At 45.1% G+C, this 121896-nt stretch overlaps 3 protein-coding genes across 9 annotated transcripts; 1 reads left to right on the top strand and 2 right to left on the bottom strand.

Moving 5' to 3' along the window:
* Nucleotides 1-834: 834 nt before the first annotated feature.
* On the top strand, nucleotides 835-25481 carry MED17 (mediator complex subunit 17). Of its 4 annotated transcripts, none has more exons than XM_050941273.1 (12): nucleotides 838-1158; nucleotides 2061-2227; nucleotides 3020-3239; nucleotides 5344-5480; nucleotides 5579-5663; nucleotides 8002-8154; nucleotides 9088-9218; nucleotides 18036-18220; nucleotides 19012-19149; nucleotides 22275-22392; nucleotides 23879-24038; nucleotides 25013-25481. In XM_050941273.1, the coding sequence occupies exons 1-12, from the start codon at nucleotides 921-923 to the stop codon at nucleotides 25216-25218; spliced, it is 1938 nt and encodes a 645-aa protein (XP_050797230.1). In that variant the 5' UTR covers nucleotides 838-920; the 3' UTR covers nucleotides 25219-25481. The 4 variants fall into 4 exon arrangements, with proteins under 4 accessions (XP_050797250.1, XP_050797240.1, XP_050797230.1 ...); XM_050941302.1 differs by lacking the exon at nucleotides 838-1158 and adding an exon at nucleotides 1435-1498; XM_050941293.1 differs by lacking the exon at nucleotides 23879-24038 and having other exon boundaries at nucleotides 835-1158.
* Nucleotides 25482-31281: 5800 nt separating this feature from the next.
* Nucleotides 31282-63333, bottom strand: VSTM5 (V-set and transmembrane domain containing 5). The gene is made up of 4 exons (XM_050942720.1): nucleotides 62205-63333; nucleotides 34070-34399; nucleotides 33840-33977; nucleotides 31282-32542 (listed from the first exon to the last, which is right to left on the bottom strand). The coding sequence occupies exons 1-4, from the start codon at nucleotides 62287-62289 to the stop codon at nucleotides 32499-32501; spliced, it is 597 nt and encodes a 198-aa protein (XP_050798677.1). The 5' UTR covers nucleotides 62290-63333; the 3' UTR covers nucleotides 31282-32498.
* A 4929-nt stretch (nucleotides 63334-68262) lies between these two features.
* On the bottom strand, nucleotides 68263-111431 carry LOC127045389 (high-affinity choline transporter 1-like). 4 transcript variants are annotated; one of them, XM_050941492.1, is made up of 8 exons: nucleotides 111017-111431; nucleotides 106242-106355; nucleotides 98326-98481; nucleotides 94293-94441; nucleotides 85488-85631; nucleotides 74013-74166; nucleotides 71095-71312; nucleotides 68263-69228 (listed from the first exon to the last, which is right to left on the bottom strand). In XM_050941492.1, the coding sequence occupies exons 1-8, from the start codon at nucleotides 111048-111050 to the stop codon at nucleotides 68752-68754; spliced, it is 1446 nt and encodes a 481-aa protein (XP_050797449.1). In that variant the 5' UTR covers nucleotides 111051-111431; the 3' UTR covers nucleotides 68263-68751. The 4 variants fall into 4 exon arrangements, with proteins under 4 accessions (XP_050797449.1, XP_050797437.1, XP_050797456.1 ...); XM_050941480.1 differs by lacking the exon at nucleotides 111017-111431 and adding an exon at nucleotides 110269-111005; XM_050941499.1 differs by lacking the exon at nucleotides 111017-111431 and adding an exon at nucleotides 100979-101094 and having other exon boundaries at nucleotides 106242-106336.
* Between the last annotated feature and the right edge of the window lie 10465 nt (nucleotides 111432-121896).

The following is a 121896-nucleotide window of genomic DNA, read 5'->3' as shown; positions in this document are numbered from 1 at the left end:
AAGTATCCAGGTAGTGGAGTAAGGGTGTGATTGCTACAGAGAAAAGGGCTAGTGAACATAAATGCCTGGCACTCTGTCTCCTAACAACTGATGGCCTGGGCCCCTCCTCTGAAAAGGTGCCAACTAAGACCTTGGCTACACTCGCACTTTACAGCGCTGCAACTTTCGTGTTTGGGGTGTGAAAAAACACACCCCTGAGCGCTGCAAGGTACAGTGCTGCAAAGCCTCAGTGTAATCAGTGCCGCAGCCCTGGCAGCGCGGCTTCCAGCGCTGCAAGCTACACCCGTAGAGGATGTGGTTTACGTGCAGCGCTGGGCGAGCTCTCTCCCAGCGATCAGGTGACCTCCTGGCCCGGGGAAAGGAACTGAGCAGAGAAGGAGGGGCTGGAAGGGGGGGTTAGTCTGGAGCTGGCTGGGGACAAGGAGTGAAGTGCAGATGTGAGGGTCTGGCTCACTGCCCCCCAGAACGGACCCAACTGAAGGGTCCAGTTCGCTGTATCTACAAGCTCTGTTTTCGACCCTGTTCCTGTCATCCAATAAACCTCTGTTTTACTGGCAAAAAACCTGGCTCTGGGAAGCCAGTGGCCTCGGACAGGGTTACTGGGCTGCAACTCTAGACAGGCACAAAACAAAACCCAGCCCCAGGCAGCTGGGTCTAGCCCTTCCCCCTCGACCTAGGCAGCCCCTCCCTCTGGTCTCCACTTCCCCGCCCGGACCCGCAATTCCGAACTTCCCCGATGTCCCTCCGGAAACAGCCGAAGCCCGCAGCGGCCCCGAAGCTGTGGCCACGCGCCTATGTGGTATGTCCCGGGACGCTGCCCGTAGTGGTGGTGCGCATGCTCGGTGAGGCCTGTCAGTCTCGTCTCGGGCGGGGGCTGCGTAGTCTCCCCTGCGGCCAGCGGCGCCCCAGCCGCCGGGAAGATGTCGGGGGCGCCGGCGGTGCGGATCAGCATCGAGTCGGCGAGCGAGAAGCAGGTGCAGGAGGTGGGGCTGGACGGCAGCGAGACCTACCTGCAGCCGCTCTCCATGTCCCAGAACCTGGCGCGCCTGGCGCAGCGCATCGACTTCAGCCAGGGCTCCGGCTCCGAGGAGGACGAGCCGCCGCCTGGGGCGCAGGCCCGCGACTGGGCCGCGCCCGGGGACGCCGAGGACGAGGAGGGTGAGCGAGAGAACGGGGTGCGGGGGCAGCAGGACTCCCCCGGCTGGGCGCCCCCACCAGGCGTTCCCCGCCGCCCTCCTGGATCCCCAGGGACAGCCATCCACACTGGGCAGCGTACTAGTCCAGCCCACCCGCCCCGGTGCGTTATGTGGTCTGTGGCCAGCCCCTAATGGGCTGCCATGTGGGCCCTGATCCGAGCGCTGCGCTGCACGGGTTGACGGCGCTGGGGTCCTGGCAGACCCACCTATGTGGCATAGCGGGTAGGATCCGTACAACGAAGTGGTTCATGAAATGCTACTCTGGACTAAACTAGCCTGCAGCAGAGTCCAGAGCTGTCATGGTACATGCCCTGCCTGAACCTGGGTATCCTGACCACTAGTGACCAAGCTGTAAGAGGGTGGTGGGTTCTACATTGAATGTAGCATGAGATACCTTCCTCCCTCAGCTGAGCAAACTATCATGGTAACTCTTTCCTGGGAGAGACATACTGGTCAAAACGTGAGTTTGGGTGTCCTGTCATTGCATAGCTTATATTAGCTTATATTAACGTAACCTAGTCTGTGCATTTGAGGCTGAGAGCAGTTCAGATCTTCAACCAGGTCCCACTTACATGACTTGACCAGTGTACCAGAGACTCCAAACTAAAAAGCATGTGCTGCTTCATTTTGAGCTGAAAAGCTATGGCTCTCTAGCTGGGGCTATAAAATTCTTATTCTCTCTGGGTTAGGAAAAGAGGAGGATATTTAACATAACCTACATAAATAAAAAATATATTTTAAAATGCAGATTTTTCAGATTATTTGCAGACTGTTTATGCTCTGCCTTCAGTTTAAGGACCAGTCTGGTAAAGATACTGTATTTGCTACTGGAATATAAACCTTTGTTTTGTTTTTGTGCTTTAGGGCTGGTAAAGTTTCAACCATCCCTTTGGCCTTGGGATTCAGTGAGAAACAATTTAAGAGGTGCCTTGACTGAGATGTGTGTTCTCTATGATGTTCTCAGTATTGTCAAGGATAAAAAATTCATGACTCTGGATCCAGTTGTGCAGGATCCGCTTCCCCCAAAGCAGGTACAAACCACCTTATTGCTTAATACCATCTTGATAACTTAATACTGAAGATCCCATGCAACTGGGACTTCTTACATAACCATAAAACAGATATAGCCTAGTGCAAGCCTCCCCATGCTGTTCTACCACAGTGCCTCATCTTTCAAATGGAGGGACCACTTCTTGGGGAGAGAGGGTAGCTCAGTCTCAATGATGTATCTGCTGAGGCTGCCAACAAGTGTGCCAGTTATAGTAGTGTGATTTCTGCATATGAAACTAAGGGCTTGTCTACACTTACATTTTATAGTGCTCTACCTTCCTGGCTCAGGGTGGTAAAAAAAAATCACACACATCCCCGAGTGCAGCAAGTTAGAGTGCTGTAAAGCACCAGTGTGGACAGGCTCCGAGTGCTGAGAGCAGCCCTCAGAGCTATTCCCCTTGTGAAGGTGGATTACCACATGTGAACATACTCACACTTCAAAGCACTCCCGCAGCAGTGCTTTGAAATTTCTAGTATAGATGTAGCCTAATTTCAAAATAAGTTACTAAATAGCACAGCAGGATAACTTTTAGTCACTACCAGTTTCCAAGTATCAGAGGGGTAGCCATGTTAGTCTGGATCTGTAAAAGCGGCAGAGAGTCCTTTGGCATCTTGTAGACTAACAGACGTTTTGGAGCATGAGCTTTCGTGGGTGAATACCCACTTCGTCGGATGCAGTTACCAGTTTCCAGTAATTAGAACTGTGAGGATTTGTTTAAAAATTAAAAATATTTACCACAGTTCAAAATTGAAATTTATTTTCACGTTTCCAGAATCCTCAGACTTTGCAGTTAATTTCAAAGAAGAAGTCACTAGCTGGAGCAGCCCAAATCCTGCTGAAAGGAGCAGAAAGGTTATCCAAATCAGTTGCAGAAAACCAGGAAAATAAGCGACAACGAGATTTCAACTCTGAGCTCTTGAGATTGAGACAGCACTGGAAGCTGAGGAAAGTTGGAGACAAAATCCTTGGGGACCTGAGCTACAGAAGTGCAGGTATGGCAGGTCACCTGTTATCAATAATGAATCTTAAATCTTTTATTTCACTAAACAATTTTTGATAATTAATTGTAAACACCAAAGTTGGAAAGCAATGATTGAAGTGGTAATATACTATAACTAAGAGTTCTGTGAAGGAACTAATTAAAAGGAGAAGTTACATTGAATACCAGGAGAAACATCCTAATATTGAGATCTCAAAGATGGTGATAAAGCTGCATCACTTTTGGTACATTAGAAGTACAGTAACTCCTCACTTAAAGTCGTTCTGGTTAAGTTGTTTTGTTGTTACATTGCTGATCAGTTAGGGAACGTGCTCGTTTAAAGTTGCGCAGTGCAACATTGTTAGGCAGCTACTGCTTTGTCCACTGCTTGCAGAAGAGCAGCCCTTTGCAGCTAGCTGGTGGGGGCTTGGAACCAGGGTGGACTGGCAGCACTCCTTTCAGCTCCCTGCTCCCCTAAGTTCCCTGTGCAGCAGCCACCCAGCAGGCTATCAATTGCTGGTAGTTCAGCTGTTCCTCCCCCCTCACTGCCATGTGCTGCTCCTCTCCTCTGCTGTGGAGCTGCTCCCGGGGGGAGCTGGGACAACAGGGCTCAGGATGGAAAGAGCTTGCAGGCAGCAGCTGCTGTCTCAACTTCCTGATCTAAAAGGTACTTAGAGTAGGCCAGCGTTCTTAAAGGGGCAAGGCGCATCTATCTCTCTCTCACACACAGGGTGTTTGTGTCTGTCTGCCATGCTGTCTCCCCTCCCTCCATTCGTGGGGCCTTGTAGAATATGAGGCTACATAACAACAATGTGTTAACCCTTGAGGGCTCAGCTGAGTTCTAGTTCATCATTTAGCCGTAAGGCATTCCCTGGGAAATATCCCTCCCTCTTCCACCCTCTGACTCCACCACCTCAACCAAGCTTCACAATCATCATTGCTGTGTACAGTATTAAATTGTTTAAAACTTATTGTGTGTGTGTGTGTGTGTGTGTAATATATATAAAAAAATTTAGTCTTTGGTGAAAAAAATGTCCCTGGAACTAACCCCCTCTTTAAATTAATTCTTATGGGGAAATTGGATTCGCTAAACGTCGTTTTGCTTAAAGTTGCATTTTTCAGGAACATAACTACAACGTTAATGAGAAGTTACTGTAGATTGTTTGGCGCACTAGAAAAGGTACTTTTAAGGAACAATCTTGCATTGGAGTGGGTTAGATGAATAGTAGTTTTTCTTCATCTCTGATTTCTATTATCTAGATTTGTTCTGTAAAAATTATTTAAAAGATATTTGGTCACTTTTATTCTTTTCTGAATTGATATACAATCCTCATATTCAAAAGTACAGACTTTACAATACTAAAATGTAGTTTATGAAATATTAAATGAGATTTTATAAATGTTATTGAATAGAATATACAAGGTACTATAACCTGGGAAAGGGTTATAGTACAAATCACAAAAGGTGGTTGGTTGTATGGTTGTTCATGCAAGGTTAATAATGTCTTGATTCAGCAAGTAATTAAACAAGTGATGAACTCCACACACGCATAGTCCCTTTTGAAATCAATAAGTATACATGTGCTTAAAGGTAAGCCCTTTTGTAAGTGTTCACGGAGAACCATGACAAAAGGAAAGAACCACTTTAATGTACAGATTTTTAGATGGTACAATAATCTATGTTTAAAAAAAGAAATCCAAAGAGTTTTAAGCATTATGTGAACATAATATGATCATTTTGAGCTGGGAGTAAAATATTCAGACAGTATCCCTTACTAGTAAAACCACAGGTACCACGACTTTTAAACCCAACAACTCCCCTCTCATTCTCTCTTACCTCTCCCAATGCCCAGAAAAAAAGAAAGGAAACCATATAGCCCAGATCATATTGTTCTACTGTATTTCTTTGTGTTAACATGTAGAGCCTCTTCGATTGACAATTATAGGGTAAAGATAAGACATCTTACTGAATTGAACTTTTTTCCCCCAAGAAACAATGTTAGTCAAATGTAAGCAATATCTCTCATGATGCAAAGATGAGAAGACTTCTAATCCATAAAAACATTGTCTCATGAAAGTTTTTAGATGTTTTCCTGATATTTTCTTACCCTTTTTAGGATCCCTCTTCCCTCACCATGGGACATTTGAAGTGATAAAGAACACAGATATTGATCTGGATAAGAAGATACCAGAGAATTACTGTCCTTTGGATGTTCAGATTCCAAGTGATTTAGAGGGATCAGCCTATATAAAGGTTTGCCAAAAACATGTGTTGTATAGTTTCTGTACTATTCATGTAGTTGTAATACAGAACACCAGACAATTAACATTCTTTTTCATTTTCTTGTGTAGGTTTCTATTCAAAAGCAAGCTCCAGACATAGGTGACCTTGGCACAGTTAACCTGTTTAAAAGACCTCTGCCGAAATCGAAACCAGGTACATTCTTTAAGCTCTTAAGGATTGAGTTTGCATTTGACACTAAATTGGTGAATCTCTCATTCTGGAGAAACATTTCAGTAGTATCTGAAAATAAGAACGAAAGGGGAAATAATTTTCTCATTCTTGGTTTAACTGAAATCTTCACCTAAATGCAAAATGAGACTTTGCAAACGTGACACCTTCAAAATGTACATGTGGATATGATGCTGTTGAAGGTGATAAAATTCCTTCAATGACTCTAATGCACGTGCTTGGCTTTTGTTTAGGAGGAGAGTCAACCATCTAACTTGAGGTTAATTGAAAATATGGGTTCCATTTAAATCTTTTTCTCAAATTATTTTACTTATATATATTCTAAATATTCCAAGTATACAGTAGGATGAACTAAGATATAATCATGCTTTTGACGGGGACGAGCAGTATGGAGAAAGAAGCACATCAAGTGTCTTCTGTAGTTCATGGAGCTGAATAGCTAAATTTTGCCTGAAAATGTAACTCAGTTTATTTAATATTCTGTTTCAAGCCAAAATTTAGATTGAGATATGTGATGTCAGCCCAGACCATTTAAAAAACTGTTTCAGAAACTGTTAAGAGCAAGTTCTTAAGCTTTATTTATATAAAACAGGACAGCCCATATTTTACAAATTAATTGGGGATTGAGGAGCTCGTAAATTGAACATCTCAAAATTACAGTAGGTGCAGTGCATTGATTTCTTCTTGTCCTTTAACCTATTGCAAAGCAATTTCCAGTGCACTAAAGGTTTGGAATGTGAAGGCATATTGACCTGTTCTTCATCAACATCACTTTTGTTACGTGATTTCACACACACAGAGACACACACACACGGTTATGAAAAATGATCTTTATAATTGGTCATTCGTAAGATTCATGTTCATAAAATTGAGATTCTACTATAAATTTAGTGTTTAGAAGATATTTATAAATTGAGAACACAAAATCTATCCCGTCAATCTCTTGTATTGCTATTAATTAAACGCAAGAAAAAACACAGTAGGATTAAAGAGAACGACATGAAATAGTTGATGAAAGGAGCATATCACGCCAGCTCTTTAAGGTATGCATTAGCTGCCTGTGCAATTAAAAGTATTTGTAGATACTATTAAGTCCTGAATGGTCTGGGACCTGGCTACTTATGCCAGTGCATGGGGAGAGGCAGTCTCTTGACAGCTGAGGTCAGCTTGGATATTCTTGCATATTTCTGAGAACTAAATGTTTCAGGGCAGGGCATTTTCAGTGGGGAGTGCTCAGTGCTGTAACTAACTTTCCCATTTGCCCAACAGACCAGTGGTTTATGTGAATTGATGATATGCCCTCATTTGGAATACCATAGTCAGTTCTAGCCACTTCATTTCAAAGAAGATTTAGAATGATTAGAAGAGATTTAAAGGTGAGCAATAAAAAGTACTAGAGGCAGGGAGAGCGTGAAAACATTGGGAGTTAAGTCTAGTGAGGAGACAGTTATAAGGGCAATAGAAGTATAAAGCAGATGAATTGGATGCTCCTATTTACCTTTTCTCATAATACAAGCCCAAGAGGACATCCAGTCTGAATGAAAGACGATACATTAAAAACTCATAAGAGGAAATGTTTTTTCTAACACTTACGGAATCTGTGGAATTTCTTGCCATAAGATATCAGTGAATCTAAAAGCTTAGCAGAATTTAAAAAAAAAAAATTAGATGTTTTTGTGAACGGCCGTCACAATTTCAAACTGACATGAGATTTCATGCTTCAGAAGCCAGTCACTAAGCTTTGGGCTTAGAAAGAAACTTGATGCTGGCCACTCATGACAGAACACTGTACTGGATAGACCACTGGTCTGATCTTGTATGGTAATCTTTGTGTTCAGGGCATAAGGCCCGTCTATTTATTCAGGCCAATGTTTTTTAAATAGGAGCCTAAATTTTGGTTTCTAAATCCATACTATAGCACCTGCCTGATTTTAAAAAAATGTTGTGTGTGTTAATGTGCATTGGTTAATTTTGCAAGTCTAAACATGCTGTTTTGAAAGTGCTTACTCGGTTTGCAATCTCTTTTAGGCACAGATTGTCATCTTAACTGTTTGTACAGTGCCCATCACAGTGTACTATATGCCCATCGTTAAAATTCACTAGAATTTTGTTTTGTGTTCACTGACGTAATTGAGATGATATTATAACAAGGGTCAGCTCAAGTGGGAACAGCAGGCTAGATTTTTCCAGTCACATTGATCACCTGGTGCTTTAGTCATTCTCTAACAGCTGACATCTGAATTAGTGAAATGGGTTGCTTCTTGTTGTTTGTTTGAAAATTTGGATGGCTCGTGTTTTTCAGGTGCTCCACATTGGCAGACAAAACTGGAGGCTGCGCAAAATGTTCTCTTATGTAAAGAAATATTTGCTCAGCTGTCTCGAGAAGCTGTTCAAATTAAATCACAAATTCCTCACATTGTTGTGAAGAACCAGATCATCTCTCAACCTTTTCCAGGTAGGAAACCTTGCGAGACTCTTGTCATGGAACATGGAATGCACAGAATTGTCTGTTTTAATCCAGACTTAAACTTCATACAATTCAAAGTTTAGGCAAGGTCAGTTGACCTCCTTGTTTCTGTACTTAGACCAAATTAAGAATTGAATTAAAAGTAAGACTTCCCTGGAAACCACATTATGCATAGGATCTTTTCTGACTAAAGAGTTGTTCTTTTTAAAATGACTCTCATGGTGCACTTGTATTATTTCAGTAGTAGTGGTAGCAACAACAAAAGTTGTGGTAGCCCAGTGCACCACCTGGTGGGGATTGGAATTTGAGGCTTTATCAGTCCTCTCCAGAGGCAGGTTTATGGGAGACTACAAGACTTCTGATTGACTTGTGTTAATGGTACCTGAATAGAGCTAAGTCTAATACCCTTTAATCAGGCTGGTCCAACAATATGGGGTCTCTGAAAGCATCCTCTGTGCTCAGAGTTGACTTGGGAATGCCCCACCCCTGCTAAGGGTGGTTGTGACTCCATCTTTTGAAGATTTTTTTGGATTGCTTCAAAAAATATAATGGTTGGTGAACTGAGTGATATGAGAATTATTTTTTCCTCAATATGCTGCAGGGTCTCGCTCTTAGGAGACTTTCCTTTTCTTCACTTGATAAGGAATTATAAATAAAAAAAACCTATTAAGTCACTAGTTAATCCCTGGGCACTTTATTAATTATATATTGAATTACAAATTGGCAAAATGATCATGCTTTCTTTTCTGGTTTGCACAGTGTGTCATGATTATTTGTTTGAATTTCTTGGAAACAGCATTGATTGCAAAGCTAAAGATTCTGAAAGGGGATAAGGGAAAGGGAAGAATAAATTATTCTGTCTTGTTTCTACTTAGCATGAAAAAGTTGACAGTGTTTTTGCTTTTCATTTGCTTTATACAGGTTTGCAGTTGTCTATTTCTTTGTGTCACTCTTCTAATGATAAGAAATCCCAGAAAGCTGCTTCTGAAAAACAAAGTCCGGAGGATCACCTCTATGTTCTGGAACACAATTTGCATCAGCTGATCAGAGAGGTAATGCATTTTTAGTTGGACACTGAAGTTCTCTTTTTTCCCATTCATAGTCTCTGAGCACATCATATTACTATAATACTGCCAGAGGCCAGTCATTTTCTATCCACCTGTATAAGGCAGCCTCTGTTGCATGTCTGAGAAATGCCATCATTGTGTAGATATGCAGAGCTGGTACCAGGAGTTCCACTTGGACCTTCATGGGGTATTGTTTCCTGGATGTAGCCTCTAAGATGGATGCTTATTTCAGGAGAATGGTCCATGCAGGCAGTGCTTAAAGTAGAAAGAACAGTTATTTACTATAACTCTGGTTCTTTTGAGATCGTTCTCCCCATTCCTCTTTTTCACTCTTCTGGAGTCTTACTATAAATTCTTGGTTTATTAGAAGGAGCTGCATTGTTGAGGCTGTGCCCCCTTATATCTCTTCGGGGGCAAGGGACGCACAAGGATATGCACAACCTTAAAAAAGAATAGAAAGTTCTACTCTAGAAAGTTCTGAGATCATATGCCCAGGATGTGTGCATCATCAGCACCATGGTTCCAGTGAATACTGAAGCAAAATAGGTGTTACACACCTCAGCCTTCTTGATGTCCTCAGTTATTTGCTCTTTTTCCCCTTGGGGTAGAAGACCTACACTTTTCTTCATCTTTTTCTCTTGCTCCTACTGCATTTAAAGAACCTCTTTTGCCTTTTATGTTCCATTTTGTACCTTAGTCTGATTTTGTCCTTGCATGTTTGTGCTCGTCTTTTGTGTTCCTCCTTAGCAATTTGTCCATGTTTTCTCTTCGTTGTAAGATTCCATTTTGATTTTTCTAGTAATTTAAGAGCTCTTGATGGAGCCATATTGGCCTCTTACTGTTCTTGATATCTTTCCTTCACATCGGAATAGTTTTCAGTTGTGCCTTTAATGTTGTCTCTTTGAGAAACTGCCAGCTCTCCTGAACTTTTTTTATCCCCTAGTTTCTTCCCATTTTCATTCCTATGGGTTCTCTGAGTTTGTCTATTTTTTTTCAATGTCCATTGTCCTTATTCTGCTGCTCTTACTCTTTGCTTTCCTTAGACTTATGAAATGGATCATCTCATGATCACTTTCACCCAAATTGACTTCCACCTTCAGATTTGCAACCAACTCCTCCGTGTTGGTCTAAATCAAATCTAACATGGCTGTCCTCCAGTTGCTTCCTGTACTTTCTGAAACAAAAAGTTGTACCCAGGACTCTCCAAGAACTTATGGGAAATTTTGTGTGTTATCATACTACTATTGTAACAGACACTTGGGCACTTATTCCCGCCCATTACTACTAGATCTTGTGTGCTGGTTATTTCTGTTGTTTGTTCTAGAAATGCCTCATCCACTTCCTCTTCCTGATTTTGTTAGTCGATAGCAGACTTCTATCATGATTAAGGCTGTTTTAGTCCTGGGTATTTTTAGTAAAAGTCACGGACAGCTCACTGGCAGTAAACCAAAATTCACAGCCCGTGACCTGTCCATGACTTCTAATATATACCCCTAACTAAAACTTGGGCCGCGGGTAGTGCAGGGCAGGGAGAGGTGGCCTGGGACCTCTGCAGGTGCTGAGGAGATGAGGGGTGGCAGTGCCTGGCCCGGGACCCCCGCTGGTGCTGGGAGGGGAAGATTGGCAGGGCTGGCAGGCTCCCTACCCAGGTCTGCGCAGCTCCTCAGAAGCAGCTGACATGTCCCTGCAGCTCCTAGGGAGAGAGACGGCCAGTGGGGCTCTGCACACTGCCCCCACCACTACTGCTGGTACCGCAGCTCCCATTGGCCAGGAAGCATAGCCAATGGGAGCTGTGGGGGTGGTGCCTGCAGGCAGGGGCAGCACGCAGGGCCTCCTGGCCCCTCCACCTAGGAGCTGCAGGGACATGCTGGCCACTTCCAGGGAAAAGACGGTTACTCACCTTTGTAACTGTTGTTCTTCGAGATGTGTTGCTCATATCCATTCCAGTTAGGTGTGCGCGCCGTGCGTGCACGTTCGTCGGAAACTTTTTACCCTAGCAACTCCAGTGGACCGGCAGGTCGCCCCCTAGAGTGGCACCACCATGGCGCCTGATATATACCCCTGCCGGCCCACCCGCTCCTCAGTTCCTTCTTGCCGGCTACTCCAACAGTGGGGAAGGAGGGCGGGTGTGGAATGGATATGAGCAAGCACATCTCGAAGAACAACAGTTACAAAGGTGAGTAACTGTCTTTTCTTCTTCGAGTGATTGCTCATATCCATTCCAGTTAGGTGAATCCCAAGCCATACCTAGGCGGTGGGGTCGGAGTGAGAAGTCGTGGCATGGAGCACTGCAGATCCGAAGGCCGCGTCCTCTCTGGACTGCTGGACCAGGGCGTAGTGGGCAGCAAAGGTGTGGACCGATGACCAGGTCGCTGCCCGACAGATCTCCTGGATGGGAACGCGGGCGAGGAAAGCCAACGACGACGCCTGCGCCCTGGTAGAGTGCGCAGTCACACGGTCCGTAGGAATGTGAGCCAAGTCATAGCAGGTCCTGATACAGGACGTTACCCACGAGGATAACCTCTGCGAGGAAATGGGAAGCCCCTTAACGCGGTCTGCTACTGCCACGAAAAGCTGGGGGGATTTGCAGAAGGGTTTGGTCCTCTCCACATAAAACGTGAGAGCCCGACGGACATCAAGCGAGTGGAGTTGTTGCTCCCTGCTTGAGGAATGAGGCTTCGGGGAAAAAAACCGGGAGGAAGATTTCCTGGTTGACGTGAAAGGCTGAGACCACCTTGGGGAGAAAGGCAGGGTGCGGTCTCAGCTGCACCTTATCTTTATGGAAGACCGTATACGGGGGATCTACCGTGAGCGCCCGGAGTTCCGACACCCGTTTAGCTGAGGTAATGGCTACTAGAAAGGCAGTCTTCCAAGAAAGATAGAGCAGGGAGCAAGTCGCTAACGGCTCAAAGGGGGGCCCCATGAGCCGAGTCAGAACCAGGTTAAGATCCCAGGTAGGGGCAGGGGGTCGGACGTTGGGGTATAGACGTTCCAGCCCCTTAAGGAACCTAGTCACCGTCGGGTGAGAGAAAACGGAGCGGCCATCCCCACCTGGGTGAAAGGTGGAGATAGCCGCCAGGTGAACCCAAAGGGACGATATCGCCAGGCCCTGTTGCTTGAGGGACCAAATATAGTCCAATATATTGGCGACCGAAACTTCCATAGGGAGGAACCCCGTCTCCGTGCACCAACAGGAGAAACGCTTCCACTTGGCCAAGTACGTCGCTCTAGTGGAAGGCTTCCTGCTGCCTAAGAGTACCTCACGTACCGGGGTAGAGCAGCGTAACTCGGATCCGGTCAGCCACGCAGGAGCCACGCTGCTAGGTGCAGCGACTGGAGGTCCGGGTGACAGAGAGTACCATGGTCCTGGGTGATCAGGTCCGGGTGAAGGGGCAGGGGAACTGGGTTGGCTATGGCCAGGTCCAGCAACATGGGGTACCAATGCTGCCTGGGCCACGCTGGGGCTACCATAATGATGCGGACCCTGTCCCTGCGCACCTTCAGAAGGACCTTGTGGACTAGTGGGAACGGAGGAAACGCATAGAACAAGTGGGTCGTCCACGGAATAAGGAAGGCGTCCGCTGTAGACCTGGGTTCCCGGCCCTGAAAGGAGCAGAACGCCTGGCATTTCCTGTTCCCCCCTGGACGCGAAGAGGTCCACACGGGGACAACCCCACCTCTGGAAGATCGAGAGGGCGACGTCCGGGCGGAGGGACCACTCGTGCGACAGGAAGGATCTCCTCAGGTGGTCTGCCAGCGTGTTCCGTACTCCGGGGAGGAAGGAAGCCGTGAGGTGAATGGAGTGGGATATATAAAAGTCCTAGAGTTGCATCGCCTTGTGACGTAGGGGAGAGGATCTGGTGCCGCCCTGCTTGTTGATATAGTACATGGTCGTCGTGTTGTCGGTGAATACCGTGACACAACGACCTCGAAGCTGGTGACAGAACGTTTGACAAGCAAGGCGGACTGCTGTCAACTCCCGCATGTTGATGTGTAGATCCACCTCCTGTGGGGACCACAGGCCCTGTGTCCTCAGAGTTCCCAGGGGGGCCCCCCGGCCGAGATCTGAGGCATCTGTTGTTAGGGACACCGAGGGCTGGGGTGGGTGAAATGGGAGCCCCGCACACACGACGGACTGGTCTAGCCACCAGCCGAGGGAATCCAGCACCCCCTGGGGGATTGTGACAAGCGTGTCTAGCGACTGTCTGGCCGGCCGGTATTGTGCGATGAGCCAAGATTGGAGGGGCCTCATGCGGAGCCGTGCATACCCTGTCACAAATGTGCAGGCCGCCATGTGGCCTAACAGGGTTAGGCATGTCCTTATAGAGGTCAGGGGGGCCGCCAGCAAGCGCTGAACGATGGTCGACAGCGACTGGAACCTGGGCAACGGTAGAAGCGCCCTGGCCAAGGTGGAGTCCAGGACGGCCCCAATGAACTCTACCCTCTGCGAGGGGAGCAGAGTGGACTTGTCCACGTTGATCATGAGGCCCAAGGTAGTAAACAGGCCAGTGATCCTGCGGACGTGGCTGCGGACCTGCAGCTCTGAGGTGCCCCGAATCAGCCAATCGTGGAGGTAAGGGAACACGTGAATGCGACTGTGTCGAAGAGTGTGCGACAATGACAGCCATGCATTTGGTGAATACCCTCGGGGCCGTAGAGAGGCCAAACGGGAGGACCACGAATTGGTAGTGATGGCGGTCGACCACGAACCGAAGGAAACGTCTGTGGTGTGGCCATATGGCGATATGAAAATAAGCGTCCTGCATGTCGAGGGTGGCATACCAGTCTCCAGGATCCAGAGATGGGATAATGGTCCCCAGGGATACCATGCGGAACTTCAACTTCACCAGATATTTGTTGAGTTCCCGCAGGTCGAGGATGGGTCTGAGGCCTCCCTAGGCCTTGGGGATCAGAAAGTAGCGGGAATAAAACCCCTTGACCTTCTCGTTCTCCGGAACCGCCTCTATGGCTCCTTTGTTGAGCAGCGTCTGCACCTCCTGGCGGAGGAATTGCTCGTGAGAGGGGTCCCTGAAGAGGGACGAGGGTGGGGGGCAGGAGGGAGGAAAAGACATAAACTGCAGACGGTATCCCGTCTGCACCGTGCGTAAGACCCAGCGGTCCGATGTTATTTGGGTCCACGCCTGGAGGAAAAACAAAAGGCTGTTGGAAAACGAGGGGGAAGGATCCGTGGGGGAAACTGGTACTACGCCCTCGAGCGCACCTTCAAAACGAAGGTTTGGGTCCAGGGGGGGCTTTAGAGGAGCTTTGGTTGTGCTCCCCTTGATTGCCCGACTGTCTGCGCCTTCCATTTCTGCCGCGGCGCCTATTGAGGTCCTGCCGCTGGCGGAACTGTGGGTACGGCCGGCGCTGCTGCTGTTGTTGCGGCCGGAAGGGTCTGCGTTGTGTCCCGGGTGTGTGCATCCCAAGGGAGCGTATAATGACCTGATTGTCCTTTAGACTTTTTAGTCTGGGGTCTGTCTTCTCCGAGAACAGGCCCTGGCCTTCGAACGGAAGGTCCTGGATGGTGTATTGGAGCTCCGGTGGAAGGCCAGAAACCTGAAGCCAGGAGATGCGGCGCATTGTCACCCCCGAGGCGAGGGTACGAGCAGCCGAGTCCACAGCGTCCAAGGAGGCCTGCAACGAGGTTCTTGCAACCTTCTTGCCCTCGTCAAGAATTGCCGCAAATTCTTGACGCGCCTCCTGTGGCAACAGCTCTTTAAACTTATCCGCTGCCACCCAAGAGTTAAAGGCGTAGCGGCTAAGAAGGGCTTGCTGGTTGGACACCCTGAGCTGAAGGGCCCCCGCCGAATAGACCTTGCGGTCGAGGAGGTCCATACGCCTGGCCTCCTTGGATTTGGGAGCTGGGGCTTCTTGTCCATGACGCTCCCTCTCGTTCACCGACTGCACCACGAGGGAGCACGGTGTCGGGTGAACGTGGAGGTACTCATAGCTCTTGGAGGGGGCCATGTACTTCCGCTCGACGCCCCGTGCAGTAGGGGGGATGGAGGCTGGCGATTGCCAGATCGTATTGGCGTTGGCCTGGATCGTCCGAATAAAGGGCAAGGGCGACCCTGGTGGGAGCATCAGAGGAGAGGATGCTGACGACGGGATCCTCGATCTTGGAGACCTCCTCAGCTTGCAAGCTCAAGTTCTGCGCTACGCGCCTGAGGAGGTCCTGATGTGCCCTGAGATCTAGTGGAGGAGGGCTAGAGGAAGAGGTGCCTGCCACAGCCTCATCGGGAGAAGACGATGAGGAGACCCCTGGCAAGAGAGTGTCCAGCGGGGGGTCTGTCTGAGCCCTTGCCTCTGACTCCGGAGGGAGCTCAGGGTCTTGCTGTTTTGACCCATCCTCTCTGTCTGGGGAGGGGGAAGGGCAAGACAGCGACGCCTCCGGCACCCTGTGCTCCGTCATTGCAGGCCTAGGAGGAAACTGTTGGGGGCCCTGGGCTTGGTGATACGCCCAGGGTGTCCAGAACCCCCACTGCTGCTGTCACTGGTCCTGTTGAGGAGGGTCTTGAAAAAGGGCCGCTTGCCTGTCTGTGCCCAGTGCATAAACACTGTCCGCCTGCGACGACACAGACGGCTGTCTGGAAGGCCATGGAGGGGCCGACCGCGGCTGGTAAGAATCTCCTCATCCTGGCGCCGAAGATGTTCTCGGTGCCGGGGACCGGTACCGGGAGTCATACCGGGGCCGGCCGCGGACTCGGGGCCGGGACCGGGACCGGGGCCGGCCGCGGACTCGGGGCCGGGGCCGGCCGCGGACTCGGGGCCGGGGCCGGCCGCGGACTCGGGGCCGGGGCCGGCCGCGGACTCGGGGCCGGGGCCGGGGCCGGGGCCGGCCGCGGACTCGGGGCCGGGGCCGGGGCCGGGGCCGGCCGCCGACTCGGGGCCGGGGCCGGGACCGGGGCCGGCCGCCGACTCGGGGCCAGGACCGGGGCCGGCCGCCGACTCGGGGCCGGGACCGGGACCGGGACCGGGGAGCTGATCAACAGCGGGAACGGCTCCTAGAGTCCTGGTGCCGGTATCGATGCCTAGAGCCAGACCGGGACTGCCTGGAGGACGACCGGTGCCGCGAGTGCGACTGGTACCGCTGAGGAGAGCAGTGCCGGGACTGCAAGCGGCGCCGGGATCTGGAGCGACCACGGTGACGGGACCTCGACAGCGAGCGTGAGTCCCGAGACGGCGCTCTCATCGTCGGTTTGCCTCTGGACACAACCCGCACTGGAGGTACCGGGGGTGGAGGCTGAGTTGGCTCAGTCAGGGCAATTAGGTCCCGTGCCGAGGCGAAGGTCTCCGGCGTCGATGGGACCAATAGCTCAACCCCAGATCTTATGGGGGAGCTAGACGGGACCGGACTCGACGGACCGTCCGGGCCCGGAGTCAACGGGATCCCTGTCGGTGGTGCCGCGGCAGAGGCAGGTGCCGGGCGCTCCACTCGAGTCTGCCTGGATGGAGTTGCAGACTTCGAGGGCCTTGCTTCGGGACCCGGTGCCGGGGAAGGTCGGTGCCAGGGAGTCTTTCCGGTGCCGGCGCGATCCGGTGCCGGTGTAGAGGTGACGGTCTGTGAAGCTGCCGGGTCGAGTGCCGCTTCCATAAGGAGAGTCCTCAGTCTCTGGTCTCTCTCCTTCTTTGTTCTAGGCTTAAAAGCCTTACAAATGCGGCACTTGTCCGAGATGTGCGATTCCCCTAGGCACTTTAGGCACGCGTCGTGGGGATCGCTGGTCGGCATCGGCTTCTTACAGGCCGCGCATTGCTTGAAGCCCGGCGAACCAGGCATGGGCCGGGTGCCGGGAAGGGCTATGGCCCAAACCGGCTAACAAATATTTACACTATTATTTACAACTATTTACTATATTACTACTTAACTAACTACAGTTAAATACTAACTACAACTATAAACAGTACAACGAAGGAGAGCTAGGGACGTGGAAGACAGCAAAGCCGTGCTCCACAGTTCCAACGACCGACACGGTGGGCCGGCAGGGGTATATATGAGGCGCCATGGCGGCGCCACTCTAGGGGGCGACCTGCCGGCCCACTGGAGTTGCTAGGGTAAAAAGTTTCCGACGAACGTGCACGCGCGGCGCGCACACCTAACTGGAATGGATATGAGCAATCACTCGAAGAAGAACCCCCCTTGAGGTAAGCGCCATCCCGCACCCCAGCCCTGAGCCTCTCCCCTATCCAAACTACTGCTGCTGGGCAGTGAGGGGGGGCCCACAGGCCGTGGTGGCCCGAGACTGCCCCAGCAGCGGCTGGCTACAGCCGCTGCAAAGTTGCAGAGGTCACGGAATGTCATGGAATCTGTGACTTCTGTGACAGATATGCACCCTTAATCATGATGTCACTCTCCTGTATTTCTCCCCTTTTGTCTTTACCCAGAGACTTTCAACTGGTCTCCCTTTCACTTCCTTCTGGACCTCAGAACTAGTGTATATATTCTTGATGCATAATGCAGCACCGCCTCCCTTTTAGTTTTCCCTTCCCGGTTGTGCGAAAGATCCACATAAACAGGGAAGCAGACTATACAGGGAAATATGAAATTGACTGTACATAAAGTGCAGTCAAATGCACAAAGTGAAACTGGAAAAATGAAGCATACTTTTTAGTTTTCATTACTGTGATTATAGGTATTAAAATAGCATGCAGCACTTTTTTCAGGAGTGTGACTTTTTTAAATTGTCCTTATAAAACATGTGGTGGTGTATTATAATTGATTAGCTGTATGTGTTAGAGCACGCACTTGAGTTTTGTTATTTTCTCCTTCAGTCATCCCCCCCTAACAGCTCTTGTTTGTTGCAGTTCCACAAGCAAACTTTGAGTTCTACAATGATGCCACATCCAGCTAGTGCACCGTTTGGCCATAAGAGAATGAGAATGGCAGGACCTCAGGCTTTTGATAAAAATGACATCAGCTCCTTACAACCAAATGAAGGGCTTCTGGAAAAGATCATTAAACAGGCAAAACACATCTTTCTGAGACGCAGGTATGCACACAAGCTATTCTTGGTAAAGCCATAGTAAAACTAACACCGTTTTCCACATGGGCTGTGAATTAATTATTGAAAATGTTCCCAGAACTTATTACTCTTATGCCAGAATGCTTTCCTAAGAGTTTTATTGTCGCCTAATATTTAAGATTAAAAATCCTATCTCCAAGTATGTGAGTATAGTGACACTCATGGAATGCAAACACAGAAAGTTCAATACTACTTGTAAGATATCCCTCTACAGGATACTTATAATATAAAATAGTTGTCTCTGCTTTAACAAAAGCACTACCTCAGTCCTTCTCAGCACTTTCTTCTGTACACTGTGTAAAAACACATAGCTGATCTCTATGCTGAATAACATATGTTTAAGACTATCTTTGGAGGTGCATGTAAAGTATAAAGTTTAAGCAGATACACTTCCTTTGCAATTCAGGCACCAAAACTGTTTTGGTCTCCTTGTGTGTGCCCAAACTGCTCACCTTATAATGCAAATAAATGTAGCTTTAGGTGTCATAAAACTTCAGTTTGTAAAATAAACTTATTTCACAAGTGTACTTTACAGTACCAGCTAGATCAAACTGATGTCTACTCACTACCCTGTCTTTATTTGGAGAAAAGATGGTGGCACACACTATCTAGCTATCTAGACCATGATTTTATTATCCCTATCCACTTTAGACATGGAACTCGTAATAGAACTAGTGCTATCAAGCAATTTAAAAAATTAAAAGATTACCAGGGTATGGTTTTTCTGTTTTTTGGGTTTTTTTGTTTGTTTTTTTTAGAACTGCTCGAACCATTGACAGCCTAGCTAGTCGTATTGAGGATCCACAGATTCAGGCCCATTGGTCAAATATAAATGATGTTTATGAATCCAGTGTCAAAGTTCTAATAACTTCCCAAGGGTATGAGCAAATATGCAAGTAAGTATGAAAACTAGAATATCTCTACTTAGATAGAGTTGTCTCTTTTAGCTGTGGTGATTGAGTACATATAACATTGTGTTGCTTCTATGAGATCCAATCCAACTTCAGGCAGACCAACGTGAGCCCAGTATTTGTGTATTTGCTTTATATGTTCAGGAATGGAATATGAATGTGGTTGCAGAGAATGAGAGAAAATTTAACTTTTCATAGATTGAGATAAGCTTGACTTAAAAGTAACACTCTGCCAAAACAGCTTTCAGAGGAGAAACCCTAAAGTTAAAAAGTTGTCTGCCTTCTGTAGCAAAAATGTTACATTAATGTAGAAATTTAGTACATAGATATTACCTTTTTCTTCAAATGACTGTGACAGTATTCCTTTAGGGCAGTGGTCTCGAACCTTTTTCGTCTGGCAGGCGCCAGTCGACGAGCCACAGAGGACTGTGGCGATGGACAAGCATCCGCCAAAATGCCGCCGACAAGTGGCAACGTCAACAGGTGTTGCCGCTGACAGGCAACAGCATCCAGAGGCATCTCTGCTGAAAATTGGTGGCATTTCAGTGACGACAACTCTGGATGACGCTGCTTATCGGCAGCATTTCGGTGGATGCTCGTCCGCTGGCCAGTACGCGGGCACACTTAGACACCCTGGCAGGCACCATGATGCCCACGGGCACTGTGTTGGGGACCTCTGCTTTAGGGGAAGAGTCAAATGTTGGGCCTAGTTACTAAAAGCGTCTTTAAAATGCTTTCCTCTACTTCCACACTAGTGGGCTGGAGAAACTGCTAGATCTCTGAACCAACAGATGCAACCTTGTTAAAATCTGTGGGCTTGTCTATATGGAAACTGGAACTAAAATAATCACTTGTAATTCATGCCTTTAATTATTTCAGTGCAATTCTGTGTGTGAACATTCAGTTCTGTAATACAGGTGTCTATACATAGACTTGCACCAAAATAGACATTCATATTTCAGAATTAAATGTCCACACACAGACTTGCACTTAAATAATTAAAGGCATGAATTACAACTGATTTAGTTACTTTGTTTCCAGTTGCCGTGCTGGTAAGTCCTCAGTTCTGTGCTGTATTGGGTGACACTGAATTTATTGAGAGCACAGAGGAGTCCCATGTGGCTTGTCTGGGTCTTCACCCTCTGCTGTCTCTGTTCTTTTAAGTTGACAGGAAATTGCAGTTGATGAGTTTCTGTGTTCTTGGAGCACTTTAGTGAATAGGAATCTTACTAGCTAGAGTGGGACTGATATTGACAAGAATAGAGCTCGCTGGGAGAGAGAGAGGATGCATGTTATGTCACCTACATCTCTGATGATAAACCACATCCACTGTTCTCAGTTAACCAAAATATTTTTAGAATTTACCAAGCAACCTTGAAAGGTTTGTTAGGGCTTGTCATAAACAGATAGCTAAGGGTTAATGTCTCTTTCACCTGAAGCACCTGACCAGAGGACCAATCAGGAAACCGGATTTTTTCAACTTTGGGTGGAGGGAATTTTGTGTCTGAGGTCTTTGTCTTCTGTCTGCCTGCTTTCTCTGAGCTTTGGAGAAGTAGGTTCTGCTTTCTAATCTTCTGTTTCTAAGTGTAAGGACAAAGAGATCAGATAGTAAGTTATATGGTTTCTTTTCTTTGGTATTTGCATGAATATAAGTGCTGGAGTGCTTTGATTTGTATTCTTTTTGAATAAGGCTGTTTATTCAATATTCTTTTAAGCAATTGACCCTGTATTTTGTCACCTTAATACAGAGAGACCATTTGTATGTATTTTTTCTTTCTTTTTTATATAAAGCTTTCTTTTAAGACCTGTTGGAGTTTTCTTTTCTGGGAAATTTCAGGGAAATTGAGTCTGTACTCACCAGGGAATTGGTGGGAGGAAGAAATCAGGGGGAGATCTGTGTGTGTTGGATTTGCTAGCCTGATTTTGCATTCCCTCTGGGTGAAGAGGAAAGTGCTTTTGTTTCCAGGACTGGGAACGGAGAGGGGGAGTCACTCTGTTTGGATTCACAGAGCTTGTGTCTGTGTATCTCTCCAGGAGCACCTGGAGGGGGGAAGGGAAAAAGGATTATTTCCCTTTGTTGTGAGACTCAAGGGATTTGGGTCTTGGGGTCCCCAGGGAAGGTTTTTCAGGGGGACCAGAGTGCCCCAAAACACTCTAATTTTTTGGGTGGTGGCAGCAAGTACCAGGTCCAAGCTGGTAACTAAGCTTGGAGGTTTTCATGCTAACCCCCATATTTTGGACGCTAAGGTCCAAATCTGGGACTAAGGTTTGACAGGGCTCCCTTGCCCACCCTTGTTTCTCGTCACACAGACAGAAAGCAGAAGGCCGGAGTCTGAAGTGCAGGCAATGCTATGTTTATTGTGGATACCAAACAAGCATAATCCCTGCTCTTTGCACTAGGAGAGCTTTTCTTTTTTCCCCACCACCACCTTCTTAACAGGCTTAATTATACCTGTCATACTCACCCCTGGTACTACCCCTTACAGTTTATGGTTATGTTCCATTTTGGAGAGTCTTGAGTCTCTGGGCTTCGGTACCACCTCTTTTGTACCCCATAGGAGGGGTGGGGAGTAAGGACGTGTATTGGCCAAGGCTACCTTTTCTTTGTTTTTTAGTGTTTCTTATACTGCCCCTCCCAACTGGGAGTCGAGGCAGTCATATATTAAACACCCACCATACAACACTTTCGCTCTGTTTCTTATCTTTTCTCATTATACAAAAAACCTCATCTGGTTGTAGGCAGAAGCAACACACAGTGTCTTTGTTTCTTATTCACATAGGTTAGTAAGGATATAAGAATATCAAAAGTCAAACAGGCATACAAAACCCCAAATTCTATTTCCGACTAATAAACATGCCTCAATACTATATTATCATCTCTAACAAGGTTCATGCTTTGTTATTCATTCAGATAGAAACTGTTTTCTGTGTCTGTCCTAATCAAGACTATGGGAGTGTCAAGCTGGTAGCTTCCTATTGGTTGTTCTTTACCATGTGTAAGATGCTTTTAAAAGTGACTTTTTAAATAGGGACTTTTATTAATGTACTTCTGAACTGCCAACGTCTAGATTTTTCAATAAATATACTGATTGTATCTCTTTGTTTAAAAGGTCCATTCAGCTACAGCTGAACATTGGAGTTGAACAGATCAGGGTAGTACACAGAGATGGAAGAGTTATTACCTTGTCCCATCAAGAGCAAGAATTACAGGATTTCCTTCTGTCTCAGGTAAACTCCTGTTCAATTCCTGGGATTTTTTTACTTACATATGTTTGTCTTGTGTCTGCAATTGGGATGAACAGTAATAGGTAGCATGAGTGTATTTGAAACAAAAGTATTATTTATTGTCAGAAAGAAACTAGGTAGAAATTCCACATGTGCGCAGACAAGAATGCCAATAATTTTTCAGGTAGTGATGATTGATCACATTCTTCATAAAGAAATGTTTGTGTATCGACTGTGGGAACTGTATCACATTTTAGCCAGGTGGATGTGAATTCAGAAATACTAACAAAGAAGTTCATTTGAAATACATTTAAATACATTGTTTGTGCTATTCACCTTGTGAGCCTTCAGAACACAGTGCTGATCTAACAAGCATGCTGCTTTTCTTAATCATAAGATTCTACTTAGTTGATGGGAGCCATGTCAGACACTAAGGTATTTTTATGTAAAACAAACTTGTTCTAGCCAAACCTCATCAGGAGTAGAGTTCTTAATAGCTAACATGCCCTTAATTAACATCACTTTCAACATTGTGTCAGGGTTTCTAATTATGCATGTGACATTACTAAATCAGCTGACATTTGAATGAACTGCGGTTTCTTAACTGTTTACAATGAGTCTTGTTGTTTTTGTTTAAATGTGACACTGTCCAATACACATTGTGTAGTAAAGATGCAGGTATTGCATTAATTTACAGATCATTTGCCTTTTTACAGTTTATAATGTGGAACTCTCAGTCAAAGAAAATAATTTGGAACAGATTCTGTTGAGGGAGGTATCATTTTCCTCTAATAAAGTGGTTTTCAAACTGGTTCACGGAGACCTGGCTGGTTACATGGCATTGGCTACTCCGTTTCCAACAAATAAATAATATTAAAAGCAAGCTAAAATGCTTTTTCTTATAAACAATTGCTGTATTTTCACTAAAATGTTACACAGGTGTAAAGTGTGTTTGATAACCCCAACTCTTCTCTTCCCAAACTTGCCATGTAGGAATGATTCATTACCACTTTTCTGCATAATATCCTGAAAATGCTTTACAAAAAGGGTTAGGTCTCTCTCAATTGGATGTGTGAGTAGAGGAAGGACACTTCTGAAACCTTACCCATATACAAGATTTTTGAGTAGCTTTAGAGACTTGTGTTAGTTTAAAAACCAGAACTTGTAAGAGAACCTCACAAAAACTATAAGTTTTAAAGAGTTATAGATCTATTGAACTGCATAGCTTGTGTATACTGAATACCTCTATCTTCTCCATCCCCAAATGAGCTAGTAACAGGCATATATAAAGGCAAATTTCTACTTGCTATTATATGTATTGAAGTATTTCTGTAAAATTACCAATTCTTCTGAAATGGATTGGTGCATTTGAGGTGGAAATCACTTTTTTTAAAAGGACTAAGGCCAGGAAAAAAAGAATAGGAACCAAGTACAACAAAAACAGCAAGAGACAAAGATAAAAAGAACCTAATCCTCCATCTTCTTTCAGATGTCCCAACATCAAGTACATGCAGTTCAGCAGCTGGCTAAAGTTATGGGATGGCACGTGTTAAGTTTCAGTAATCATGTGGGTCTGGGACCAGTAGAGAGTATCGGCAATGCATCAGCAATAACTGTGGCATCGCCAAGTGGAGACTATGCTATTTCAGGTAGAATTTTGTATGATTATAATAGAAATGTATGAGAACTATAGACTTTCTAACAGTTTGATTATAGAATCAATCCTGAGAGTTTATGGCATCATTATATAACAAAGTAATTTATAAACAAACTTTTTATTTTATGTGTAGAATTGACATCTATGCAAAGTACTGGTTCAATCAAGTCTGCTACTCATTGCTGTTTAGTATGTGGGGTAATTGGCTTAAAGCTTAAAAATACTGTTTTCAGATTTGTTCTGTACTAAATGCAGGATAGTTGCATGTTTAAGATACGTTTCATTATGTTTCCATTACACGTAGTATAAGTCCGCTAGAATTGATCATTCCTGGTCTTCTGCTCCGATCATTAGTCCTTATGCTTCCATATGCACTGTAATGCTTCACTGAAAAGCTTTGCCCCCTCACTGAATCAGTTTGCCTATACTATGTTAGAGAAGCTAGACTCCCACGGTACTTTAAAAAGGAATTGCAAAGATCTCTCTGATAGTAGATGTAACAAAAATGTTGGGAGACTTCATAATTGTCTCTTTGAAAGATTACATCAGATGAGTACACTGGAAAAGAATTCATCTATAAAATCTTCTTGAGAAGGCACACAAATACATTCCTAAGATTCAGACTTTGGATAAAGCTCAGAGGGAATTGGTGAAAAAATGTTAGTATTCCTGTTCTCATTGAACTCTCCTGAACACAGTTGTTGACTATTGATTTGCTCTGACCAGGAAAATGTAGTGCAAAAGAGCAATGAAAACGTGCAGGGAAAATGGGAAACCTTGAGAGCAAGTCAGAAGAAGACTTCATTAGGCGTAATAGTGTTTTAATTATTTTTTTTGTTTAGTTACAATATGGAAATGTACTTAAAGGGAAAATATACTGCTAGTGTACTACGTATAGAGATATTTAATATGATGAATTAAAAAACTGTAAAGGCTTTATACTTATGTATTTTCTGTTCATTGCAGTACGTAATGGTCCTGAAAGTGGAAGCAAAGTTATGGTTCAGTTTCCACGGTGTCAGTGCAAAGACCTCCCCAAAAGTGATGTGCTACAAGACAGTAAATGGAACCATCTTCGTGGGCCATTCAGGGAAGTTCAGTGGAATAAAATGGAAGGGCGTAACTTTGTATATAAATTGGAGCTCCTCATGGCTGCCCTAACTCCATGCTAATTGCCTGACATCTTACTAAGGAGGACACTGGATTGCCACTCATTTGTAGTGGTATCAACAATCACAACAAGGGGAAACCTCCCCTGGGAGACAATACATGAAAATAGAAAACAATGCAGAAGTGTTCAGTTTTGCAGTTCTTTATAGATATGTATCTATTGTGATTATGTCAGAACTGTTACTTGCTATGTGAAATAAATGTGATTTTTTTAAAATGTTCCTTTCAATTAAAAATACCATTAAAATATTACCTTATTTTTCTAGCTTGGAGTGTTCATGTGATACCAGGGTGCAGTTCTGAAGGTTGCTGTTTATTGCGGATGCCTAAAATTGTCTTTGCATTTTGACTACCGAAAGTTACTGAGAGAACAGCTGACTAATTTGCATGATCAGATTTCTAAAGATACTTGCGCTAATAAACTACAAACATAATACAGCTTTCTGGTAATAATTTAGAGTGGTTCAGATCCAATTGGCTATTCCAGTTTTCCTTTATAAAATGAAGCTCAATAGCCTGTTCGTTCCTGTATGGAAAAACCTCTGTTCGTTGTGACTTTGCAGGTTTCCTCAGAAGACTGCCTATAAGCTCTTCTGAGAGGTGGTGATTTTTGGTCTTGGGAGAGAGTATGTTATGCTGCCACTGCGCATTTGGGGGAGCAGTCCTAATATTCATCACATGTTCAGGGGCTTGCTCGTCTGACTGCTAGTAGATTTTTTTGGATGGAAATAGACAATGAAGGGGACAGCAGAGCCCATAATGAATTTTAAAGCCTCATCCGATTCATAATTCATGTTATTCTTATGGAGTGAGTCTCTGATGTATGCCCTTAAATTGGAGTGTCTCTGTGGGACCCTACTTTGGTGTGGTCTCTGGACATTCTTTCCCCTATTGTTTTAAGAGAAAAGAAATTTGTTCACTTGAAAGGTGTAGGCAAGTATATGTGGGAATGTATCTGGGAACACTCCTTAATGCCTGTTTGTTGACAAATTTTCTACCACTATTAATCATGGATTGAGGTCGCTGACCTGGAATGGACCTACCTGAGTGTGATTCAGATCTTGGCTTTCTCCAGAAGTGTTTTTGTGTAGCACCGAAAAGAGGGCAAAAAGTAGGGTCTTTCTGTGTTTGCATCTGAAGGCAGCTGCAAGTCCTCTCTCCTAACTGAATTTGTATGGATTCTGTGTGTGCAAATCCCAGATTAGGTTGAAGATGGGAACTGTTATGATGAACATCTCTTGTAGTAAGCGTGCTTGAAAGCTAACACTGTTCTTGTCTACTTTGGCATTGCAGATAACTTGGGTGACATCAGTGTTCACACACTAACTTTTTGGGGTGATTCGGGTACCACTAAAACCAAACAGGAAAGAATGGGGGACCATTTCTGGTTGAGATTGACACCTCTCAGTTAATCTTTAGGTTATGGTGCAAAGCTTCTCTTTCCTGCCTGAAGTTGAATTCCTAGTGGTTTGTTCTGGCATCTATAAGTTGTTCTAGAATTATGTGCATACTGTATGTACACTGAGGTGAGTTAGTACATCTTATCAATCAGATAAAATGTGTGGATTGATTGAACCATCTTATTTCTAGGGTAAGAGTGACTATTTCAGCTATCTTCTCCTAGTGATAGAGACTAGCTATAGCAACTATATATTAGACAATACATTCTGCAAATTGGTTTTTCAATGTGTGTGTGTTGCCAATGGGGAAGGGATAGCTCAGTGGTTTGAGCATTGGCTTGCTAACCCAGGGTTGTGAGTTCAATCCTTGAGGGGGCCATTTAGGATCTGGGCCAAAAATCTGTCTGGGGATTGGTCGTGCTTGGAGTAGGGGGTTGGACTAGATGACCTCCTGAGGTCCCTTCCAACCTTGATATTCTAAGGCAGGTATTTTAATTACAATATTAACCACAAATATGGAACATGGGTTTTTTTTCAACATATCGAAGCACTAGTTTGTATCATAACTGATTTATGAAGGGGAAAACTTTTCCTTTTAGCCTCTTATCAAAGGGATATTTAAAGGGAGGAAATGTAAAAATATCAATTGAAAATAGTTTACAGGTGATTGAAACCTTACTGGAGGATACATATGACTTCTCCATAACATAACACTAAAGGTACTTTCCTCCCTCTCTTACAAGGGCTTTATAAACATGACATTGTCAGATTCCAGGTAGAGAAGGAGATAGTGTGTCTGCTGAACAAAGTTACAAACTTCTGAGACCTTTGCCTCAGAGGCATGATTTAGAATGAGGTTGTTCAGAGTACTACCCCATGCTTCTCTCATTCAGTATAAGAAAATGTGAGATTGTGAACTAGGCTGAAAATCACAGGACTTCCTTTGGAATTTAAATTCACCTTAGAGATACCATTGCACCCAGAAATAATGAACAAGTATTCCCTGGTGTCAGATATGAGGTCACAGTGAGGCTACTTTAAAAAAAAAAACTAATTTTGCAGGTTGGTACTTTTGTCACTTTTTGAAAAGGAAAGTAAATGCAAGAGAAACACGTTTTTGTAGGCACTGCACAAAAGAGAAATTGGCCAAGATATTTAGATGTGCATATGTAATGAGGTGTCCACCCCACACGAGGCCTGAAAGGGTTAAGGTGGCTAGGTGGGCCAATTAACTGCCTAGGCTGCATGTGGAGGAGGAGCCGGGGTGCAGGGATTAGATGAGGCTTGGATGGGAACAGGAGCTGAGGCCAGAAAGGGTCTGACAGTAGACTACTTCCCTGCAGCCCTCTGGGTGAAGGCAGGTGGGTTTGGGACTATAGTGTGCAGTCTACAGTTACTCCCTAGGAGGAGGGAGTTTATGCAGGCAGTTTATGCAAAGCGGTGCAAGGTTGTCAGAAAGGCTCAAGGGAAAAGCAGCAAGGTTTAGGATAGTGCGGTCCTTGGCTGCTGATCAGAGAGTTCCTGTGCTGGAACCTGGAGGAGAGGGCAGGCCCAGGTTACCCTACCAGCCACTGGAGAAGTGGCCCAGACCAGCAGTGGAAAGCAGAAAGCTCTTGGGATAGTTTGCCCCAAGAGAATCTGATACCCCAGAAGGAGAGGACCATAGAGACCTGGCTGGAGGTCCAAGTTACCAAGAGGAAGCTGCAGCTTCTGGAGCAACAGGGGCTGCAGGGTGAGAGAGAATAATGGGTGGAGAGACCACCAGAGGAGTGCACAGCACCCGGGGAAGGAGGTAATTTCCAGAGTAGCCAGAAGGAGACACCCTAGCATTGAGTGAGCCCCGTGACAGAGTGTCAAAAGTTAGGTTCCTAAACCCATGGTTAGACACCTTAATAGGAGCCTGTCTCAAAAGTGCTGAGTTTCCACAGAGGTCAATGGGAGTTCCTAGGAGCCTTATTTTCACTGGTGCTAAGTACCTAATTTCAGACACCTAAATTTGAAAATTTTGGCAGTGTCTCTGTCATTTCTAAATGCTAAACACACAGTAATAGGCAATTCAGCCATTAAGGTTAAGATTTTCAAAGCAGTCTAATAGAAATGGATGTTTTAATGGAAGGTTTCTTAATTCCCCCAGATAGGTTGAAATATTCCAAGCAGAAATCTTGCAGATAGTGTGCTGTGGTAGCTACATTTAGTTTATATCACACCTTTCAGTTGCTAAACCCCCCAACTATTTAAGCATAAAACTATAAATATCTTAATTATCCCACCATCAGCATGTGAGATGTAATTCCAGGGTTCTTTAGCTTTGCCCAACCTTACTGGCAATGATGGTACGTGTGGAAAAAATCTTTTATTTCATAAATGGGTCTCTCCATAAAGGGAGACCAACAGGTTAAATTTGGATTAAAATGTAATATTCTTGTAAGATGTACAGTAAAAATGCTACTATTTTTATAAACTACTGCAACTACTCTTTAAATATCCCTGTGCTGTTCAGAACCCACCCATTGTAGTATTCAGCTAGTGCATTAGAATCTGGAAGTAGATGACAGCACCTATAAGCGAAATTGAATAGTTGAGGGGAGAGACACTAAATCAATATTCTATTAACCAAACTGAAAGAAATGCAAAATTGTGAAAGTTTTCATGTTGTTATAATGCATTTAAAATCTTCAAATTGTCCCTCTTTTAATACTTCCTCTTAACATTTTTAGTATTGTAACTCAAAGGTATAGATGCAAATAGCCTTTCTCAGTGCATTTCTTTACATATATGCATTTGCTGAATATTCCCTGTAATTGTTAAGGGGGCAAGTATCAGTCCATGAGATGACATTTTGGTATTTCCTGTATGATAGTGCCAGTCTCTTACTTTATGTTTTGTTCGCTGATGTCCAACTATATGCACTTGGATTGCCTTAGTGATCAACTTCACATTTAAGGCTTAAATCTTTAAGGATAAAGCCACAAAAGTAACCAAAATGTTCACCCAACAAAAACTGTAGACTGTTCTGTGTCTTGTAACATTATCAATATTATGCTGTATGTATACATAGTCACTGTAAATCACTTTGTGAGGAAGGGTGCTATACAAACAAACCAAAATCCAATTCCTTTTGTGCCATGTTGTTTTTTTTTTCACATAGAGATTTTCCCAATGTATTGTGTACTTTCTGCAAGAATAAATTTCAGGTACATTTTTCTTTTTTCAGGAGATGAAGCTCTAGGCACTACATCTCTGAAATAATAAATGCTTGTCTACATCCTTGCAGCCTACCGTAGCAGATACGAGGGACAAAAGGAATCAGTATGAAGCCCCTAGGATATGATACGTACTCAGTGGATACCAGTGAGGAAATTAATGCAATATAGCCTGCTAGACACCGGTAGTTAAATCTTTTATAAAGCTTATCTTATGTTTTTCTTTTATGGCTCAGATACTTTCTTGTTGGCCAAAATTTGTAGTCCTTTTTATAGTTAGTCCTGGTTTGGTCTGCTCTACTTAGCTTTAAGAGAAGGGGCAGTAGGAATGTCCACAATACAAAAATGTAGAGCAATTTTATCATTCAAGTACATTTTGTATTTTATTGATTCTGTGATTTTCACCTATAAATTATGCAAATATATTTGTGAAATGGGATCTAAAAGTAACAAATACTGAAGGCTTCAGTAGTGATTGTCTTGCTTTACCGATATTAAGGTGTCACAGTGCTGCTCTCAGGAAAATTTGGAATCACATTATCCATTAATGAAACACAGTGCAGGACAATAGCAGGTGATAGATCCTAAGTCCAGTTGGAACTTCAGGGAGCAGGCAAAATATAATAACCTGAATAGGAATCTGGCTAGAATAGTAAGGCTTCCTCCTGCACCCCCCTCTCACCCACCCGCATTCTTACAGAAAATGCCATGAGATTTTTCATGACTGCACTTGAGTAAACTTAAAGTTCATCCTTCATCTGAAAGTTGGCATCTCAAGTAGCATAATCTTCCTCCCCGCTTCATACTGGCATGTTGATTCAACACTAATGGGGAAAATTCCCGCTTCCTGAATCCTCAACTATACTTCCTATAGCACTTGGATGTTGCTTGAAGGTCTGCCTACATCCAGACCTGTCCTCACGCTGTATGGTGGCAGGACTGCATAATGTTACAACCTGTTTTGTTTTGTTTTTCCAGGTTGCTTAGCAGGTTACATTTTTAATGCATTCTTTCATGTGTTTCAGGTACCATCTCTGCAGACCACAGCAACTCCCCTGGAACTTATGACATTCTTTTGTGGTGTTTTATTAAGATGATAAAATCTGACATGAAAGGAAGTTTTGTCTAGTGGTTAGGACACTAGTCCAGCATTTGAAAGACCTGACTTCAAGTCCCTATTCTATCACAACCCTCCAATGTGATCTTGGGCAAGTTCCTTAAGGCCAGCTTTGTAAAGGTACTTTAAGAAGCAGATATGTGCCTATGGGGATTTTCAAAAGTGCCTAGCTTCCATTGATTTCAATCTGTAAAATGGCAATAATAGCACTTCCCAACCTCACAGGAGTGTTGTGTGAATAAATACATTAAAGAGAATGAGGCACTTAGATAGTATGATAACAAGGACCATATAAGTATTTAAGATTATAGATATCAGTTCAGATACAGACTGATCCAGTGTGTCTCATTTTCAAGGTTTATTTCATAATATAATATTCCTCTCTTCTTACAAAAACAAGATAATTTAGAGCTTAATGCTTTGAAACTTACTTAAGTAAACAAACTTTAGTGCTTTCTGTTTCAAAAAGCCAAATTACTCCACACAGAAGACCTATGTAATAACCTTAAGTGCAGCAACCAGATACAGACCAGTAGTCGTTAGTTCATTTAAAATTTGCTTACAAAAAATAAAAGCAAAAGAGGCTTTGCTGCCATTTAAAACAAATTCTGAAAAAAAACAACACCATCTTGTTAAGCAGCTCTCCCAAACCAGATAGACTCAATCCTTCCCTGGCCTGAGTTTGTTGAATCCATGGCACTCTCTACCTCTCTGGATTAAGCTCCATGTCACTTTTTGACCCCACCAGAACTTTTCTGACTGTTCTAATCATAGTCTATTGACAGTGTCACCTGCTGTATATTTGCATTGTTCATTGTTTAAGAAGTTTCTATACAATTGGTAAGTGTGCATTAATATCATGGAACAATGTAAACAATCATAAAGATACTGAGAGATGGAATTTCAACCATGGGGTCATTGGCTCAAATTCACTTTTGTCTCATGATGAATTATAATAGTCTTTGGAGACTTCAGCAAATTCTTTGGCCTGAAGATAGCAGCATAATATGCGGTATACAGTATACTGTCCTTCATTTATTTTAAAATTAATAATTTAATACATTAATGCACATTTGCAGCACGTTGAAGAAGGCTGAGGTCTAGTCTGCTGCCTATTTGTGAAGGGACACTTGCACTATCTGGGATACTCATTAGCAAAACAAATGTCTGTTAAGACCCTAAGCAAGTCCTCTTTATATTTCCCAATATTATGTAGCCAAAGTAGCTTGGTTGGCTTGTTTTTTTGAGAGAGATCCAGGCTAAAGATCTTATGGTATAGCCCATGAACAGTCCCTATGCTCAACAAAGGAAGCATTCTGTTCACTTTGACCTTGTCCACCGTAAATGGAAGAACTGAAATCTTCACACTTGCAAGAGGCTCCATACATGCAGCTCTGATTCCATCTCCCATTGACGTCTTATTTGCAAGTCAGGAAGTTTCTATATCAGTCATGTTAAAAAAAGATTGTATAAAAACTTTACCTTTTGTGGGTTTCCCCCCCTTTCCTTTACCATTATTTTTTCTTGAGGTAGAAATGTTATTTGTTATGAAATGTTCTTGGCTAACACTCAATGGTTTGCAGTTCTATCTCTTCAGCTGTTCTTGCTGCAAATAGAAAGATACATTTATTGATCTGAAAATCAATTAGAAGACCAACACTCCAAAGTTAACAATTCGCGTAATGTTAATATCTGAACCTTTTGTTGTTAGTACAAACTTGCTCAGATATGATTACTCAGGGATTGTAAATGATTTTTTCAATTTAGTAAAGGTATTTAAAAATATTTTCGTTAACCATATACAGTGCCCCTCACCATGTTTAAAAGCATAAATGATACTGGTTTCTTCAAAGAGCAGAAGACCACTAAGATACCATAACCTCTTGTGACTGACTACACACTGTCATTCCCAAGCTTGACCAGACAGATAGGGGTCACACTTTACTCTGAAGTTTACAAAGCTCTGGCTGAATGTCAGCAGTGGCTGGTTTCCAACCTCCTTAAATCAGGACTCACAGCAAAAATAGCATTAGGTTGCAAATGCCTTGATGGAAGATGAGGGAAATGAAAAAGACCTACTGGACCAAATGTATTCCTCCTATAACTCATTGACTTCAGCAGAGTTAAAAAAAAATGATTTGGGCCACACTGCCTCAGAACTTAAACTATCTTTACTAGTCTGGTAAAAGGTCTATTTTTCCTGCTTGGTCACAATTAAAAAGTTCAAATTGTGCCCAAATAGGCAAAAATATCAAATTTTACCAACAGGAAAAAGCCACTGGAAGGTCTGCACTGAGAAAGTAGATGGCCTAAAATTACTGAAGGGTTAGGTAGGATCTGGATAGAGAAGGAAGCATACTCTCTGTAGCATCCAGTATCATCTTGGCTTGTTACCAGGGCTGGCTCCAGGCACCAGCTTAGCAAGCAGGTGCTTGGGGCGGCCACTCCGGAGCGGGGCGGCAGGTTCAGGTATTCCGCAGCAATTTGGTGGAGGGTCCCTCACTCCTACTTGGAGCAACGGACCTCCTGCTGAATTGCTGCAGATCGCAATTGCCATCGTGTCTTTTTTTTTTTTTTTGGCTGCTTGGGGCAGCAAAACCCCTGGAGCTGGCCCTGCTTGTTACTCAGCCAGTACAAAAGTTGCAATTCAGAGTTGTTCCTTACTGTACATTTCCTGTGTGTTTTTTTTTAAAGTCTAATTATAAGTAGGACTCTTAACAACAGCGAGCATTTTTCATTGGCCTACATTAGGGGCTTGATCTTAATGATCAGTAACTCTCATTGAAGTCAGTTAGAGGTATTGATGCTCAGCAGCTCCCAGGACCAAATCACAAGTGAACAAATGTTCATAATTTAGGCATGGAAACCTCATTGCATCATAATATCCACGCACAGAAAATTACCTTTAAGCTTGTCTCTCTTATTCTGGAATAGATGCACAGATTTATTACAGAACCACATGCAGCAGACTAAAACTGCAGACACAGCAGTGAGAAATGCAAAGAAGACAGCTACAAAATGTAAATCTTCATAGATAATCTCTAAGAAGGGAAAAAACATAACATAATGAAGTTGGTCATGAGCACATATACATTTCAATGGTAGAATAAAAGAACTTCTGATTAGTTCATACCATAGACACTTAATACAATGGTGCCGTAGATGTTGGTTCCCAGCTCTTCTGTTATGGTGACAACATAATAGCCAGCATCTCTCACGCCTACATTCAGAAGCTGTATAGAGCCGTTTTCATAAGTGTTCACTCGGTCCTTGTAACTTTTGGATATGTTAGTATAACTCCCCGGTTTCCATTCCACAATTTTGTTGGTGCCCCAACTTGACACATGCTTCCACTCAATTGAGACTATGCCTTTGCAAGAATATTCAACGGAGAGGAGAATATTTTGTGCCACGGTGGCATTTATGTTGGGTTGTGGGACTAATAAAGATACTCCTCCTTGGGCTGAAAAAGAAAGGAGAGTTGGGTAACGAGTGCTGATGCAGTACTACAGCAAGCATGACTTATAGTGAAGGCAGTTCACACATTATATTAGAGTGATCAGCATGACAGCGGCTAATGGTCAGGAACAGATCTGATTTCAGGCTAATGCCAGGCTTAAACAATACTGTAGCATTCCTCCTTTAAGGGAACAGAGGTACAGATTTTCCTAAGTGACTAGTGATTTTATGTGCCTCAGTCTTTGAGTGCCCGACTGGAGACACCTTGGTGGGGCCTAAGGGTGGAGGCTCAGCATTCTCTGAAAACTGGGCCCCTTTAAGGTGGCTCAAGTTAGGAAGCCAAAATCACTATTTACTTTTAGAAATCTTGACTTTATATATATAGATATATAAATAAAATCATGGATTGTATTTAAATGTACGAACAGAGAAACTGTTATTTTTGCTTCCTGATTTGTTTTCAGTTTATCTATCTTAGGTACATATGTGGCCCCGTCACGGTAGTATCTGACTACCTCACAATCTTTTCGTGTATTTATCCTCACAACAACCCTTTGAGGTAGGGAAGTGTAATTATTCTACTTTATAGATAGGGAACTGAAAGACTGAGGCTACATCTAAACTACAGCATAAAATCGAAATTACTAAAACCGGTTTTATAAAACCGATATTATAAAATCGATTTTATGCATCCACACTAGGGCACATTAATTCGGTGGTGTGCGTCCATGGTCCTAGGCTACCATCAATTTCCGGAGCGGTGCACTCTGGGTAGCTACATTAAAGGAATGAGACCAATAACTTCGATTTCCGTCCACACTAACCCTAAATCGATATAGTAATATCGATTTTAGGGTTACTCCTCTCGTTGGGGAGGAGTACAGAAATCGATTTTAAGAGCCCTTAAAATCGATTTAAAGTGCCTTGTAGTGTGGACGGGTACAGAGTTAAATCGATCTAACGCTGTTTAAATCGATTTAACTGTGTAGTGTGGACCAGGCCTTAGTGATTGTCCCAAGTCTAGCACTCTAACCCTGAACCACCCTTCCTCTCCATAAACACAGAATCAGGAGTTTTCAGACTTTTCAGAGTGTGCACCACACCTTAATACAGAGGTTGTTTCATGTATCACCTCTCATTCCATCTGTGGTTACAATGGCATTTCCCCTATCAGTCATGATCAGATCACATCCCAGTGGCAACTAGAGCAAATGCAGACATGTGAAAGTAATATTAGATTCATGTATTTTAAACTTCTTTTAATACAGTTTAGCAGCTGGAAATAAGGAAGATAAGGCATCACCATGTAACCAGCCAGCTGTTTTTTTGCAACATCAGTAAGTTCCTTGCTGATCACAGTTCGGGAACTATGAATCTATAGACTTTTCCATGTGCAATAGCTAGATGGCTCTGCTTCTCCTGAGGACTAAGAGAAAACAATTACGTAAGCAAAAAGCTTCAACTTTCCCTTGGATTAGCTTGCACTTCCCATGGAGGGATGGATGTTGTTGTGGGGAGATTAGGGTGACTAGATAGCAAATGTGAAAAATTAGAACAGGGATTGGGGAGGTAATATTAAAAAAAGCCCCAAATATCGGAACTGTCCCTATATAATCGGGACATCTGGTCACCCTAAGGAAGATGCAGCTTCCTCTTAAAAATCAGATGCTCATCCAACTGATTCATTTTAAAAGCAGCCATTTCAGGTGAATTTCAATGTGTCCTCCTCTCTATCCCAATTGCCAGAGAAAAACAATCAGCAAACAGGTTCTGTCCCTCCCTTTCCAGCTTGAATTTCCTTCTTCTGGAGTTTGGCAAAGAGATATACACGCTCATGTGCTGTACTGCTATAATTTTAAAATGATTTAGAAGAGATTTAGCAGACTGATTTGATTACAGAAAAAGCAATGGCCACCTGCCATTGGAACTGCAGTTAGAATCCATCCTCAGCAACAGTTAGGGAAAATTCTTCTATCAAAGAAAACCACCTGTGGATTTCCCTACTATTTACAGATTGCACCATGCAACAGTGAGTCCCATTTCAGATCATCATCCACTTATCACTTGAATATGGGTGTTGTGGCTTTGGCTATGGGATCTGGATATTGTGGATTTGGGGATGGAGGGTGTCATGATATAATTCCCCAATCTGAACCTTAGAGTCCAAAAGATGGGGTACCAGCATGAATTCCTTTAAGCTTAATTACCAGCTTAGATCTGATAAGCTGCCACCACCCAAAATATAGTGTTTTGGGGCACTCTGGTCCCCCCAAAAACCTTCCCTGGGGACCCCAAGACCCAAATTCCTTGAGTCTCACAACAAAGGGGAATAAACCATTTCCCCTCCTTTCTTCCTCCCAGAACTTTCCCGCCCTGGGTACACTAGGAGATCACCGTGATTCAAACTCCTTGAATCACAACACAGAGAAATCAGGTTTTTTCTCCCTCTTCTCTCCCACTCCCAGGCTTTCCCTCCCTGGGCTATCCTGGAGAGATAGACAGATTCAAGCTCCGTGAATCTAAAACAAAGGGATTCCACCTTTCCCCCCTCCCTTCTCTCTCCCCGTCTCCCACCAATTCCCTGGTAAGTACAGACTCAATTCCCTTAAGCCTCAACAAGGGGGAAAAAAATCAAACAGATCTTAAAAAACAAAACTTCTAATAAAAAAAAAGAAAAAAGTAAATGTTGTCTCTGTAATTTATATGGTAAAAGTTACAGGGTCTTTCAGCTTATAGACACTAGAGAGAAGCCTCCCCCCAGCAAAAATACAATTTAAAATACTTCCAGCAAAATACGCATTTGCAAATAAAAAAAACAATAAAAAAAGACTAAACCGCCTTCTACTGTTACTTACTATTTGAATAGAAAATGAGAGAGAGCCTGTAGGTATGTCTAGTTACCCTCTCAAAACCCAAAGAGAATAGACAAAGAAAACACACAAACAAAGACTTCCCTGCACCGAGATTTGAAAGTATCTTGTCTTCTGATTGGTCCTCTGGTCAGATGGTCCAGGTTTACTGCTTGTAACCCTTTACAGGTAAAAGAGACATTAACCCTTAACTATCTGTTTATGACAGAGGGGTGGTAGGAGAAAGGAAGCTGAGAGATCTGGGGGGAGGAGAGAAATAATCCAAAAAGCAAACGTTCAGTTGAAGGGAGAAACCTGAAGACAGCACTGGTTAAAAATGACTTTGGGCTGATACTGTGTGATCGTAATGTGATATAGCAAGCAACAAAAGGCCAATGCAGTTTTGGGCAGTAAGGTATCATATTACAGAGAGGGTAGCGGGCACTTTATTACCAGAAAATTATTGATTAACTGGAGAGAATTCAGAGAAAAGCAATAAAAATGGTCAGAAGGTTGGAGGGTATTTAAACCGAGATAGGACAGTGCACAAGTAATTGTACTACTCTAGGGAACAATCCTGCCAGGGGTGGCTTCAGGTCCCAGCACGCCAAGCGTGTACTTGGGGTGGCATGCCACGGGGGCGCTCTGCCGGTTGCTGGGAGGGCGGCAGGCAGGCAGCCTTCGGCAGCATGTCTGCGGAGGGTCCTCTGGTCCCACAGCTCCGGTGGACCTCCTGCAGGCATGCCATGGGACCGGCGACTGGCAGAGCGCCCCACGCGGCATGCCGCCATGCTTGGGGCGGCGAAATGTCTAGAGCCCCCCCTGAATCCTGCACTGGCCAAGGATGTGTCTAGGTCACCTACTGTAAGAGGTCGGTTCCATCTCTGTTTTCTATGTCCAGAAAAAATGACCTTCAATTGCAGTACCCAGCACTTTTAAAGCTTTCCATCCAAAGGCCTCGAACAATAAGAATTTCTCTCTGGTGTTTAAAACATATGTATGGTCTGGAGCTAGCTAAGAGTCTGGTCATGCAGCCCTTACTCGCTAGTGAGTATCACTTGCTTATAGATTCATAGATTCTAGGACTGGAAGGGACCTCGAGAGGTCATCGAGTCTAGTCCCCTGCCCTCATGGGAGGACCAATTACTGTCTAGACCATCCCTGATAGACTTTTATCTAATCTACTCTTAAATATCTCCAGAGATGGAGATTCCACAACCTCCCTAGGCAATTTATTCCAGTGTTTAACCACCCTGACAGTTACGAACTTTTTCCTAATGTCCAACCTAAACCTCCCTTGCTGCAGTTTAAGCCCATTGCTTCTTGTTCTATCCTTAGAGGCTAAGATAAACAAGTTTTCTCCCTCCTCCTTATGACACCCTTTTAGATACCTGAAAAATAGAGGATTCCCATCTTTGGGGATCAGCTCTCTAATTATGATCTGCTTGGTAGTCTTAGGCTGCATTTTCCAGCACTTCAGTCATGATTCCCATTTGTTTGAAAAGGACTGAGGCCACGTCTACACTACAAATTTTGGTTGATGCAAGTTATATCAGCATAAAGCCGCCGCAGGTCGTATATTGCTTGTGAGCATGCATACTTGACACCTTGTGGTGGCGCTGTGTGTATTCTTCAGGAGTGCTTGGTCAGAGCACCATAGTTAGGTATCCCAGTGTGGAACCTGCCACCATCCAGTTCACTGTCTTTTGGGAAACTTGGCAATGCCTGGTGGAGCAGAAATGAGTTGCTCAAGCGTGACTGGGTGCAAAGGGCCAAATTCTCAATGTGCAACTGTCTTCATCCCATAGTGTCCTCTATATCTGTCGTTTTTGTGCTTTTTAAAAAATCTCAGGAACCTGCAGAGCCCTCTTCGCTGTCTGCCATCTCTGACTGAAGCATGGAGCCTGTGCAGCTCTGTACTATTGTCATAAGCAAGGATGCATTATTGCAAGCACAGGATGCATAATTCACCAGTATTTGCAGAGCCCTAAGAAGAACTGAATCAGTGTGGAACATGACTGTCAAGGTTCCTTCCCCACTCTGAACTTTAGGGTACAGATGTGGAAACCCGCATGGACACGTCTAAGCTTAATTACCAGCTTAGATCTGGTATCGCTGCCACCACCCCCAAGCACTACTTTTCTTCCCTGGGTAGCCTTGAGAGACTTCACCAATTTCCTGGTGAACACAGATCCAAACCCCTTGGATCTTAAAACAAGGAGAAATTAACCATCTCCCCTCCTTTCTCCCACCAACTCCTGGTGGATCCAGATCCAACCCCCTTGGATCTAAAAACAAGGAAAAAAATCAATCAGGTATTAAGAAAAAGGCTTTTAATTAAAGAAAAGAAAGGTAAAAGAAAACCCTCTGGGAGAGATTAGCATACCAGCTACTCTCACAGACAACAGATTCCAAACATCGAGGATGTTCCCCTGGGCAAAAACTTAGTTACACAAAAAATACCCAAATACCCAATTTTGATAATTCCCTTAATGGTACCAAGACAAGTTACAAACGAAAGAAACATAAACCTATTTATCCCTTTCTAAAACTTACTACTCTGATAAGAGGCTGGTTCCTTGATCTTTTTCACTACGGCTGAAACTGAAACTCTAAACAAAGGAAAACTTCCCTCCTTCCTTTTGAAACATCTTGTTCCCTCATTGGTTCCTGTGGTCAGGTGTCAGCTAGGCTAGGTGAACTTCTTAACCCTTTACAGGTAAAAGAGGCATTAACCTTTAACTATCTGTTTATGACAATGACGATTTCTTGAAAGACAGATTGCTGTAGGACAGAGCAAGACCAATTTAAGGTTGTTGGTAGCGTTCACACAGCAACTGTAGATGATGTGGTGCCACTTCTGGGCTCAAGAAATGAGAACTGATGGGTGGAATCACATCATAATGCAGGGGTGGGATGACAAACATTGGCTGCAGAATTTACAGATGTGCAAGGCCACATTCAGGGATCTGGGTGCTAAGCTCATTCCAAACCTCCAGCACAGGGACACCAAAATGAGAGCCACACTTGACAGTGGAGAAGCAAGTGGCGATCATGCTGTGGAAACTGGCAATGCCAGATTGCTTCTGGTCAAGGCAAAATCATTTTGAAGCTGGAAAATCCAGTGTGGGTGCTGTTGTCATGCAAGTGTGCAGGACCCATTAATCATCTGCTGCAATGCAGGACTGTGACTCTTAGCATTGTGCAGGATACAGTGGATAGATTTGCAGCAATGGGGTTCCCGAACTGCATGGGAGCAATAGATGCCACATATGTCCCTATTTTAGTACCAGACCACCTTGTCACAGAATACATCAACAGAAAGGGCTACTTTTCTGCAGCTCTGCGAGTGCTGGTGGATCACCAAGGAAGCTTCACCAGCATCAGTGCCGGCTGGTTAGGGAAGGCCAGGAGCAGCTCTAGGCACCAGCAAAGCAAGCAACTGCTTGGGGCAGCCCATTTGCAGGGGCAGCAGGAATCTAGCATGGGAGCTGAGAACCAACAGGGAGCTCTGGGAGCTGTAGTTCCTTGGTTAGCTCCCTGCCTATAGAGCCAGCCCTGGAGCAGGGAAAGAACTACATTTCCCAGCATTCCCTTGGCCACTTCCAACTGGAAAGGAAGGAGGGGGACCTCATGCGGCAGCGTGCTGTGAGTGCTGTGAATGGTAGGGAGACCATATCTTAACATTCAAAAAACAGGACACTCCACGGGGAGGGAAGCCCCACCCTGCCACCAGCCACGCCCTCTGACTGCTCCCCCCCAAACCCCAACCCATCCAACCCTGCCGTACTCCCTGTCCCCTGATTGCTCCCTCCTGGGACCCCTGCCCCTAACTGCCCCTTGGGATCCCACCCCCTATCTAAGCCTCCCTTCTCCTTGTCCCCAACTGCCGCCTCCTGAGACCCCCCCCCAACTTACCCCCTAGGACCCCACTCCCTACCTGTCCCCTGACAAACCCCTGGGACTCCCATGTCTATCCAGCCACTGCCTGTCCCCTGACTGCCCCCCCGAACCCCAACCCATCCAACCCCGCCCTGCTCCCTGTCCCTTGACAGTCCCCCTGGAACTCCCTATCCCTTCTCCAACCCCCCAGCTGCCTTACTGTGCCACTCAGACCAGCATGTCTGGCTCCGCACAGCACCAGACACGCTGCTGCATGCATGTTGCTGTGCTCCCCTGCGGAGCCCACAGCCCCCCCCACACATACACCCAGCACCTGCCTTCCAGATTTGAACACCTCAAAATTCAGGAGTGCTCAAGCTCAGTTTGGGCAGCTGTTACTTCATTTCTCCCAAATCAAATATACTGATCCACTGTAACTTGCTTAGAAAAAGGATAAAATTGAGCAGGAAATGCTTCCCAGTGGTTATTAGGACTTAAATTGCTATTTTCAACAGCCATTGCCTTTTTTGTTTGTTTGTTTAAAAGGAAGACAGTGATACTGCATTGGCAAATTCCCCATAGAAAGAAAGAGTGGAACAAAAGAATAATAAAGGCACCTCAACTTTTCCTCATTTATGGACGACAGTCTTATAATATACATCCAGATATCCTCCAATCACACAAGCTGAAAATTGTTCCACTTTACTGTAGTTCTGTAACCACATGGGAACCAATCCTGTCTGTGTTTTGTGCACATCCAAAATTCCTGCTGAATGACCCACCCTGGGAGCGAGTTACCAGTGACTCAGGGCTACGGCGGTGCAGGTGGGTTGGGGGGAGAACCCAGGGCTGGGGTGGCAGGTGGTGTGGGGGGGCACTAGTGGGGGGGGAAGGGGAGAGCCCAGGGCTGGGGCAGCAGGGGTTGTGGGCGGGAGCCCACAAAATTTTTTTTGCTTGGGGCGGCAAAAAACCTAGAGCCAGCCCTGGGGAAGGCACACAACACTTGCATCTTTAAAAACACAGAACTATTCAGAAAGCTACAAACAAGGACTTTCTTTCCCAACTGGCAGATTACTGTTGACGATGTTGAATAGTCATCCTGGGGAATCCAGCCTACCTCTTGCTTCCCGGGCTCATGAAATCGTACTATGGCCACCTCCACAGCACCAGAGAACATCTCATCTCCTGACTCAGCAGGTGTGGAATGACAGTTGAATGCGCTTTTGGTAGATTGAAGGGATGCTGCTGTTGTTTACTCACAAAATTGGATGTCAGTGAAAAAAATATCCCAATGGCCATAGCTGCCTGCTGTGTCCTGCATAATATCTGTGAAGCAAAGGGGGAAAAGTTGCCACTGGGGTGGAGGGAACAGGTAGCTTGGCTGTCTGCTGAGTTTGAACAGCTAGACACAAGGGCTATTAGAAGAGTTCAGTGTGGAGCTATATGGCTCAGGAAGACTTTGAAAGAGTGCTTTAACAATGAGCCAGAGTAATGTGATACAGCATACTATGCTCTACCTGACCCTGCTGTTTTGGGGCCTGTTAGGAATTGTGTGGTGATTGCTGTACTTTTATGATTATTACCCTGTGTTTGTCACTAATTCTATGAGTTGAAATGACTGTGTGCTTTCAGAACTGCCAGGCACTCTGCAACATGTGCTGTGAACTAATAAAGATGAATTATTTTCCAAACAATAGAATTTTATTCAGTAGCACAGCCAGTGCAAAAAAACCATCTGTGCAATTTAAAAGCAAATACTTAAAAAACTTAATATACTAATAGAACAGAACTTAACAATGTCCATTTTACTCACACATATCACAACCGTGGCTTTCACAGGTCAGTGTATGTGAAGCTGTGGTCGTCTTTAATGTTCCCTGCAGTGGAGTAGTAGGGATAGGTCCCCTGATGCCATGTGGAATGTTGAGAGAATAAGGAGGTGCTGTAATGGAGTTCTCCATGGACTGCAAAGGGAGGCAAGTCCATGATTGTTGAACCTGTGGGGTCCCCAAGAACCTGCAGCATTTGTGTTTGCTGCCAGAGAAGTCCCATTATGTCCTGGTGCATCTCCCTCTCCTTTTCTTACGGGAATCCTGGGCCTTTCTCCTATCTGTGCTTTCCTTCTCCAAGCTATCTGAAATGTTCACCCTCTGGCTTTTGCATATGGTCTGAGGCAGCACTGACTTGCAGGATCTCACTGAACACATCATCCTGATCTGGTTCCGGTGTTCTATGAGTGTGATGGGGGAACCTCTCAAGGCTGCAATGGCAGTAGCGGCGCATAAAACATACAGAGGTACAATTGTCAGTATAGTCACAGTGGAAAGTGAAACTTAAGATTCAGAACTCCCTTCCCTTGCTCCCCTAAAGTATTTAAACAAAACATGCTTATTGACACTTCTGCACCACTCACAGCACCAGACGTGGTGCGTGTGACCCCCACCAGGGGTGAGGGAAATGAGGAGGGAATTGCTTGGTTGCTTGAAACTATAAGTATAGGGCAATGGAACTGTATAATGGCACCGTTAGACACAGATAGTGGTGATTTTAGCTGATATCTCACTCCTAAGGGTAACAAAGGCAGAGAAAACACAGTGGCTGCTGGCGTCACAGTTGCTGAAGCTAAATGGGCCCACATGCTGCTGGCCTTTTTACTGCAATGGTACCTGCTGAAGTTATCGCTGACTGGCATGGTAAAGTGTCCTACCACGGAGGAAGAAATAAGGCAGCCATCTCTAGAAATCTTCGGCAGAGAATTTCAGAGTGCCTCTGTGAAAGTTTCACCGAGATCTTTCAGGAATATTCAAGGGACATTCCACTCTTACTGCAACCTTTTCTAGCAGGAGTAAATTAAAAGAAAAGTCAATGGTTGTGTCCTGTTAAGTTGGGGACATCATCGTTATAATGGGAAATAAATTTATACACTTACCCAAGGTTCCTTTCCCTGCATCGGTCTCGCCTGTGCTCGACTGCCAGGACTGACTGGATTGCAATAGAGTGTCAAACAGGTCCTGGCACGTAGCATGTGCCCCATCCGCCTCCTCTTCCTCCCAGGGTTGTATTAACCTATTGTGGGCCTGGCACCAAACATATTTGTGGGCCCCCATGGGGGCAGTGGAGCTTGGTGTGGGGAGGTTGGTCCCCGGCGAGGGGCCAGCCTGGGGCAATGTGGCATAGCATGGCCAGACACACACTAGTCCGCCTGGCTTTGTGCTGTCAGTATGCCACTTCCTTTTGGGGGCGAGCCCACACTTTGCCACACAGCTCCTCCACCAAACACCTCCCTGACTCCCTATGCCCAGTGCCCCAAGGACCCGCTATGCCCAGAACCCCCCCCACAAATCCCCCTACCATAAATGCACCGTGCCCTGCACACCACCACAGCTGCCCAGCACCCCACACAGAACCCCCCACTCCCAACACACACAGATCCTGAGAATCCCTCCAACCCCCCTTGGGAGCAGTGCGATCAGCCAGGCCTCCTCCACTTCCTCCTCACCCTTGCTGTTCACCCCAGGGGCCTGTGGCTCAGTCTCCTTGGAGGTATCTGTGGTGGTCTGTGGAGTGGTAGTGGGGTCTACCCCATGTATGCCGTGCAGCTCTTAGTAAAAGCAGCAGGTTTGTGGCTTGGCACTAGATTGACTGTTGGCTTCCCTGGCCTTCTGATACGCCTGATTCAGTTCCTTTGCTTTCATGCAGCACTAGTGCTGGTCCCTGTTATACTCCTTCTCCTGCATCCCCCATGCAATCTGCTCATAGATGTCCATGTTTCTACAGCTTGTCCATAGCTGTGCTTGCAGAGCCTCTTCTCCCCACAGGCCCAGGAGATCCAATATCTCCTATCTACTCCAGGCTAGAGCACACCTGGAGAGTGTAGCTGGCATGGTCAACTGGGCAGTTGCACACAATTGATGGACCTGTCCTCCATGAACTTATCTAGTTCTTTTTTGAACCGTTACAGTCTATAGTCTTCGTTGTTTTAAAGGTATGCTTTTTCTGTAATTCTTTTGTTCTGAATAACTGTTCTTTGCTTTAGGAAAGCTGGCTGGTCACTGGTGAACCCTGTTATTGCCTGGGAGAGAACAGGACTGCAGATGCTGAACTAAAGTCAGACCAGCAGAGATAATCATAGTAAATGACAAGATTCTGCAGCCTAAGTCCCAATCTGGAGGAAGCAGACTGCAGGATCCTGCTCTGAGAAAGGTAATGGCTAAAGGCCTAAGATCTAAGTGGGATGTCCTTAAGGAGGCCACAAAGGGGTCATAGGTGCAATTACCTTGGGAACTTGACAGATTTGGTGGCAGCGTGTGTGGGATTTATGAGAGTGGTGAATTTCCAACAAGTTCCAACAGCAGTGAAAGCAAGTATTGTAGAAGAGAGAAAAAAATGCCTCATAACCTCTTGGGGAAAGGGAAGCTTTGGGCAGGAGAGAGGAAGAGTTGGGGATACTTTTGTAACAAGGGGGTCCTGTTTAAATGTGGACAGCCAAGGTGAAAGGAAACAAACTGCTTGGAGCAGAGAGGTGAGGAACTCCATTGTTCTTCAGAGAAGCCATGTGCCAGACAGGGAACCTGAATTCCTCAGAGGACTCTGTCTTAAGCCCAGTGAACTCTCCAGAGTGGTGAGGAAATTGAGACAGGTAAATGCATATGTAATGCTTGTCGGTGGGCAGGGATCTCTGGTGTTCAGTGCATGAGCCTCTACAGCATGAGCTAAAAGCCAGCTGGCTGTCAGCTAAGGCTATAGAGCAGACTCACTCACTCACTCTCTTCCCTCCGCCCCCGGAGGTGTGTGCGTTACATATACAGGTATTTATTATTTTGTCTAGATTTGTATATTTCTTGTGCTGTTTAAGTAAAGAGTAATTGTGTCTGGAATCTAATGCAAAGTCTGTCTGTTGGCTTTCACTGTCACATGTCCTGAAGAGTTAAACTATAAACCCAAGTACCCATAAGGTAGAACTCTGGGAATAGGCATGCTTAAATTACAGGGGACTTTGAGGGGGTCTGCATTAGTCCCAAGGGCTAGGCAGTTAGACTGGGTGGTCTCAGCTCTCAGTAGGGGGTGCTAGACAAGAGATCTGCACCCAGAGCATGTACCTAAAGACCCCAGCAAGGAGCAGTGCCTAGACTCTGTTCAGACAGAGGAGACTTGCAAAGCCAGAGAGTCCAGGGAAGTAGCCTCAAACACAGCAGCATGGGGAGCACCCAGCCAGAGAGGGAATCCTACCAGGGCAGTGCGTGTGTGACACTCTCATTTACATCTGGGTTTCTGGACATAGCCTCTGTCAGGGTCTGTTTCCCACTTTGAACTTTAGCGTTCAGAAAGTGGGGACCTGCCTGTTCCCTTCTAAGCTTAATTCCTAGCTTAGATCTTATTACGTTGCCACCAACACAAAATATAGTGTTTGGGTACACTCCCTGTGCCCCAAAACCTTCCCTGGGGGACCCAAGACCCAAACCCCTTGGGTCTTAAAACAAAGGGAAATAAACCATTCCCCTCTCCTTTCTTCCTCCCAGATTTTCCCTTCCCTGGGTTGCCCTGAGAGATTACTGTGATTCAAACTCCTTGAATCTTAACACAGAGAGGAATTCAACTTCCCCTCTCCCCCTTCCAGACTCTCCCTGAGAGAGAGACACTGATCCCAAATCCTTGGATCCTAACACAGAGAGAAATTAACCTTTCCCTCCCCGATCCCTGGTCTTACACAAGAATAAAAAAATCAATCCGGTTCTTAAAAAGAAAAGCTTTTAATTAAAGGAAGAAAAAAGTAAAAATTATCTCTGTAAAATCAAGATGGAAAATGTTACAGGGTCTTTCAGCTTATAGAGACTGGAGGGACTCCTCTCCCCCTAACATAACATACAAGTTACAGCAACCAGAGTTAAAATCCTTCCAGCAAAATACACATTTGCAATAAAGAAAACAAACAAATGCCTAATCTGCCTTCTATCTAGTACTTACAGTATTGAATAGAAGAGACTTTTTCAGAAAGATTGGAGAGCCTGTATACATGTGTGGTCCCTCTCAGACCCCAGAGAGAACAACGGACAAACAAATAGTACAAAACAAAGACTTCCCTCCACTGAGATTTGAAAGTATCTTGTCTCCTGATTGGTCCTCTGGTCAGGTGTTCGCCAGGTTTACTGAGCTTGTTAACCCTTTACCACCTGTTTATGACAACACAGCCTCTTTTTTGAATCATAGAATATCAGGGTTGGAAGGGACTGCAGGAGATCATCTAATCCAAACCCTGGCTCAAAGCAGGGCCAATCCCCAGACAGATTTTTGCCCCAAATGGCCCCCTCAAGGATTGAGCTCACAATCCTGGCTTGAGCAGGCCAATGCTCAAACCACTGAGCTATCTCTCCCCCTGCTTTCTCTATCTGAGAGGGGTTTTCAAATAAACAATAGAGTTTTCGCAGCTCAGAAAGAGCCCCGATTAGTCCACTTCTCAATTGGTCCCACAGCTGATTGATCCATTCCCCTGAAAGCCGAAGGGTCCAGATCCTGTCCCCCAGCTCCTCCCAGCGCTGGGAAGGGGGACCCGCAGGGAGGCTCCGACCGATGGCCGTTGCTGAGTCCTGGGCTTGTGCCAGCTGCCCTGTCACCGACAGGGAGCAACCACTGCCCCCCACCTCCAGTGAGTACCCCCAGCACAGGTACCCCCTCCTGCACTGCCAGCTGTACCCCCCCATTGTCCCTCCCACTGTCCTCTTTTTGGGAACCTGAAGTATGGTAACCCTAGCTCTCATTACTTTCAGTGCAGTCAAGATCTGTCCCTCTGTTAGAGGTAAACAATCTTTGGGTGACACTGCAGACCCCAAATGGCTAAACAGATAGAGACTGAGATTTTAAAAGCGATCTAGGCCACTTACGCACTTATCTTCCTTTACAGCTGAACTGAATTACCTCAAATCGGGCACCCCAAATTACTAGTCACTTTTAAAAATCTTGGCCTACATTTTTAAAACATGCCAGTAATCAGGCCCGGATTAACCAATGTGCGCTCAGTGCCCATGCACAGGTCCCTCATCAGGGGGGCCACTGACTACAGGAAACTCCCCTCCCCCTCAAAACCTAAGTGGTGCTGCAACCTCACCAGCCAGGTGGAAACACCACTCACTCAGATTTGTCCCGGCTGCCTCTCATGATGGAGAGGTGGCCAGGCCAAACCTGAATGAGTGACATTGTGACCAGGGGCTGGACTCTTTCACTTCTGCCATAACCACCAAACTATCAGAGGGCTTGCCATGCCCCACCAGAAAGTCAGATGCTGCCCCTAAGGGGGAGAATCCCCTCAGCTGAGAACCTCTGTTCTAGGGAGTAGAAGGGGGCAGGCGGGCAGCACACAGAAGTTTTGCCTAGAGAGGCAATTGTCTTGTATATCACATGGTCTGTCTAGTTCAGGGGTAGGCAACCTATGGCACGTGTGCCGAAGGCAGCACATGAGCTGATTTTCAGTGGCACTCACACTGCCCGGGTTCTGGCCACTGGTCTGGGGGGCTCTGCATTTTAATTTAATTTTAAATGAAGCTTCTTAAACATTTTAAAAACCTTATTTACTTTACACACAACAATAGTTTAATTATATGTTATAGACTTATAGAAAGAGAACTTTTAAAAATGTTAAAATGTATTATTGGCACACAAAAAAACTTAAATTAGAGGGAATAAATGAAGACTCAGCACACCACTTCTGAAAGGTTGCCAACCCCTGGTCTAGTTTAAGGAAGAGGAAGGCAATTTCCCTAATGCATAGGTCCCAAAATTCTTTAATCTGGGCCTGCCAGTAATACTTATAAGGAAGAAGAAATGTTTGCAATTATAGTTCTACAGCAATATGTTTTACTTTCACAAGAAAAGTGAAAGAATTCAACATGATGAGTGATATTAACTCTATTTAATGTTGGATTTGTTTGGAATTCTTGCAGAAGCAAAACTTATTTCCACAGGAATATCATGCCAATATATAGCACTTGCTAGGCAGTATTGCAAATTTGTCTCTTGCTTCAAGCTGTAATAAAACTGAATACGTAATAAAACTGGGCTGTTATGTATTCCCTAGCAAAGGTGACCTTTGATCCAGATGTGTGTGTGTTGTGCCTTCAGCTGTTTAATATGTGTAGTGTTGTCATACAGAAAACATATCCTGCAGAGCCAGGACTCTGAAAGTTTTTCACACAGTGAATGCTTCCTAAGCTAGAGCCCCTCTTATGGATCCCGCCCTTTGCAGCCCTCGAGGCAGCTATCTGTGGTACTTACATGGGCCCCATCATGGAGGAATGTGAGCTCTTCATGATATTTAATGCATTTATCCTCACAGCACCTCTGTGAGGGAGGGCAGTGCAAATATCTCCATTGTACAGATGAGGAACTGAGAAAAAGACGGTTACTCACCTTTGTAACTGTTGTTCTTCGAGATGTGTTGCTCACATCCATTCCAGTTAGGTGTGCGCGCTGCGCGTGCACGTTCGTCAGAAACTTTTTACCCTAGCAACTCCAGTGGGCCGGCAGGTCGCCCCCTAGAGTGGCGCCGCCATGGCGCCCGATATATACCCCTGCCGGCCCACCCGCTCCTCAGTTCCTTCTTGCCGGCTACTCCGACAGTGGGGAAGGAGGGCGGGTGTGGAATGGATGTGAGCAACACATTTCGAAGAACAACAGTTACAAAGGTGAGTAACCGTCTTTTCTTCTTCGAGTGATTGCTCACATCCATTCCAGTTAGGTGAATCCCAAGCCATACCTAGGCGGTGGGGTCGGAGTGAGAAGTCGCGGCATGGAGCACTGCAGATCCGAAGGCCGCGTCCTCTCTTGACTGCTGGACCAGGGCGTAGTGGGAAGCAAAGGTGTGGACCGATGACCAGGTCGCTGCCCGACAGATTTCCTGGATGGGCACACGGGCGAGGAAAGCCAGCGACGACGCCTGCGCCCTGGTAGAATGCGCAGTCACACGGCCCGTAGGAACGTGGGCCAGCTCATAGCAGGTCCTGATACAGGACATTACCCATGAGGATAACCTCTGCGAGGAAATGGGAAGCCCCTTCATGCGGTCCGCTACTGCCACGAAAAGCTGGGGGGATTTGCGGAACGGTTTGGTCCTCTCCACATAGAACGCGAGAGCCCTACGGACATCAAGCGAGTGGAGCTGCTGCTCCCTGCCTGAAGAGTGAGGTTTCGGGAAAAAAACCGGGAGGAATATCTCTTGGTTGATGTGGAAGGCTGAGACCACCTTGGGGAGAAAGGCAGGGTGTGGCCTCAGCTGCACCTTATCTTTATGGAAGACTGTATACGGGGGGTCTACCGTGAGGGCCCGGAGTTCCGACACCCGTCTAGCTGAGGTAATAGCTACTAGAAAGGCAGTCTTCCAAGAAAGATAGAGTAGGGAGCAAGTAGCTAACGGCTCGAAGGGGGGCCCCATGAGCCGAGACAACACCAGGTTAAGATCCCAGGTCAGGGCAGGGAGTCGGACGTTAGGGTATAGACGTTCCAGCCCCTTCAGGAATCTAGTCACCGTCGGGTGAGAAAAAACGGAGCGGCCATCCCCACCCGGGTGAAAGGTGGAGATAGCCGCCAGGTGGACCCGCAAGGACGATATCGCCAGGCCCTGTTGTTTGAGGGACCAAATATAGTCCAAAATATTGGCCACCGAAACTTCCATCGGGCGGAGACCTTTCTCCACGCACCAACAGGAGAAACGCTTCCACTTGGCCGAGTATGTCGCTCTAGTGGAAGGCTTCCTGCTGCCCAAGAGTACCTCCCGTACTGGGGTGGAGCAGCGCAACTCAGAGCTGGTCAGCCACGCAGGAGCCACGCTGCTAGGTGCAGCGACTGGAGGTCCGGGTGACAGAGAGTCCCGCGTTCCTGGGTGATCAGGTCCGGGTGAAGGGGCAGGGGAACTGGGTCGGCTATGGCCAGGTCCAGCAACATGGGGTACCAATGCTGTCTGGGCCACGCCGGGGCTACCATGATCACGCGGGCCCTGTCCCTGCGCACCTTCAGAAGGACCCTGTGGACCAGCGGGAACGGGGGGAATGCGTAGAACAAGTGGGTCGTCCACGGAATAAGGAAGGTGTCCGCTATAGACCCGGGTTCCCGGCCCTGAAAAGAGCAGAACGCCTGGCATTTCCTGTTCCCCCCGGACGCGAAGAGGTCCACACGGGGACAACCCCACCTCTGGAAGATCGAGAGGGCGACGTCCGGGCGAAGGGACCACTCGTGGGAGAGGAAGGATCTGCTCAGGCGGTCCGCCAGCGTGTTCCGTACTCCGGGGAGGAAGGAAGCTGTGAGGTGAATGGAGTGGGCTATACAAAAGTCCCAGAGTCGCATCGCCTCGTGACATAGGGGAGAGGATCTGGTGCCGCCCTGCTTGTTGATATAGTACATGGTCGTCGTGTTGTCGGTAAATACCGCGACACAACGACCCTGAAGCTGGTGATAGAACGTTTGACAAGCAAGGTGGACCGCTCTCAACTCCCGCAAGTTGATGTGCAGCTTCACCTCCTGCGGGGACCACAGGCCCTGTGTTCTCAGGGTTCCCAGGTGGGCCCCCAGCCGAGATCTGAGGCATCCGTCGTTAGGGACATCGAGAGCTGGGGCGGGTGGAATGGGAGCCCCGCACACACTACGGACTGGTCTAGCCACCAGCTGAGAGAGTCCAACACCCCCTGGGGGATTGTGATCAGCATGTCTAGTGGTTGCCTTGCCGGCCGGTAATGTGCGATGAGCCACGACTGGAGGAGCCTCATACAGAGCCGAGCGTAACCGGTCACAAATGCGCATGCTGCCATGTGGCCTAACAGGGTTAGACATGTCCGTATCGATGTCAAGGGGGCTGCCCGCAAACGCTGAACGATCGCCGACAACGCCTGGAACCTTGGCAACGGCAGAAGGGCCCTGGCCACGGTGGAGTCCAGGATGGCCCCAATGAACTCCACCCTCTGCGCGGGGAGCAGGGTGGACTTGTCCACATTGATCATGAGGCCCAAGGTAGCAAACAGGCCGGTGATCCTGCGGACTTGGCTGCAAACCTGTAGCTCCGACGTGCCCCGAATTAACCAATCGTCTAGGTAAGGGAACACGTGGATACGACTGCGCCGAAGATGTGCCACAACGACGGCCATGCATTTTGTGAATACCCTCGGAGCCGTAGAAAGGCCAAATGGGAGGACTGCAAATTGGTAGTGAAGGCGGCCCACCACGAATTGAAGGAAACGTCTGTGGTGTGGCCATATGGCAATATGAAAATAAGCGTCCTGCATGTCGAGGGCGGCATACCAGTCTCCCGGATCCAGGGATGGGATAATGGTCCCCAGGGATACCATGCGGAACTTCAACTTCACTAGGTACTTGTTGAGCTCTCGCAGGTCGAGGATAGGCCTGAGGCCTCCCTTGGCCTTGGGGATCAGAAAGTAGCAGGAATAAAACCCCTTGCCTTTCTCGTTTTCCGGAACCGCCTCTATAGCTCCTTTGTTGAGGAGCGTCTGTACCTCCTGTCGAAGGAATTGCTCGTGAGAGGGGTCCCTGAAGAGGGACGAGGAAGGGGGGGCGGGAAGGAGGAAATGGTACAAACTGCAGGCGGTATCCCGTCTGCACCGTGCGTAAGACCCAGCGGTCCGATGTTATTTGGGTCCACACCTGGAGGAAAAATGAAAGGCGGTTGGAAAACGGGGGGGAAGGATCCGTGGGGGAAACTGTTATTGCGCCCTCGGGCGCACCTTCAAAACGAAGGTTTGGGCCCAGGCGGGGGCTTGGAGGAGCTTTGATTCTGCCCCCGTTGGTTCCCCGACTGTCTGCGCCTTCCATTCCTGCCGCGGCGCCTATTAAGGTCCTGCCGCTGGCGGAACTGGGGGTATGGCCGACGCTGCTGCTGTTGTTGCGGCCGGAAGGGTCTGCGCTGCGTCCCAGGCGTGTGCATCCCGAGGGAGCGCATAATGACCCGATTGTCTTTAAGACTTTTCAGTCTCGGGTCGGTCTTTTCTGAAAACAGGCCCTGGCCTTCGAACGGGAGGTCCTGGATGGTATATTGGAGCTCCGGTGGAAGGCCAGAAACCTGAAGCCAGGAGATGCGGCGCATCGTTACCCCCGAGGCGAGGGTACGGGCAGCCGAGTCTGCAGCGTCCAAAGAGGCCTGTAACGAGGTTCGTGCAACCTTCTTGCCCTCGTCAAGAATCGCCGCGAATTCTTGATGAGCCTCTTGTGGCAGCAGCTCTTTAAACTTGTCCGCTGCCACCCACGAGTTAAAAGCGTAGCGGCTAAGAAGGGCTTGCTGATTGGAAACCCTGAGCTGAAGGGCCCCAGCCGAATAGACCTTGCGGCCGAGGAGGTCCATACGCCTGGCCTCCTTGGATTTGGGGGCTGGGGCTTCCTGTCCGTGACGCTCGCTCTCGTTCACCGACTGCACCACCAGGGAACATGGTGTTGGGTGAACGTGGAGGTACTCATAGCCCTTGGAGGGGGCCATGTACTTCCTTTCGATGCCCCGTGCAGTAGGGGGGATGGAGGCCGGCGATTGCCAGATCGTATTGGCGTTGGCCTGGATCGTCCGAATGAAGGGTAGGGCGACCCTGGTGGGAGCATCGGAGGAGAGGATGCTGACGACGGGGTCCTCGATCTCAGAGACCTTCTCAGCTTGCAGGCTCAGATTCTGTGCTACGCGCCTGAGGAGGTCCTGATGTGCCCTGAGATCTAGCGGAGGAGGGCTATTGGAGGAAGTGCCAGCCACTGCTTCATCAGGAGAGGAGGATGAGGAGACCCCTGGCAAGAAAGTGTCCAGCGGGGGGTCCGCCTCAGCCCTCTCCTCTGGCTCAGGAGCAAGACCAGGGTCTTGTTGCTTCAATCCTTCCTCCCCCTCTGGGGAGGGAGGAGGGCGGGACAATGACGCCTCCGGCACCCTGTGCTCCGCCGTTGCAGGCCTAGGAGGAAGCTGTTGGGGGCCCTGGGCTTGATGGTACGCCCAGGGTGTCCAAAACCCCCACTGCTGCGGGCCCTGGTCCTGTTGCGGAGGGTCCTGGAAGAGGGCCGCTTGTCTGTCGGTGCCCAGCGCATATACGCTGTCCGCCTGTGATGACACCGACTGCTGTCTGGAAGGCCATGGCGGGGCCGACCGCGGCTGGTAAGAGTCTCCGCGGTCCGGCACCGAAGATGTTCTCGGTGCCGGGGATCGGTACCGGGAGTCATACCAGTGCCGGGATCGGGACCGGGTTCTGTCTCGGTGCCGGGATCGGGACCGGTACCGGCCGCTGCTTCGGTGCCGGGATCGGGACCGGGACCTGCCACCGACGCGGTGCCGGGAGGTCGACCGGGACCGGGACCTGCCACCAGCTCGGTGCCGGGAGGTCGACCGGTGCGCTGAACGATGGTGAGACTGGCTCCTAGAGTCCCGGTGTTGGTATCGGCGGCTGGAACCAGAGTGTGACCGTCTGGAGGCCGATCGGTGCCGCGAGTACGACCGGTACCGCCGAGGGGAGCGGTGCCGGGACTGCGAGCGGCGGCGGGATCTCGAGCGACCGTGGCGTCGGGACCTCGATCGCGAGCGTGAGTCCCGAGACGGCGCCGTCATCATGGGCTTGCCCCTGGACGCTACCCGCACCGGAGGTACCGGGGGTGGCGGCTGAGTTGACTCAGTCAGGGCAATGAGGTCCCGTGCCGAGGCGAAGGTCTCTGGAGTGGATGGGACCAATAGCTCAACCCCAGATCTTATGGGGGAGCTCGGCGGTACCAGACTCGACGGACCCACCGGGCCCGGAGTCGACGGTGCCGGTAGCGCCACGGCGGATGTCGATGCCGGGCGCTCCATTCGAGTCTGCCTGGCTGGAGTTGCAGACTTCGATGGTCTTGCTTCTGCACCCAGTGCCGGGGAAGGTCGGTGCCGGGGAGTCTTTCCGGTGCCGGTGCGATCCGGTGCTGGTGTAGAGATCACGGCCTGCGAAGCTGCTGGGTCAAGTGCCGCTTCCATTAGGAGAGTCCTAAGTCTCTGGTCTCTCTCCTTCTTTGTTCTGGGCTTGAAAGCCTTGCAAATGCGGCACTTGTCCGACCTGTGCGATTCCCCCAGGCACTTTAGACACGCGTCGTGAGGGTCGCTGGTCGGCATAGGCTTCTTACAGGCCGCACATTGCTTAAAGCCCGGCGAACCAGGCATGAGCCCGGTGCCGGGTGCCGGGAAGGGCTACAGCCCAGACCGGCTAACAACTATGTACAATATTATTTACACTACAAACTAATTAACTAACTATACTTAACACTAACTAACAACGGTAGTAACAACGGTAGTAACAAGGAGAGCTAGGGACGTGGAGGACAGCAATGCCGCGCTCCACAGTTCCAACGACCGACACGGCGGTAAGAAGGAACTGAGGAGCGAGTGGGCCGGCAGGGGTATATATCGGGCGCCATGGCGGCGCCACTCTAGGGGGCGACCTGCCGGCCCACTGGAGTTGCTAGGGTAAAAAGTTTCCGACGAACGTGCACGCGCGGCGCTCACACCTAACTGGAATGGATGTGAGCAATCACTCGAAGAAGAACTAAATGATTTGGATAGGAAGCCAGTGGCAGAGCAGGGAGTTGTATCGGGGTCTCCCATGTCTCAAACTGGTGCCATACCCATTGGGCCATCCTTCCTCTCTCATAGCTAGACTCTGTGTAATTTGTTTATATGAAAAGTAATATTAGGCCACTATTAAGGAAACAAACTGAAAAATCAGCTCACTTTAACGTGATGGTTGAGATTAAAAAAAATCTTGTGGAAATCCTAAAATGGACTTGGACTGGGTTACAGCGCGAAGCAGATGTCTCTACCAAAGACTGATGGATGCTTCACTCTTGTGCCGAACAGCTTTGCGGCTCTCTGAACAGCATTCCATAGACCGCTGAAAAGTACTGTCCTGAAGTTGTTCTTTGTAAACAATAACATGCGGAAATTACTGCACATTAAAAATAGTTTCATTAGAACATCAGCGTCAGTTCTCAGTGCAATGGCAATTCAAGAGGATGCCGTCAGAATCTAGTTCCGACTCCGTTAGCACAGTCGGACTATGATAACTTACCAAGAGATACTGTAACTAAATCTGAGAGAGAAACGGTTTTCCCATCCTGTCAGATAAAAAAAAAATCCTATTCTGCATTGGGGAGAGAGTGACAGCAATCACACCTCCGCCCATCCCAAATCGCCTAGGTTTGCAGCACTCACTTGCAATGTGGAAGACCACATTCAAGTCCCTGCTTTGCCCGAGACTTATTTTTCCTCTTCATTGATCCTATTGTGTAATTTTAAAGCATTGCATATCTGTCCGGAGCATTGGATGGACTTCTTTTTATGACTAAAGTCTGAATAAAGTATATAAAGAATAAAATATTCTTTGGCTGAAACTACAAAGTCCAAACAGTGTCTATCACTTGTCTGCATTTATAAAGCACCTGTCCTTAGATACAAAGAAATGTGCACAAGAGTAACTAAACACAGGAGGGTCCAAGAACAAGCTTTTTAAACAGACATGATTACCCACTCACCCCAAACAAGAACTCTGTTTCCTCAGCTCTCAAAACACACACCTCCATCAACCGAGCTTAACCGCAGTCACCCATTTATCACAGTGTCAAGTCCCTTATCCATTCTGTTATGTCTCTTGCTCTTTATCAATAAACATAACATAAAGGAACTCCATGGGCACAGGGGAGTCCAAGTAACTGTGTTTTCTAAATATATCAAATTTGCAAGGCCCAGCTACATATATGAACTGCTGTTCTGGCAGGGTTGTGGTGGCTTCTGAAACAAAGAATACAATGAGGGACATGCGAGTGCTTACAAAATGTGTAAAGGGATACTAACCCAATTCCTATACAGGACACTCTCTTCAGGCAACATTAGCCCTTCCCCATCCCACCCAAAGTCAGTACCTTACACTGTGATGTGTTACAACATACTTGCTGGACTCTTGAAACTAAAAATGTGGAGGTCACAGTTGAAATTTCCAAAGCCCTGTCCCAGTTACAAATATCAGAATACTATTTTTGTGTATCTTTCAGACATGCCAAGCCTACCAAATGATATAACTAGCATGATCAGGTACACTGTGAATATAAATATAATTTTATAAAAACGGAACCATTTACTTCATACCATGGAACAAACAACAATACTAATAAATATACATCTTCCATATTTGTCAGGAAGGACTTTACTCTAAAATTTTCATTTAATAGAAAAAATATTTACCATTGCTGGGATAACCTGCTGTGTAAGTTAATTGCATGGGCCAAAAAAGCAAGTACTGTAGTGGATTTAAGTGCACAGTCACTTAGCAATCGACCCACAATGTTTTCAGGACTACAGAAGCACTGCTATCAAATTGGTTATAAATCACTGTTATAAGGTGTAATCAATAATTTGAGACAACAGCAATATATAAACTACATAAAAGCAGTCAGTTATTTGTCAGAGTTGTAATTTACACGTAATAAATTCTACCCATTTTCATAGAGGTTTAGGGCCTGATTGTCAAGAACAACGGTGAATGCAAAAGCACACCTAACTTGCATACATGGTTACCAGGATTCTGTGATCAAATTAGGGAGCTGTACACACACACCTTGTCCAGTTATGAGTGTAATAGGCCTGTTGAATGTACAAATACCTAACTTGCATGGGTAAGCACAACAATTGTGCATGCACTTTTTTTGCAAGCAGATTTGGATGAAACAGCTGAAGTATGAAAATCAGAATTTCAGTAGGCAAATAATTAACAAAAATTGTACTGGTGAAGGATGGATATAAGGTGGATAGAAAGCTGGCTAGATCATCAGGCTCAACAGATAGTGATCAATGGCTCCATGTCTAGTTGGCAGCTGGTATCAAGCAGAGTGCCCCAAGGGTCGGTCCTGGAGCTGGTTTTGTTCAATGTCTTCATTAATGATCTGGAGGATGGCGTGGACTGCACCCTCAGCAAGTTTGCAGATGACACTAAACTGGGAGGAGTGGTAGATCTGCTGGAGGGTAGGGATAGGATACAGAGGGACCTAGACAAATTAGACAATTGGGCCAAAAGAAATGTGATGAGGTTCAACAAGGACAAGTGTAGAGTCCTGCACTTAGGATGGAAGAATCCCATGCACTGCTATGGACTAGGAACTGAATGGCTAGGCAGACGTTCTGCAGAAAAGGACCTAGGGGTTGAGAAGCTGGATATGAGTCAACAATGTGCCCTTGTTTCCAAGAAGGCTAACAGCATTTTGGGCTGTATAAGTAGGGGCATTGCCAGAAGAGTGAGGGATGTGATCATTCCCCTCTATTCGACATTGGTGAGGCCCAGGACCGGCGCTAGGGGTTTGAGCGCCCTAGGCGAACCGCAATTTCACCGCCCCGCACGCTGGTCCCGCGGCTCCACTGGAGCTGCCACAGTGGTGCCTGCAGAGGGTCCGGTGCTCCATGGCTCCGGTGGAGCTGCTGCACTGATGCCTGCGGGAGGTCCATCGGAGCCGCGCGAGCAGCCAACCGTCCGCAGGCACAACTGCAGCAGCTCCACCGGAGCCGCGGACCAGCGGACCCTCCACAGGCACCACTGCGGCAGCTCCACCAGAGCCACCAGCCGCCCCCTCTGGCAAAACGGGCCCCACCATTTATTCTGGTGCCCTAGGCGATTGCCTAGGCTGCCTAAATGGTAGCGCCGGCCCTGGTGAGGCCTCATCTGGAGTACTGAGTCTAGTTTTGGGCCCCACACTACAAGAAAGATGTGGAAAAATTGGAAAGAGTCCAGCGGAGGGCAACAAAAATGATTAGGGGGCTGGAACACATGACTGGTCCACAGGGTCCTTCTGAAGGTGCGCAGGGACAGGGCCCGCGTGATCATGGTAGCCCCGGCGTGGCCCAGACAGCATTGGTACCCCATGTTGCTGGACCTGGCCATAGCTGAGGGAACTGGGATTACTTAGTCTGTAGAAGAGAAGAATGATAGCTGCTTTCAACTATCTGAAAGGGGGTTCCAAAGAGGATGGATCTAGACGGTTCTCAGTGGTAGCAGATGACAGAACAGGAGTAATGGTCTCAAGTTGCAGTGGGGAGGTTTAGGTTGGATATTAGGAAATACTTTTTCACTAGGAGGATGGTGAAGCACTGGAATGGGTTACCTAGGGAGGTGGTGAAATCTCCTTCCTTAGAGGTTTTTACGGTCAGGCTTGACAAAGCCCTGGCTGGGATGATTTAGCTGGGGATTGGTCCTGCTTTGAGCAGGGGGTTGGACTAGATGACCTCCTGAGGTCCCTTCCAACCCTGATATTCTATGACACACTAGGGCACTATGGCAGCATAAAGGTACCTTCCAGTGAGTGTAAATGACCTCCACAGAAAAGATCATTTAGGGCTGTGTTTGGAGCTTTGTGGGGAGTTCACAAATTTGATTTCAGCAAAGGCAAACACAAAAAGAATAAAATTCTCAATGGAAAAGTTATACTTTCAAAATTCAATTTCCTCCCAACCTAAGAAAATAAATAGGATAAATTGCCAGCAACTTCCACTCTCAGTGATAGCTGACGCCTATCAGCTTTCAGTACAGCAGCACAGCATCTAACTTGTAGAATCGTTATTGCTGGTGATGTTGTGCAAGATGGAGAAAATAGTTTAATTCTTAGATTGGGGGGAGGGATAGCTCAGTGGTTTGAGTATTAGCCTGCTAAACTCAGGGTTGTGAGTTCAGCCCTTGCAGGGGCACTTAGGGAACTGGGGCAAAAATCAGTACTTGGTCCTGCTAGTGAAGGCAGGGGGTTGGACTTGATGGCCTTTTAAGGTCCCTTCCAGTTCTAGGAGATATTTATTTATCACAGGTTTGTAGGATCAGCACTAAGGATAAAACCCCATTTTGTATTTGTTTACTGAACACATTTGATCCCTCAATGCCAGTGTTACAATGTAATTTTTCACAGTAAAGCCATATTTGTTGTGGCTGCACAGGGCTCTCCTGACATAGGCCCTCCTCACAGGTCCTTTGTATAGGTCAATTTCTCTTTTTACTCCTGAAAGAGTGAATAGGAGCTGTGAAAATTGGCTAAAAGTTCAGTTTCTGTTCTGGTGACAATTCAAAATTGTTTTAAAAGATTTATTCCCCCTATCAGGTGTTTATTTAAAAGGGCTTTGCTGTTTTTTGGCCTATGTGTTGGTGTGGTGCATCGCAAATGTAGTCCTTTTACCTTGCTCTTTAAAGTGACTTGCTTTGATAAATTCATTGTATTGTTCTGAACATGGTAATTGCATGGTAAATGTATTCCTTTCACAGTATGCATTATCTGGCAGAACTTTTCTGCCAGAAAATAATTGCAAACATTTTAAAATCTTTGTCTAACATACATAGTCAAATCTGGCAATCTGAAAAGTAAACATATAAATATATTTTAACATGCAGTCAGTTTAGATCTCTTGAACTTGCCCAATCCAAACAGACAGCCTTGAAAGCAAATATCACACCCTAATCCATTTTCTTGTGAATGACTGCAAGACGACTCTGTGTGTACATGTGCCGAGCTGCAAGGAATAACTAAAAATCCATTCAACACAGAAATATGAATAGACTGAACTGACAGAAAGACACCATTGCTCGTACAATGAGATCTCCATCTCCCGCAGACTATAAATGCTGGACTACAAGTTATTTACCCTGTAGAGATTCAAAATTGAAACTAATGCATCATATACTGGACCTTAACATGGCTACGTAAACTGAGTTTACATCATGCTGATAGCGTATGTGTTTGGAGAAAATCTGGCAGCTATGAAATTGTTCCTAAAGAGGAGAAAGCTTTGAAATAAAATGTTATTGACCATTAGTAAAATTACCAAAGGGCTAATGGCTACATCACTCCCCTACTGTATCCGACTGTAGCTGAAGATATGGAATTTAATCTTTACAAAGATGTAAACTGAAGGACTGTTAAGTGAGATGACTTGCACAGAGTTGCACAGCAAGTCGTTATCAGAGGCAGACACTCCTGACTCCAATTTGAATATCCTCTCTGCTTGTCCTGGCTGCTTCTATTAACCCTCTCCTTGGAAGTAACACAGGAAACATCAGGTCAAATACATACCTGGTTTAATTCCACTGACTGTACTACACCAGGGATGAGCTGGGCTCACTGTCTTTAATGTGCTCGGGATGTTTTGTGTTTCTGAGTTAAGTCTCATTTTAGCTTTTTACTGACTGCATTGTCAAATTTCTCAGTTTTGCTCTGGCCCTTCATGCTAAGTACGGTTTGTTTGCACTAAATGTTCTTGTTTCCTCTCTTTTGTTTAAATATAAAGGAGAAAAATATGATTAGTAGAAGCCTTGTCTTTCTCAGCCAGGGGTGGGAATTACACTTGGTTTCCAGCTCTGCTGGGTCACTATTAAATCCATGTGCACTCATCCTGCCTAGGAGCTGAAGCTCACCCAATGCTGAATGCTCATCTGCTTTCTTACTTCTGCAGAAGGAGTAGGGAACAGAAACTGGGGCTAGATGTCGCCAACTATTAACATTGTCAGGGTAAAGACCAGCAAAGTAGATCTGATTCCCCACAACACACAAACTCCAGGAGCGGGAATGAAAAGTGCTGCCAGAACAGTCTTGGATACTTTTCCAAGGCCAAATACTGTGTAGACTTAAACCCCATGCTGTCTCTCCCCCATTGTGGGGTCCCAGAGCCTGGCCTCCAGCCTGAGCTCGAACAGCTATACTGCAATTAAACAGCCCCTTAGCCTGAGCGTCGCAAGCCTGAGTCAGCTGACATAGGCCAGCTGCGGTGTTTAATTGCAGTTTAACTGAGTTCAGTTTGGCATCAGGGGCTGGAAGTGCATATGCTACAAGACCACAATGTAAACATTCCCCTGCTCTCAAAGACTTAGGAATGACATTGTTTATACACAGCTCAAAGGGCTGGGAGAGAGAGCAGAAACAAAGATTGGAAGAGAGACGGGAAGAAAGGAAACGGGGAAGAGGGGAAAAGAAGGACAGAAAGGGACAAGTAAAAGGAGATGGAGAAATGAAGGTGGGGTGAGAAAGAGAGAGACAAAGTTGGGGACAGCACAAAGCAAACAGAGTAAACTCATCCAGGACACTTACTCTGTAGAGCCCACCCAGCAGCCAGGCAGAGGATCACGATCCCCAAAACGATGCCTTGTCTCCTGCAGCCTTGTAGAGGTCTCATTAGAGAGAAGAGCAAACCCAGGGGATTGCATTTAACAGGGTATCTGGACCAGCATGACCAGCTCTAAGGGCTGCCTGGCTCAGAGCTATCAGGCCTCTCTCCTTCTCCTGAGTTGCTTGCTGCCACTGATCCTAGGGCAGACCCAGTTCAGCTGGTTGCAGGCTCTGACTAAACCAGTTCTCACACTCTTTGTCTCTGCCGGAGCCTGAGATTGTTCTGCCAGCCACACACAAAGCACACACATAAGCGATAGGCTTCTCCCATTGCTCACACCCTGTGATCCTCGGGTATTGATTTAAGATGCAATTGGCTGAGGGCGGCAATGAGAAGAGGAACTACTATGCAGAGCTAGGCTGTAATACACCCAGGAAATGAGCATCTAATTGGCAGTTCTGCAGAGGAGCCAGCAATGCTGCTCCGTTACTGTGCACTATTCCATCATCACCACTTTAGAACTGGGCCACATTCATCCCTGGTGGAATTCTGCTGACTTCAGTGGAGTTAGAGCAGGGAAAAGTTTGTGCCAGTTCCTTTGTTTGGGAGGAAATACATCACAGTGGCAGGGAAACAGACTATATGGGGTATAATGTCCTGCCATAGACCTCTAACTCTGCCCTCCACCCCATCGAGGCTCAAGGTTCAGACACCCTTTGGGGCAACTCCTCTTAGAGAACCTCAGAAGACGAATCTCAAGTGAGGCTGCTGTCTCTTTTATTTCTAGGCACACTGGATTGTTTTACTGTAATATCCAGGAACTCACAGGGTGATGTAAATAACATGAGCAAGCCTGTACAACAGTGGTTCTGTGTTCCTCCACACATGCATGATCAAAGAGTGTAGCAGAACCACCCAACCTCCAGCGCACCTTCTCCCACAGAGATGAGTGACTGCTTTTCACTCCACCACTCATGGGTTGTTGTTTCCCCTCTCTCCAGAAATTAATAAGAAAGTGCTTCATGAGTTACTTAGATTGTAAGCTCCTGGGGACAGGGACTGTCCTTTTGTCCTGTCTACAGACCTAGCACAATGGGATTCTAGTCTATGACTAGGCCTCCTACTCACTATGGTAATACAAACAGTAACTACAATCAGGATGAGTTTTTCCATACTGAAATTAAGCTTGATACACATTTGGGACCTGATCCTGAAAACTCTCAAACACTGAAGACCCGTCTCCCACCCCTATTCACTTTGGCTATTTCACGGGTAAGGGACTCCTCAGTGGGTGGCAGAATAATCCATCCTTTCTCTCACGAGTCATGCCGTTGACTCCGACGGGATGACCCGCATGAGCGAAGGGTTTGCAGAACTGGGCCAAAAGTAGGATTCTTTTCTTCTCTTGCTTGTGTTTTCTTTTCCTTGTGGCATTTAAAAGTCACAGAAGGCATCAGATTGGCTCTGCCAACTCTAGAGATTGAAGTCCTCTAACCACAGAACAGGTGCAGCATAGGCAACAGCAGTGCAAGTTTCCCTACACACATCCAACAGCTGACCTTCGCTCTAACTGGAGGGAGCACCTTCAGGAATGAGACTAGAGTTCATTATCTTTGTACCTAGGGACCTTAGGTGCTAGAACTCAGGGACCTTAGGTGCTGCTACACTACCTGGCTTGAAGAGGTTTCCATCATATACAGGGTTTACAGTTTGGTTCAATGGTTCTCAGCACCCCCACTATAAAAATTGTACCAGCGCCCGTGCTAGGGATACTGGCTGAAGTCCTGTGTAGCCATATACTAGCTAGTAATGGCCATAGGTATAAGTTAGTCTCAAAAACAGCTACCATCTTGTGTCCTTGGAAGAGTGACAGCTCTAAACAGGCAAAAAGCAACAATTCTGCAGTTCCTAATTTGCTCAGCCCAGATGAGGGATTCCTAGGCCTAAGTATCGGGGGAGCCGTGTTAGTCTGTATCCACAGAAGCAACAAGGAGTCCAGTGGCACCTTAAAGATTAACAGATTTATTTGGGCATAAGCTTTCGTGGGTAAAAAACCTCACTTCTTCAGGCCATGGCTACACTGGCTCTTTACAGCGCTGCAACTTTCGCGCTCAGGGGTGTGAAAAAAACACCCCCCTGAGCGCTGCCAGATACAGCGCTGCAAAGCGCCAGTGTAAACAGTGCTGCAGCGCTGGGAGTGCGGCTCCCAGCGCTGCAAGCTACACCCGTAGAGGATGTGGAATACGTGCAGCGCTGGGAGAGCTCTCTCCAGCGCTGGCGCTGCGACCACACTCGCACTTCAAAGCGCTGCAGCGGCAGCGCTTTGAAGTGTAGCCATACCCTCAGATGCAAGATACTAGGCTTAAGTATAGCAGTGTGTTAAGTGGGTACAACTTCACTGAAGTCTGAAGCTGTTTCCTTATTCAGTTAAGTAGTGTTGCCGTTAAGAAAAGCTTGAAAACATGACCCCTTCAAGGTTAAAAATAAGATAAATAAAAAGAATCCAAAATACATTATTTTGGGGGCTTAACTCATGATTTTTTACCACTTGGGTTGGTCAGATTTCTTAGATATAAGTGACTTTCATAGAGTCTGTATGTCTGGCCTCCACAGAGCAGCATATGGTACTATAGTATGCTACATATGTCTGTATATAAGGTGTAGAAAAATTTTATTGTATTATTTTAGAAATGGTGTGTGATCTTGTTATTAAAGATGCTAGGTAATGTATATGCAAAAGGAGGCAGCGTTAATATTACATATACATCCTTAGTTTTGTCATTTCCTGACGAGCATTTAACTGTACAACCTAAACTTTTTTTGAGAGAATTGTTAATAAAATCAAGGTGAATATAAAATTATGCAGCCACAATGCCCAGATGGGCATAGATACCTTCTTCAATGCCAAGGAGTGTGAGTGGCAGCAGGTGTGAAAATAAGCGAGGAGCGGTAATGGTGCGTCTGCAGGTGATCATTGACAGCTTTGCTTGATATGCCCACACATCCAAAGACAGCTCTTCATTGGAGGCCAGAGGTTGTTTCTTGCATAGATGTGTAAATGTGTCAATCAGTGGGCCAATAACGGAGACAAAAACGGAATTTATAAAACTAAGCATACATGACTGTGCTACTGATTGCCACTGTGGACAACTAGCACCCCACTAGAGTCACAGCTCCAGCTCCAGCAAGGATATGTTGCTATGTCATTTTAAGAATTTTTTCTTTGCACCAATGTAGCTATCTTTAGTAGTCACACGTTTCCTATAGTCAAGGGATTGGAGAGGTGTATAACACAGCAGCCTTTTCTCCAAGAGCCATTTCCTTGGTAATTGAATTCCCCAATCCCTGCCATTTCCCCCTCTCCCAACTGCAGGGTTGCACTTTTATAAGGACTTTTTTCCCCTCAGCATCCCTTTCTCGGGTTGGCCCTTTATATTTGGCAGGGGAAAGCAACAGCAGCTCTACAGTGGCTGTTTTGTAATTGGTTGCTGTTGTTTACTTCATCATCCTCTATTCCAGCTGAGAAATAATCTTAACTCCTGTTATGTTTTCCCTCTGTTTCCTGAGGCAGTGTGTTTGGCTTAAGGATGGTTGTACAAGGTGTTGTGCATGACTCAGCAAGTTCGTCCTTTTGGGACAAGACATCTGCCTTCCTGTTTCTCGCACCTGGCAGGATGTCACACTGAAACTGAATCGAGTGAAGAAAAGGGACCAGCGGATCTGGCACTGGTTTAGGTTTCAGGCCATGCGAAGGTTCTCCATGTGTCTGTGGTCTGTAAGGACCTGAACTGTAAATTGGGGTCTTTCAAGGTAGGGTGACCAGATGTCCCGATTTTTCTCACATAGCTATTACCCCCCCACCTCCTGTCCCAATTTTTGACACTTGCTATCTGGTCAGCCTATTTCAAGGAGATGATGCCATTCATCTGCCTAAAAGCTGCATGAACACAGCTATTTGAAACGATAAACATGTCTCTTCCCCTGGCCCAGTAAAGATGGCTCAACTAAGGGGATTCGGACCACAGTTGCACTGCAGTGTGCCAATTACATTTCCGTTTCTCATATGTGCCTTGACTATTTTGTCTGTTTCCGAATCATTACACCTGCCTTTTAGGAGGCCAATGAATTGAGATATTTAGGCGCCATTGTCAGGAATGAGGACGTGCAGCTCCCTGCTCAGTCTCTGGGCAGCCTAAGAGCATAGCTGATCCCCTCAGGGCCACCTGATTGACCGCTCCCACTGATTGGCCAAGGAAGTCAGCAAGCCTGCTCTTTAGCCCAACAGCAACAACTGATCTCTGGCACTCAGTGTACGTGTCCACAGCTGCAATTGCTCCTGTGAAAGCCTTGTTCCTGCCCAGCTCCAGTCTGCTCCAGCTCTGCTTCCTGACTTAGCTTTGACACCAACTCTGGCTCCTGACTCCTGCTCCAACCACTAGGCATGACCACTCACATCCTGGTTCGTGACACTCATTCATTCCTCTTGCAGCTTAGCTGAAATCTATACAGTTACATCAAAAGCAGGCCCCAATATGTTTAAATAAAACATATATGCATCTCTTAAAGCTTGTAATTGTTCATACATTTTTCAAAGTTGGGTACTAGAGGGAAAAATGAACTGAGTTCAGATTCTTCATTTTCATTATTATGCAGCCAAAATGAATGACTTCTACTCTTTTTTACTGAAGGGGCACAGTCCCTGCCTTTCAAAATATTCTTCATGTGGCTGTTTTTGACACACCTTTTACATAATAACATAGGATTGCAGTATGGGCTCACAGTTGAGGTCCATATAGTCTGGTGTCCTCCTGTCTCTAACAGAGGCCAGCACCAGATCTGTCAGAGGAAAGTGCAAAAACCCCCATAATAGACAGCTATGAAATAAAATGCCCATAGGGAAGTTTATTCCCAATTCCCATCAGTTAGTGGTTGATTTATGTCTGTCTTTAAAGAAAATCCTATCTAATAGAACTGTGGATTTATTTCATTATCTTTACAAACCTATAATCCTTCTCTGAATCTTTGTTTAAGCTTATGGCCTCAGTGATAGCTTGTGGCAGTGATTCCACATGTTAATTCTGTGGTTGTGAAAAAAAAAATCCTTTCTTAGTTTTAAATGTATTACCTTGGCTCAGGTGATTTGGTTCAATCTATTATAGAGATAGAGACCAGTCCCAAAGTTCAGATCCACATCTCAAACTCTCCCCATATGTGGATGTGTTTGGCTCTGGGGTTTAGGTTCAGTTTCATCGCAAACGTTCAATCTGATAATAACAAACCAATATATGTCTGTATAATAAAAGAAACAAAATGTTAATCAGAGAAGAGATTTTAGCTTCCAGCTTTCTAAGGGGATATTATAAATAATCATGAATAAAAAATAACTCAGCATGTAATGAAAAATACCTTGACCCATATTATGAAGTAAACAATATTAAGTATGTGTCATGGTAAAATTCCCCACTCTGAACCTTAGCGTCCAAAAGATGGGGTACCAGCATGAATTCCTCTAAGCTCAATTACCAGCTTAGTACTTGTAGCGCTGCCACCAACCAGGAATTCCAGTGCCTGGTACACTCTGGTCCCCCCAAAACCTTGCCCGGGGACCCCCAAGACCCAGACCCCCTGGATCTTAACACAAGGAAAGTAAACCCGTTCCCTCACTGTTGCCTCTCCCAGGCTTCCCCTCCCTGGGTTACCCTGGAAGATCACTGTGATTCAAACTTCTTGAATCTTACAACAGAGAAGAAAATTCACCTTCCCCCCTCCTTCTCTTTCCCCCTCCCAGACTCTCCCTCAGAGACAAAGTAATCCTAACACAGAGAGAAATTAACCTTTTTCTTCCCCTTCCCTCCTTTCTCCTCACCAGTTCCCTGGTGGATCCAGACCCAGTCCCCTGGGGTCTCACCAGAATAAAAAAAAAATCAGGTTCTTAAACAAGAAAAGCTTTTAATTAAAGAAAGAAAAAACAGTAAAAATTAGCTTTGTAAATTTAAGATGGAATATGTTACAGAGTCTTTCAGCTATAGACACTTGGAATACCCTCCCAGCCTAAGTATACAAGTACAAATTAAAATCCTTTCAGCAAAATACAAATTTGAACTCCTTTCAGCCAAATACACATTTGAACTCCTCCCAGCCAAATACACATTTGCAAATGAAGAAAACAAACATAAGCCTAACTTGCCTTATCTACCTAGCACTTACTATTTTGAATCTATAAGAGCCTGTATCACAGAGATTGGAGAGAAACCTGGTTGCATGTCTGGTCCCTCTGAGCCCCCAGAGTGAACAACAACCAAAAACTAACAGCACACACAAAAACTTCCCTCCCTCAAGATTTGAAAGTATCCTGTCCCCTGATTGGCCCTCTGGTCAGGTGACAGCCAAGCTCACTGAATTTGTTTAGCCTTTACAGTCGAAAGAGACATGAAGTACTCCTGTTCTATTAACCCTTAACTATCTGTTTATGACAGTATGTATTTCAATAGGATTAATATAAACTATATTTTTTTGTAAGCCCACTTGTTAGTCTATCTCAGGGAGTGGAACAGAAGCCTCACTTTCTTTTATTACGCTGCAAACGTCCCACCCATGAGGGAGGATGTTTCTCTTAAACAAAAATGCCACCAGGTATGAAACAGCAACAATAGTCCCCAAAGTGAGAAGCATGGTGAAGGTTTTAAAAGGGAACAGCTGGATGTAGACCCCGTCCACAAGGGAGCAGCCTGGGTAGTGGATTACAGGGGGGATTTTCAGGGAAGGCTCCCCTGCCAGCAGCCTTAACAGGAACCCGAAGAGGAATCCAGCAGCTGAGCCATATGTGTTGGTGTTGGGAATGAAGAGGACGCAGAAGAGTTGGGGAAAGAGAAGGGCGTACACCAGCTCGCCACTCAGGAACCACAGACTATAAACAGAGTTAGAAAGGAAAGCCAGGCCTGCAGCAGCTGCCCCAAAAACCACCATGGAGACCCTCATTATACAGACAACTTCTTTCTCCGTAGCCTGTAAAATAAGAGAATATTGTAGAAATCATCACTGGCTCATTTTTATTCTCACCCTGAAACAGATCTCAAGGTTACAAAAGTTAGACGAGTTTATTAAGAGATGCTGACATCACTATAACAGTGCACGCTAGTGTTTGTGTAACAACCTCCACCTTGCCAGTGGTGTTTGAACTCAGAACTTTCAGCACCAAAGCCTGGACCTCCACTTAAAATAAAGGAGGAACTTTATTAGCTGTACTGTTGATTAATGACTGAAGCCAGCACATAAGTTAGAGTGGCCTTGAATTTTGGGTGCCCAACTTTAGACCCCAGAGCCTGATTTTCATGAACTACCCACAGCTGCATTCAAAACCAATGGGAGCTACAGGGGTTTAGCTCCTCTCAACATCATACCACACCATATGTCTGCAACTGAGCTCCCAAAATCTGAGGCATGCAAATGGAGAGGCCAGGACGTTAGCTTTTAACATCAAACCAGGTCAGAATTCATATGTTTTACCAAATTAATAATATTGATCCTTACAGATTTTACATTTGTATTATTCGTCTGTGGTAAGGAATTTTCCATATTAAAAACTGATAAATTTAAGAAATGTTTACAGAAGTGAGGGTAAATTTTAACCCTGTTGAATGGTGTTTATCATGCATCCTTGCTCTAGAGAGCTTTTCTGAGTTGTTTTTAAGTCCCGCAGGTTGGCCTCATGCTGGGATAGATTATGTGGGATGAAATCAGAGGCAAGTCTAAATGAACATACATAAGAGAATGTAAGCAATTATAATTTACACCTTCTGGAATTCTCAGTGTGTAAGTTATGCTAACTTGGCCAATACTACAAAATATGAACAAAATCACACTCTTCAGCGGACATAGTTATGCCAGCAAAACCTCTTATGTGGATGCAACTGTGCTGACAAGAGTGCTTTATTTGGCAGAGCTAATGTTGTTCAGGGAGGTGGGAGTAGCTATGCTGGCAGAACTTCTTTTGGTGGCATATGCTGTGTCTCCACTAGGGGGCTCTGTAGCATAGACAGGCCAGGGGACTCCCTGTGGTGTGCTTTGATATACTGCTGTTTGAAAAGGAATTCCCTATTAAAAACCTAGCTACACATCTTATATAAATTAGACTATAATACCCATTTCTAGTATACAGTAACCTTGTGCATTAATCTTGGCCTCCTAATTTTTCCTTTGTCATAACACAATGTATTTGCCAGAGTTTAAATAAAAAAACTCAGGCATCAAGTAACAAAGTCCAGATCCCAAGAAATTCAATTTACTGTCCTATCTTTACCATGTACCTTTAAACTACAGGATATCAGTGTGATTTACAAGCTTTATGGATAAATCATTTCACCACCACTGAAATGCAGTCGCCGGCTAGAAAACTTCTCTGTTGCTTTTTTTTTAGTTCCAATTTTTTAAGTTTTCTTGCCTCCTCTGTGTCATATGAGAGCATCTTAAGTTTGCTTGGAAGGCCGGGTTTCTCTTTCTGGAGTCATTAATAATGAAACAAAACCATTTTAACAAATGGAACAACAGTCAGAGAGGAGCCAAAAAGCACCTTCTTCTCTCTAATATGTTGCATGAGTGCTTTGAAGTGCTTTGCCCAAAGGCTTTTTGCTATTCTCTTTGACTTCATTAGAGACTATGAAATAGAGGCACAGCCTTGTCATTTGCTAAATGACTAGTTCAAAGTCTACCCTCTGGAGTGATTCCATCCTATGTCTAGAGCCCAATGACACCATTTTACTGCAACATTCACCTTGAGAAATCTCCTGCGGGTATACAGAGAAGTAGCTTAAAAACCTTCCATTATTTTCCCCATGTGATTCATGGTGTCAAAGGCTCACAAAGACTCCTCACCTTTTTCCTAAGAATTTTCCTGTAGATGTTGTGAGCTAGCATGGAGCTGGCTGATAGAAGGGCTGAATCTGCAGAAGACATGACGGCAGCAGCAATGGCTCCTAAGCCAGCAACAGAAACATACGTTGGGCAAAGATACTGCAGAACAATGGGTAATATCATGCTAGACTCCCCTCTTTCATTAGGGGTTGGCAGACCATAGCTTGTCTGATTCCAGTCTAAAAAAGAAAAGAACATTAATTAACAGGGAGTTTTGGATTTGCTTTGTTAATTTTTCATTCCTTTACTCTCTTCTGTGTTGAAATAGCTAACAGTAAATTCTGCATTGATCTTGACTTTTTTTTTTTTGCAAGGTGAAGTAAGACATACTTATTTCCCCTGCAACAATCAATAACACTGAAGGGAAAGATCATTAGGAATGCTGTCAGCATCCCTGGGCTTTGTAAAATCTCTAAATTGTCTGAAATTCACCAAAACTTTCTAAGCTTCATCATGCTTTGAGGTCTGTGGTTTTGGGGTTATGAAAATGGAAGGAGAAATTAAATGAAATGAAATTCAACCTTGAAAAACACTGGAACATTCATCTGAAGGAAAACAGTCCAAAGCACAGCATAGAAGGAAGATATTTGGAATGTCATAAAACAAGAACTTCATCAAATCAGTTGGTTAACAAACAAAAGTCGATCCAATTTGGGATGCACAGACAGAAAGAGGGATACGACAGCTCCTGTCTACATAGCACTGTTCTATATAGACACTTAGGCCCCATCAGCATAGTATCTGAGCACCTTACTAACACCAATGAGTTTATCATCTCAATATTTTTTCTGACAAGGAAGTAGTAATATCCCAATTTTTCAGATGGGAAACTGAGGCACAGGGATTAAGTGTATGCTTGTGGCAGAACTGGGAACAAAATGCAGATTTTCTGAGTTTGTTATGATTTAACCTTGAGGCCATTCTTCTGCCTGCTGAGATTGCACCTTAAGTACTGTTCTGGGCATGAGAGTTGGCAATGCTGACATTTTGAATCTCTGTGACTGTAACTCTGTAAGCCTAATATTGCAATGAGCTTACTTTTTTTTTAAATTCTGAAGGACAGTTCCTCAGCTATTGTGAATGGTGTGAGCTACACAGAATTACACAGCCAAGGATCTAGCCCCCATTTTATATGACTAGGGATTAAACAAACAAGCCTCTTTGTACCAGAGCACGGCCTATTTAACCATAACAGAAAAATTAATGAGGAAAATATAACTTCCAGAGTGGAAAGAATGATCTTAGCGGTTGAAAGAATTTTAACACCGAGGATAGCGGGCCTGGGTCCAGCCTGCCCTGTTCCATGTTCTAGCCTACAGCTGCCAGATATTCTAGGAGTTGTAGGCCAGGCTGCAATGCAAGGTTCACAAGACTGGGTGATTTTCTTAAAGCCCCGGCTTCATATAGAAGCTCAACTTTCATTTATAAACTAAAGTTCGTTTTTAGCCATATGGTCATGGAGAAAAGTTTGAAAACGTGACCCAAGCTTTAAGGCAAAGTAATCTTTTTTTAAAAATCTCATGATTTTTAAACCAGTTGCAGGATTGTTGAAGCATGACTCATGGTTTTTGAATGCTTGGGGACAGCTATAATGCTGTCCTTAGAGTGGACAGAAGGTCCAAGCAAGCAGAAGCGTAAGGAAGCTCTTCAGGGGCTGGGATCAAGGGGGTGTGATTCCTTCTTGAGAGGGAGCCAGGGAAGAAGCCTGGGAGAGTGTCTGCTGAAAACATTTCAGAAAGCTTAGGATGAGATGGGCTAAAGTAGGAAGTATCTGGAAAAAAGTGAAGAAGGGCAGGGATTTTAGTACAGTTCACAGCAGCTTAGGGTACGTCTACACTGGAATAAAAACCCATGGCTGGCCCGGCTCAGCTGACTCAGCCTCACAGGGATCAGCCTGTGGAGCTAAAAATTGCTGTGTAGATGTTTGTGGTCAGGCTGGAGCCTCGGCTGGATCCTCCCCCATCACAAGGTCCCAGAGATCAGGCTCCAGTCCAAACCTGAACGTCTACAGAGCAGTTTTACAGCCTTGTAACCAAAACCCCGTGAGCCCAAATCAACTGACCTGGGCCAGCTGCAGGTGTTTAATGGCTATGTGGACTTTACCCTTACTGTTTTAGGAAGCCTGGGCTGAAGACTGCATGAGATGATGGACCTGGACTTCCCTTACGGTGCCATCTATAGGAGATGGGAACCTCTGCAAATAAGGAGAAGGCCCTGGAAAGAAGGCAAAAGAGACTGGCTGGAAGATTTGGATTTTTCCATTTAGTTTGGACTCTTCTTTGTGACTTTTGTATCCTGGAATGTTTTTAAGTTTGAAAACAGGGCTCTCTGAGACCTCCTTCCAGCCAGCTAAAAGGAGATCACCACGTATTGGGAAAATGAGGCATCCACTGCATCTCCATGTGGGACAGGTAAGATGCCTGTTACAGGGAGACTAATATTTACTTTGCTATTCATTGTGTCACTGTTTACTTTTTCTTCCTTCACTTGTTTGTTTTATCCATCAATTGTGCCTCGTACGCAGAGGCAGCTCTATGTTTTTTGCAGCCCCAAGCACGACAGTCAGCGAGCATTCGGCGATGTTTCTGTGGGAGGTCTGCCGGTCAAGCGGATTCAGTGGCGGTTCTGCGGGTGATCTACACTGGTCCCGTGCCTTCACCATACCTGCTGCCGAATTGCTGCTGAAGCCGCGGGACCGGCTGACCTCCCACAGAGGGCTCCCTGACTGCCGCCCTCTTGACAACCAGCATGCCGCCCCCCAGCAAGATTTTGGGAGAATGGACAAGCGTGTGTGTGTGTGTGTGTGCACAGTGCCTAGCAAAATAGGCCATTGATTATGGCCTCAAGATGCTAATGGAAAGAAACAGCTTTTGTGTTACCTGTAGAAGCAGCTACTGCGCCAATAAGAACAGATGGAATGACCATGAAAACACACCCAAACCCTGCAAAATAAGAAGTGAGCCTTGCTTGTCTGGATGAGGAGGCTGCGAGGACTCTTTGGAAATAGATCTGCCATGGAATACTTCCAAGAGCCTGAAATGAAGGTAAACCATTAAAAATAACTCATGCATCACTATTAGGGGCTGGAGTGACATTTGCTATAGACCTTCATTTGCCCCCTCCCCCATCAGAATTTTCATTGGTCTATATGCTCCATTATGTCTTCCACTCTTTGTCCCCCTCCCTCCCAACTTTGCAGGATATAATATAACCACATATAATGTTCTACATGCTGATGCAACTTCCCCTCCCTCCCCTGAATTTTTCTGAATTCGGGGCAAACCTATCCCCATGAAGGCAGTTCCTGCCTCCAGACAGTAGTCATTCTGGTGTTACTACTGCTACTGCAACCTTGGGGTTGTAATAATCCTTCTGGCTGTCACTCTGTCCTTTTTCAGGGGAGGGTGATTGGTAGGTCTGTGCAGTCACAGATCCATTATTATCTTGGCCCGCACTTCACCCTTTGCTTGTCTCTCTCCTAATCCCATCCCTTTTCTTTGCAACCAGGAAAGATCCCCTGCAGAACCAGGCTTCATAGCACACAGGGGTGTATGCTCCTTGCTTAGGCTGCCTTCATTCTGTAGCAGAGCTGCCCTTGTTCCACTGTTTTTGTGGGAAAAGTAGCAGGAGTTTCCCTGTCAGGCGCTCAGGGTGTCTTTGGCACAGGAACTCCTTTGTTGTCATCTATTATTTTTACAGCACCCAGCACACAGGACAAATAATAAGCCTGGCCCTACCCTAAAACCTTATAATCTAAGTTTAAACACAAGCCGAGATTAACAAACTTCCTGGAGAGGGATGGGCTGAGGCAGGACGAGGGTCACAGCAGTAAGAGCACCCTGCTTCTCATACAGCATTGTTATTATTTATTATGAGGGCTGTCAAGTGATTAAAAAAATGAATCATGATTAATCGTGTGATTAAAAAAAATGAATCACGATTAATCGCACAATTAATTGCACTGTTAAACAATAATAGAATGACCATTTACTAAAATATTTTGGAATGTTTTCTACATTTTCAGATATATTGATTTCAATTGCAATACAGAATACAAAGTGTACAGTGCTCACTGTATTTTTATTTCAAATATTTGCACTGTAAAACACAAAAGTAATAGTATTTTTCAATTCACCTAATACGAGTACTGTAGTGCAATATCTTTATCATGAAAGTTGAACTTACAAATGTAGAATTATGTACAAAAATAACTGCATTCAAAAACAAAACAACAATTTTTGATGGCATTTCACATAGGCGCCAACTCCATGGGTGCTGCAGGGCTGGAGTGCCCATGGGGAAAAATTCGCAGGGGCTCCGCACCCACTGGCAGCCAAGCTCCTCCCGCCTCCATCCCCGCTCCTCCCTGAGGAGCCGCATCCCTGCTCCTGCCCCTCTCAGCGCTTCCTGCCCGCTGCCTAACAGCTGTTTGGCGGCACTTAGGACTTTCCAGGAGAGAGGGAAAGGAGTGGGGACGTGGTGCGCTTGGGGGAGGAGGCAATAAAGAGGCGGGACAGGGGTGGGGACTTGGGTAAAGGGGGTGGAATTGGGGCAGGGTGAGGGTGGTGTAGGGGTGGGCAGAGGTGGGGCCAGGGGCGGGGGGGAGGGGTCAAGCACTCATGGGGTAGAGGGAAAGTCGGCCCCTATGGCATTTCAGATTTTTAAACCTTGCATTGAGTGCTGTAGCTATTTTTAGAAATCTCACATTGGTACCTTTCTTGTGTTTTGTCAAATCTGCTGTGAAACAAACATGTGCTGGGTCATCATCCGAGATGGCTATAACGTGAAATGCAGGTAAAGCTGAACAGGAGACATACAATTCTCCCCCAAGGAGTTCAGTTACAAATTTAATTAACACATTATTTTTTTAATGAGCATCATCAGCATGGAAGTATGTCCTCTGGAATGATGGGAGAGTATGAAGGGGCATATGGACGTTTAGCATATCTGGCACGTAAATACCTTGCAATGCCGGCTACAAAAGTGCCATGGGAATGCCTGTTCTCACTTTCAGGTGACATTGTAAATAAGAAGCAGACAGCAGTATCTCCCGTAAATGTAAACAAACTTGTTTGTCTTAGCAATTGGTTGAACAAGAAGTAGGACTGAATGGACTTGTAGGCGCTAAAGTTTTACATTGTTTTGTTTTGAGTGTAGTTATGTAACAAAAAAAGTCGACATTTATAAGTTACATTTTCATGATAAAGAGATTGCACTAAAGTACTTGTATGAGATGAATTGAAAAATACTATTTCATTTGTTTATTATTTTTACAGTGGAAATATTTGTAATAAAAGTAATATAAAGTGAGCACTGTACACTTTGTATTCTGTGTTGTAATAGAAATCAATATATTTGAAAATTAAGAAAAATATCCAGAAATATTTAATAAATTTCAATTGGTATTGAACAGTTTAACAGTATGATTAATCGTGATTAATTTTTTTGAGTTAATCGCATGAATTAAGTGAGATTAATCAACAGCCCTATTTATTATTTATATATATCTTATACCTGTTTCATTCCCTGGCACTCTCACTCCTGTTGGTGAAATCTTTTGTAGGCTGTGGCTATAGGAGAAATGGTCTGGTAAAATAAGAACCCACCCAGCCTTTCGCCTTTCGCTTGAAGTGAATCTGAATCAAACATTTCTGGCAAGTTGGAAAAGAGAAGTTGCTGTTTAATTGTTTTCCTTATGCATTTCTAGGATCCATTCAGGATCTGAAGTAGCCATGCCAAAATTCTGTGAGTAAAGCTGCTGTAATGGTATTCCCATTCCCTGGCCAGATTCTCCGTTGTTGTAAAGCTGTAGTGACGTCAGTGGTGCTATGCCAGTTGGGAATCTGGCCCGGAATGTTTATTACGTGTCCCTGCAATGCCTGTGCTCTTAAAAGTCCAGTTCTATAGGTCAAAGAGGTTCAGGTAATTCTGATAAACATTCAGATTTGGCGTGCCCTCCCGAATGCAATATGTCAACTGTGAGGTGCATCTGACATTAATGCACCATAATTAAGGCTCTGATTTAGTCACAGGTTGTGGAAGTCATGGAATCTGTGACTTCCAGCGACCTCTGTGACTTCAGCCTGCTGTGGTCGGGAGCTGTGGGGTGGCCTCCGCTGCTCCAAGCCATTGCAGGTGATGGGGGTACCCCCCTGTCATAAACAGATAGCTAAGGGTTAATGTCTCTTTCACCTGAAGCACCTGACCAGAGGACCAATCAGGAAACCGGATTTTTTCAACTCTGGGTGGAGGGAAGTTTGTGTCTGAGTCTTTGTTTTCTGTCTGCCTGCTTTCTCTGAGCTTTGGAGAAGTAGTTTCTACTTTCTAATCTTCTGTTTCTAAGTGTAAGGACAAAGAGATCAGATAGTAAGTTATATGGTTTCTTTTCTTTGGTATTTGCATGAATATAAGTGCTGGAGTGCTTTGATTTGTATTCTTTTTAAATAAGGCTGTTTATTCAATATTCTTTTAAGCAATCGACCCTGTATTTTGTTACCTTAATACAGAGAGACCATTTGTATGTATTTTTTCTTTCTTTTTTATATAAAGCTTTCTTTTAAGACCTGTTGGAGTTTTCTTTTCTGGGAAATTTCAGGGAAATTGAGTCTATACTCACCAGGGAATTGGTGGGAGGAAGAAATCAGGGGGAGATCTGTGTGTGTTGAATTTGCTAGCCTGATTTTGCATTCCCTCTGGGTGAAGAGGAAAGTGCTTTTTGTTTCCAGGACTGGGAACGGAGAGGGGGAGTCACTCTGTTTGGATTCACAGAGCTTGTGTCTGTGTATCTCTCCAGGAGCACCTGGAGGGGGGAAGGGAAAAAGGATTATTTCCCTTTGTTGTGAGACTCAAGGGATTTGGGTCTTGGGGTCCCCAGGGAAGGTTTTTCAGGGGGACCAGAGTGCCCCAAAACACTCTAATTTTTTGGGTGGTGGCAGCAAGTACCAGGTCCAAGCTGGTAACTAAGCTTGGAGGTTTTCATGCTAACCCCCATATTTTGGACGCTAAGGTCCAAATCTGGGACTAAGGTTATGATATGAGTAGCAGCGGTTGGGATATAGACAGAATCCAGAAGCCAGTAGGAATATTATATTTTTCTTTTCTCTGCTAAGGGCTTTTTAGCAGAGAGAAACAGTTGGTTTTAAAAGGGAACCAGAGAGAATTTTTTTTTTCTGCTCTCTCTGGCAGTTTGTGGCTTGCATGTTAAGCAAGAAGCCATTACCAGACTGTTAAGGGTCTTTTGTCACACAATAGCACTCCCATTGAGAGTCAGTACCAGCACTATGTGCATGCAAATAAAGTGGTTTTTCAGGTTTACTTAACATTGAAAATTAGCTAAAGGCACTGTTGCTAGGCAGACTTCAGGAGGCAACAGAGAACCTGCAGTTCAGAAGATAAACACCGGAGGGCACCCCAACACAAGAAAACAGGAATCATGACTTCTAAGGCAAAAATTGAGGCCGAAGAACAAATCAAAGAAGCTGAACACAGGCGACAACTGGAAATAAAACAAAAAGAGATGGAAATGAAAGAAAGAGAAGAACAAATCAAACTGGCAGCCTACCAAAGAGAACAGGCAGCCAAAGAGGCAGCACACAAAAGAAAACTAGAAGAAGAAGAGGTGGCCCACCGAAGGAAACAAGCAGAAGAAGAGTTGGCCCACCGAAGGAAGCAAGAAGAAGAAGAGGTGGCCCACCGCCGAGAAATGGAAAAACAACAAAAAGAAATGGAAAAACAACAAAAAGAGAATGAAGAGAAGGAAAAACAGAGAAAACATGAACTGGAGTTGGCAAAAGCTGGGCTGCATGTGCCAGCTAACCCTAACAACCCGGCGCCAATTATTGCTCCACAGCACAGGAAATTTCCCACCTACAAGGCAGGTGATGACACCGAGGCCTTCTTGGAAAATTTTGAAAGAGCCTGTCTTGGGTACAGCATCCCTGAAAACCAGTACATGGTAGAATTGAGGTCACAGCTCAGTGGACCTTTAGCAGAGGTGGCAGCTGAAATGCCTAAGCAGCAAATGAATGACTATAAACTTTTTCAAACCAAGGCCAGATACAGAATGGGGATAACCCCAGATCATGCCCGTCGGCGCTTCAGAACCCAAAAGTGGAAACCAGAGGTGTCATTTCCCAAACACGCCTACTACGTTGCAAAAAACTATGAGGCCTGGATAACAGGAAACAACGTTCAAACCTTGGAAGAACTGCACCTCCTCATACAAATGGAGCAGTTCTTGGATGGTGTTCCTGAAGACATCACACGGTACATACAAGATGGAAAACCCAAAGATCTCGCTGAGGCGGGGGAGATTGGAGCCAAATGGATGGAAGTGGCAGAAAGCAAGAAAGCTACTGTCAAGGGGAACGAATACCCCAGGGGGCACACCGACCATAAACCCTACAACTGAGGACAGCCAAAGACCCCACATACAACCCAAGTAAAGCCACAGACGCCCTACTCTTCCACCTCACTAGTCTCCAGTAACTCACCTCGGCCCAGTGACCCATCCGATGGAAGATGCTTTAAGTGTAATGAACTGGGTCATATCAAGGCCAACTGTCCCAAGAACACCATGCGAGTGCAATTCATTACACCACCATCACACCAAAGATCCTCAGGCCCAGATGCCTCTCAAATACCCTTGGAGCGAAGGGAAAATTTGAGAGTGGGAGGAAAGAAGGTTACTGCGTGGAGAGACACGGGGGCACAAGTGTCAGCTATCCACCAATCCTTCGTTGACCCCAAATTCATCAACCCAAAGGCCAAAGTTACAATTTACCCCTTCATGTCACAAGCTGTAGACTTGCCTACAGCTCAACTGCCTGTCCAGTACAAAGGCTGGTCAGGAATGTGGACTTTTGCAGTCTATAACAATTATCCTATCCCCATGCTACTGGGGGAAGACTTGGCCAACCAGGTGAGGCGGGCCAAGAGAGTGGGAATGGTTACACGTAGCCAAACCAGGCAAGCTTCCAGACCCATTCTTGTTCCTGAGCCGTCCACAGAGGCCCCGTCTGTGTTACCAGAGACCCAGACAGAGGTAGTGGACCCGGATTCCATGCCTACCACTGAAACAGCCACAGCATCTCCAGTCCCAGGCCCGGAACTGGAACAGCAACCAGCACCAGCAACTGCAACCACATCTTCAAACTCAACGCCAGAGGGCGCCAGCGAGCCAGAACTGGCAGAAGCAGCAAACAGCCATACCCAAAAGGCTCAGCCAGAGCCTGAAATACCCTCAGGTGCACCAGCGGAGAGCGGTTCACCAGCAACGGAAACAACCCCATCACCTACATCGCTTCCAGAGGGACCAAGCCCAAGTCCACAGTCTGAGGAAGAACTGGTGACCCCAGCCTCAAGGGAACAGTTCCAGACTGAGCAGGAAGCAGATGACAGCCTTCAGAAAGCATGGGCGGCGGCACGGAGCACCCCACCGCCTCTCAGCTCTTCTAATCGATCCCGGTTTGTTATAGACCAAGGACTTTTATACAAGGAAATTCTTTCTGGTGAACACCGGGAAGAATGGCAGCCGCAAAAACAGTTGGTGGTTCCAACTAAGTACCGGGGGAGGCTCTTAAGCTTAGCCCATGATCATCCCAGTGGCCATGCTGGGGTGAACAGAACCAAGGACCGGTTGGGGAAGTCCTTCCACCGGGAGGGGATGGGCAAGGACGTTGCCAAGTATGTCCGGTCTTGTGAGGTATGCCAAAGAGTGGGAAAGCCTCAAGACCAGGTCAAGGCCCCTCTCCAGCCACTCCCCATAATTGAGGTCCCATTTCAGCGAGTAGCTGTGGATATTCTGGGTCCTTTCCCAAAAAAGACACCCAGAGGAAAGCAGTACGTACTGACTTCAGTGGACTTTGCTACCCGATGGCCAAAAGCAGTAGCTCTAGGCAACACCAGGGCTAACACTGTGTGCCTGGCCCTAACAGACATCTTTGCCAGGGTAGGTTGGCCCTCTGACATCCTTACAGATTCAGGGTCTAATTTCCTGGCAGGGACCATGGAAAAACTGTGGAAAACTCATGGGGTGAATCACTTGGTTGCCACCCCGTACCACCATCAAACCAATGGCCTGGTGGAAAGGTTCAATGAAACTTTGGGGGCCATGATACAAAAATTCATCAACGAATTCTCCAATAATTGGGACCTAGTGTTGCAGCAGTTGCTGTTTGCCTACAGGGCTGTACCACATCCCAGTTTAGGGTTTTCACCGTTTGAACTTGTGTATGGTCACGAGGTTAAGGGACCATTACAGTTGGTGAAGCAGCAATGGGAGGGGTTTACGCCTTCTCCAGGAACTAACATTCTGGACTTTGTAAGCAATCTGCAAAGCACCCTCCGACACTCTTTAGCCCTTGCTAAAAAGAATCTAAAGGATGCTCAGGAAGAGCAAAAGGCCTGGTATGACAGACATGCCAGAAAACGTTCCTTCAAGGTAGGAGACCAGGTTATGGTCTTGAAGGCGCAACAGGCCCATAAGATGGAAGCATCATGGGAAGGGCCATTCACGGTCCAAGAGCGCCTGGGAACTGTAAATTACCTCATAGCATTTCCCAATTCCTCACTAAAACCTAGAGTTTACCATGTTAATTCTCTCAAGCCTTTCTATTCCAAAGACTTACAGGTTTGTCAGTTTACAGTCCAGGGAGCTGATGCTGAATGGCCTGACGGTGTCTACTACGACGGGAAAAAAGACGGTGGCGTGGAAGAGGTGAACCTCTCAACCACCCTGGAACGTCTGCAGCGGCGACAAATCAAGGAGCTGTGCACTAGCTTCGCCCCATTGTTCTCAGCCACCCCAGGACGGACTGAGCGGGCATACCACTCCATTGATACAGGTAATGCTCACCCAATCAGAACCCCACCCTACCGGGTGTCTCCTCATGCCCAAGCTGCTATAGAACGGGAGATCCAGAACATGCTACAGATGGGTATAATCCGCTCATCTACCAGTGCATGGGCATCTCCAGTGGTTCTGGTACCCAAACCAGATGGGGAAATACGCTTTTGCGTGGACTACCGTAAGCTAAATGCTGTAACTCGTCCGGACAACTATCCAATGCCACGCACCAATGAGCTATTGAAGAAGTTGGGATGTGCCCAGTTCATCTCTACAATAGACTTAACCAAGGGGTACTGGCAAGTACCGCTAGATGAACCTGCCAAGGAGAGGTCAGCATTTGTCACCCATGCGGGGGTGTATGAATTCAATGTCCTTCCTTTCGGCCTTCGAAATGCACCCGCCACCTTCCAGAGGCTGGTAGATGGTCTACTAGCTGGACTGGGAGAATTTGCAGTTGCCTACCTCAATGATGTGGCCATTTTTTCAGACTCCTGGCCCGAACATCTACTACACCCGGAAAAGGTCTTTGAGCGCATCAGGCAGGCAGGACTAACTGTTAAGGCCAAAAAGTGTCAAATAGGCCAAAACAGAGTGACTTACCTGGGGCACCAGGTGGGTCGAGGAACCATAAACCCCCTACAGGCCAAGGTGGATGCTATCCAAAAGTGGCCTGTCCCACGGTCCAAGAAGCAGGTCCAATCCTTCTTAGGCTTGGCCAGATACTACAGGCGATTTGTACCACACTACAGCCAAATCGCTGCCCCATTGACCGACCTGACCAAAAAGACCCAGCCAAATGCTGTTAAGTGAACTGATAAGTGTCAAAAGGCCTTTACCCAGCTTAAGGCAATGCTCATGTCTGACCCTGTGCTCAGGGCCCCGGACTTTGACAAGCCATTCCTAGTAACCACAGATGCATCTGAGCGTGGTATAGGAGCAGTGCTCATGCAGAAAGCAACAGATCACAACTTCCATCCTGTCGTGTTTCTCAGCAAGAAACTGTCTAAGAGGGAAAGTCACTGGTCAGTCAGTAAAAAGGAATGCTATGCCATTGTGTACGCCCTGGAAAAGCTACGCCCATATGTTTGGGGACGGCGGTTCCAACTACAAACTGACCATGCTGCACTAAAGTGGCTTCATACTGCCAAGGGGAACAACAAGAAACTTTTTCGTTGAAGTTTAGCTCTCCAAAATTTTAGTTTTGAAATTCAGCACATCACAGAAGCTTCTAACAAAGTAGCTAATGCACTCTCCCGTAAAAGTTTCCCAAAATTCAGTAGTTAAAAAGTGTTCTTAAAATGTAAAAGTCTGTTAGTTATATACTTAGGGGTATATGTAAAGGTGCATGTGTTGTATTAATCTGTTTACTTTCAAGTTCTAAAAGAAAATCGCCGCCAGTGAGCTTCCCCACTGTCTGCAATTTGGGGGGCGTGTCATAAACAAATAGCTAAGGGTTAATGTCTCTTTCACCTGAAGCACCTGACCAGAGGACCAATCAGGAAACCGGATTTTTTCAACTCTGGGTGGAGGGAAGTTTGTGTCTGAGTCTTTGTTTTCTGTCTGCCTGCTTTCTCTGAGCTTTGGAGAAGTAGTTTCTACTTTCTAATCTTCTGTTTCTAAGTGTAAGGACAAAGAGATCAGATAGTAAGTTATATGGTTTCTTTTCTTTGGTATTTGCATGAATATAAGTGCTGGAGTGCTTTGATTTGTATTCTTTTTAAATAAGGCTGTTTATTCAATATTCTTTTAAGCAATCGACCCTGTATTTTGTTACCTTAATACAGAGAGACCATTTGTATGTATTTTTTCTTTCTTTTTTATATAAAGCTTTCTTTTAAGACCTGTTGAAGTTTTCTTTTCTGGAAAATTTCAGGGAAATTGAGTCTATACTCACCAGGGAATTGGTGGGAGGAAGAAATCAGGGGAAGATCTGTGTGTGTTGAATTTGCTAGCCTAATTTTGCATTCCCTCTGGGTGAAGAGGAAAGTGCTTTTTGTTTCCAGGACTGGGAACGGAGAGGGGGAGTCACTCTGTTTGGATTCACAGAGCTTGTGTCTGTGTATCTCTCCAGGAGCACCTGGAGGGGGAAGGGAAAAAGGATTATTTCCCTTCGTTGTGAGACTCAAGGGATTTGGGTCTTGGGGTCCCCAGGGAAGGTTTTTCAGGGGGACCAGAGTGCCCCAAAACACTCTAATTTTTTGGGTGGTGGCAGCAAGTACCAGGTCCAAGCTGGTAACTAAGCTTGGAGGTTTTCATGCTAACCCCCGTATTTTGGACGCTAAGGTCCAAATCTGAGACTAAGGTTCCACCATGGGCCCACGGAGCTGCGGTTAGCAGAGGTACCCTGTAGCTCCTGGCCCCGATGGGTGGTGGGGACACCCCACATCTCCCAGCTGCTGCGGCCGCAGGGGAACCCCCTAGCTCCCAGCTGCCACGGGCCCCTGGAGCTGCAGGCGGTGGAGGTACTTTGGAGCTCCCAACTGACATGGGAGGCCTGGGCACCCCACAGGTCCCAGCTTCCACAGGCAGTGGGGGACCCCTGGAGCTGCAGGTGGCAGGAGTACACTGCAGTCCCCAGCTGCTGCAGGCAGCTCCTAGCCCCAAGCAGCTGCCCTGCTTCAGGTGGTGTGGGGACCCGCAGGTCCCCATTTTGTCTTGGATATCTTTAGTAAAAGTCACAGACAGGTCACAGCTTCTGTGAATTTTTCTCTTTTACCCATGACCTGTCCATGACTTTTATGAAAAATACCCATGACAAAATCTTAGCCTTAACCATAATAAAGATGCATCCATACAGGGCCGTCCCTAGCTATTCTGGGGCCCTACGCAGCCCCGCCCCCCGTGCAGAGGAGCAGGCCTCTGCGGGGGTGGGGGCTGGCTTGGGGGGCAGGGGGAAACCACCCCCCAGCACTCACCAGTGATGCGGCTGGGGTCAGGTCCCTGCACTTCCTGCCATCTGTGAGTGCAGGCCTGGCCCTGCTGCACTCCTCAGGGGTGGGAAGAGGTGGGGCAGGAGTAGAGCAGGGGTGGGAAGAGTGGGTGGGGGGAGTAGGGCGGGTACTTTGGGGGAAGGGGTGGAGTGGGGGAGGGACTGGGGCAAAGCAGGGGTGGGAAGAGGCAGGGTGGGGGCGGAGAAGGGGTGAGAAGAGGCGGGGTAGGGGCAGAGCGGGGCGGGGGCTTTGGGGGAAGTGGTGGAATGGGGACAGGGCTGGGGTGGAGCAGGGATGGGAAGAGGTGGGGCTGAGGTAGGGCAGGGGTGGGGGGTCTGGGGAAGAGGCAGAGCAGGGGTTGGAGCAGCACGCAGCTGTGCAGGGCATCAGGAAATTTGCATATGGCTAAGGATGGCCCTGCATCCGTACAAATATCTGCAATTCCGAAGTGTCTTTCTCCCTCTATTCTATCGTGTAAAATTCAGGCTGTACTAGTGGGTTTATAAAAAGGTGCTTTGCTTTTACTGACGCTCCAGGTGAACTATTAGAAGGAATGGATGGAAAAAAGATCTTACCAAATACAGAAGTTCATCTAACCATCTTCCAAGATAGTTTGTTTCCAGTTTCCCAATCCATGGTACTTGATAGAATTCATTAACAGCAGTATAATAAATGCTTTCAGTTGCAGAGTTCAGCAGCGCAAATGGCACACAAATCCACTGTGTTAAGCATGAAAACAATTATCAGTAAAATTGGCTAATGTACACCAGACAACATTTGTAACTCCTCTGTTTTCCCTATAAACCTGAAATTCCACCTCCCCATACCATACCACCGCCAAACCTTGGGATTCCACAGAAATCTGAAATTGCCTCCCACCTTTAAGCTCTCATATGGGATTTTTCTAATGTTAAGGGTGGCGGTGTTGTGAGTAGAGTGAGGCTAAGAAGGGGAAAATTAACTGTGGTGTACCTAGTCCTGTTTAACTTTTCCATTTAAACTTCTATCTTGTTTTCAAGAGCTCTTTTCATATAGCTCACATGGGTACTCTGTCCTTGTCATTTTATATGGTGGCTGGTTTTGTATAGACATGTTGCTTTGCATTGCTTTGGTGCTACAAACCAGCCCTAAAGCTGATTTAAGTGGGGAAGCATGTCAGGGGACTCTTCCTCATCCCTGAGGTTTCCTATAAACCTGCAGAGAGGCTGCTGCACAGGTCCTGTGGGTGTCGTGCTGTGTTCTATGGCACAGCTTCGTCTAGTCCTGACCCCGTGTAGGCATATCCAGTCAGAGGCATAGCGAGCGCCCTCCGTACGCTCTGACCGGAGGGGGCCCCGCAAGGAAGGGGGCCCCTAAAAGTGGCAAAAAAAATGTAAGGTATAACTAGGTAAGTGACATTTATTGACGCTATTGCACAATCCATGTCGGTTTTACTGACAAACCCGTGAAGTCATTATGATACATCATAATGCTATTGGCTACATCAGTTGTCTGTCGGTCAGTTTCGAATTTTAGTTGGACCCATTCAAAGAATGTGTATTTACGTTCATAATGGCAGTCAGCGGATAAATGTTATTAATTTAGTTGTTTAGTTTTTTATTGTTTCCAACGCAGAAGCATGCTTTGTCATGTCTAAGAGAATGTATAAGAGCGGAGCTAGTAAATGAAAGGCAGCAAAAGATGCCGAGAAGGAACTTGAGAAAATTCCAAAGTTGTCAACGTATTTTGCGCTGCAATCCAACATACAGGTACAGGCACATGAAACAGACAGTGCTAGCAGCGACGAATCGTATCCAGAAGTATCCAGAAGTGCTTCAAGTGAGGTCGAAGATGAAGCCAGTTGTTCTACCAAACAAACTGTGACAGATATTCCAGCTGCTGCCGGGAAAGAAGTATTTGAATCTGAACCACTGACTGATGATCCAGGAGACTGGCCGTCTATAATATCGGACAGGCAAGTGTGTGACATTGTTGCACGTGGCCCACCGCAGCAGAATGAAAGTTACGAATTTCCATTTAACGAGGAGAGACGGAGGTTCACAAGTACTCATTTCCATCGAACCATGGCAAATGGCGAGAAAATAAGACATTCATGGTTAATGTACTCAGTTCAGAAAGATGCCATTTTTTGTTGTAAATTATCTGGCACTGGCCACATACCGCTACGTCGTGGAACATCTGCTTGGAAAGCACTGTCAAAAAGACTTCAGCAGCATGAAACAGGCAAAGGTCATCAAGACTTTATGGTGAAATGGTTTGACCTTCGGTCAGGCATAGTAAACCGTACATCTATTGACCAACTCGAATTGCAGGCTTTTCTGAAAGAAAGAGATTTCTGGAGAAACGTTGTCAAATGCATGGTTGATGTCGTTATTTTCTTGTCCGAAAGAAACTTAGCATTTCGAGGAAGTAATGAAAAGCTCGGCGATCCTTCAAATGGCAACTTTTTGGGACTGTTTGAATTGCTTGCAAAGTATGATACTGTCCTCAGCGAACTTTTACAGAGGATTAAGAAGGCAGAGACACATGTTCAGTACCTCAGTCCACAGATCCAAAACGAGCTGATTCAACTTGTTGCCAGTAACATTCAAGAGGCCAACATAGCGCAGCTTAAAAAAGCAAAATATTATTCAGTTATTTTGGACTGTACTCCTGACATGTCACACGAAGAACAGATGTCTGTGGTATTACGCTTTGTTGAATGCAACGGTGAAGATGGTGTCAATATTCGTGAAGCGTTTGTTGGTTTTCTTAATGTTCATGATACAACTGGCGAGGGCTTATTGGAAGTGTTTCTTGAAAAGGCAAACAACTTAGGAATAGACATTGCTGACATGAGAGGCCAAGCTTATGATAACGGCACAAATATGAGAGGAAAGAATAAAGGAGTTCAAGCCCGCATGCTAGACATAAATGACCATGACTTGTATGTACCATGTGGAGCTCACACTTGGAATCTTGTGATTTCAGACGCGGCAAAGTCATCAAAATATGCTGTTGGCTTTTTCGGTCTGATTAATAGAATATACGTTATCTTTTCTTCTTCACCTTCACGTTGGGATATACTTCAAGAATATATGCCAATATCTGTTAAAGGATTATCGGACACTCGTTGGGAGTCGAGAATTGATGCTGTGAAGCCATTGCATTATCACCTTGAAGAATTGTGCAATGCTTTGTCATCTTTGCGAGAATATGCGCTCGAAAAGAAAGATGGCAATACAGCAACAGAAGCCGGTGCGCTTTTAGACCATGTTACTACGTGGCCTTTTGTTCTGACTGTGTACACGTGGTACGATATACTATTTCATTTCAATAAAACCAGCAAATTAATTCAGTCACCAGATGTGTCAATTGACGTACTGCAGGCAGAAATCGGTGCTACAATGAAGTTTTTGGAAGACTATCGAAATACAGGATATAACTCTGTGGTCACAAATGCACGTGAAATAGCAGAGCATATGGGTATTGAGCAGGTGTTTCCAGAAACCAGGGTGCGACATAAGAAGAGAATGTTTGATTACGAATGTGCTGATGATTCGAGTTGTCTTTCTGCCGAAGAAAAATTCAAATCACAGTTCTTTCTTGTTCTCACTGATCAGGCCATATCTTCTGTTTCATCGCGATTTGACCAACTTGTGGAGTGGTATAAGTTGTTTGGATTTCTGTACAACGCTAACAGCCTGAAGCAGTGTCACAGAGAAAATGAACTGGAGAATCACAGCAAAAATTTTGAAAGAAAAATGGGAGACATTGATGCCAACGAACTCATAATGGAATTGAATCATTTTATTTATGTCATCGAGAAAGAGAGAGGACTTGTCACGGCAAACAATTTTTTAACGTACCTATACAAGAACAGCCCTCAGGAGATATATCCGAATCTTTGCATTTGCATCAGAATTCTTCTGACCACACCAGTTACTGTCGCTGGTGCTGAAAGGAGCTTCAGCAGAATGAAACTGATCAAGAATATCCTGCGCTCAACCATGACAGATGACAGGCTTTCTGCGCTTGCAGTTATCTCAGTCGAAAACAAGATTGCCAGATCTCTGGACTGTGACGCATTGATTAACCAATTTGCGGAGAACAAGGCTCAAAAGAAGCGTTTTGCGTAAATACAGAATACATGTACACTGTAGGCCTATGTATACATAATATGAACTCTGTATATTGTATAAAATAAATACTGCATTCCAGTTTCTGCATTGTAAGGGGCCCCGGACATATGTTTGGAGGGGGCCACGTTCTTTGTTGCTACGGCCCTGTATCCAGTGCAGTTTACCTCAGCTTCCTGATGGATTACATTGCTATGGGGCTGGGAACAGCCAATGGCAAATCAAATGGAAGCAATTCCATTTGGCTCTAACAAAACAGCGGCTGAAATATTAACCATGCAGCCTCTTGAACAATGATGATGATTAAGCAGTGATAATGCAATTTCCTGTTTTCCCTGCTGAAATAGATACTGTACTGGTAACTCAACACTGTTATAACTCAGAGAGCCTTCTCAAGGTACAGCAAGCACTTTCTCCCTTGAGAATCCTGGATGTGACTCGCTCAGAGAGCGTTGCCTTGACCCCCTTTACAGATCTGCACATGAGGCTGCTGTCCTGAACATACCTAAAAACTGAAGGTTTACTTTTGCCCTAAATCTTTAAGAACTCAGCTTTGGCTGTAAGGCCCATGGAGGTGGTGATGTGAAGACACAAGCCCTGTAGAATACAAGACTAAGAGCAGTGTCACTGGTACACTCTCCTTTATGTTGTACTACTGTACATAGCAGTGGCGTAGCCAAGCCAGGACACTTGGGTGGACCCCAACTTCAGGTGAGTGGGCAAGCACCTGCACCCTGACCCCACTCTCTGACTGGAGCACTGGACGGGCAGAGCGGGGCAAGCGCCTGACCCTGCTCCCCGACTGGAGTGCTAGGCAGGTGGGTGGAGCGGGGCAAGCCCCCGACCCCATTCCCCATCTGGAGCACTGGGTGGGTGGAGTGGGCAAGCCCCCACGCCCTGACCCTATCCCTTGGCTGGAGTGCTGGCCAGCAGGCGGAACAGGGCAAGTGCTGGGGCCAGAACAGAGCCGGGTTGGAGGGTGTGAACCTGGATGCTAAATGGATGGGTCACGGCCCACCCAGGCCCACTTGTGGCTATGCCCCATGTACATAGTGCCCTCCCAGTGGGGAACAGCTGTGCTTGTGCTGTAAAGATGTGGGGTGCGGCAGCAGAGACCAAAAGTCTTCCTCCATTTTGGAAGGCCGGGTTCCAGACTGCCGGGCCAGAGCAAGCTGTGGCTGGCTGTTACTTATAGCAGCATCTTGTTGCTGTGTTAAAAGTGTTTAAGTAATAATGTCATGTTAAATATAAGCTCTCTGGGCCTCAAGAAGAACACACTCCCCACGGTGGGGAACGTCTCTGCTGGCTGGCATAGCTAGGGTGAGGGCATTGTCTGTCCTGCCCCTTTGGGAGAGGCGGGTGCCGATGTGGGTGGTAGCCTGCACTCTCCTTGTGCTCTCTAGACACAAGTGGAACAGTTATTCCTAGCTAGGTGTGAGTGTGCTTGTGGAACCCAACAGTTCCTGGTGCCTCCTGCTTCCCTCACCCCATCCTGAGCACCCATTCTGGGTGAAAAAAGCAATCTTGCCTAAATGGCTAAAGCCTTTTGAAGACAGCAGTTTTGTTTATAGCCATGTTCTGGATCACATTAGGCTGAGCTGCCGGTTAAGTGACTAGTGTTAACCTGTTTCAGAGTAGCAGTCGTGTTAGTCTGTATCTGCAAAAAGAGCAGGAGTACTTGTGGCCCCATAGAGACTAACAAATTTATTTGAGCATAAGCTTTCGTGGGCTACAGCCCACTTCATCAGACACGTGTGTTAACCCAGCCACCAGAGGGGGCCCATGCTGTTCCATGAAAGCAGTTGGAAGACTGCAGTAATAAAGCCTTGTGGAGTTCAAATAAAGTCTATTCCTTGGGTCATACCAGGCTTCTTGCAACATTTAAGGAAAGATAAACTGAAGACTAAAGTTTCCCCACTTTGGCCTGTGCAGGTCTCCCGGCCTGAATTCCCTAGTGACTATTTTGTTTGTGATATTAGAGTAAAACGGTCTGAACAAAAATGCAGAAGCCGGATCCTGCCTTATGCTATCTCTGCACCTGAAAAACTACAGTCAGGAGAAGGGCTGCTGTGTCCTAAACCTAGCTCTTCCAAAACCCATGCGACCTGAAGCTCATCTCACATCACTGTAAATCAGGATTAGCTCCACGGAGTTACATTGGCATACAGTTGGTGTCAGAGAGAGGGAAGTCAGGCTTAATATTCTGCAGAGCTTGGTGAGTCACTCCTGTGTTGAGCCTTGGAGGAGCATTCTGTGGAAGGGATTTGGGGTCGGAAGCTATAGGTTATGTGAGTTTTAGTGTCTCCTTTACCACCAGGGCCAGCGCCAGGGTTTTTGCCTCCCTAAGCAGCGAAAAAAAAGCCACGATTGCGATTGGGGCCTCTGCTCCACTACTGCACCACTTTCTTCTTCGGCAATTCAGCAGCCGGTCCTTCCCTCTGAGAAGGACCAAGGGACCAGCCACTGAATTGCCGCTGAAGAGCCCGATGTGCCGCCCCTTCCCCTTGGCTGCCCCAAGCACCTGCTTGCTGAACTGGTGCCTGGAGTCGGACCTGTTTACCACTTATGGAATGCATCCACTTCCACTTGGAATACTCACAATAATCCTGGCATAAGAAGAGCTTGTGTAGGCACTCCCTGTCTCTCTAGAATACGTGGGGTCACTGTTTCAAGAAATATGTGCAGTAATCTGACCCTTCAAAGACAGAGCTCCAGTGATTGGTGGTGTTGGATCCAGAGTCATAATCATCATGATCTTTTTCTAATATGCTAAGACTCAGTGGCAGTTCCAGGCACCAGTGCTCCAAGTGTGTGCCTGGGGCGGCAAGCCACGAGGGGCGCCCTGGCAGTCCCTACCAGGGCGGCAGTCAGGCAGCCTTCGGCAGCTTGCCTGTGGGAGGTCGCAATTCGGCAGCAGGTACGCTGAAGCCGCGGGACCGGTGGACCTTCCGCAGGCAAGCCGCCGAATCCACGGGACCAGGGACCTCCTGCAGGCAAGCCGCTGCAGGCTGCCTGACTGCCGTATTTGGAGCAGCAAAGAAGCTAGAACTGCCCTTGCTAAGACTAAACACTGTTTTTGATTTAAAGAGTTTTAATTTCAGTCCATCTAATTTAGAAGTGTTGTTACAGACCCATTCATTACAAATTAAAGTGCAACACTCTGACAGTCACCTCCTACTGCTCATTCTGTTGGGATTGTTTTGGATGTCCATAAAGGCTCCATCCTACAAATACTTATGTATGTGAATTAGTTCCATTGGACTGCTTGCCTAAGTACTTCATGTAAGTATTTATAGGACTGTGCGAACCTATACAGACCCTGTGTCCTACACAGACCACCATGCCTGCCTGCAGACCCATGGATTTCATTGAAGGTCTATGTAAATGCAGGGATCCTCCCACATAGAACTCAATGTAGGACTGGAAAGGTAGGTACCTGTCCCACAAACATTTAAGCATGTGCATAACTGTAATTGAAATGAATGGGGTCACTCACATGAGTAAAGTTACACATGTGCTTATAGAATTGAGTTGTTTTTAAGCACCACTGGGCAAGGACTTTTCTTTAAACTTTCACCTAACTTTGGGTACCTGAAATCAGCATTTCCAAATCTTCCAACATGTGTGCGGTTCCCCCCAAAAGTGTCATGTTAATCTGAATTTTGAATCTTTTTAAAAAAAATACCTAAAATATTCTCTGATGATATTTCCCCCTTAAGTACTTAAATATATTTATATTTTTAAAACTGTACCTCAGTTTAACAGTGATTTGGAGAGAGGGTAGAATTGAGGTTTTTGTGAGTCTGAATAGTGTATTGCTTGAGAAACCTGTTGCTGTTTTAACACAGACATTTAGAAAATGGCATGTTCCAGCTTTGCAGAAAGAAGAATTGTTTTCTAATAAATTCTGACTTTGAGGTGGTTTCTGACACTCTTGCACATTCTAGACTTAAAATACGCTACTGGGGAAGGCACTTGGAAGGACTTAGGAAATTTGGTCTTTTGATCAATTGACCTAGAAACTACAACACTACACCCTCATAAAAGAATTATTGTTCACCCTGTGCTCTGCTCTGAGCCTTATTAAGGATTTTACATATGATTTATGCTGCTGTGTAAATCCTCTTGTAAGCCAGTGAAGTGTTTGTCTTAATAAGACATACTGAAAGATCCTTGGGATTGAACCTGGGTTAGATTCTGATCTAATTACACTCATAAATCTATGAGGCCAAATCCTGCTCTGGATTTTGGAGGTGTAAAGTCAGAGTATTTTCTGTGGGATTACTCTAGATTTATACTGGTGTAAATCAGAGACTCTTTTGTGGACTGTATGTGAGTCAGCTGTTTTTCCCAAAGGAGCATGAACTTGGCTTGAACTATTTCCCTCTATTTGAATTCAATCTCCAACTGTTTTCTGGGAATTCAATAAGTACCTCTTTCCCCCCTCGTGTCGATTGATAGCTGCAGTATGGCCTTCCAGGGTTTCTGTGCTGCTGGAGGGTGTCATCTTTCAGATGAGATATAAAACTAAGACTATGTCTACATTACCACAGTAAGTCAACCTACACTATGTAACTCCAGCTATGTGAATAACTTAGCCGTAGTCGATGTACCTTAGGTTGAGTTACCGCAGGGAGAAAGTCTCCTGTCAACTTACTTACTCTTCTCGTTGGGTGTAGAGCACAGGGTTCGACCGGAGAGCGATCTGCTGTCAATTTGGTGGGTCTTCTCTAGACCCGCTAAATCGACCACCGGTGGCTCGATCTCAGAGCATTGATCCTGGTTGTAGTGTAGACCTGCCCTGAGGTTGTCACTATACACTATAAAATTTTATGGCAATTTCACAATAGTAGCAGCATTAGCCCCAGTGACTGGGTTGATTCCAAGTGGGGCAATTAGTACAATCAAACTAAATTCTTCCTGTAGTTTCAGTTATTTCTGGTATTTTCTCTTCTCCTAAACTGCTGTGTAGCGTGAGTATGTGCTGTTAAACATTTATTACCATCCACCCCAGAAGTGGCTGCATTTAATGTTGGGTAAAATGGTGTTGGTTTTATGACTACAGAACTTCTCTGTTTCACATCCTGTATGTAATTTACTTTGGAGCAAAGGCTGCTTTTTAATGAGGCCTTAGATTGTTATTAACCATGCAATAATGAGGTAAGGAAATAATAAAAAAGCCCCTTCTCTACATAAATAGGTTTCTTGTGCTGTACCTCTGCTACACTTCAATCTAAAATCACAGAAGTGTATAAGCCTTACCAGGCTGACCATCATAAAAACCAGCTGTATCACATCAGTGTACGCAACTGAGTATAGTCCTCCCAGTAAACTGTAGAGTATAACAGTACATGTTGAAATGATGATAGCTAAATATCCTCTGATATCCAAGATCACACTCATTGTAGCCCCTGCAAAGAAAGACAACTTTATATATATACTCACACACCCAGATGAACATACATACATACATACATACATACATAACCAGGTGTGTGGGTTACACAGACACACACTATAATTAAACAGTTGGTACCATGCCAGTCACAGAACTACAATCAATACTCCTGTTATAAACCAAAACTCGATGCAAGGAGTCTTCATGCATCTCATGGAGCAGAAGTTATTATACAATTTTTTAAATTTTATTTTAAATGACTCCCCAACATGGTGGTGGTTGTGAATATTCCATTTTTACAGTTTGGTCAGTACTAAAATTTGGCTAGCCTCAAGCAGTGCAACAAAGCGTCCTCAGTCTCAATGTTCCGTTTCCCTTTTGATTCCTCTGTGAGTGGAAACGCCAAGGACCAATTTCAGAAATGATACCTGAGATGGCATAAAGGAGTTTAAGGAGGTCTAAGTTGATGTCATTTATGCACCCAGAGGCTGGAAAGGAGTGTGAGTTAAAGTAAGATGAGGCATACTTAAGTTACATCCTCCTGTGAGTTGGTTTTCTTGCTACAGTCCTATCTTCCTGCTCCGTCAGTGTGTAAGTTACGCCAGCTTAAACTCCTCTAGGCTCCTTCAAACCCACTTACACCCACTTACCAATGTGTAACAGTCAGAGGTGATGTGTAAAGTGGCTTTAGCCCAGAAAAAAATCTTTGGTGAAAGATATCCTCAGTATTCCACATTTCCCATCCATACAACATCCACATACTTTCTCCTCCCACATCTAAATCCCTAGGCTCTCAATCTGGTCATTCTGTCTGGGTTTCCTAGGAATTTAAGAATTGCCCGACTCTGTCAGAACAGTGCTCCATCCTACCCAGTATTCTGCCTCTGACAGGTGACCAGTACCAGATGCTTCAGAGGAAGGTGGAAGAAAACTTGAAATCATTGAATATCTTATTCACACAGAAAGCTCCTTAATCCTGCCAGTTAGAAGTTGGTTTATGTCTTGCAGTCTGAGGGCTTATCCTATTCAAACATTTGTTCTTTTGGAAAAAAAACTAGCATAACTCTGGATATATTTATTATCCATATAAATAGCTAATTGTTTTCTGAATCCTGGTAACCTCTGGGACTCAGTGAGCAGTTTTCAGGTATCTAAAAGGGTGTCATCAGGAGGAGGGAGAAAACTTGTTCACCTTAGCCTCCAGTGATAGAACAAGAAGCAATGGGCTTAAACTGCAGCAAGGGAGATTTAGGTTGGACATTAGGAAAAAGTTCCTAACTGTCAGGGTAGTTAAACACTGGAATAGATTGCCTAGGGAGGTTGTGGAATCTCCATCTCTGGAGATATTTAAGAGTAGGTTAGATAAATGTCTATTAGGGATGGTTTAGACAGCATTTGATCCTGCCATGAGGGCAGGGGACTGGACTCGATGACCTCTCGAGGTCCCTTCCAGTCCTAGAGTCTATGAGTCTATGATATCTTGTGACAATGAGTTCCACAGCTTAAATGTGCATTGTGCAAAAGTATTTCCTTTTATCAGTATTACATTTGCTGTCTTGCACTTTCATGGAACGTCCCATTCCTCTTGTATTATGGAGAGGGTGAATAGAAGTTCTTAACCTACCTTCTTTAGGCCACTCATTATTTTGTTTGCTTTTATCATGTCCCATTTTATTTCCTTCCCCTGTAGGGTAAACAATCATTTCATTCTTTCTTCACAGGGAAGTTTTGCCTGGCCCTTAATTATTTTCATTGCCTGTCTCTGAAAACTCTCTTTACAAGTTTTGGCAAGGCACCTTCTCAGTCTCCTCAGCTTCCGCTGCTTTTAGCCCTGGCGAGACTGGCTTGGGTAATGTGGTCCCCCTTGGGACACAAGGGAAGTCTGTTTCTTCTCTCCACCAGTCCTTTTTAGCATATTTTCCTCCCTTGTGGGAGAGAATACTGCCTCTCCTCCTGGTGAGGCTCGCTGTCTTGCTGCTCCTAACCTCCTGGCAGCAGGGCTCCTTCTCTCTCTTCTCTTCCCCTTCCTTCCCCTCAGGGGAGGGTTTAAAAAGGTCTCAGGCAGCCATTAGTTGGAATCAGCTGATTCTAATTAACTTCAGGTAGCTCCCTCTCAGCTGATTCTAATTGATACTTTGATAACCCCTTCTCAGCTGAACCTGATTGACCCGTAGTTACCCCCCTGTTGATAGGGAGGAGAGCCTCTTAACCCTCTGAGACTCATTTCTACCCTTCCCTTGCAGCTGTCTGTCCTGAGTTTATCACAAAGTCTTCTCAGAAAAAAACACCCCAACAAACCATTCCTGTTTTTCTATCTCCCAATTTAATTCTTTTCAACATCTCAGTTTTCCGTTTCTGACACTTCCCCTGGTCTCTCTCATCTTCTGTCTCTCATCCTCCTCCCCATCTGTTTGTACCTGTGCCCACTTCTTTCACTCTTTCTCTGTGTCTCCTATTTCCTCATCAAGTCCCCCTGCTCATTTCTTTAGCTCTCCACTTTATATCCCCCTGAGTCATTCTCCTTTTCTATTCCCTTCACGCACCTCCAGTCCTTCTCTTCCCTCTTTTGTCCTACCTCAGGGCTGGTCTACACTGGCGGGGAGGGGATCGATCTTAGATACGCAACTTCAGCTACGTGAATAGCATAGCTGAAGTCGAAGTATCTTAGATCGAGTTACCTACTATCATGGCGTGGGATCGATGTCCGTGGCTCCCCATGTCGACTCCGCTACTGCCGTTCGCATTGGTGGAGTTCCGGAGTCGACAGGAGCGCATTCAGGGATTGATATATCGTGTCTAGATGAGACACGATATATTGATCCCCGAGAAATCGATTGCTACCAGCCAATACTGCCGGTAGTGAAGATGTACCCTTTGTTGCTCTTTCTTATTAAGAGTGCTGCCACAGCTTCCCCTTTCTTTCCCAATGGCGAGTGTGTTAAGAGCAAGGCTGTTTCTCTGCTTTTCCGTCTCTGCTTCTCCACTGTGTCATTTTGTCCCTGCTTCTCTCCCCCTTATGGGGCTTCTTCGCCACGGGATCCATGGACAGATTTAGGCCACACCCATGCTGTAGCCGTCAGAATCCAGCTACTTGTAATGGACTTCCTGTAGTGTGCTAGCTACCCGTTTGAGGAGAAAGCAAATTTCCCTTTATTATCATGCTTTGTGGCAGGGGTATAAATTTAGCACAAGTGGATTTCCCACTGATGTCAATGGCAGGTTTGCACAGGGTGGAAGTATGTAGTAGCTAAATACTTAGTTTTTATCATTATTTGTTCAGTATCTTTTCATCACCTTCAGCATCACTGAGAGGGAGAATATTCTACCTTTAACATCACTGCTATTTCTAACCTTTGTAACTCTTCCTTCTCAGTCCTCCTTTCTCCCTGCCACTCTTCCTCTCACTCTCCATGATAATTTTTATTTAGTCGAAAACCGAATTTTCCATTGGACAAAAAAGTTTTGATGGGAAAACTTTGCCCTGTCCTAGGTCACATAGAAAGTTTCCTTTGCAAACATGAGGGCTACAAATCTATGTGTTTGTCATCCTTGCCCTCAGGGAACCGCTGCCCAGTACTAGAACAAAATTAACCCCACCTTTATATTAAATAAAACACTACAGTGTTCTCTCTGCAGAAGTAGTCCAAACACTCTGCAGCAGTGGTTCAGATACTACAGCTTACAGTTGTATAATAACAGGTCTATGGGTCTTTTGTGTGGATTTTTATTGTTTATTTCCCTATTATGGTTGAATAGTTGTGTTCTGTTCAAATTTCTGTGTATCTGCACAAATACTATAAGGATCCAGAGACTACTGACTCTTAAAAAAAAGCTACATGATGCGAGCGGAAAAGGAAATCTATTCTGAATGAGTGTATGTATAAGATATCTACTTACCTAAAGCAGAAAGAATAGCTGCAAACCAAAATACATCTCCTATCAATGCTGGAAGAAAGAGAAGGGTTCCCATAGTGTTCCCATAGGTTTCTTGGAGGGGGTCCATCATTGTCACATAGCTTTTGGATCGCATTGGATTTACAAAAAAGAGGCCCCCTAGCAAAAATCAAATGACAAGGTGAATTATTATTTTAATCATTGCCTAAGAAGCAAACAAGAATGGGGCCTCATTGTGCTAGGTGCTGTACAGACACAGAGTAATAAACAGTCCCAGCCCCAAAGAGCTTATAATCTAAATAGACAAGACAGACACAGGAGAGGAAAAAGGCTATAACAGACAGAGTGAACAATATGGTAGCTGCAAACTTCATGTTAGTTCTACGATTTTTAATATATTTAAATTACGCATTTAATTATGTATAGAGTATCTCCTGATCAGAACTATCTTGTCTTTCTAGAGAATGTCAGCATTAAAACTAAGAGATATACATTATATCATATCCTTTCACAAATGTCTTCCTAATAAAAATTGGCTGGTTTCCTCTCTCTTCCCCAAAACATTCATGGGTCACTATTACCAAGTTGTTTATTTTTTACATTAAGCCCATCATTACATTGACTTTACTTCAGAGTAGAGATGAAAGACCAATTCAGAAGCACAGAAAATCATTGTTTTGTGTGTGTTTAGAAATCAAACATGATAAGAGGTTAAAGTTGACTCTAATTCAGAATTTTTTCAGATTTTCCATAATGGTACTGAGAGGGCATACACGAGTGTTAGAGATGGAAGCAACCCAAACCATGGGGACTCAAGGTGCCTCCACCCACCACAAGTGGTGGAGAATGCAGGCAGTTTATGCCTGATACAAGGGGGGAAAAAGCCCACAGAAGGAGACAGAGCTCAGTAGCTCTGAGCAAGATAGAACCTGAACAGTGGTATAAGTGGCCAGCAGAGAAGCAGCAGCAGCAAGCAACTCTGCAGCAACGGACCACCCAGGAGCAAGTTCACATGATGCAATGGCACCTGCTGCTGAGGGAGTTGATGACCCAGCAGCAGGAGTTCCACAGGAGATGACACAGTGTACTGTGCCAACCCTGCACTCCTCAGAAGTCCCTGCTGGACACAGTACTGCCATAGTGGTTTCCCCACACCAATACTCATGAAGCTAAACAAGATGGGGCCAGACAATGATGCTAGGGCCTTTTAAATTACCTTTGAGAAAGTAGAATGAGCTTTCTGGTGGCCCCTGAGCAGTGGGCTTTGATTTTTGGCTCTATACTTGACACGTCCAGCACAGGTGGCCTACCATAATCTGGATTTGGAGCAGACTAGATTATAAACAAGTAAAGTCTGGCTTTTTGAACTATTTGGACATTTCCTGGGAAACTCACTGTTTATCTTTTAGGTCCAAAAACCCTCCCAAGGGGCCTAGACCCTCGATAGTAGCTCAGTGTTCGAAGAAATACTGTTGGAAATGGCTCCACCGAGAAGAAAGGTCTCGGGCTCAGGTTGCTAAATCAATTGTGACCGAATAATTTGTAAGGATATTGGCAGCAAAAGGCAGAGAGTGGGTACTGGACCATGACCTAGGACTTTGTCAGATACAGTATGGTTAATGGAGAGTTTTCTAGAGACCAAAGGGCCGCTAGAGACAGAATTTCTCAAGACCTTGATGCCACACAGGACAGGCTTGAGAGAAACCTGTGAAGGCAACCTCAAAGTGGTAACACCCACTCTGAGGGGTCCACCCTTGGGGATGTCCTCCAGGATGATCAGGTCAGCCATTAGGCCATGGGAAGAGCAGTGGGGAACAAGAGGGTCAGGTTCAGACATGTTACTCCCAGTGGAACCATCAGTCATCTCAAGCAGCTGAAGCAGGACCTGCAGAACAGATGCTGGCCCCTACTCCATGGCCGAGTTCACCTCCAGCTAGAACGGTTACTGTCAGTGCCCCTGGGTGACTTGCTACTCTTCTGGACAGACAGGACACATAAAGAAAGGATTCTCTCTTAATGAATGTGAGTACGACCAGGGTTCTGGACTGCAGAAACCAGTGCACAGAAAATGGCACCCCTCAAGTTAACAGTGCTGATGATGATCCAAGGGAAAAGAGTTCCAAGACTCTGGGACTCCAGCTGTAGGCGACAACATCCCCCAGAAAGTTGATTTACCCACAGTGTATATATGGCAACATGAAAACATACCCCAGCCAACATTTATAGCTGACCCTGTGGACATGTTCTAAAGTAGCTGTAGCCCTGGCCAAGAAATTGGCCTAACTTATAATCATAAGCTGGGACTGGCTATTTTTTGGCAAGTTGTTACTGTATGGGTCTGTCTAGTGAATGGGGTTCAGGGTCAGTTGTTGCAGCGTGACTCTCAAAGCCTTGTAAACCTCAGGGAACTGGAAGACCCTCAAAGAAGGAACATCATGAGCAACATGATCGTCAACCCCCACAGAGAAGGAAGAGGTTATCAACCTTGACGAGGAAGTGCTCCTACAGGGCAGGAATTTTGTTCAGGAACAAAAAAGCAATCCTACACATATAGCCAATTGTCCATGCATATAATCAATTGGCATTTATAAATGAGGAAGTAATGGCATATCAGAGGGTCAAGCAGTATCCATGCTTCGTGGTTAAGAAAGAGCACCTGTACTGAGTTGAAAGAGATCCATGAATGGGGTAAGAAAGGCCAAGCTGCTGGTGCTGCACAAGTATCACTGGACAGTATTGCTATCTGAGCACAACCTCCCATGTGCTGGACACCTGGGAAGAGAGAAAACACTGTCACGACTACTAGCTTGATTCTACTGGTTGGGCGGCACCAGGAGGTGAGAGGATACTGCTCCTCCTGCCTGGAGTGCCAGCTGTTCAGCAGCAAGGGGGCTCCCTGTGGTCCCTTTGACCTTGATTGAGACACCCTTTGAAAGAATTGGAATGGACATAGTTGGGCCCCTGGAAAGGACCATTTTGGGGCACTAGTACATATTAGTAATTTTTGACTATGTGACAAGCTCCCCAGAGGCTGTTCCCCTTCACTCAGTGAAAGCTACAGTGATAGACCTAGAGCTCCTGAACCTCTTCTGATGCATGGGATTTCCCTAGGGAAATCAGCTCAGCTCAAGGGACTAACTACACCTCCCAGCTGATGCGCTGGAGAAATTCCCTAGAGAAAAGGTTACTCGATTATTGAAAAAGAGCTGCTACCAATTAAACAGGCCATGGATTCCCTGAGGTATTACCTGCTGGGCAGCCCCTTCTCCTTGATCATGAATCATGTTCCTTTATGCTGGTTCCATACCATGAAAGACTTGAACTGTGCATAATGTGATGGTACCTCGTGCTACAGCACTAGAGTTTCAGGGAGCAACACTGGGTGGGAAAGGCCCATGCTAATGCTGATTTTTTTTTTCACCGGACGTCAGAGATGGAGGCAGCCCTCCCCAGACCACCCTCCCAACTTGAGTGGGCTATGTGAGGGGGCACACCCTCTCTTTATCAAGGAGGAAGCTAACAAGCTCTTCTGGGCTTGGCCAGCACTATCTAGACACACCTGCAAGGCTTCCTGTGCCTGGTGGGGGAGGAAAGGGGAACCCTGCCACAGGAAGGGGCAGTTAATTGGGGAAGCTGCAGTGCCTCAGACAGCTGATTACAGAGCTCTATCAGTGAAGAGGGAGACAGTCACTGACCCAGACGCTCCTGAGACAGCCTGGACTAGGTACACATCAGGTGTCACCAAAAGGGGGCGGGGCATCTAAGGAGGGATTCTAACTCTGATCAGGATGATTAAAAGCCTATAAACAACCTGGGACCCAGAGGAGTGACAGAAAGACTGCCCAAGAGACTGAGCATCTATTTTTTTCTTTTTCCTGTCTTTACTTTGTTCCTCCCTGCCCTTGGATAGGGGGACAGGAACTCTTTTTTGGACAAAATCTTGTATACTCCGAGCAGCGGAAGGACTTTGTCAGTTCCAGAAATGCAAGCAACCCAAACCATAGTCTCAAGGGGCTCCCACCTATCACAGGGAGATGCATTTCTTAGCTCAGCTCCCTCAAGCATGTATAAACCCATCTTTGTCTGGCTGAGTTAATTTTGCCTCAGAAGAGTGCAATATAGTAGAAGAAACTGTTCACACCAAATGCAGTAGGTGGTGCTCTTCCCTCTAAGTCAAATTTAAGCAAAGATACTGCCATAGCTAGGTTGACCTAACTGTGCAGCGTGGACCAGGCCCAAGTCTTTCTCTTATTAGAGGATAACAAAGAAAACCTTGGAATCACAAAGATGAATGCTTATCCTCTTTGCTGTTCCACCCTCTTTTGTCATTTCCTTCATCTATTATGGCCATCTATTTACAGTGTAAGCTCCCCAGAGCAAGGGGCCTATCTTCTGTCTGAAGTGCCTAGCATGCTGTTGGTGCTATATAAATGCTAACAGATAATGGGCAAAATCTTGAATTCCTTCCTCAAGAACATAAGAACAGCCATACTGGGTCAGACCAAAGGTCCATCAAGCCCAGTATCCTGTCCTCTGACAGTGGCCAATGGCTGCTACCCCAAAGGGAATGAACAGACAGATTATCATAAAGTGATCCATGCCTGTCACCCAATCTCAGTTTCTGGCAAACAGAGGCTAGGGACACCATTCCTGCCCATTCTGGCTAATAGCCATTGATGGACCTATGCTCCATGAATCTATCCAGCTCCCTTTTGAACCCTGTTATAGTATTGGCCCTCACAACACTCTCTGGCAAGGAGTTCCAGAAGTTGACAGTCCGTTGCATAAAAAAATACTTTCTTGTGTTTGTTTTAAACCTGCTACCTACTGATTTCATTTGGTGGCCCCTTGTTCTTGTATTATGAGGAGTAAATAACACTTTCTTATTTACTTTCTCTATAGCACTCATGATTTTATAGATCTCTATCATATCCCCCCTTAGTCGCCTCTTTTCCAGGCTGAAAAGTCCCAGTCGCATTAATCTTTCCTCATATGGAAGCCGTCTTATACCCCTAATAATATTTGTCGCCTTTTTCTGAACCTTTTCCAATTCCAATATATCTTTTTTGAAATGGGGCAACCACATCTGCACACAGTATTCAAGGTGTGGGCGTACCATAGATTTATATAGAGGCAATATGATATTTTCTGTCTTATTATCTATCCCTTTCTTGATGATTCCCAACATTCTGTTTGCTATTTTGACTGCTGCTGCACATTGAGTGGATGATTTCAGCAAACTAGTCACAATGACTCCAAGATCTCTTTCTTGAGTGGTAACAGCTAATTTAGACCCCATCATTGTACATGTATAGTTAGGATTATGTTTTCCAATGTGCATTACTTTGTGTTTATCAACATTAAATTTCATCTGCCATTTTGTTGCCCAGTCACCCAGTTTTGTGAGATCCTTTTGTAGCTCTTCGCAGTCTGCTTTGGACTTAACTATCTTGAGTAGTTTTGTATCATCTGCAAATTTTGCCCCCTGACTGTTTACCCCTTTTTCCAGATCATTTATGAATATGTTAAATAGGACTGGGCCCAGTACAGGTCCCTGGGAGACACCACTATTTACCTCTCTCCATTCTGAAAACTGAAAACTCCATTCAGAAAGTTTCCATTGACTTCAGTAGAACTGTATCTGAGTAAGTACTGAGCAAAGACCTCAAGTTTTGGCCCAACAATAATAAATAATAAATAAATAGTATTTATTATTATTTTTAATAATAATAATTAATAATTTAAGGTGATGGTCTTGCATCTTGGAAGTCACTGGGAGTTTTGTCACTGAGTTGAGGTGAACAAGGCTAGGGCTTCATAAGTAATAGGTTGCTGGGGTCTAAACCAACACTTATTGAAGTCAATGAAAGTCTTTCCATTGGCTTCAATGGGATTAGGCATAAATGAGTAGAACTTTCACATTCTGATTTGGACTCTGGTATCTGGTGTGCTGATAGGACAGTGTCTGGGGCCCAATAAGGGATAAAATATTAATAAAACCTTTGTTCAGTGTTACAACATTAAATAGTTATGTGCAGTTCAGGTATTCAGGTTTAGCTGGCTTGTTTCCACTATAACAACCACTGTTAACCATTTTTAAATCTTTTATTAAAAACGTAACTTCCCTCTAGACTAACACAAGCCCAGCACATTGTCTTATCAGTCACTCAGACCTGGCAAACTTGTACCTTTGTCAGGCTGTCTAAGGCCGCTGCTTTTAGCTGCCTCTCTGGTCACAGGCTCACAGCAGTGTTTCAAAAGGTAGAGTTGTTTTGTCTGGCTAAGCCAGGATCTTATTAGACAGATGATAGAATGAGAAAGATAGTCCAGAGAAGAGACAAGATAGAGAGGGCAAATAATATATGAGGGAGGTGGATGATGGCCAGAACCCAAATCTCAAAACTCAGGTGGTGGTGAAGATTTAGATGAAACTGGTGGAGGTGGTAATTTCATCTGGTTCTCTCTGGCTAAGTCTGCTCTGGTAGCCTTTCAGGATCAGGATGATTACAGCCCCATAGTATCAAGGTAGATCCTGAGGCCCCAGTGTAAGGCCTGAGGCCTTTTTCTGCAGCCATTATAGGAGAGCAGTAGCCATGAGCCAAGAAGCAGAAAGTCACATCCTCACATTCCGTCTAAATTACATTAAAATAATGTAATATCGGGCTGTTAAGAAGCAGATCCTGTTCTAATAGTAGCCACCATCGCCAGATAAAAAAACAGATATTAAGATGTTTAAAGAAAACTTTGTTTAATAGCATTCTGTCTGGCAAGGAATCAACAGCTGTGATTGTGAAATCTCTATTGTTTTCCCTTGATAGTCCTCACTTCTCTATTGTTTATCTGCATAGTTTCTGTCTGGTTCATTGTTTCTGTCTGTTACATAACTAATTTTGCAAGGTGTAACTCAACTAAAGTGGTGGGGCATGATTGGGTGAAGAATTGTTAGGATTGGTCAAAGAATTATTTTGTAATACTTCAGTAAAATGATTGGTTAAGCAGGACTCAAGTTTTACTATATAAACTGGGGTCCAAAAGAAAGTTTTTTGGAACCAACTCCAGAACACAGCCCAAGATCAGGCTCAACACCTTGCCAACCATATTGTGCAGAAGCTGGAGTCCCTGGATGACCTGAACTTGACTGGCCAGCAGGAAAAGCTCATCAGCTTTATTGGGAGCAGTGAGCACTGTATGCGTAGCATGTGCATTTTGTTTTGGTGACTGTTAATAAATAGAGGTTAAGGATATTACTGTGTGAGGCTCTTTCACTGGTAAAACACCCTGCAAACTCCCAGTGAGTGAGATGAAGCTGTGGGTTAAGGGGAACAGCAGGGGAGGGGTCGGGGCTAGCTGAGCCAGGAGCTTGGGGGTCGGGCAGGATGGTCCTGTGGGCTGGATGTGGCCTGTGGGCTGTAGTTTGCCCACCTCTGCCTTAGAGTGTGGGGTTATGCCTTGAGCCCTAGGAACAGGGTAAAGGTGGGTGCCCCTACGGTGTGCGGGTAACCCCAGGAAATGATGGGAGAGGCAGCCATGATGGTAAAGTTCACCCCTACCAGTCCCAAAAATAAGTAGTGTCCAAGCAGGGGGCGCAACCTTATTTCACTAAAATTAACCAATAAAAATGCATTTTGGTGATTTAAATGAGAATAATTTTCTCCCATTTCTAGAATCTTTCAGTTTGTTGCTAAGCCAAAGCAGGAGTTTAACAGGATCCTTGAAGACCCGTCAACAGAGTTCTTTTAATATGAACAATCCAGTTTGTGCCTTTCTGTCTCCAACTTTTGCTGACTTTCATAATCACTTTTATGCAACCATTTGAGTTGGACAGCTCAGAATATAGGCATCTGGACAACAAGAAGGCTAAATTTTCATGTTGCTAAAACTGCTTTGCAATGAAAACATTTGAGAATTGTTGTTTTTACCAATGATAAAAGCTAGAACATATCCTGCTGGAGCCAGGACCCAGGCCAGCCCTCGTGTAGGGAGGTACACGATCTCAGCTGTCCCATTGATGTAGCCACCTCCAACCCAAGTCGCTGGAAAAAAAGAAAAGCAGGAGGAAACTGAGAAAAAGAAGAAATCATATGGCTACCATCATATTTTGTGCTAGAAGGTAAGGCATATGAAGCAGGACCAAGCTTCTGCCCCCGCAGCTGCCTGGCCCTAGGGCCCCCTGTCATTGGGGGGCCCTTTGCCAGGGCAGCCTGTGTTTTGCTATAAATCTGCCTCTGCAGGCAATTGTCCTGCTTGCCCTCTAAAGTCAGCCCTGCACTTGCAACCCCCTTAAACCTACCCTGTAACACCCACCCACCTAGGGTTTGCAACCCCCCCCTCAGTTGAAAAACATTTCTCTAGAGGAGTTGATGTACCCCGTGGAAGACCTCTGCATACCCCCAGGGGTACACGTACCCCTGACTGAGAACCACTGTTCTAAGTAAACAATACTTTGCTTTGAGGAAGCTGCTTGATCTCTAATTACCACTGTTATTGCCTTATAGGGTTGCCAATAGTCCCTTCTTAGAAGGGACGTCTCTTATTTCTTCATCTCTGCACAACAAGATCGGGAGTTGCTGACTGCAGCAAGAAATACCCCTGGTGAATGTTGGTGAGTACTGCTTATTATTAATATTATTCTTAATAATAATAATCATGAATATATTAATGATAATAATACTGGGAGGAGGGTGGGGCAGGGGTGCAAAGAAAACAGTCCATTATTTTTGAAATACAATGTTGTTAACCTTAATTTGTCCTAGAGGGAATAAGGCTGCAGGGTCTGAGCAGTCAGACCTGCTAAGGTGATCATGGCTGACACACCAGGAACTGCAGCCCAGCAGCTGGTCTAAGAGTGGGAGAAACCCATGTTTCCACACTAAGGCCATCACTTCTTTCTCAGACCTTGAAGGAGATATGCTTGGAGAGACCAGGAGGTGTATTATGCAATTAGCCCAGTAACCATTACTCTTAGCACCTCTGAAAATGAGGCCACTTCTATTTAGGTATGAAATATGAATTTAAGTGCCTACCTTGAGGAAACCATGTCTGAGAACTTTTGGCATATTGTCCAACTATTTCTTTAATGAATCAGAGCAAAAAATGAGTGAAGAATAAAGGCTTTTGTTGAGAAACAAAGCAGCTATGAGAGTCCTGATCATTTATTAAATAGCTGAAATCATCAGCAATGGCCATTACAGAAAGTTGTCTAAATTCTGCTGTCAGACTGCTTGCACAGCTGTCAGGGATTCCAGCCCCCTCAACACAGATCCTTTCCTTACCCCTCTTGGCAGCTACAGGCTTAGCTCCACCTTCCCCCATTCTCCCAGCAGGAGATACCAGATAATCTGAATGTAGGTACGACATCAAATGCTTAAACATTATACACAAAAAACTTTGTGATGGAACAGGTAAGATTATTACACAGCAACATAATTCTCACAACCCACAGAAGCAAGGATGTGACAATTTAAGTACCCTGAGAGTACTACCTGGCACAAACCTCACAATTACTATACCCCACATTTATCCACACGTTATACTCTCACTGGCACAAACCTCACAACTACCATACACACATTTATACACTCATGTCTCTGATGTAGTTATGAGGCCAAATCTCATCTTAGGAAACCCTGTATCTGAATAGGGATGAGGTAGTCTGGTGGTAATGATGGACAGGTAAAGAAATGTAAAAGGAATGGAACAGAACATCCTGACCACTGAATTTCTGAACTTCCAGTATCAAATCTTCAAAATATTTCAGTGCCCTACAGAAGTGCTATCCAGTGGAGTAGAACTTTGAATTGGGTTTAAATGCTATCTGCAGGACAGATTCCCATTTCCTTTCGTCCTACTTGGTAGGCAAACAAGGGAGTAAAATTGTAATTGGTTCCTTCCTATCCCTAGTTCAGGTAACTCTTTTTAATCTGCCTCTGGGTGGTTCTATTGAACCTTCTGTTTACTTGCTCCAGGTGGGGTTGGATCAATTTGCTAGAGTTCTATTAACCAATCAGAGAGGTGGAAAAGACCCTGTTAAGTCATTTAAGGCGCAAATGTATGAATGACTGACACTTTTCGTTGACTGCAATGGGCACTGAGGATGCTTGGCACTTTGTAGTACAAAAGTTTGAGAACCACCGTCCTAGTGAATAGAGAGCTCAACTTATTTGATTACACTTATGTGTAAGAACTGAGCAGAATTTTCAACAGTTTGGGGTGGTGAAGCCTGTATGTGTTTCAATGGCAGACAGACACTTGTATTTCATACAGTAACACTTCTCATTTACATAGCAGCTTTTTCTGAGAATCTCAAAACACTTCACAGAGGTACTGATATTGTACTGTACTGTTATGGGGTTGAGAACAGAGACCATGATACTTAGTTCCCTGATCCTAACCCCTAGATGGCACTGCCTCCAGGATATAAGAGATAGAAGGGGGAGGATTTCTGACATGATCATAGAATCATAGAATATCAGAGTTGGAGGGGACCTCAGGAGGTCATCTAGTCCAATCTCCTGCTCAAGCAGGACCAATCCCCAACTAAATCATCCCAGCCAGGGCTTTGTCAAGCCTGACCTTAAAAACCTCTAAGGAAGGAGATTCTACCACCTTCCTAGGTAACCCATTCCAGTGCTTCACCACCCTCCTAGTGAAAAAGTTTTTCCTAATATCCAACCTAAACCTCCCCCACTGCAACTTGAGACCATTACTTCTTGTTCTATCATCTGGTACCACTGAGAACAGTCTAGATCCATCCTCTTTGGAACCCCCTTTCAGCTAATTGAAAGCAGCTGTCAAATCCCCCCTCATTCTTCTCTTCTGCAGACTAAATAATCCCAGTTCCCTCAGCCTCTCCTCATAAGTCATGTGCTCCAGCCCCCTAATCATTTTTGTTGCCCTCCACTGGACTCTTTCCAATTTTTCCACATCTTCTTGTAGCGTAGGGCCCAAAACTGGACACAGTACTCCAGATGAGACCTCACTAATGCTGAATAGAGGAGAATGATCACATCCCTCAATCTGCTGGCAATCCTCCTATTTATACAGCCCCAAATGCCGCTAGCTTTCTTGGCAACAAGGGCACACTGTTGACTCATCCAGCTTCTCGTCCACTGTAACCCCTAGGTCCTTTTCCGCAGAACTGCTGCCTAGCTACTCAATCCCTAGTCTGTAGCAGCGCATGGGATTCTTCCATCTTAAGTGCAGGACTCTGCACTTGTCCTTGTTGAACCTGCTCAGATTTCTTTTGGCCCAATCCTCTAATTTGTCTAGGTCCCTCTGTATTCTATCCCTACTCTCCAGCATATCTACCACTCCTCCTACTTTAGTGTTGTCTGCAAATGTGCTGAGGGTGCAGTCCATACCGTCCTCCAGATCATTAATTAAGATAAAAGCAACAAAGAATCCTGTGGCACCTTATAGACTAACAGACTTTTTGGAGCATGAGCATGAGCTTTCATGGGAGAACACCCACTTTGTCAGATGCATGACATGCATCTGATGAAGTGGGTGTTCACCAACGAAAGCTCATGCTCCAAAACGTCTGTTAGTCTATAAGGTGCCACAGGATTCTTTGTTGCTTTTACAGATCCAGACTAACACAGCTACCCCTCTGATAATTAAGATATTGAACAAAACTGGCCCCAGGGCCAACCCTTGGGGCACTCCACTTGATACCAGCTGCCAACTACACAACAGGAGCCACTGATCACCTGCTGATATCTTGTGCTACTGGAAAAAAAGAACAAACCCTGAGCGCCAATAAAATTAAAGTAGGTACATAGAAGAACAATTCCTCTAGCCAAAAAATCTGAAACCAAAGACACGTAGAAGACAGCTCCTTAGGTTAATTATATAATTAGAATTCACAACAGAATTTAAGAAACTCTTACTGATCTAAAATATAGATTATAAACTAGAACAGGAATTAATATTAAGAAACAAACTTACCAGCTGTGGTGAATAATCCCACAAAAATGTTCATGTTTCTGCCTCCCACCATGGCAACCTCGCTTTGCTTTGCATTCTTCTCTTTCTTTTTGGTTTTCCAAGCAGCCCAAATCCCAGTTGCCAACGTTATCACATAGAACACAATTGTGGCTACCAGACCGGGGATGTTTAGAGCCATTTTCTGCAAAAGGCTGTATTGTAAAATAATTCTGATCACCAGGACTACTGTGAAGCACCTCATAGAAGATTAAAAGTCTTATGACTGGAAAAGCATTAAGGGTTTTTGTTTTGTTTTTTATATACAAATGCCCTATTGTGGTGAATTAGCTCACATTGAATTCCTGCTGAATTGTAAGAACCCAGAGGAAGAAATAACAGTGGTCTCCCAAAGTGATAGGAATGATTACATGATCCCAAAACTGACATGCACTCAGCATGCCCCAGACTGGCGCCAAGAGGAACATGCTCTTTCCTTTCAGACTTTCACCCTCTTTTCAGACTCCGCCCTCAGTGAAGAAATAACCAGTCCTGCATCAGTAGATAGGTCAAGGAGAAGAGACATTTCTTGGATAAGGGCTAAATCCTGCTGTTATTAAAGTCAGTGGGAGCTTTGCTAATGACTTAAATGACAGCAGAATCCAGCCCCACATCAGCTGGGACATGACACAGACTATGAAATATGCACAAAATGAATACAAAATAAGACATCAAAGAATTTACAAACAAATGTGGTACTTGAACGAAATACCAGACTGAGGGCCTGATCCAAGGCACATAGACATCAATGGGAGTCTTTGCAATGATCTCAGTGGGCTTTGTATCAAGTCTTCAGAACCTGGGAGACTCCAGTCCTCTGTCCCCAGAAGAGATATAGCAAGGCAAGGTTTCCCCAGACTGCACTGCCAAAGTGCTTGTCCTGAGCAGAAGGGATCAGACTGCCCTTCCGAAGTCTGTCTTTTTAATTGTCACTAGGGATCGAATGTTTGTGGAGGCAAAAATTCAGTTTAAATCCACTTTGAAATCTGAATGAATATTCTCTGACAATTTCCCCACCCTATTTCCAGCTCTATTTGTGAAGAATCTAACCATTTTTTTTTTGGTGAACGGTTTTCCCCACATGTAATTAAACATCATATTGCTTTCAAGGGCTAGTCCATGTAATATAAAATAATAGATGACAGATCTAAAAGCGTTATCAACATGCCCCCTAAAACTCAGGACAGCTTTCTTCCCCGCATGGCCTGATCTCTGTGGCCCTGGCTTTTTTAAAAAAATGTTTGTCCTTGGTTTAGATTTTAAAAAACAGTTAAAAAAAGAAGAAAAAAAAGAGAAGGGTGGCGGGGGGAGGAGAAAAGAGTGTGTGTGTGTGTGTGTATAGAGCGGGAGTGAGGAAGGCTCCATATCTGTGGTAAAACTTTAAAAAGCAATCTTGGGGTTTTTTTTGTTTTTTTTTTTTTATTAAAACACATATGTAAACTCCCCTCAATTGCCAGTTTTCATATTCTTACCCAGTTGTTGTTTTGGTACTTAAAAAACACTATTTTTAAAAGAACAGGGTAGTATTTTAAGCCTTTTAGTTCACTAAACTTCTACAAAATATCCCTGAGGCCACGTCCACACTACAGAGTAAAATCGAAATTAATAAAATCGATTTTATAAAACAGATTTTATAAAATCGATTTTACGCGTCCACACTAGGGCACATTACTTCAGTGGTGTGCGTCCATGGTCCCAGGCTACCATTGATTTCCGGAGCGATGCACTCTGGGTAGCTCAGTAAAAGAATGGGACCAATAACTTCGATTTCTGTCCAAACTAACTCTAAATCGATATAGTAATATCGATTTTAGGGTTACTCCTCTCGTTGAGCAGGAGTACAGAAATCGATTTTAAGACCCCTTAAAATTGATTTTAAGTGCCTTGTAGTGTGGACGGGTACAGCGTTAAATCGCGTTAACGCTGTTTAAATCGTTTTAACGCTGCAGTGTGGACCAGGCCTAAGAGGGGCCTTGTTTTGTTACAGCTCAGGCAATACTGCTTTTTCATAATAAACTTTACAAAAACATAATGCTTCAAATATATGGGAAGGAAAATAAACTTCTCTCTGATCCACTGGATTACAAAATAAGGGGGATATAAACTAGCTGTTACTAAGGTTCTGTGGTTTTTACTCTGGTGTGTTTTCTGCAAGCCCCTTTTTAATTAAAACACGCATGTAAAAATGTTAAATAAAGGGCTCTGTCTTTATATAGGCTTGTCTTTTAAAGTGTTTATTCCTCTACAAAACGTAATATAACTTTCACTTGCATATTTTAAAAAACAGGCAAAGAAGCAGCCTTCTTATCTCTGATCTACTGGTTTACAGAGGCTGTTTTTCCTGACAGCTGCTCTGCTGCAAAAGCCTGCTGTCCTTACTAAAAATGACTGGTGATAGCCTAAACCTAGGGGAAAAAAACTTTTTTTTGTCACCATACATTACTTTTATAACCCTAAACTGTTCATGCATGCTCTTTTTTTATTAAAACACCTATACCGAAGGACTGTGCCTTCATTTTGGCATGTCTTTTACCTCTCTTTGCTAAAAAGTGGGGAAAGAAGCAATCTTCTTCTCTCTAATCCAGTGGTTTACAAAATAAGGGGAATATAAACCGTCTGTTACTAAAAACCTGGGGTTTTAAGCCTAGGATGCTTCTGCCTGCTCTTTTTTTATTACAACACATACAAAAGGGTTGTGTCTTAGGTTTGTCTTTTCGAGTCATTATCCCTTTGCAAAACTTAATGTAATTTTAACTTATGTTTGTTAAAAAGTTTGGGAAAGAACCAGCCTTCTTACCTCTGATCCACTGACTCACAGAGGCTGCTTTGCTAACAGGCGCTTTGCTGCAGTTTCACATTGCTTTTACTAAAAAATAACCTCTGTTAGTTTAAAACCTAGGGGAAAACTTTTAAAAATTGTTTGTTACTAAAAGCTTATGGTTTTAACTTTTCTAAAAATCCCTCTGCCCGCTCTTTTTCATTGAAACACTTATGCCAAGGGAGTTAAATAAAAAAATGTGTCTTCATTTAGACATGTCTTTTCAAGTGTTTATACCTTTACAAGACTTTCACTTCTATTTGTTAAAAAGTGAGGAAAGAAGCAATCTTCTTCTCTCTAATTCAGTGGTTTACAAAATAAGCGGTTTATAAACTGTCTGTTACTAAAAACCTGGGGTGCTTCTGCCTGTTCTTTTTTTATGACAACACAAATATCAAAGGGATGTGTCTAAGGTTTGTCTTTTTAAGCCATTATCCCTTTGCAAAACTTGATGTAATTTTAGCCTGTGTTTGTTAAAAAGCAGGTAAAAAAGCAAACTCCTTCTCTGTGATCCACTGACTCACAGAGGCTGCTTTGCTAACAGGAGCTTTGCTGCAGCTTCACATTGTTTTTATTAAAAAATAAAATCCTGTTAGTTTAAAACCTAGGGGAAAAAGTTTAAAAAATGGTGTGTTACTATAAGCTTATGGATTTAACTTTTATAAAAACCTCTCTGTAAAAGGTCTACATGGGAAAATGCTGGGGGATCTGTTTCTTTAGATATTAAAGAAAAAAACAGTTAAAAGGGAAGGGAGGGGGGAAAGGAGGGAGTTGGCTCTTGTTTAAAATCTTGGAACTCTAGGATTGGTTCAGGAAAATGAATTCTATGACGCTGCTGTAAAACCACCTCTGATTGGGCCGATCCAAAGGCGGTGATAACAAGTCTAAGAGGATCTGAACCAGAAAAGTTGCCTCATTCTACAGAAAGACGTAAAAGGTGAGAATTCTCTCTCTCTCTCTCTCTCTCTGACTCAATCATGTGCTGTCTATCTTTGCCCTTTGCAAAATGGCTTTCTTTTCCCTTTTCTTGTCATGTTCTTTCTTTTAACCTAGCCTGATTCTGAATGCTTTTCTATTCACTTTTTTACCCTGTGCTTACTAAACAGGCTCTGCCTGCTTCTCTCTCTGTCTCATTCAGATTCCACTATGTGCTCTCTATTTTTGCTCTTTGCCCTTTTTTCTTGTCCTGTTCTTTTTTTAACCTCTCTTATTTTCTTAACCTACACTGGTATTGAATAGTTTCAATGCTTTTTTATTCACTTTTTTTGCCCTGTGCTTACCAAACAGGCTTTGCCTTAGTCAATTCCCTTTTTAAACCTAGTTTTTAATCATTTTAAATGCTTTTTTCTTAGTACCCCTTTATAGCTTTTGGCCATGTGCTTACTAAACATGTTTTGCCTTAGTAAATTACCCCTTGTAAACCTAGTTTTTAATGTTTTTAATGCTTTTTTCTTAACCTATATTGGTATTCAATAGTTTCAGGCCTTTTTATTCACTTTTTTATTCTGGGCCTCCCAAACACGTTTTGCCTTTCCCTTTTTCAGCCTAGTTTTCAATATTATTTAACTTTTTTCTTAAACTAGCCCTTCAAAAACAAATATTTCCTTTTTTTTAAATTCTATCTTTTTATTCTTTCATAACCAGCCTCTTTTCTTCAATAACTTTACCTCTCTTCTTTCAAATTTCCTTTTTTTCCTCTAAACCTTACTCAGACTCTCTTTTTTCCTCTTTACACTCTCTCATACTCTTCTTTCAACCTTTTTCTCTCCATTTACCCAACCACCAACAAACACAACACTTCCCCTAGTCAAACACATACACTCACACATTTTTTCAAAATGGCCGATGGCAGCACATTTTCGTGCCAACGGAAATGAGGGTGGGAAGGCGAGACATAAGCCCTAAAAGGGGCATGGAAACCTGTCAAAATTTGGATGGTGATGAATGCTATTGAGTCTATTACTACTGTTCAGTTTCAATGTAATTATCACCATGTCTCTTCCCTACACTAGTTAAAAACCTCAGTATCCCAAAATATTGAATAATATTTCAAGAACTGTGCTTATCATAGCAATAGAAAAATAGATATTAAAAGAAAGAGCCAGGAGTCTTGGTATTTTATACTGTTAAAAACATAATCTGCAATATCCCTGCCTCCTCCAAAATCTTTGAGTTGGGGTTTTAATTAACAGCTGAAGATTTAAATTAACTTTAATTAAAACCAGCTATAAATAAATTCATGTGTTTAAAATTCAAATCAGAAAACAATAGCCTTACTTTCTTAATAATGTTTGACATTTATAGAGCACCATTATCCCCAAGAGCTTTACTATTTATCTCATCTCTATAATCTATCACCATTGTAATGCAATTGGCTCGTAGTGGGAGAGAGGTGGAATTTGGCTAAGGGCAGTAGATCCCAGCTCACTCCACCCACTCCTGGAAAGTGAGATACAAGATCTTTACTGTTTGTGCAAAGCTGATAGGATCTCAGTTTTCAAAGTCTCCTAAGAAAACATCACATACAGTAAATCTGCCAGATTCTCTGTTTGGGCCTGATCCTGCATACTCTCACCCATTTGACTACTCCCATTGATTTCAAAGAGACTGCTCACCTGAATAAATGGAGGAGACAAGGCAAGTCAGGTAGTAACTTTTATTGGACCAACTTCTATTGGTGAAAGAGACAAGCTTTCGAGTCCCACGGAGCTCTTCTTCAAGCCTGGGCTAAACAATAAAGGCTTTTAGGACTGGACCTTTATCCATGATACCTCAGAAAAGTGAGAGACCAAACTGATCATAGCGTAATTTGAACCTGTGATTCCAGCAGTTGTCTTTCATCTCTGCATTTTTAGACCAGGTGCATAAGCATGGTACCTGAGCACCTTAGGCGTTCACCTTTTCTCAATATGGAGTCCAGAGTGAGTCCATAAATGATTCTGCACCTCAGTTTCCCCATCTGTAAATGGGAATAGTAAAACTCACCACCTTCCTTACGGGGGTGTTCTGGGGACTGATTAGTATCTGTACAGTGCTCTGAAAATGGGAAGTGTGATATAAGCATTAAAGAGTGTTGCAAATGATTGTATCTTTGTGATTTTACAGTAAGGTTGGATCTTCATAAGTGGAAAACCCTCATTTCCCTCTGCTTATACAATAGCCAGCAGCATGAAACGCAGAAGTATGCTGAACTGATGTTTCAAGTCTGTCCTTGGGAAGTTATGACTATCCCAGTGTGATGTCATAAATAGGTTAAATATTTAAGGTCCTGGGCATCCTTTTAGGGAGGGATAGCTCAGTGGTTTGAGCATTGGCCTGTTAAACCCAGGGTTATGAGTTCAATCCTTGAAGGGGCCACTTACTTAGGGATCTGGGGCAAAAATCAGTATGTGGTCTTGCTGGTGAAGGCAGGGGGCTGGACTCCATGACCTTTTAAGGTCCCTTTCAGTTCTAAGCAATGGATATATCTCCTTTTATTATTATTATTATTATTATTATTATTTTCCCAAATAGGATATGGAAGTGGAACAACAGGAAAAGGAGAACAACTTGGTAGCAAATAATAGACATAATCATGCTTTGTTACAATGCAGTCCACTTGCCTATCAGCCAAATATTCCACAGCATGGTCCAGTGAAATGGATACTAGCTCGGGAGCTGAGTTCTAGTCCTGTTTGTGTCATCAGTTAGTTCTGTGACCACCACACCACTTAATCTCATTGTGCCCTGGATTCCACATCTGTAAAACTCTTTTACCGAGCGTTGTAAAATTAATGAATGTGAAGTGCTGTGAGTGTTCTGAATATTGGTGTAATCTGACATGGTAGTTCCATGTTTGCTGTTCTCCCTACAACTATTATGGAACTGCGATGAGAACAAGCACCTTTCTACTACAAGGCCAGCCCTTGTTCCACCTCCACATCACAGTGCTAGCATGCTAATGGTTCTTTCTACTCAGCCCATTACCCAAAGAGATGAGTGCTTATTCCAAGCAAATGTAGCCCTTTGTAGCCTGCTGCTGAATGCACAGCCTGAGAGTTGGTATAGAGTCTTATTCCCGACAGCTTGACCCAACATCTTTTATACTGATTGGAGGAATAGTTAATGTTTCCAGAAGTGCTGTATATGTTTGCAGAGGTAGTTAGGACAAGAGTTGATGGAGGAATCTGTGATGGAGCCTAGCCAAGACCATGATAAAGAAGAGGAGGATATCCCAATTTCGTAGGGGCACTGGGGTTATCATTAGCAACACATACTGGGACAAAACTCAGTTGCTACTGTTGAGTTAATTTTGGTGGAGTAAATGGGCCCAGAGAGTCAAAGATGTTAACATAACCCTGTCACTGTACAGCACTAAACAGTTAAAGTTTAGGGTTTTGAGTACAGAGATTTTGGCCTGTTAGTTCCATGGTGAATCCCTCATTAAAATCTTTATTACCTCATTACATATACAGAAAAAGAAGAAAAAACAGCAAAAGCATTTTAAAGGTAAAATATGAAGTCAGGCTTTCATTTTAACAATACCCTTTATTGCTTTTCCCTGTGGTTGTAGAGACTGTATATAAGGAAACCACCATTTGACAGTACGTTCAAGGGTGCTAAAGATGGTAATAACTATCCTTTCTGGAAGGAAAAGAGAAAAAGTTAATTGAGATAGGCTGGAGCTGTTGTTAAGTCTGATCCTGCTTCCTTGAAGACAAACGCACACAAAAGGCAGGGGAATATAGGCGCCAACTCTGTGGGTGCTCCAGGGCTGGGGCACCCACAGAAAAAAATTGGTGGGTGCTCAGCACTCACTGACAGCCAGCACCCCCCAGCACCTCTCGCCCAATGGCTGCCCCACCAATCAACTCCTCCCTATCCCTGCCCTCTGCAATCAGCTGTTCAGCGGCGTGCAGGAGGCACTAGGGGGAGAGGGAGGAGCAGGGATGGAGTGCGCTTGGAGGAGGGGTCAGAACTGAGTGGGAAGGGGCCGAGGGCAGAGGGGAGTGGGAAGAGGCAGGGTGAGAGCGGGAACTTCGGGGGTGGAGTGAGGGAGGGGACGGGCTGAGCTGGGGTTGAGCACCCCTGGGGAAAGGAGGAAGCTGATGCTCTCAGGGGAGAGAAAAGAACACTAAAGATAGAAGATGCACTTCCACCTTTGTTGCTGACTTTTAGTTCTAAATTGTAACCTCAGGGTGGAGAAGCCTGGGCACATCGTATGGTCTTTTCAGACACCCCAAGACCTGCCAAACTTGCATTAGGCTGTCAAATGTGGTGCTTTTAGCTGCCTCTCTGGTCATGGGCTCACAAGAGTGTTGCAAAAGATGCAGTTGTCTTGGCTGACTAAGCCAGACTGTGGCAGGAACCCAAGCCTCACATTCCAGCTGGTATTCAGGACTTAGCCAAAACTGGTGGAGGTGACTATGTCATCCAGGTGTCACTCTCTGGCCCAGTCTAACCAGAACGCCTTTTTGAATCAGGACGAAAAAAGCCCAATGGTGTCACAATGGATTCTGGGGTTGGGGTGTCATTTGCTGTGAAGCAAGGGGGGGCAGTTGTCTCCTCCCAAACTGTTCATAAGTCTGTGTGCTCCATTATATCTTCCACTTTTGTGGGGGAGGTTGGGGTGTGTGTAGGGGGGAGATTTTGCAGGATTCAATTTATTCACATAAAATGTTTTATGCTGATGTAGGTTTCCCCCCAACACCTGGATTTATCTGAAATGACACCTTTGCTTAGGGTCCCAGGAGACAGTGACTGCTATGATGGTAAAACTCATTTCTACCAGTCCAACCATCCACAATTCCCACCAGAGTCTCTCTCTTTCTCTTTTTTAAGGACCTTAAAAGGGGCTGGTGGGTAGAATGGCCCATCCCCTCATTATTTCATTTACAATTAGACCTAATTTCCAATATACCAATTCCATCCTCCTGTTTATCACAGATAATCTCATCACAGTCCTTGGGTGGTATCAGCAGACCTTTCCGTTTGGGCTAATTCAGGCTGGCTGTCTTTAACTGTGGCTGACTTTTATAAACAATTGTATGTAAGACGCTAAGCTGGACTTTTGTTACTTTGGACAACTTAAGAGTACAGGCCTGTGCACAACACCATGCCGTGACATGGTACTGGGATAAAAGCATTAAACATATTAATGTTTGTGAGGAGGGGCACCCCATGGAGCAAAGCAGGGCAGAGCTGGGTGCTGGGCAGAAGGGCACTAGCTGTGGCTTTTGCTGGTCAGCTTTGATACCTGCTGTGGGAAAAGTTTTTAAGTGTTTACATTTTTTTCTTTAGTCTGTGGGCTACCAGGGGCAAAAGGGACTCTCCCCTTATTGTGGGAGGATGGAGAAGGCCAGGTAAGTCTTGTGCAATAGGAATAGATGCTGGTGCTTGAAGCAGATGCCCTACTGCTGGAAGTTCCATGTGACTGCAGTAGCAGCAAAAGTTGCTAGTGGGAACTATCCTCCATATAGGAGCCTGATCCAACTTCCATATGATGGACAGGCAACTGAGGAGCCTAGAAAGGAAGTAACATGCCAGGATCTGTCCCTAAGTCTGGTGTTGCCAAGATTCACCATTTTATTGTAAGTCTCACAATATATGGTGTTTTTTTCTTAAAACCCCAACTACTGGAGTCATGTGACTACATGAGACCCACATCTTTAATTTTGTTTAAAAAGTAAATTTCTAGTCTTCATAGTTGCAGTGAAAAGCTTATGTTTTAACTCGGATGATGTCTAAGCCAATCATGATTTGGGGTTGTCAATACTGAAAACCTGACCATTAGAATTGGGTGAGAGAGTTCATCTTGCACTCAGAATGACAGGTCCTGGCATGATGATTGGTTTTTAGTTAACATGCAGCCTAACTGGCTCCCACTGTAGCTTAATATTGATGCTAACCACAGCTTATGTGGAACTTAAAACCTGGATTCTTCTGCTTTCTAAAGGAAACTAAAAGCACCCATGCAGTTTGTAGTCTTATTTAGAGCAAACCTCCTTCATTCAAAGCATTTCCCACAGTTAGGATGATTCATTTTGGGTTGAAGAAAAACAGACACGCCAAGAGAGAGCATAAAAGACCTTCCATCAGATAAGGTTCATCTGGTAGTCTTTCAGTCTACTTCCTCTTCTATCTCACTCCTCCACCTCTTGCTCATCCATCTAGGCTGGTTTTGACAAGACTGGCAAGTCTAGTTAGCTCTTTGTGTCCACTGATTGACATTCTTCAATCGCAATTGCTGGCAGTTATAAGTGGATGTAAAGTCCCTTAGTTCACAAAAGCACCAGGGATATTTGCTTAAGTCTTCATTTGCAGTAAGACACCTTGCTTACACTCTAACCTGGGGTAGGCAACCTATCGCAGGTGTGCCAAAGGTGGCACGTGAGCTGATTTTCAGTGGCACTCACACTGCTCGGGTCCTGGCCACCGGTCCGAGGGGCTCTGCATTTTAATTTAATTTTAAATGAACCTTCTTAAACATTTTTAAAACCTTATTTACTTTACATACAACAATAGTTTAGTTATATATTATAGACATAGAAAGAGACCTTCTAAAAATGTTAAAATGTATCACTGACACGCAAAACCTTAAATCAGAGTGAATAAATGAAGACTCGGCACAGCACTTCTGAAAGTTTGCTGACCCCTGCTGTAAGCTCTTGAGGGCAGGAGCCGCCTCTTAGTTATGTCTTTACAGTCCCTACCACAATGAGAGTCCTCAGGCCCCTAGGAGCTACCATAATGTAAATGGCAATATTACCTGGCTAGCTTTTTCAAGTTCCCTACTAGAAGAGAAATTTATAAAGTTTCTAAGCCACAAGCCTTGTTTCATTGTAGCAAATTAGAAAGAGAATATGGAAAGAAACTGAGGAGACATGATCAGATTGGAAGCCAGAACTGTGAAGGTTTGGGTTAGGTTCAGAGAGGTCCAATTGTTTATGAAGTTTAAGCCATGACATCATAGAGTTTATCTGGGTAAAGTAAGATGATACTCAATAGCACTCAGTCACATAAATGTTATTGCATTTTAACACTGTATATGAATAACAACTGAGGAATAGGTCTCTTCCCAAGAAACTTTTCCTCTGTTTAGCATAACTTTAGCATGGCTGGGATCACAGAAGTGGACAGTAGATGGTGCAGCAAGTTGGTAATAGATTTTTACTTCTAGGGCTGTCCTTCCAATCCAGCCAGATCAGGAATGAGTAGGACCCTACCAAATTCATGGCCATGAAAAACGTGCCACGGACCATGAAATCTGGTCTCCCCCCATGAAATATGGTCTTTTGTGTGTTTTTACCCCTTTACAGATTTCATGAGGGAGAACAGCGTTTCTCAAATTGGGGGATCTGACCCAAAAGGGAGTTGTGGGGGGCGGGGGAGACACAAGTTTCTTGGGTGGGGGGGGGTTGCAGTATTACCACCCTTTCTTCTGTGATGCCTTCAGAGATCGATGGCCAAAGAGCTGCGGCTGTTGGCCGGGTGCCCAGCTCTGAAGGCAGTGCCCCACCAGCAGCAGTGCAGAAATAAGAGTGGCAATACCATACCATGCCACCCCTACTTCTGCACCGCTGCCTTCAGAGCTGGGTGGCTGGAGAGTGATGCCTGCTGACCGAGGGCCCAGGTCTTCAGGTAGCAGCACAGACGTAAGGGTGGCAATACCATACTAGGCCATCCTTACTTCTGCACTGCTGCTGGCAGTGTCTTTGCCTTCAGATCTGGGCTCCCGGCCAGCAGCTGCCACTCTCCAGCTGCCCAGCACTGAAGACAGCCACCGCCAGCAGCAG

This window comes from Gopherus flavomarginatus, chromosome 1 (genome assembly GCF_025201925.1).
Source record: "Gopherus flavomarginatus isolate rGopFla2 chromosome 1, rGopFla2.mat.asm, whole genome shotgun sequence".
Taxonomy (NCBI): Eukaryota; Metazoa; Chordata; order Testudines; family Testudinidae; genus Gopherus; species Gopherus flavomarginatus.
Note: the sequence above shows the minus strand (reverse complement) of the source record. Positions and strands in the feature narration are given on the sequence as shown.

Coding starts and splice junctions, on each gene's coding strand:
- LOC127045389 (XM_050941480.1), bottom strand. CDS start 110,509: ATGAGGTGCTTCACAGTAGTCCTGGTGATCAGAATTATTTTACAATAC. Junction 94,442..98,325: donor AGCTATTCTTTCTGCTTTAG/GTAAGTAGATAT, acceptor CTTTCTTTGCAG/GGGCTACAATGAGTGTGATC. Junction 71,313..74,012: donor CGCAGTAGCTGCTTCTACAG/GTAACACAAAAG, acceptor TTTCTTTTTTAG/ACTGGAATCAGACAAGCTAT.
- VSTM5 (XM_050942720.1), bottom strand. CDS start 62,289: ATGAGACCTCTACAAGGCTGCAGGAGACAAGGCATCGTTTTGGGGATC. Junction 33,978..34,069: donor CATTGTATTAAGTGTCTATG/GTATGAACTAAT, acceptor TTCCCTTCTTAG/AGATTATCTATGAAGATTTA. Junction 32,543..33,839: donor TAAGAGAGACAAGCTTAAAG/GTAATTTTCTGT, acceptor TTCTATTTGCAG/CAAGAACAGCTGAAGAGATA.
- MED17 (XM_050941273.1), top strand. CDS start 921: ATGTCGGGGGCGCCGGCGGTGCGGATCAGCATCGAGTCGGCGAGCGAG. Junction 5,664..8,001: donor TCTGCCGAAATCGAAACCAG/GTACATTCTTTA, acceptor CGTGTTTTTCAG/GTGCTCCACATTGGCAGACA. Junction 22,393..23,878: donor AGGATTTCCTTCTGTCTCAG/GTAAACTCCTGT, acceptor ATCTTCTTTCAG/ATGTCCCAACATCAAGTACA.